This window comes from Podarcis raffonei, chromosome 3 (genome assembly GCF_027172205.1).
Source record: "Podarcis raffonei isolate rPodRaf1 chromosome 3, rPodRaf1.pri, whole genome shotgun sequence".
NCBI classification, from domain to species: Eukaryota; Metazoa; Chordata; class Lepidosauria; order Squamata; family Lacertidae; genus Podarcis; species Podarcis raffonei.
Window position 1 is genome coordinate 55,912,674 of NC_070604.1, and position 127,738 is coordinate 56,040,411.

Consider the following 127,738-nt stretch of genomic DNA (forward strand, 5'->3'; position numbering starts at 1 on the left):
GCAGAAGCCTCCACTGTGACCGCAGAAAGCATGGTGGAGTGAATGCTACCACCACTACCATTTCCACTGGTGGTAACCAGGGTGGATCCTGAAATGAGATGTTACAGGGAGAAGCAGAGCTGACCAAGGATCCTCTGGAAGGTGGTTATTGGGTTTTGTTTTGTTTTTCTTTTCATTGTGTATTTTGTGTTTTCATTTTGTATTTTAAATTTGTGAGCTGCTCTGCAATCTTCAGATGAAGAGCAGTATGCAAATTTAACAAAATAAATAAATGAATGAATTCTGTGCTGTTCCATTCCCCTGAGAGAAACCCAAAGCAACCAAATTATCAAGAATAGCCGTGTTTTCTTTCTATCTATCTATCTATCTATCATCTATCTATCTATCTAATTTATTTCCCACACTCCCAAAGTAGTCCAGGGCGGCAAAACATTTAAAACAATTCCAATACAAATGTGGAGATCAGCAATATTGTGTTACTGTACTGTGTGCGGTAAAGAGAAGACCATCTCCATCAGAAATAAGGTTGGTCCAAGACATTGCCTCTACCGCACTGTACAATGTAATTTCACTTCAGTGTTCATGATGGGACAGCATTCTCCGCAGTGCTTGGGGGCAGTAGGCTTGCTTTGGGAGTGCACAGCTCTGTCCTCCCAACACCTTGCTGGCCACCACTCCCTGCTCCATCTTACACCTGCTTGTTGTACACTCGGACAAATAATGTAAGGCAACAACAGCATCATGCATTGTGTGAGCAGAGCAATGCAGGCACTCATGCAATGGCTGCTGAAGTCCATGGCTTGGGCCGACTCTCTCTCTCTTCTTGCTTGGTTAGTCAGGGGCCTTTCCAAAAGGCAATGGGGAAAGGTAATTTTTCAAGAAAGCAAGACACCCAAGGCCAGTAACAAGAAGCACCACAGGAGGATATGATAGAAATGGCTGATGGGACTGCTCCATGCTCTCCACCTGAGGCAGCCACCTCACTCTCCCTAATAGCAGAACCAGTCTTGATAGGCTTCAAAGGCATGAATGATGGGCACATTTGCTTGCTACCATGAAGAGACCAAGGCAAATACCCGAGCATTGTTTTTCCTATGGTACAATCAACAAGGGAAAATGGGATCAGAAAGGCCCCCATCTTGGAAAAGTATCACATTTGGGGACATAACAGTGGTTGTAATGCTACCACCCTAAAACAGATGCACACAAAAACACCACAGAGGTTTCCCTTCAAAAATTATCTTGTTAAAAAGAAGCTCATTTGTGAGGGATTGTTATTACTGTTACACCAGGTCTCCAATATATCTTCACATAATAATCGCAAATCACCAAAGACTAATACTGCTTATTGTTTAGGCTGATATCACTTTAGCATCTTCTCTCTAACCTTACACGTAACTATTAGTGCTATAGCTACATGCTTCTGTTCTCTCCTGTCTGTGCATGTAACATTGTTGAAGTGCAATGTAACACTCTGGTAGACTTCCTTCTATGCAATGCAACAAGTAAAGGAACGATCGCAATGAAATCGATGGCAAAAACAGCTACTGAATACAGACTGCATCACAATTATATTATGGCATGTGTGTTTGTGCTGTTATTTTGCTTTTGTCTGACTATTAATAAGCCTAGTGAATTACCACAGTATATAGTATCTTAACAATCTTTCCATCCAGGCTTGCTGCATTCTACACTATCAATAGTGTTGCAAATGAAATAGATATAGTTCTTAAATTATTAAAATATCTTCAAAATGCCACCCTCACCAGATTATTTATTCATATTCCCATGTCTCTGGGAGGTGCTTATTATGTAAATCTTAAAAACTGAGGGCTACTTTGTGAAAATCCTCAAGATACAATATTTGCACAAGCAAAGCTAAGACCACTGTTTAGTAAGGAACACATCATTTGCAAGGCTTAGCAATGCAGAAGGAGAAGAGAGGGGATGTTTTCCCAAATCACTGTAAATTATAATGCAAGGGTCTTATTTTATATATAATAAGAGTCTTATTTTCTAAATATTGATGGTGGTGTGAGGAACGTTTCATTGCCCATGGGGTGAGGCTGAGCATTCTTGCCACTAACACCTTTTGCAAAAGAGGTAGAGTGGCATTTTATGGCATTTTGAGAAATCTGTAAGTGAACACAAAATAATCTGTGCAATGATGCATTTACTATACCACTTTTGACTCTTAACAAAAAATAATAATCTGTTTCCAACCTAGATTTTACATGCAACTGCATCTTGTGCAAACGACATCTTGTGCAAACGTCCGTAGTCTTGCCGAATGACCTAGTGCTTTATTTTTAAAGTCCGCTTATGTCAATGCTTTCTGTCCTGTGACCATGTTAGCCGCCATTATTCCAGGGTGAGGTCAGTCTTTTTCTTTGCTCAGGCTGCCTGCCAGTTTCTTAACACCTGCCTTGAAAGTGACAGCTCTATGGGTGTCCTCATAAATTACAAATCATGTGCCCCTGTCCTGATGCCTTGGGACAAGCACAAAGTTAGAAACTGTCCTGTAACTTTAGAACTGTGGCTTCTGGATGGGACAGCTGAGAAGAAAACAGAGAGACAAATCAGCAGGGGGCCAGCTAAGTATCCCCCACAGGCTGCCAGCTTGGGATGAGCGGACAGTTGGTAACACAAGTTGGGAACTCAGTGTGTTATGTATGTATATATAGACCGTTATGATGTTGTAAAACATTATGGAAATATGGTCTCCTTCTCCATAATTCACTTTGGAGCTACAGGAAGGCAGCCTCAGAATTCCGAGATAGGAAGAACAGAAGAATTTGAGCTTGGAGACCAGACTGCCCTAATTTTGGTATTGGACGCACTGCTGCTTCTAATCCCTGGAGTCTAGGCATGCAGGGTAGTTTGCCCCATGCTGCTTTGCATACTTGATACAAACCAGTGCAAGGACTGTACTTTCTGCACTGAACACAGAGTCTGGGAGGTGAGAACAAGAGTTCAATGAAAGTAGGCTCCAGCCGTTTCCCAGCCACAACCTGACTTTAGCCTGCAACATGGGATCCCATTCTTATTCTTTTTCTTTTTTTAAGGACCAAAAGGTCCTCACAGCACCAAGTCACATGTACATCTAGCCATGATCATCTGCCCATGCATCTGATATGGGTGGATGTATCCCCCCCCCCCTGCTTTGGGCATAGCACAATGTGTGGACATGGGCACTCCATGTGGAGGTCTATAAAGATAAAGGTACGCCTGACCATGAGGTCCAGTCGCGGACGACTCTGGGGTTGTGCGCTCATCTCTATAGACCGAGGGAGCCAGCATTTGTCCACAGACAGCTTCCGGGTCATGTGATCACATGACTAAGCCACTTCTGGCAAACCAGAGCAGTGCACGGAAACACCATTTACCTTCCTGCCAGAGCAGTACGTATTTATCTACTTGCACTTTGACGTGCTTTCGAACTGCTAGGTGGGCAGGAGCAGGGACCGAACAACGGGAGCTCACCCCATCATGGGGATTCAAACCGTCAACCTTCTGATCAGCAAGCCCGAGGCTCTGTGGTTTAGACCACAGTGCCACCCGCATCCTGTGGCCGAGTTCAGGGTGATCTTGCCAATTGTTGGGTTTCTTTTTAGAGAAAAGAAGCATGCAAATTGGACCTCAGCACTGTTGTCTGCAGATGGGGCACTCCTGGCCATACCACAATCTGCAGAGTGCCATCTGGTACAGCCACAGAAAATGGCCTACTCAGTTGTGGCACTAACCATGTGGAATGCTCTCCCCATTGAGATCAGGCGAGTGCCAACAATGGGACTTTTCTGCTACCTAGTGGAGACATATACTTTCAACCCGGCTTTCCTAAATATTATTAATATTGGTCATTGTGATGATGTTATTGATTTGTATTTATAATTCTTTTTATTGGATTAGTTATGTTTTGCTGCTGTGTGAACCATTTTGGTATTTCCATCAGTAAACAAAAAGTAGTATAGAAATATTTTAATACGTAAGTAAATGAAAATATCTCTGCATGGGGTGCCAATAGTCACATGTTGCCTTATGTGTGTTGTAAGGGCACCTGGTCGTCCATGTGCAAAAAGAATAGTCTGAGCTGGTAAGCATGTGGACCTAACCCATATCTACTGGTTGTGGTCATTGGTTTGGCTCTGCTTCATTTTTCTCCTTTCTTCTATTGACATCTCCCCATCCTCCATCTTTCCCTCTTTCTTAAAAACTCTTTGTCACCATGTCATCAGGAAGGGGTGCTCTGTCATAGTATGCTGTTTAAGGTAAATATTTATTTGTTTTTCCAGTTACTTCACTTGATTACTGAGGTAGATCAGTCCTGGTTCCTTGTTCTTTTAAGAAAGGGATGCTGTCTGCTGCAGTTCTGGGACGGGAAGGGCTTTAACAGTCTTCCTGTTGGGGTTGGGACCTTGTCTGAGCTACAATGTCTTCCTCACCCTGGTGTGTTCCTGGCTTGGTTTTTCAGTTCTGAGTAACAGCTTACCTAGATTATGATAACTATCTCTAGATTACCTAGATTATGATAAACCACCTCATTTTTCCAACCCTGTCCAGAGACTGCAGAAGTGAGGTTGCATGCTTCATTAACATTCAAGAGGGGGGATACTGGTTTCTGGTCGCAGAGGTTTACCAGTAAAGGTGTGGGCACCAGCATACATTCATACTGCTTTATACTACTACTACTACAACAACAAACAACACAGAAATCTTCCCAGTCACTTCTTAGTTAACAATGTTCTTATAATGGTCAGTGGAAACTGAAATTGTTCAAGCAGAGGAAGAACCAAATATCTCTGGTCTCTCAGCAGGGCTGGTGGATGTGAATTACATCATAGTTGCTACTAGAGTAGCCATTCCCTCACCTTTTTCTCTGTCTTCCTTCAAGTTTAACACAAGTTATTTTGTTTTCTATTTGTACATGCAGTCCCTCCCCCTTGCAGAAGTTCATTCTGTAAAAAGTATATAGTTCATGCAACTACACCCATAGCTCTTCCCCTCCCTCCTAGTTGGGGCTTGTCTTGCTTCAGTGTCTCTAAATCCTCCATCTGTCAAAGTTCATGAAAACATCAGATACCGTTACAGCATAAATTTGATGGTAGCTAGTTCTTAGAGGAAAATCTTGCCTTTCCTGTAGCCATTACATTAGACATGAGAAGAATGACAAGACAAGAACAAGCAGGACAGCTGTGAGCAATTTGCAGCATTTCATGCCCAGAGTAATACTGTCCTTGTAAATGATGAGCCAATTAAGGCTGGGGGGAAATCCCCAAGCAAACTTGTTTCTGTAAGTACAGATATCCTATTAAAGTGGTCATTCACCCAATTAACTGCAATAGACTTCAGTATCTCTCCTCTTTCACACAAACTAGTAATTTGTCCTAATGTATGACTTGTGTCGCCAGATGATCACACATTTGTCCTTGCAAAAGTTATGTGGACACATTGAGTCAAAGTTTTTGGAGCAGTGCAGAAGAATTCAGTAAGAAGAAATCCTTACTTCAGGACCTTTTCTGGCCAGTAGGCCAGATCGTTATCTCCCTTACCACCTGTCGGCCCCCTCACACCATTATAACATCAAGTGACACTATGCTTTGAAGCCCTGATTGTTGAGACTTCAAAGCACAGCACAGGGCTCCTTGAAACCCCTTTTACAAACACCCACACAAGGCTCCATTTTTAGCCAATCAGAAGTCAATAATCTCCATCTGAGAGCTGACCACACCTTTTAGAAGTTGGGCTATCATAGTGGGCAGATTTCTCCCTGCCAGATGGGATCCATTCCCCACTTTGTGACTTTTTTGCTAAAACAGAATGGAGAAGGAGAGCTACCGGGCAATCTTAAAGTGGCAGGTGATCACAGGGCAAAGTTGAGTAGTTATTACTTGGGAACAACTACTGATAATGAGTCCCTAGTGATGATGCAACTTTCTCCAACCCAATGTTTTGGATTACAGCTATCACCATCTCTGGCCATTGACCATTCTGGCTGGGGCTCAAGGGTGTTGGGGTCCAAAATATCTGGAGGACATCAGGTTGGGGAAGGTGATGAGGGATAAAAAGTAAGCACAAACATGCATTTACAATTTTGCATTTCAATCTTGAATTATGCCAAAATTGGCTTTTGAACCTTGATGTTGATTTGGTCCCATCCATCAACTCGCCCACTGAAACTTGAAATTGCACTGTTGCCCTGGTGTGTTATTGATAAGATTTAAGGTGCCCTGGCAACATATGGAAATGAATAGGATGGGGAATGCAGGAATATGTTGCAATCCCAAATGCTGAAAGCAACTACAGTATTATTTCCAGTTGGAAAAAATAATCATGCTTTTAAATTTTTAAAAAAAATTGTCATCTCTTTTTAGGTAACCTTGCCATCCTATTCTAAAATACCGTATTTTTTGCTGTATAAGACTCACTTTTTCCCTCCTAAAAAGTAAGGGGAAATGTGTGTGCATCTTATGGAGCAAATGCAGGCTGCACAGCTATCACAGAAGCCAGAACAGCAAGAGGGATTGCTGCTTTCACTGCACAGTGATCCCTCTTGCTGTTGTGGCTTCTGAGATTCAGAATATTTTTTTTCTTGTTTTCCTCCTCCAAAAACTAGGTGCGTCTTGTGGTCTGGTGCATCTTATAGAGCAAAAAATACGGTAGTTGATATGTGAGGGCAAAAAGTAAAGAATATAAAGATTTCTAATGAATGAGACAAAATACCAATGTGGCATTGCTAGTGTGCCCTTTTTATTTTTCTCCGTTCCTGGAAAGATTTTGGGCAGTAGTCTTTGCACAATATTCAGAATGTATTGCCCAATAAGTAGGAGGAGGCTTGGCAGGGTGATGTTACAGAGGCTGCCAACTAATATGATAGAAGGGTTGCAAACAAAGCCCTGTGAGGAACAGTTGAGGGAATGGGGGATGTTTAGCCTGGTAAAGAGGAGACTGGTAACCCTCTTTAAATATCTAAAGAGCTGTCACATGGATGATGGAGCAAGCTTGTTTTCTCCTGCTCTGGAGACTACAACTCAAACCAATGGATTCAAGAAAGGAGATTCCAGTTAAATATCAGGAAGAACACTCTGACAGTAAGAGCTGCTCAGCAGTGGAAGAGAGTCCCACAAGAGGTGGATTTTCCTTCCTTGCAGGTTTTTAAGCAGAGGTTGGATGGCCACCTGCCATGTATGATCTGGTTGAGATTTCTGTGTTGCAAGGGCTTGGACTAGATGACTGTCAGGGTCCCTTCCAGCTTTACAACTTTATTTCTCTAGGCATACATTTGTGGTCCAGTAAAGTGAAGCGCTTTAAATGGAAATAGCAAAGCAGACGTATTTATCCTTACTGAACAGGAGATATTGTTATGTCCATTTAAAGCCACAGCCCTTTGCATGCCCACCTGGGACTGTGAGTACTTCCATTGAACTCAGTGGAGCTGACACATGAGTAAACAAGTTTAGAATCCTGCAAGTCCAAAATGCTGCAGAAATGTATCTGTTTTACACATTTTTCTTTGAGAAACTATTTCCAACGACTGGACCAGCTCCTTTTCACCCATCTGGGTGGCCAAGAAAACAATAAATTTGATCCTTGCAGAGTGGCGGCTTTGGAATCTCATTACTGGGAGTAAAACACAGAATCAAATTGACTAAATCCTTTAGGAATTCCACAAGGCAGCAATTTTCCTTAATCGCTGCTCCATAACATTTTCAGTCCTTTGTTGTTACATTAATGTATAATACTCACCCCACCTCCAAATCTTTTCATATTGCTTCACATGGACAAGGAATATATTTTCCACTCATCACTGAATTAAATTTCTTCTAGGGGAAATAAGATATGAAGAACATGTATTTTAGCTATGTTACAACATAATTCAGTAGTGATTCTAATCTGCCTCCCCACATGCTTACACATCAGGAAGCTTGAGTGAGAGAAAGAAATTAACATCAGTCTTGATCAAATTCTGCTTAGGTTTAATCATTCTGAAATATAAATACTACAAAATAATATAGTTGATGGAAAGTCACACAGAAACAAAATCATTGATGATTACAAGTCAAGAAGTCCTGCACTCAGTATTAAGAGTCTTCAATAAGGATATAATGGGGCTTGGGTTCCTATTAAAATTGTGAGTCAGTGCTGGATTTTGGGCATAAAACTCAATATTCTTCACTGTAAAACTTGATTGTACCTTGAAACCCATAAGGAGGGTACAAAGTTCAAGCTAGATATCATATTTTATGGAAATTTTTGAATTTCAACATGCATAGCCTACGATTTGCTTTTATGTTGGGTGTTGTTGTTTTTTGCATATTTGTAGATTGTGAAAGATTCTTGTTATTACATTAACACCCATTTAATTGACAAGTAACCCATAACTGGTGCCTTCTATAGGTCAGCCTGGCGTGGATTCAGTTCCTGGAATAGCCAGGCTAGCTTCCTGGTGAGGTAATGGCCCTCTAAGTATGAGCCATTGAGACAACAAAGCAAGGGGCCCTGTGCCAGATGGCAAATGGGTGGGTCCCCCCCCTCAACTCTCTGGTAGTTAGAGAGAATCATAGAATCATAGAATCATAGAGTTGGAAGAGACCACAAGGGCCATCGAGTCCAACCCCCTGCCAAGCAGGAAACACCATCAGAGCACTCCTGACATATGGTTGTCAAGCCTCTGCTTAAAGACCTCCAAAGAAGGAGACTCCACCACACTCCTTGGCAGCAAATTCCACTGTCGAACAGCTCTTACTGTCAGGAAGTTCTTCCTGATGTTTAGGTGGAATCTTCTTTCTTGTAGTTTGGAACCATTGCTCCGTGTCCGCTTCTCTGGAGCAGCAGAAAACAACCTTTCTCCCTCCTCTATGTGACATCCTTTTATATATTTGAACATGGCTATCATATCACCCCTTAACCTCCTCTTCTCCAGGCTAAACATGCCCAGCTCCCTTAGTCGTTCCTCATAAGGCATCGTTTCCAGGCCTTTGACCATTTTGGTTGCCCTCCTCTGGACACGTTCCAGTTTGTCAGTGTCCTTCTTGAACTGTGGTGCCCAGAACTGGACACAGTACTTCAGGTGAGCTCTGACCAGAGCAGAATACAGTGGCACTATTACTTCCCTTGATCTAGATGCTATACTCCTATTGATGCAGCCCAGAATTGCATTGGCTTTTTTAGCTGCCGCGTCACACTGTTGGCTCATGTCAAGTTTGTGGTCAACCAAGACTCCTAGATCCTTTTCACATGTACTGCTCTCAAGCCAGGTGTCACCCATCTTGTATTTGTGCCTCTCATTTTTTTTGCCCAAGTGCAATACTTTACATTTCTCCCTGTTAAAATTCATCTTGTTTGTTTTGGCCCAGTTCTCTAATCTGTCAAGGTCGTTTTGAAGTGTGATCCTGTCCTCTGGGGTGTTAGCCACCCCTCCCAGTTTGGTGTCATCTGCAAATTTGATCAGGATGCCCTTGAGTCCATCATCCAAGTCATTGATAAAGATGTTGAATAAGAAATGCCAGAGCTGAAAGTTGAGTGACGTGAGCTAGAAGCTAGAAGCAGGCTGGGAAACCATTGAGTCAGAGCCATGCTTGATTTCTGCTTAAATCCAAATCTGTAGCTATGGGAGAAGCAAGAGGAAACAAATCCCTGGGTAAATGCCTGGAGTCAGGGGCGAACGAAGGAGTCATGACACCCGGGGTAGGGCATTGCTACATAGGACGCATGTGTGGCATTGCTACGTACGATGCATGCGCTGTACGTAGCGGCGCCGCACATGCTCTGTACATAGCAGTTTGCTGCCGGCACCAGGATCCTCTGCTCGTGGCTGCAGCTGTGAATGAAGGTTCCTCCACATGCAGCTGCAGTGGCACGATGGCTGCTCACGCCACTCTGAGCCCCCGCGAGCTGCCTTCTTGTCACCCCCACCCTTACTTATCTTTTTTGTGAACTAAAATTCCCCAAAAGTTGTAAATACTCCTCACATAGGTAATTGTTCCAGCTCCTTGGCCATTTTGGTTGCCTATTTCTTCACCTTTTCCAGTTCTGCAATATTGTTTTTGTCCAGAATTGTGCACAGTATTCTAAGTGTGTCACAGTGTAGACTTGTACAATGTCATTATTGATCAATCAATATCAATCAATGACCTTCTTCACACTAGGTTTTGATTTTTATCTACCTATCTACCACAACCTTGAGAACTCTCTCCTGATCAGTCAGCTTCAGTGCAGTCCCCATGATCATATTTGTGAAATTAGGATCTTTTGCCCTAGTGCATCACTTCACACTCGATTACCTTGAGTCACATTTGCCATTTTACTGCTACAAACAATAAGGCACAAACCTCTATTTATTTGCATTTAGATCAACTTATTTGCATTTATTTGCATTTAGATCAACTTAAAGTCAGAATGATATGAAGTCCTGTGGATCAAACTTGACTTTCAACTGAGATGCTTGGAAAGTAAAGCGTGAGAGGACTGAGTGGAACTGATACCTCTCTGTGGAGACCTTTGTAAGGGTCGTATTTCAGATCCCTGTCTGCCCCCATTAGATCCAGTTGCTAGAATTACACTGCACTGTCTCTCCACCTTCCAGATGCACAACAAACACCTGTATGCATCCATGCTCCCATTTGAACAAGGTGGGAGTCAGTGATCTACATGCATCCAAGGAAAATCCTATACTGTATATTACAGCACATTTATTGGTTGGATCATTAGGTAGCCAAAACAGCACTATCTGTGCACATGAAGAAAGTAACTGCATGTCTGGGGGATGATCAAAGTCTGCAGAAGCTTGAAAAATCTGTAGAGGGAGCTTAAGGGAGAGGGAAACTCCAGAACAGCCCAGTAAGGAGTGAGTATGCTCAGTGGACATGGAATGCTGACTCACAGTTGGAGGCGGGGTTGGGAATGCAAAACCAACATGAGATAAAAGGCAATGAAAAGGGAATGGCTGGCTGGAACTCTGAGCAGCAGCATTCCATTCTGCAATATTTTGTTGCAAATCCCACTTTTATTTATTAATTCTAACGGCTCTAATTATGGTTTCAGCTGGCTGGACAAAATTTGTGACTCATAAAAACAAAACGCACACACAAAAATCATAATGTTTCCCAAAATTCCCCCATCAATTCCTAAGACAAATGTGATTTAACATATTGGTTAGATGATGGTGGGGTTTTTTTAAGAATTAATGTTATTTTCCAATGAACATAGCATGCAGTTAATAAAAATGATCTAGTTCTCAATTGCTTTTGAAATACAGAGTAGAATTTAATGGCCCTCCATTCTCCCTCTGGTCTTTGACATCTAATGATCACTGAAAGGGGATTGTGAGAATTTAAGCACCTCATCGATTCACATAGCTGTGAGTCCTTTTTCCATACTTGAGGACAAGGAGTCCTGATTAGTAGCAGCTAGCATTTAATTCAGCTAATAAAAAAGTTATGTGAAGCTATGAGTGAAATTTATAATGTTTGGCAGGGAACAAGCAGTTCATGAGACTGGTAATTGAATACAAAACCTTTAGCCTATAAGTCACTGGCTGGAATGAGCCCCAGGTCAGTAGTTGCCAAAAGTCACTGCCCTTGAAGGCTGTTCCCTAGCTGAGATTAAATAGCTTGGTGGTCTCGTTTTAGGCATAGGAATAAAGAGAAGTTTCCATAATTCAATGGCAGTCATAGCAGTGATTCCGATATTTAAGTAGGCACAAAGGATCCAAGCCCTGGTCATGCAATTACTCACATGTAGGCATAGAGAAGAAAATCAGTTCAATAAGTGCACCTACTGTACCTAATTCACACTTTCTGAAACAATACAACAACCAAAACAAAGGCATAATAGAATCACAAAATTGCAGAATTGGAAGGGACCACACTGGACATCTAGTCCAACCCCCTGCAATGCCAGGTTCTTTTGCCTAAGTTGGCACTCGAAACCACAACCCTGAGATTAAGAGTCTCATGCTATACTCACTAAGCTATCCCAGGTCCAAAATTCATACATCCCTGAATTTTGCAATGCTGTATTCTAGTCAAGAAATGTGTACAAAAATATGTATACTTGGGAGACATGAGTCCATGTGGCTAAGAGACTGTTCTGCAATTCAGAAAGCCCCTGGTTTGAATCTCACCTCTGCCATGATCTTGCTAGGCCTTAAGCAAGCCTCTCTATCTTAGTACCTTCCCATAATAATATTCACTTCTTCCACTCCGAAGTAACATATAGTTGTACTTCCAAAACAAACAGTATTTTTCCTCCTTTCAGATTGCAGCGCTTTTCCATTTTATTATTCTTCTAAAAGGCAACTGACTAGTTTCATTCCAAATCCACACTGAACAGGTTGCTGCCCTTTGCACACTTACTTGAGAGTAAGCCTCTCTTTCACAAACAGGCAGAGAACACACATCACTCCCCTCAGATACACATGCGCACGTGCATGCGCACACACACACAGAGGCAGAGAACTCACATCCCTTCTCTCCACCTTTCTTTTACAAGCAGGCACAAAACGCACATCTTTCCCCCTCTTTCTCACAAACACACACAAAACAAACATCCCTCATCACAGACACACATACATACATATATCCACTTTCTCTCCCACACATGCGTGTGCCCACACAGACAGCTTAAGGCTTCTCTCCACCTCTCTCTCTTGTGCACACACATTTTTTGCTTCTTTTCTGCGACCCTCTCTGCACACACTCCAGTTTGTCAAAATCCTTCTTAAACTGTGGTGCCCCAAACTGGACATGGAGTCTAACCAAGACAGGATAGAATGGGACTGTTATTAGAGCCTTCATAGGAGCATAGGAAGCTGCCTAATACTGAGTCAAATCGTTGATCCATCCAGCTCAGTAGTGTCTACACTAACTGAGAGTGGCTCCCCAGAATTTCAGAGGGAAGTAGGTATTTCCTAGCCCTATTTAAAGATGTCAGGGAAAGAGCTTGAGACCTGCATGCAAAGCAGATGTTCTGTCACTGAGCTACCTTACCTCCTTCTCCTCCCTCCCTCCCTTCTTCTTCTTCTCTTAGTTTTTTCTCAATTGTGCCACATTTCACTCATTCACCATGGATCTCTTGCTAGTTTCTGCTGCTGCTTTTTTTAAATATCAAAGCTAAACCCAGCTATGTGTTTTCCCAGAACAGACAGCTTCACGGTTCTGTCTACACAGAGATCTATTTTCCCTCCATTCCCATATTTCTTGTGCAGCGTGCCATATTTATTGCATTACGTATGGGATACATGCCTCTAAAATGGTTCACATCTAGTGTTGTTTTGCAAGGGAGGAGGGACTGAGTCCACAATTCCCAGAAAGAGGAAGTGTGCATATGCATTTACCATATGTGAAGAGATTCACATCAGGACAACAAGGAACAAAAGTGCCATAAAATGAAACTCTGGACAGCATGTTGCTGGATCCACTAAAGAGAATCTAATGGATCTGAAGGTTTGTTAAAGAAGGAGAATAGTACAATGCACTTTCCTCCCAAAAGATGTGGGGAGGGGAGTCTGGATGGGACAGGGGGTTGGAGTTTGAGACTGATTCTCTGGTGTCAAGATCCATATCCATCAAGGAATGGCTGCCTGCCTATTTTGAATGCCAAGATTCATGTTGCCAAATCATCTCGTACACATTTGCAGCCCCCAGTAACTGGGTACATGCAAACGTTCTGCTTCTCCCTTAAAATGGCAGGTGTTAATATTGGAAGAAATAATTAATCCTCCCCTCCTCACTCCACCCCCGCCCCCCACAGCCTCCAACTGGCCCGTTTTCCTGGCTCAAAGGCATGGTGAGCTAAATTCCCAAGATTCCCCACAACATAACAGCAATGCTTTAGAGAGTTTCTGCAGCTTGTTATGAGGGATGCCGTGCGTGGTTAGCGGGGGGTATATTTTCATTTAGTCTGGTGGCTTGGCACACTTGTTTGATAAACGGAAGCCTAAATACAAAAGAGTGGTGGTTTGTTGTTGTTGTTTTTCATCATGCTCAGAATGGTGAAAACCACCAATCAATTAATATCACTGATGCCCACCCTCTTGTTAAAAGGGAGGATCCCAAGAAGCAATGCCAAACTCTGGCCCATCCCACGCTAACCGCTTGGAATTGTTTGCTGGTGAAACATGACAAGTATGCAAATCATGAGGTTTCGCCTTTTATGTTTACATTTGTGCATTTTTTCCCTCCCCCTCTGGCTATTTCTGATGAGAGTCAGATTAGTGGAGCTGTCTATAATTTGATCTCATTGACAGAAGCGCTTTTCGGCCCTAGTCCCAAGATCCAATCGACACAGCAGGCCCTGTAGTATATACCTATATGGTATTTTAAGTGCTGGTAAATATTTTCAAGAGGAAAATTGCTGCTAAAAATAAGCATGAGGGCATTACAGTGATCATAGTAATAATGCCCGAATGAAAGGGTTAGCTTATGACATGTGACATGTTCAATTACTTATTTGGATCCCATAAGCAGTTCAGTTAGGCTATTCTAAACAGCTACAGATTCCATTACATAATTTTAAAACAATGTCCCTCCATTTGTGTATGACTTGTGTTGAGCTCAAGTTTTCTGACTCTCTTTTCTGACTACTTGTTTAGCTCTCTCCCATTCTTTTCTTTAAAACAAAAACAAACAAACAAAACTCATTTTCTCATGTTTCCTTTACAGTGGTTTCCAGTCTGAATTTTGATCCATGCAAGCAAATTCTTCCACCTGTGCGGAGCTGATCTTTCCAGACAGTGGATCAAAAGTTAAAATGGTCTCACTGAGTTGCTAAAGGGCTGGTGCTTAAGAATACAGGGGTCTGTGACCTATAGCATGCAAGGCGAAAGGGGAGGGGGCTTAGAATGACATGATTCTAAGAATGCAAGGCGAAACTCTTATAAAGAAAGCTTAGTAGAATGAATCCTTCTCTTGAAAACTGCTTGAAGTTCTGAACCTGCATTGATCGACTATTAGACAGAAGCAGGCTTTCACATGAAATACTTAAATGCCATTTCCCACACCTTGGTCTGCATGATGGCGACACACAGATGTGCACTATATGTTCATAAGCTAATGTTTACATGCTCTTGGTAATGCCACATTAACTCTTTGGGGAAAGGGCTGTAGGCTGTAGGAGACCCTGTAGGTAAAATCTCTAGTGAGAAAGCCTAGCTGTCTTCCTCTCTATAGCTAAAAGGGAAATGTGGTTGACAATGCTATCTCCAGTACCATGTGCATGCTCTAAAACAGTGGACTATGTGGCCTTCAGATCATTGCAATTGAATAAATAAAGGTAAAGGGGCCCCTGACCATTAGGTCCAGTCGTGACCGACTCTGGGGCTGCGGCGCTCATCTCACTTTATTGGCCAAGGGAGCTGGTGTACAGCTTCCGGGTCATGTGGCCAGCATGACTAAGCCGCTTCTGGCGAACCAGAGCAGCGCACAGAAATGCCATTTATCTTCCCGCCAGAGCTGTACCTATTTATCTACTTGCACTTTGACGTGCTTTCAAACTCCTAGGTTAGCAGGAGCAGGGACCGAGCAACGGGAGCTCACCCTGTCGGGGGATTCGAACCACCGACCTTCTGATTAGCAAGTCCTAGGCTCTGTGGTTTAACCCACAGCGCCACCCGCTTCCCTCATTGAATAAATAGATGCCTATAAAAAGCACACCCTTATTTTTAAGTCCATGTAGTAGAACTTCATAGATGATAATTGCAGATTCTCCCTTTCTTAAAAATATAAGAAGAGTCCAATCTGTTCTCACAACTCCTAAACCAGGCGATTGGTGCTGTCAGAACTGACATCACTAATCATCTATTATTTGGTATTATAAATGTGGTCCTAATCCAGTAAAAGGAGCCACTGGCACTGCCCCAGGTGCTAAATTCAGAAGCACAGCAAGGAAAACCTTGTAAAATCCCAGTGCAGAAATGACTTTCCATACTAGTTGGGTGTATACTAGATTGGGAAACTGTGGCCATCAGCATAATTTCATATGAGTGGGGAGGAGGGGAAAGATTGTGGAAATGGGATTGGAGAGAGAGAGAGAGAGAGAGAGATGGGTTTGCCAGTCTTGGTTCTGGCTGAAGGTCACCACTAGCTTCAGCCTAGCCCATGGCCAGCATTTGGTCCTCAGCACATTCCCTGGGGTAATGTTGCTCCCCATCTCTGTCCTGGAATCTGGTGGAACTTTTTCCAGGCTTCCTTTGGTACTGCTGCCTATGAACTTCATCCCTGGAGCATTAGAAGAGAAATCAAACCATCTCTCCTGAACTTGATCCTACTAAAATTCAATCCCAGTTGACCCTCCTCCAGTTTAGAGATTAATGGAGAAATTTGGTTAGGGTATTATCACTTCCAAAAATAATGCATGTGAATTGAAGCACAGCCACCCTTCAAAATTCACACTTCTTTGTGATGCAGTTCTTCAGCCAAGTGAAGTGTGCAAAAATGCATATACTGGGGTAATGTGTGCATAGAAATGCATATATTGATGAAAATAACACACAAAAATCGATTATATTAGGGGAAACTGCTTTGCAAAAATGAGTATATTAGGGGAAATGTACACTGAAATGCTGGTGAATTTTCATGAGGGCTTCTTAAAAATGTACACAAGCTAATGTGGAAATGTGGTGAACAGAACCAAAGATTGGAAAAATGAGAAACAAAAATGTACAATTCATCCCCAGCTCCTGGCAAGATTACCTACACCCCAGCCATTTCAGAATTGTCATCTAATCTATAGCACCTGCTACACTATTGCTGCAAAACTAATGAATAATAGCCCTAGTTATGTGCCAGTAAACATTGCATACTTTAGGTTTGAGGTTTTTGGGTTTTTTAATGTTCTAACAATTGTAAGATCTTAAGATTTTAGCCTTCTATAAAGGTATTTAAAATTCAGCTATATAGCTCTGCAATTTGCTTGCACTTTAACTCATTGATCAGCAAATTGGATACACAATGAAAAGCCTTCCATAGCACTCAAGAACGGAAAATGTAAAGAGCGGGAGATGAAAGCAGCACAAGGTTTTATTCTTTACATAACACAACAATGTACTTATACCCCACCTTTCCTCCAAGGAGCTCCAGGTGGAGTGCATGGTTCTCTCCTTTCTCATTTTAGCCTTACAACAACCCTGTAAGGTAGGTTAGGCTGCCAGACAGTGGCTGGCCCAAGGACACCCAGTGAGCTTCTTGGATGAGCAGAGTTTTGAACCCTGGTCTCCCAAGTGTCCTAGTCTGACAGTCTAATCACTGTACCCACTTTTTTCAAAAAGACAACTCACAGGCCAATGCCGAGCCAATTTAAATGCTTAATCCCATCAACACCTATGAGACCACAATGGCAGATATCCAAATTTTGCAGTCTAACTGACTGGGTGAATGTAAGAAATTGCATCCATGCTAGTTCAGTGACTCCTATGCACTGAGTCATAGGAAAGGCACACACATGTTTAGAAGTCCCTAGATTTTTGCAAAACCTTTGGCACTTCTCTAGCATTGGTGTCCTGTCCTGGAAAGCTCTGCTTTGGCTCTACGATAATCATTTTGCTATGGAGAGGAACTGGTCATGGGAGAAGCAAGAATGGGGCAAAATATAACAGTACTACATAAACGTAGCAGGAGAAAGTGGAGAGCAGATGAACTAGAGCAGATGAACTATGCTAGAGTACGGAGAGCCTTTGGCAAGCTAGCGCCCTTCAGATGAGTTCACACTTGGGGGAGTCATCACTTGAGACTGCAATGGCACCACAGATTAAATTGCATGAAAGAGATTTTTAATATCACTTGATACACAATGAGGGACTTCGCACAATCAAGCAATTGTCAGTCACTGAATGTTGAGGAATTATGTCCATGAGGAATAAAATTTGTCCCTCAAAACTGACCCACCTGTTGCAGTCGCTGCATGGAAACCACGGGGCAGCTGTTATGATGGGGCAACCCCTTTGTGTAAAGGCAACTCACCAAATAGATTGGACGTTTTTCTCCATCATTGTTTTTTGAATGCTTATAAGAGCAGGGTAAAATACACTGCTGTAATACCAATGGTTTGCTCCATAATAACTACTAACAGAACAATCCAGCCTTTGCCAACCTGGTGCCCTTCTGGCATTCTGGACGACATGTGCTGACAGGGACTGATGCACGTTGCAATTCCCCACATCTAGAGGGCAGCAGGTTGGCAAATCCTGGATCAATGGATCAAATTTGTATTCCCACCTTTCCTCCACTGAGCACCTGGAAGTCGATATGGGTTGTACAGTAGTCCTCATAAGAAGCATGCTCACCAAGCCTGTAATGTGTGTGTCCCACACCCAAAGTCCTAACTGAATGATATGATAAATCTACCCAGGGAAGTGTCCAAGAAAGCCAGATGAAGATCTGTTTTCAATTACATCAGGTGGCTTGCAAGGATAATTCCTGATTTGAGCAAGGATGGCCAGGCAGAAGAGTGACCATTTGGAAGACATTGTTTCATGGACTGATCTTCAGTGCACAGTTTGTTAATAAAACCCAACAAAATATCCCATCAGAACCAATTTAAGAAATAATTTTATTTATACTAGTCATGCTTCATTGACCTAAGGTAATAGCTTGTATATTGAAGTGTGATTATGATCCCCTAGTCTGAATTTAAAGTTACTAAGATGTCATATGCCCATAAGGCATCTGTGGAATGTCTACAAGCTACTGCCAACCACCATGCCTTTTCCGAGAGCACTAGCATGTGATCAAATTGTCATAAATTGTCCAATACCTGTTTCTCCCAGTGGTTTTTTTTTTTTTTTTTGCCATGAAAATGAAGTCTATCATGTTGGTGTGTTTGTCTGCCTGCCAGCCTGCCTGATATTGCAGAGGGTGGGAGAGAAATCATAGTCCATATATCAATTCAGCATAAAGTTATCATCCCTATGTAGATTACCAATGTGACCATGTGGAGGGAATGCCAGGATCGTGTCAACTGTCCCTACCACAGGCATCCATCACCAGATAGTTTGCGCAGTCATCTGATCTTCTGAACAGAGGCTGCACAAGCACATACACAGAGAGACTCTACCCATGTGATCTGTACCTTGTACCTCAGCCTACTCCAATGAAATGGCCCGCCTACTCGAATTTCACTGTAAATTTTTAGGGCATTGCCAAGCTTAAATTAAGCATTCTTAGGTTCTGTTGATTTCAAAAGGAGCACATGCTCAGATCCTCCTGCTGAAATGAATTGGATTTCCAAGTGCTTAACATTGAGTGGATCTTGCTTATTGTTGTATTTTATATATATTTTTACATAAACTGCATAAAAATAGCTTTAAATGTGGTTATTTGTTTGTTTGTTTTAAGCAGAGTGGCTGCTAAGCAACAGATCAAGAGAATACCTTTTATGAAGTGGATGTAAGAAAACAAGAGAAGTCCTGCTGAAACAGACCAAAGCTTCATCTGCCACAACACTGGAAGCCTATAAATGGGACTGAGTGTTGCCAGCATCTGGCACTCAGTTTTTAAAGAAAACATGGTCCTCTGGATGTTGCTGGTTCTATGGCTCCCATAATCTCTCGCCATTCCCTGTTCTGGCTGAGACTGATGGGAGCTGAAGTCCAACACACCTGGGAGACCACATGTTTCTTGCCCCTCATTTAATAGGCATCACCTAGTGACCATTTCCACACACTGTGGTAGCAAGATACCTAAGGAAGGGATTCCCTAAGGAAGCATGTTTCCTATAGACATCTTGGACAGGGATACAGAAGCATAGAATTGTAGAATTGGATGGGACCCTGAGAATCATCTAGTCCAACCCCCTGCAATGCAGGCCTATGCAGCTGTCCCATACAGGGATCGAACCTGCAACCTTGGGGTTATCAGCACCACACTCTAACCAGCTGAGATATCCAAGCACTTCATGCATTTATTTGTGTGTTCGTGGGTGCATGTGTTTAATGTGTAGTTCCTAGTATGCTTTGGGGGACTTTGGGTGCATGCAGAATGGATGTGTCCCAAGCTCACTTTTGTCAAATTGCAAACTTCCTTGTGAACAGCAGCCCACTCACCTCTCCTCCTTTTCCACCAGCTGCTGCTGCAGATGCATAGGCTTGTTTGTGGCTCATGGCACACACACAAAAAGTATTCCTCAATACCAAAATACCAAAAGGAATACTTAATGCTGGAATCAGCACTTTGGGAGGGTCCCGCTGCCACCTCCTCCTTGCCCTAATGGTTCCCCCAGTGCCAGTTTCACTATCTTTCTTCCTTTCTGCAAAAGACTTCAAGGTCCATTGATTAATCTTGTTTGCCTCCCTGTCATACACCTTGTTTCCAAGTATGGTCACTATGAGCGAGCTGTCACTTGGAGACTTTGTAGGAAATTGATGGCAGACAGGGAAGGGCAAAAAGACGGGACAGATGGCTCTGTCACCACCACCGGCTCGACGCTATGAAAGAAGTCCTGTGTCTCCGCAAATGCCACTCTGTTCCATATACTCACTCTCTCCTCAGTCCGATTGCCTCACCAACAGCTGCCTATTTTTAAAGAAGGCTCCTTTTATTGTGTTCTTTTTTTAAAGGCAAAGTTAAGAGATCAATTTTTAAGCTGGCAATTAATCCCTTCTCTAGACTCAGCCCATACAAGTAGGGCGTTAACACGACCAGGCTAAAGAAAGCAATTCCCAGTAGACTCCAAAGGCTCTCTACCCTTGACCTCCCCAAACACCCGCCTCAGATCTTTGAAACATGTTTCTCCCAGCTGAACTGTGGTGCAATATCCCTCCTCTGCAAGCTGATCTACGAGCTGCTTCGTAAACATCTGAAGGTGCCTCCTTTTTGCCAGTCAGGCCAGGGAGGCAGGCCCAGAAGGAAGTTGTGTTCTCATCAGCTCCAAAATCCAGTGTTTTGACATTCCATTTAATTGGTGGAGTTATGCCAGGGGAGGATTGACAAAAGGCTACAAGCTTTGGTCAATCAATTGTTTAGATCCATCAGTTAAGGATGACTAAAAATGGGTCACCAATTGACTGAGTAATCATTATAGTCTGAACATTGATTGATTGATTGATTGATTGATTGATTGATTGATTGTCTGATTGTCCTGCATTTATATTCTGCCTTTCTTCCATCATGAAACCCAAGGAGGCCTACATATGGTTCCCAGGTAGGGTCTCCCCTCCAAGTGCTGACCAGAGACTGATCTACTTAAAACCTACCAGGTAGCAATGTACCATATGGTAGGACTCTAGAACAGGATTTGCCAACCTTTTTGGACCAGTGAGCACATTTTGAATTTTGATAGAGTGTGGACACAAAATGACTGCCATGGCAGTATGACATAACATAATGGGATGCTGTGGAGGGCATGGAATAACATAAAAATAGAGTCCCGTCATTCCTGCTTTTCCCCCACCCATCCTTGGACAACTTCATGTTTGCCATCAGTTTCCTACAAAGTCTCCAAGTGACAGTTCCTTCATAGTGACCATACAAGGTGTATGACAGGGAGGCAAACAAAATTAATCGGTGGGCCTTGAAGACTTTTATATGAAGGAAAATAAGCTGGTGCTTCTGGGAGCTGCAGTCTCCAAACATCTGGAGGACCCCGAACTGGCAATACTGCTCTATGTCAATTTTAAACGTAGGTTGTGTTCTTTTTCCCATACATTTTCAGTGATGAATCATGTGGAGAGGGATTAAACATCAGCATCTGAGAATTAGCATATTCCCCAGAAGTGGATTTCACTATGATTCTTACCCATGCTACTCTAATGGGAACCAAAAGAGAAATACAGATATTGAAAACTGTTTTCTGTGCTTAACAGTGCTATGGATCTACTCAGAAGTAAACCTCACTGAGTTTGATGGGCATTACTGCTTGGTAAGCATGCATAGAACTGCAGCCTGGATTTTGATTCCACCCGCACTTAATTATCAATAGCATTATAATTCTGCCAGAGAAAAGCCATGCTGAATTAAGATCCTGTGCTCCTTGATTATTTTCTGGTCTTCATCCAGATCAAAACAGCTGAAGTCTAAAGAGGCACCAGTAGCAGCACTTCAGTGAGACAAATGGCGCACACTGACAGCATCTCACTTTATTCTTTTAGTAGCATCACATCTGCTTTCGCTTTCCCAGTGAAAAGCCGAGCGCTAAGTACTGGTTGTAAGCAGAGGCGATTTAGCTTATCGCTCGAATTAAGCTGTGTGAAATTACATGTGTTCCGTTTATGCTCAAAAAGCAGGTGGAAAGAGGTCGTTAAAGAACCACCCTTTAACTTTACGACAAGATGAAACCTAAAGTAGTGAGCAAAACATGTTGAGGTGATATACAATGGGGACAGTTAACAGGGAGCTCACATGGCTACTGTGCGCAAGGCCCTGCCTAATTTTGTTTGTTTGTGTGGCCTGGTCTGAACAATACCAATTGCTTACCTGTCACTTGAAGCATTCCTCGTCAGAATATCTGGCAGTCCAGCAGGCCATGGCAGACATTTTCTTACCATGAGCACTGCACTGAAATGTATGTCTCAGATGACCAGAGGGTGTAACCAGGTACGTTTGTGTCAGCAAAAACAATGGCAAGAGTCATGGACTAGAATGGACCCCAGTCTGTGAACGATCATGCCGTAAAAAATGTTATAAGCAGGGCTTCTTTTCAGCCAGAACTCACCGGAAATCAGTCCCAGCACCTCTCAGATGGGCACCATTGCCATTATAAGAGAATCAGATTCATGGTGAGTTCTGGCGCCTCTTTTTCTATAAAAAGATTCTTGTTTCAGACAATGAATTATCCATGAGCACCGGTGGTAGCTGGTCCTTTAAGATGGATGGGCCCACAAAGCCCATCTAGCCCACAGCCAGCTCTCATCTGGCTGCCTCCTTCCTTACTGCAGCCAAGGGATGGCTTGGACTGTCAGCCTCTGCCTCCTTAGTCTAAGGGTTGCCTTTGTAGGACTCATCAGCAGGGAGGAGGATGGGGACAAGACCACATGCATTCTGGGAAAATAAAATGGCAGCTATTACAAGAGGCTGAAGCATTATCGTTCCTACCACTGTTGAGGTGGTACAATCAGATAGAAACATAGGAAGCTGCCTTATACCGAGTCAGACCATTGGCCCATCTAGTCAGCACTGACAGGCAGAAGCTCTTCAACATTTCAGGAGGGAATATTTCCAAGCAGTAACTGGAGATACTAGGGACTGAACCTGGGACATTCTGCATAGAAAGCAAATACTCTGTCACAGTGCTATAGTCCCCACCTTATATCCAGTAGGTTTGACTGGATTTCTACTCATTCGATCTTCTCAAAATCACTGCATTCCCAGACTTTCCCCTCCCTCAGTCTGGATTTTTTCATTCCCTCTCCTTTTCAGAGCACCCTGGTATGAGACAATCTGAATTGAAGGAAGGGAAAGTGTTGGGAGGCAGCAATTTGGAAGAGAACCTCAAATGGACAGAGAGGAGAATTGATGGAGACGCTGGAAGCTTATTATCCATGTTATATGACAGTATGGCTGAACCCCAGGTCTCTTGTTACATGCAATAGGGTTAGTGCAGCTACATTTTGGGGGCAGCCATTTGGTTTTTTTTATAGGTAGCACATCTTTTAGACATTGATGTTTACAAGAGGCAGACAGAAAAAATAAGGCAAATTTATTTATGGCAACAAGAGGAAAAACTGAAACATACTTTCCTAGAAATCCTTTAAACGGCTGGTGAAAGTGAGACACGTTTGGTTGGCAGGAGAAAATGTGGACCGAATCCAAAGTCATTTTAGAATGCTTTCTCTCTTCTTAGCTTCTACAGTTCTTATTATGAAGTCGCTGGAAGATGATAGCTATGACCATTAATTCTTTGTCTTGCATTTTTGAACATTGCTGTGAAATGTATATGAAGAGAAGGATGGATGGATAGATGGTCCTATATAATGGACTCCAGACACAGCTCTAACTCCCCAAAACAAGCTCCCACATTCTTCTTCCCTATTCTGATTCTATCCCCATCCTAAGTGCACTTTCCCCCTGATTCTCTACAATGGCAGCTTCCACAAAGGTATAAAAATCCCTGCACATGTCAGAAAGAAAGATTGCCCTCAGCATGCAAGTTCAAGGCCAAATTCAATATTCCCAAGAGACCTGTTTGACTCTCCCAACTAATAGAAAGTAAATGCATGAGACTACAAACAAGAGCAAAGGAATGACAGGTGAGGGAGAGATGTTAACCAATCCACCATAGGCTATGATTCCTCTCAAAATCACCTTCCTGATTTTTAAAGGACAAAGGAGTGTTTCTAAAGGACAAACATTCATCAGGGAAAGTATGGTGCTGTTGTGTATGCCAGGGGGTGCTGTTGTTCAATCTCAGCTGCTGGAAGGGGATTGTCTTTTGAGCTCCTGCTGCAGTGAGTCATAGGTGGAGTTTGGTGTGCTTTGAGAGGTATGACCGAGGTGTATAGAATTATTCAAGGTGCCAAACATACTGCTTTGCTTTCCCTTGGAACACATTAGTGAGGCCAAGTGGTGGGTCTTATTGTCTGGGCAGCCCAGCACCTCCATGCACACTGCCCAGGCTTGTGCCCCAGGGAAGTCACTTCGGTGCTGCTAATGCAGCAAAAACAACACAGGAGGAAGCAGTGTGAAACCTCAGTAGGACCATCAACCAAAACAAACACTTGCTAGATCTGGGGTGCCTTCTTAGGTTTTCTGCTCTGGCAACCATCCGTCCAACTACAGCAGACATCAAGTTCCAAAGCAAAGAATAATTAGCTCTGCTCTATGCCCCCAATTGCAGAGTGACCAGGCTCAGTCCCAGCATAGTCTTGAGCTAGGGAGACAAAAAAGACTCTCTTTTTTCTTCTGATAATATAACATGGTCAGAGTTAAAATACATTGACTACAAAGGGAGACACTATGCTCTTTTCTTGCCAGTCCTGCAGGGCTTTCGCACCACTGCAGATTTCTTCTATAAACGCAGCCATAGTTTTTCCTTCTTTCTATGTCTGACTTATTTGGATGCTAAATGGTATGTGGAACTGACTCTGATCCTCTTTTACATAATTTAAATTTATCTTGTGACTTGTGCACCTTTTGAATAGAATAATGAAATTTGCTAGGATGTATGGGCAGAAAGGGGGAATCAAGCGTCATTTTGTAGTACCTGATGTGCTCCATTGCACTTGAGTAGCATGTGTTAAATAATTCTCATGAGGTAAGGGGAAATGATGTCACACACAGCCTTTCCGGATCACTGGGTGCCATGCCTGCTCTCTGTTACTGCCACTGTGGTTTTGTTTAGTATACTCTAGAGGTACTCATATGCCTGTAAATTTCATCTGCATAGGTCAAAGCTGCAGAATTATAGCCATTTTTAGATTCTCCATTAGAGTGAACAGGAAACATTCATTTTACACAGAGTGAATTGGGATCCAGAGCACACATCCAATCAGAGACAGATCAGATTTTGGAGGAGGAGGAGGAGGAGATACAGATAAATGCTCATCCCAAGATTGATTTGCCAGTTTCACTGCTCCTTCGCATCAACAGAGCTTCACTTTTATCTTCACCTGCTGTTCCAGAGCAAGAGAAATACATCGGAAAGGAAAATTGTCTCTTGCTGCAGCAAAGGTTCTGTACTCTACAAAGCCTGCAACTGCCTAGTGGTAAAGCCAGCTCTGGCTGCAATCCTCTGTGATTTGTTTTCAGAGCCATAGCAGCAGCTATTAGCCAACACTCAGGACCAGTTATAAGAAACATCAATAATGTCAGCCAAAAGAGATACGTGAGTAGCTGCTGTATATAGATGACATTTGTGTCTCTAACATACAGTCAAAGATGCATGGTCATGTCAAACTGAATGAGCTCATTTGGTTTTGACAAGGATTCCACGCAGGGAAGATGGATGTGATAATGGGCAAATCACCACTAAAATGTAGATTTTTATTAACTGCTGCACAGATATCCACAATGGCTTAATAATAAGGATTTCACATGGAAAATAATCAAACTGTAAACACCAACATGCATATAAAGTGCGATTGTGCATAGATCTTTGCTAGTTGAAATAGATGGCTCAAGTGTTGCCTAATGGATTTGAATGATTGGAGTCACTGTTAGTATTTTCTGAAATTTATGTTAGCCAATGCATACTGGCTCTTTCCCAACTTGAATTCTCCAAGGGTTTTGGACTCCAACTCCCATCAGTCGCAGCCATCATGACCAATGGTCTGGGCTGATGGTGCAGACAACACTACGCTAAGCCAGACTGGCTAAATGACTTTGGGTAAGGCAGCTTCTGCTGGTCCTGTCATCGCCCCTGAAAGTTAGTCACCCTTGTCACAGTCTTCATTGCCTTGGGCTCCTTTGGGAAGCACGGCAGGATATAAATTGAATAGCGAGTTTTTAAAAACTAGACATCAAAACAAAAGGGAGCCCAGGTAGTTTTTCTTACGCTTCTGAGCAAATAGAGAAACTGCACACAGGGCTGACATTCAATCTGAAAGCCCCTTGTCCTTTTTCTGGGTTTTCCAAATGGGCCTTCCCTTTGTTGGAGAGAAGTGTGTGGTGTTGCAGTTTGGGCTGCCTAATTTTAACCTCTAACGTGGCTCGCTCAGCCACCAAGATCTAAATCCAGGCCAGAAATAGGAGGCAAAGCGATGGTCATGTGCTTTACAAGGAGCTGGGCTGCATGCCAAAACACATTTGAGATGGATGGAATTTCTTGCCCCTGTGAAAATGCAGTGCTAAATCTTCCTCCGTCTCTCCTCCTCTTTATACACAAGTGGATCTCTCTAGTGCACTGAACTGTCATCCGAAACTAACAAGGAGGATGTGTCTCCCAGCAATCTGAGCTTCGGTCGAAAGTTCATGACTTATCCAGCCCTATGACAACTTGGACCAAGATTGCTGGAATGGTTAGAAAAATATCTCAGTGTAATTCACCTTGCTGTGTTATTTCACTAATAACGTCTGAAAATTCAAGGAATGCATCCTTAACATTCCCTTACATCCTCAGTGTATGATGATGATACTTTTTCACAATATGGTTAGTCTGTTAAGCCTAATGGTTCATGGATTTTCCTTTTTTTAATGTATGTTTGTGCCTCCAGATTTATCAATTACCAACTCTTATTTGGCTACTCCTTTGTGAAACTAGAACATTCCTCTTTCTCCTAAAGATTTCCTTTTAGATTTTTGCATCAGAAAGCTATTTCTGGACCTCAACCAGAAGTCAAATGCTTCACATTTTGACTCTCCACTTTATGCTGTCATTAGTCTATCAATATTTTATTTGCCGCAGTGTGTGTGTTATTTTCAGGCTTGCACCAAATCCAGAGCCCTGAAGCACACATGAAGCAACAGAGTAAATGGACTTCCACACTTTCTTCCATGAAGAAAACTAGTGACCATCATGTGTACACTGGAGCCTCTCATACATACAGCAAACCACTGTATCAGGGCACTGCTATTGCTGCTATTGCTGCTGTTACACTTCATTATTGCTGAAGCACTTCTGCCATGATAGGCAACACTGTCTTTTCAGCAAACTTTGAAAGATTCTGTAGCATCTCTGACCCACCAGACTCCTCAATATATTGTGCCCTGGAATATTATTGAGGTGTGTCTATTTTCCAGTCTGCAAGACTGTCACCCATCTGAACACTGATGCCCACCTGTCGTTATTGCTCCATCTGCATCCCTAACTGCTGTGGGGGCTGTGGGAATGTCATGCTAAGCCTGCTTGTATGGGGGCCGTTTTCACTGCAGTCCATTCCAGCCCAAGTGAAGCACCCGTTAAGTTATGTGCTGATGTTTTGGGTGGGTGGGAGCAGGGGAGTAGCCGGGGGGGGAGAGATCAAGTAAAACAATAGAAATACTTAACTAATTTAACAATCACTTCGGTTCTGCCACCCTAACGAAAGGCCTGCACCCCCCCCCAAACAAAAATCCTGGCTACGCCCATGGGTGGGAGTGCTCAGCTGGTGCTTGACTGCATCCCACCCACCCTGACTGCTGCACAGAGTGAACACAAAAGACAGCACCCAGCTGTAAGCAGAGCACAGAACTTTCTGAATTTGCTTATTTTTAAGACTGTCGTAGGACAGAAACAAAAGTAGCACCGAATGTTGGAGATGTGGGTGGGGGAGAAGAATCCTTTTAATGTGGGGGACTTCCGGGTTGGCGCCTCTGGACAATGGCGGAATTCCTCTGATCGGGAGGAATTCACTGTGTGGAAATTAGGGTCTGGCCGCCACGGCGAAGGCGGGGACCCATAAAAATCACAGGCGGGAGAAGCCTGTGAACGTGGGATTCGGCTGGCACCTTTTGCGCCTCCCCTACTCGCGGGGAAACCCGGTTTCGGGGATCCGGAGCAACGTGGGGTGAGTGGCGCGGTGCTTTGAATCGACTGCTTTTTTCACGGAGTGAAGCTGTTGCCGGAGAGCGCTGACTTTTTCCTGTGGACAATTTGATCTTGAAACAACTACCCGTGAGTAGAACGGAAAATTGGATTTTTAAACGTCTTAATTTGGCACCGAAACGGGGAGGTTTTAAACAGGAAGTCCGCCTCCCCCTTTTGTAAATAGACTGAAGCAAAGAGGCTGCAAGCTAAAGTCTTGGAAAGTATTCTGAAAAGAATTAAACCTCCATCAGCTAAAATCGTTAAACCCCCCTTGGAAGCAGGAGAAGAGGGGGGAAATTTTAGCTCGCCTAAGCCTGCAGGAGAGAGAGTGAAGAAAGATAAATTACCACCGTTTTGAACCTGGAAACGGGCTGCCAGTAAGATTGACGTTTTGGGAAAGTTCATTGACTGTGAATAAAACGTACGTTGACAGATAGTTAAACAAGAGAAATATATTGTTTCCATTGTTTCCTTCTGCGCTTAAAAAGGAGCAAAAGTAACTGAAAATTGAAACTAATTTTGTTGCTGGATCTGCGTTTAAAAGGACTGATACAAATAGAAATTGTTTCCTCTAGAGGGAGCCTTTGAAACTGTTACAAGAGTGGAGCTGGGGAATTTTCCAGCTGCAGAGATAAAAGACCGTGAGAATCAGGGATTGACCTTGGACTGGTAAGAATGTCGACAGAAGAAGCCTTAGTGATTGCATTTTGCAAGATAAGTGCTTCATTGGAACAGCTTCATAAGAAGACGGATGTGATGACTATTAAAATTGGTAATCTGGGACAAAAAGTGACTGATTTGGGACAAAAAGTGAACATCTATACAGAAACTACTCAGGAATCGATTCAGGAATCTACTTTGACATGGCAAGTTGTGGAGAAGGCGAGGGAGAAAGTTGTTGTTGAACCTCAAGTAATATAAGTGGAGAGAGCCCCAGCCTTACAGAGGCAATTTGATGAATATAAGTTGTTGCCTTCTATGACTGAATTCAGAGAAAGTCAGATTTTGAGGATTGGAGCCCCGCTTGGATTGGAGAAGGAAAGTTGGACAGATCCCCTTATGCAGGGATGTTCTGGCTTTTGGGACCTGGATTTGGGTCAGGAGGAGATTGGAGTTGTGGGGGCCTTCAGCTTTGGAGGGATTTTGAAACACGTCCTGAAATATCTTTTGGACTTTAGTTTTGACTACGGAGAATGGGCTGACCTGTCGAGAAGGAATAAAGACATTGTTAGGTTGGAGCTTCCCCGAGATCTACTCCTCAGCGTCAAAGGAAGGAAATTAAGAACAAGATCAGCAGAAGATAAAGTAAAGTGTATGTATAAATATGAAGAAGATCTGCAGAAGGGACATGGAAAAGAGTTAAGAGCCTCGGACAGAAGATCACCAGATTGATGTATCATATGGAATTGATAGAAAGGACTGGCAGAATCCGAGACCAGGGAGAAGAGACGGTGGAAGAAGATTGGAAAAAAATTTAAAATTTATTTATAGAAATATTGTAAAATTAATGAGTGTTAGAAAAATGTTGGAATGAAATTACATGGCTTTAGTAGAAATGTTATAAGGAGTTAAGTACAAATAAGTTTTATGGTATTAATGGTAAGATAAGGTTAAAATAAATTAAGATAATTATATGACAGAAAACAGAGAAAGATGGAAAGGATTTGCTGAAATAATTAATAACTAGAATACAAAAAAGGGAGGTGTGAGGAGATCGATGAAACAAGTAAATGAAAGACAAAGATATGGAAATATTGGATGTGTTTTTAATTGTTTTTGCTTTTCTTTTTGTTTTGATGTTTTTTTATGTATTGTAATGTATTGATTTGTTTTGTTTAATCTTTCTCTTTTTTCTTCTTTCTGTAATCTTTAAACTTTTAATAAATATTATTTTTTTAAAAAAAAGAATCCTTTTAATGTGGAATCTACTGTATGCTGTTGGACATCGTTCCCAGTGATGTTGGAGCACCATTATAATGTATTTACGGGACATGTTTTTCTCTCCCCTATACAAAGAGGGAAATCGGAGTTTCAGCTGTGACATCAGACTTGCTTCCTGCGACAGTAATCTATGCTTCTTGTTGAAAGAAACGCGAAAGCTTGCTACTGGCCCGCAGGAATGTGTGGACCGTGTGGTGTTTGCAAGGAGCGGGAAGGCGAGAGGCTGAAGTATGGCTTGGCAAGAACATCCTGGAAACAGGCTGGGGAAATACTGAAAGACATGCATGTGTCTCTGTGTAAGCGGGAGCCAGAGATTCACAAAGAGCAGTGGGAAGAGGAAGGAACAGGAAAATGCTTCCACAGCTAGCAACCTTCTCTAGAACAGACAGCACAACCTGAAACCAACACCTGTTGTGCTGTTCCACCACCACCACCATGCCTCTCCTTGAGAAGGCTCCCTATGAAAGAACCTGCCCTTTGGGCTTAAAAGACTTCCCCCATCCCTGACTTAATGGTATGCTCATCAAGGTTAGGGAATCCTTATAATTCAGGTGTCTCTGTCTGCTTATGAAGCACCCAACAAATTAAAAAGATCCTTTTCTCACTAATAAACTTAGAGAGGGAGCACAAAGGCTTTGTCATTAAAGACACAAGTTTGACTTCAACTATATGTGAGTGTGGCACAGGATGGGGGCGGGGAGAGAACCCCGCTGTAAACTGGCTGCGGAACAGTTTATCATACTTTTAAAATATATTTCCTCACTTTCTCCTCCAAGACCACCTCATTTACGGCAATCAACAAAAATGGAACTGGTGATGCTTACATCTCACTTATAGGGAGAACTCATCTTGGGACTGGATGAGAAAAGTGACTGACGTGGAGCAGATGCCATATTTCAGTCTCTCAGCCAACACACACACCCCATAAATAAGAACCACAGCAGACTTTCAAGCAGTTTTATATTGAAGTACAGAACAGATGTATTGTAGCATATGTGCTTGTAATAAATATTATCTGTGTGCATTAATATGAACCGGTTAACTATTCAATGCATAGTTCCTATTAAAAGCACATAATCACTTGGTGCAAAGAGCAGATTTAATTTCACACCTTTTTTCTCCCATTGAGAAACTGAATAAATTAATTATCTAGAATACTGCAGGGATATTAAAGCCCTCAACATTCTTCTCCATGGCACCTTAAATGTGTATTCAATTTCAAGCCATGTAGTGGTCTCAGTTAATAATAGGGAATAGCCATAAGCCCTGTTCATTCAACCACCCAGCTGCCAGTTCCCTTCCTTTGTAATGGAGGATTGAGATTCACCTCTCTTTCTTCTCCCTAGCAACTCAAGGAACAAGGAATGCAAGGGCTTCACTCTTACACCCCTGGTCTGCATATTCTCTTTCTCTTTTCAAAGAAGCAACCTGAATCGGGATGTCTGCACGTAGTTCTCATGTCATACATGGTACTACATGCTGGAAGGGAGACCATGTGACTGTGTCTCCACCACTGGAAGTGAGTCAGTAGCCAAGCGATTGGTATTATTGGCTGGTTGGTTGGTTGTTAGGTGGTATGGCCCACTTCTCTCTCAAGGAGCTCCAGGTTCTCTTCCACCCTTTGTTTTATTCTTATAACCCTGTGAGATTGGTAAGGTGAAGGGATAGTGACTGGTCTAAGGTCACCCAGTGAGTGTTGCTCGCACATTGGGGATTTGAACCTGGATCTCAGTGCTGACTCCAGGTTTTGGGAGGGAGACTTTGGAAAGATGCTCCCAGTGACTCTCCTCCTTGCATGCATTTACTTCCTCTTCCTTTATTTCCTTCCTTCCTTCCCATTCATTGGACCTGTGGGTCCAACCTGTGCAACCACAAGAAAGTGAGAGGCAAACAAAGAAAGCTACTTCACTTCCTCACTCTTGCCATTGCTTGCATGCCCAGGTGACATGAAATCTCCATCTGTGGTATTAGGTATGTCTATGGTGGCTCAGTTACACAGTCACGGCTTGGAGTTGCACTCAGTTCTAGGGATCTTAGGAATCAAAGCCTTCAACAGCTTTTGTTTTGCTTTGATTGAAGGTGGGAGCATTCAAACATTCAACCTAGGAAAGCTTTCCTACTTGATGCTGCTGATAACATAGGCCTGGTCTTCCTTATTCTCATCTTAATGGGACTTACTTCTGCGTAGACATGTAAAGCATTGTGCTTTACAAGTGTGCAGTATCTATCTTGCATTTTTTCAACTAATTCCATTGGTTACTTACCTTTCCCATTGTATTCTCCATGCAAAATGTTATTTTATTTCCCTTGTGTGCATCCATTCTCTGGTTAAGATTGTATTTCTTTCTGCTTCACATGTTCATGCTCTTTATCTGATTTCTCCTTAGTTATGGAATTTGTTGCCAGCTGATTCTGTTAATTGATTCTCTTTCCTTGGTTAAAAATGTTTCAAATGATTACCCAGCAGTGGGTCAGGATGTTTTGCCACTTTATCTCAATGACTAGTTTGCTTCAAAATCTTACCCATTAAGCTGCAGTCCTTTGCACATTTACTTGGGAGTAAACCCTCCTGCCAACCTAGCAGTTCGAAAGCACATCAAACTGCAAGTAGATAAATAGGTACCGCTCCGGCGGGAAGGTAAATGGCGTTTCCGTGTGCTGCTCTGGTTTGCCAGAAGCGGCTTAGTCATGCTGGCCACATGACCCGGAAGTTGTCTGCGGACAAACGCCGGCTCCCTCGGCCTATAAAGCGGGATGAGCATGCAACCCCAGAGTCGGTCACGACTCGACCTAATGGTCAGGGGTCCCTTTACCTTTACCTAAACCCACTGAACTCAGTAGGAATTCCATTATTGTAAATAAAAATGTGTTGGGCTGAGCTGTGACGACACTGATGCACACATTCTGTTGCTTATGGCTACTGGCAAGTGCATTTCAATTACTCAAAATTTATGTGAGCAAATGTGTTTCTCTTACAGATGCTTGAGGGTATTTTAATGCTTCTGCAGTCTAAGCCCAAGAAAGTCACAAGCAGAAGTTAAATAGCTGCCCCTTCTGAGGCTGCTTTGTCTTTGCCTCATTTGTCAGCTAACCGAGGAGGATTCCCCTAGCATGGAGGAAATCCTGGGTGTTTTAGAAATGGCATACTCAGTTTACATTGCATTCTGTCAACATAGCTGATGTGGCTGCAGGACAGAGGAACATGGCTGGGGTAATATTGCATTCTGGCAATCTGTGTCTGTGAGAAATGCAATCTCTGTGTCACCCAGTAAGCCTTCTCTGTTTTGTGCAAAGATCCAAATGTCTCCTATTTATTTATTTAAAGACTTCGTTTGTCAAAACTGACACCTTTAATTGTGCCGAAGAAAGCAAAAGGAAGCCAGTGCAGTATTGGTGCAATGTGCTCTTGAAAAGCCCATCCATTAGGAGTAAGATCAACACGTTGTGCAGCTTCAGGCAGGCCGGGCCGTCCTCTTACATACCTGCTGGGATTGACAAGGCATCTGACCCTCACCTGAATCTCATAGCTCTCCTGTAGCTGCCTCTGATGAGTTATCATTTGACTGGGGGGGGGTAGCATCACACGTCATGTGCATGGAAGTTGCCGAACCAATTAACCAACTTACAAGGATTACTGTTAATAGCACCAGTTTTCCTATAACTTGATTTTTAGTTTGCTTTCTGTTGCCACCCTGGAACTTTTCTTTATTAGTGCCACTTTGTTTTGTACAATTCTTTGCAAATGAAGGAAAACAACTTTTCTGCTTGTATATCTTGATAATACAATTTTGGTTACTGAGGACAAACAAGATTGTACAAAAACAAGATTGGGTGCAGGCCTGGCCAGGACATACAGTAGGCATCCTGACTGTGACAAAGGTGACCTGTGTGCTTGCTTGCTTGCTTGCTTGCTTGCTTGCTTGCTTAACAGCTGTTGGGAACTTAAAGGTTTCTGCTCCCCCTTCTTATGGTCTTTGTACTGGACCTGGAGACTCCAACAGAGAGCATTCCATGTCAAGAAGGAGGGCAAGTGGGCACTCTATCAAATGACAAGCAGGAGTTACACAGAGCAGGGACTTTTCACTGGTGGTGCCCACTGTATGCCTCGCTCTTCCCAGACCTGCTCTCTTTTTTGGCCTGTATTTTGGAGCTTTATAATTTAGGAAGACTGTGGAAGAACTGGTTGACAAGTCTTATCAGTTGCTGATGTATGAGCGGATTTTATTTGCTACTATTCTGGGCTTCTGGTGCACCAGGGTTTACACCAGCGTAATAGAGTTGGCCAGGATGCCAGAAGGGATACACTTTACGAGCTTTCTCCATTGTCTGCACAGCAGGGGGTGTTCAGTCAACAGTGCAAAGGCTGAGCTGAGGCATTCCCTGCTGGTTACCTGCTTTCAGAAATAGGGGTCACTTTTGGTAGTACCCAATTGGTTAGCTGTCAGATTCTAGAGCTCCCTCTTGGTGGCTCTTAGGTAATTCACAAAATACAGAGACCATTCATAAAACAGTAACATACCATATTTTTCCATCTATAAGACGCCCCCTATTTTTGTGGCAACAACCAATCGCCAGTCCACCCTTGGCACTATCGGTGTAAAAGACACCCCATAATTTTTTACATTATTTTTTAGGGAAAAAACCTAGTCTTATACTCGGAAAAAGACGATAAATCTCCATTGCTTCATATTGGGTGTATATTTCAGCGGTTGAACGTACAAGTTTATGGCCATGCTGTAGTGTAGTGTAGTGCTTATGTGACTGTGAATAAAAGGTGGCAGGGCTCATTGTCTCGGAGTTTGGGGGGGAGGAAGAGGTGACAAAACTGATTTCCAATAAGTGCCCCCCCCTTTATTTCCATAACAAGTCCTTGAGTCTGTACTCTGAATGGTGACACCAGGGACCTAGAAGGTGCAGGGCTTGTCAGTCCAACCCCTGTACAGTCTCATCAGGGCTGACCTTAAGGCAATTGGAGCAACTGGGCCAAATTGGGCCCTGCGGGCCGCTCCTAAGGGGGCCCCCTCACCAGGGCAATCTAGATAGACTTTATTTATATCTATAAGATTTTGCAGACTTTGGCTGTGAACTGGGACCCTACCCCCCCAAAAAATATTCACGTTGTGCCCCACTGCTTCAAATTGGGCCCCACTGGCCAGCCAAGTCTAATAGTTGCTGGGCCTGAGTTGCCCTGCCCTTGCATGAAATCTTGGGTTTACAATTTTGGGAGAGGGGAGACAGCGGCACTGGGGAGCGGGCAGGCTGGCGAGGCCCCTTAGATTGAGAGGCCTGAGTTGCCCTGCCCTCACATAAAGTCTTGGGTTTGCAATTTTGGGAGAGGGGAGAATGCCCACTGGGAAGCAGGAGGGCTGGCAAGGCCCCCTAGATTTAGAGGCCCTAGGCTTCAGCCTACTTAGCCTATACATAAATCTGGCACTGGCTGCAGTGTCAGGGGTATCCTTGGCAAAATGCAGTCCAGTGGGTTCGTAGGTGAATAGCTGTTCCTTTTCCTCCCCCTCCTCCTAGTTAGATGGCAGGTGGTGGCAGCTGCTGCCATCACCAGTCATGGCCATGCAAGTGAGTGGCAATGCCTGTTAAGAGTACCAGCTGCTGCTGCCAGCACAGCTGCCTACAGAGACAGGGCAATCAGTGGTCATGGCTGCTATTCTTTGCCAGCCACTACAAGGGTCACTAATTGCAAGGAGCAGGGATGGAAGAATTTTGTCAATTTTGGTTCTTTCCATTTCTCATTTTTCCAGTTCCGTTCTCCACATTTTGCAGAAATCTGTGAGTTTGTTTCCTTTAATCCTCATGAAAATTCATCACATCAGCATTTTTGTGTGAACTTCTCTTATTGAACACATGGTCATATGCAGTTTTGACCCATGTACACATTTTAGCAAGCAATTTTCACTGATCCAATGCAATTTTGTACGTTATTCTCCCTAATATATTCATTTTAAGCACACTTACAACATTTAAATATTTGTAAACATATAAATTTTTGACTGGAGAACTGCATTGCAAAATTTGGATAAGTGCAAATTGTGCAGGATAGCTGTGCTTTGCTGGGGGGGGGGGTTAGATTGTAGGTCTGTGGGTAGGGACTGTCTTGTTTCCATAGCATGTAAGCCACTTTGGGAGCCTTTTTGGCTGAACAGTACGGTGCAAATGCTCTAAATAAAGAAATACTGTTTCAGAAAGTGTGAATCTGATAGATTTGGCTTTAAATGCATACCGTACTGAATTTCTCCTCCATCCCTAACAAGGAGCATCCATCCCCGATGCTACCTGTACACCTCTCTCTCACACACACACAGTGTCTGCTGCTACTCCTAGCAGCAAGTTGCTGCTCGCTCACCCACCTGGGGCAGATGGCAAGCAGAAGTAGCAGCTATTCACTGCCCTGGGCACAAGGAGAAGGGGACGACAGAGGACGAGATGGTTGGACAGTGTTCTCGAAGCTACCAGCATGAGTTTGACCAAACTGCAGGAGGCAGTGGAAGACAGGAGTGCCTGGCGTGCTCTGGGGTCGCGAAAAGTCGGACACGACTAAACGACTAAATATAATGAATGAGTCTCTGCCACAGCAGATATGTGGTGTGGAAGGAAGCAATATCCCCCCCAGGAGGCAAATCTTGCCGCTGAACGGAATCCTCCAGATATTCAGCTCGTGTTCGTTGCTTTCTCTCAAATACTCTGCTCTAGTACATGCAGCTTAAAGAATCAGAATTGCAGAGTTCTATTAATCGATTCCTGCGTCCTGGCCGCATTCCCTCCTCATAGTCTGCTTTTATATATGCGTTTATTATTTTTATTACTTTTTTAGACTGCAAGTTAGGGACTGCCTGCTTTGACTGCACGTGATGCGCTCTGTGGACCTTTCGGTCTGAAGAAACAAACAACATTTGGACCAGTTTTTCCTGCGCGGCATCAATCGCCCTTCTTCCCGCCTATATTACCTGCTTGCCTGCAGCCTCCCCTGGGTTCCCCCCACCGCACACACAATGCAAAGCACGTGCACGGAGGGGCGGGATCTACCGTCGCTCTGGCGATGGGCTCCGAACGCACCAGGTGCCCCCCACCCCCGGCACAGGAAAAGGCTGTCTGTCCCGGCAGCGGCGGCGGCTCGAGGGAGGCCTGTCACACAGCAACCCGGCAGAGGGGCGCGCGTGCGCGCTGGGCGCTTTCCCATTGGCCCGCGGCCGCCCCGCCCCCGCCTGACGCCGAGCGTGCGGTTTAAATGCTTCCCGGCTGGCGCCCGCCGTGCCTGTTCCTCGTGGGCGCGTGGACTGGCGCTGCGCTGGCTGACAGCGGCGGGGCAGGGCCAGGCTCCCTTCCTCCCGCGAGCTTCCTTCCCCGCCCCTTCCTTGCTCGAGGGGCGGGCGGCCCGATCGGAAAACCCCCTATGCAGCCGCCGGGCCAGAATTGACGCTCCGCTGCCGGAGTCGCGGCTGCCTTTCGCCATGAGCTGCCTGGATGTGATGTACCAAGTCTATGGTCCTCCCCAGCCGTACTTCGCAGCCGCCTATAGCCCTTACCACCAGGTAAGTCGCCGGGGCGGAGGGGGGGGGAGTTGGGGAAGCCCCGGGCACCGTCGAGGAGGTGGCACTGGCCTGGCATATACTCTGGCATGGTTCAGTTGGTAGAGCATGAGACTCTTAATCTCAGGCTCGTGAGTTCGAGCCCCACATTGGCCGAAAGATTTCTGCATTGCAGGGGCTGGACTAGATGATCCTCGGGGTCCCCTCCAGTTCTATAATTCTAGCTCGAGCTTGGCACAATAATGCGTCGCGGGTGACTTATGAGCGCAGCCGGAGGAATGGGGGGGGGGAGGTGAATGGAATCCTGGGGCTCAACTTCTTGTATCGCTCCATTTCCCGCCCCACTCGTATTCCCTGGATGAATAATAGAATTGTAGAGTTGAGAGTCTCAATGGAGCGCCAGGGTCATCTAGTCCAACCCCTTGCAGTGCAGGAATCTCAGTTTAGGTCATACATGACAGGTGGCCATCCAACCTCTGCTTAAAGCATTTCCAATGAAGGAGAATCCACCACCTCTGGTGGCAGCCCGTTCCACTGTCGAACAGCTCTTACCGTCAGAAAATTCTTGGGCTGAAACGCAAATGGACCACGGTCCCCTCGACTTCTGGGGGAATTGAATTAGCAAATGGTTCCGTTTTAGTCAGGCTTGTGGTGATTTTATTTTGGTTTTCTTTGCAAACGTGTTCACGTTCGGAATAGGAAGTGCTCTCGGGATGGCGGGTGGGGATGTTTCGCAGCTAACTCAGCCTGCGCGCCAGTTGGACTTAAAAATATATTACCCATGGACACCAAAGGTATTTAAACTTGTTTTCAGGAATGGGAGAACGACTGTAATGGTTAGAAGTGTTAATGAGATTGTAACAGGAGTTGGAACAATAGTTCAGCCACTAATTCCAGGGGTGGCTTTCGGAATGCCATTTTTACCTCGTTCTTCGCAGCCGTGTGTGCAGTAACGCTGGCCTTCCTTGCGAGGATGTCGTAAGCTAACAGCGTGGATTGCTTTGGACTCTGAATACGTTGTATAAATGCAAACTATCCCAAATGATTATTTTATTTTTAGAAACCTGTGAGAATCGCTTCCTGCAATTTCGTTCTCTCTGGCCATTGCAATTTTCAGTGAGCTTTTATCTTTTTTTCGGTTAATTTCCTAAGCTAAGCAGGCGGGACGCGTTCCGCAGCTTTTTGTAAGAAAGCTCAGAACTCTGGACTCGGAAGTAGCAAAATGCTTCAGCCCTGTTCGTTTGCATGCAAAAGGCGCGGCGATAAATCCGAGACCGGCGCCTTCACTTGCCTCTCGGTTCGTTGTTCCAAATAAGAGAAGCAATTCGTTTTCATTTCCGTCGCTAGAGCAACCTTCTTTGAATCAAGGCGATCTGAATTGTATTGTGTCGGTAGCTAACGTCCTTCTTTAACGAATGTGAGTGGATTGTTGTTGTTTTGGGGTTTTTTTGTTTTGCTACAAATAAATTCTGGTTCTTGAAGAGTTCAGATAAAAATAATAATATATCATTAAGTGCGGAAAAACTGACAAAATATGGAAATATTGCCTTCCATATAAAGCCCGTCTTGCACAGCAAAAGAAATTCAAAATTGTTTCGTTGTGTCGGGCGGAATAGAAATTCGGTTTGCAAGGAAAACTGAAGCGCAGCATTAAAGGAAGAGATAGCAGGCGACATTGAGTCCGACACTCTTTCTGTATTTCATGACCGTCTTAAACGGAACAGGCCCACAATCCTAGGCGTTTGCTTCCAAATATATGTGGTTGATAACGCGAAGTTATGCTCTGCAGGACGCAGTCGGCGGCTAAGTCAATTTAGTTCACTTTGAAATCCTTAGGAACGTCTGCCCCGTCGATTCAGGTTCCGCCATAAAACGAATGAATGTCAGGTAATACTTCCACGAGTTGCTTCCTTCCTTCCGAGATAACGTCCCAAGCGTAGCCCTCGCTATTTTTTCCTCTTCCCACCGATGTATGGAGAATAATGCTTCTAATTCGTAATTTGTCAGGCTCCTTCTCAGATAGTTCTGCAAGGCCGGTCAGAATAGGGTCCCTTGAGAAAGGACCCAGTTCCCTATGCCGACTCCGTGCTGTGGCGGCACCTGGCTTCTGAAGCACCTTGATGATTATCAGTAGGATTTGGAGATCGCGGTACTAATTTTCTTTCCCCGAGACTGTATTAAACATGGGACATTTCTGATGACCCGTCTGGGGACACGGACCGGAGTGGCTTGTCCAAGCCGATGCGCCTGATGCTTTGCCACAGTAACGAAGCAAAGAGAAGGAAAGCTTCCTGCCCCGAGGACCTTACAATTGTGCATTCCAGGCGAGGAGGTGCAGCTCGAGGAAATGGGAAGGTCACTCAGCAGGGGAAGAGTCCCGTTTGGTTTGTCAGTCTTTCGGCAGAGTGAGGAGCGGGAGATGCCGCTCTCAGGGCCCTCCGTGGTGGTGAAAATGGAGCGAATGAAAAATAATTTGCTGGGCTTTCTGGGTGCCGGTGCCTCCCTCCAATATCTGCTGCTTGGAGTGGGAGGCCGGTTAGCGCAGGGACTGAGGCAGGCGTGGGTCAGAATACGCTCCCAAATCGCTCCAGCATAAGGAGAGTCCTGCTGAATCCGGCCCACCGCCCTATGTCGCACCGTGCCCAACCAGATTCTCTGCGAAGGCCCCAAGCAGGCCAGGAGGGCAGGAGTCCTTCCCTCCTCCTGCTGTCCCGTCCCCCCCAAGACTCGTATTATTCGCAGGCAGAACAGACCTCTGGCCGTGCAAGTAGCCCTTGTGGCCAGTAGCCACTGACTGACTGCTCCGCGAATGCGTCTATCCCCCTTTTAAAGCCTCTTTGCTCCTGAGATGGCAAGGCGTAGCATACATAATTAAATCGCAGAAATCCAGAGAGCGGCGAACCTGACTGCTTCGCCTCCCGCCCCCTCCAACGTCTTCTTACTCTCCCTCCAGGACTTTTGCGCTGTGTCCGAATCCAATTATTCATTTTGCATTTTGATGGCCCTTGACGGAGGCGGCGGCAACAGCAGCAGCAGCTGCAGACACGCTAACCGCGGCAAAGCAAACGTGGAGAACATTTAGCAGGCCTTCGAGATATCTCTCTCTCTCTCTCAAAGAACCCAGTGAAAAATAATCTGGTCCCGTCGGAAATGCCTCTCTCTCTCTCCCCGTGCCAAGCGGGCGCTGTTCTTCCCAAACCGAGTTCGAGTCCTGCCAGTTGCGTGGCTTTCCCGCCGCCTCTTGCTCCTACCAGCACTAAGCTCAGAAAATAGTCTTCCCAGTGTAGACCACATGTTTAAAACAACATCTTCCTCGCTTCCACTTCGTGGGACTCGCCGTTTCTCATTTTTTTAGTTTTCCTTCTTTTGGTTTTGATAGTGTTGGCGCTCCGGGGACCCTTCACCGAGAGTAATTTCACGCGAATAACCAGGTTCAGGGCGATCTCTGGCCTGCCATTCCGGTCTCTTAGAATCAACAGGGCTTTTTGCTGTTGGCATAGTTTTATTTTGTTTAAGAAACCAAAGTACACGAACATCTTCTGGATTTCGATTCGCACTGTGTCCCATTCGGACATTGTTAAAGCTCAGCGCTTTCATGCGCGAGGTAGTTTGTGGTTGTTGTTTTTTTATTTTACGATTCCTCCTGGTGTTTTCCCTTGAATTTGGACACTTGGTGTCACCTCTTATCTTTAAGAAGGAATGGGATCATCCGCCTGCTCCAGCTGTCTCGGGCTAGTTTGGATGCCGCGGACGTCTTCTCTCCTGCCTGCGGACGTCGGCCGTTGCCTGGTCCATTTCCACCCTGGTCTTGCTTTTGTTTCCCCGCTTCTCTTGCAAAATACGGATCGGAGCTAGCAGGAGCGGCGCCTTCGCTTCCGTCTGGCCTGCGCGGCTGCTTTTCGAGGGTCCTCCTCAGCGGCGCGTCGGCCTCCACTAGCCAGGCTCGTCGCCAAATTTTCCGCCGGCGCTGCGTGCTGCGAGCGAAGCGCGCTAGCCAAACAGAGAAACCCGGAGCGCGTTGCTTCTTGCTGCTCTCCGCTGGCCGCAGCCCTCCAAGCCCAGGGAACTGGGTCAGTTTGCTTCGATTCAAAGTGTGCGCTTTGAGTAGGAAGAGAGAGCTTTTTCCCTCCAGAGAAAGGGACGGGGCAGCTTGCTGTGATCCAGCAGCTCCTTCAGCCAGAACCGTTGGAGCAAAACCCTTCCAAATTCTCTTGCCTGAAAGGTTTGTGGATCGGGAGATTGTAAAACCTGACTGAGGCGCAAACCACAGTGTCCCAAATCTGCCTACTGATGAAAGGCAAAGCTTGTCTTCGCAGGAATCCGTGCATTTTGAGTGTTGTGTTCACATGTCCCTTCTACCCACCCCTTCTTCACCAGGCCTCCACCTGAGCGTATAAAAGAGCCAGAGTAGGTCAGACGCCTGCAGACAGTTTAGACGTGTAGCGTGTTGGTCTCCCGTCCCATCCCCAGCTTTTTTATTTTCTTAAATAGCCCAGCAGCCCTTTGGCAAAGCAATAGCAATGAGAGTTTTTGTAGCCAAAGAAACTTTCAGTCTGGAATAACAATAAATCATACCACCAGTCATTGATCAGAGTGCTTAATTGTATTTGTTTGTTTGTTATGGCATGCATGGTTTCTCTCTTTCTCAATACAGTGGTACCACAGGTTACATACGCTTCAGGTTACATACGCTTCAGGTTACAGACTCCGCTAACCCAGAAATAGTACGTTGGGTTAAGAACTTTGCTTCAGGATGAGAAGCAGCAGGAGGCCCCATTAGCTAAAGTGGTGCTTCAGGTTAAGAACAGTTTCAGGTTAAGAACGGACCTCCGGAACAAATTAAGTACTTAACCCGAGGTACCACTGTATTCTTCTCCCAACAACCCTGTGAGGTAGCTTAGCAGCTAAGAGACTGTGACTGGCTCAGGGAGCTTCCTGGCTGAGTGGAGATTTGAGTCCTGGTTTCTCAAGTCCTAGTCCAACCCTCTAAGCACTACACCACACTGGCGCTGAATTTCATTACACACATTTTTTAAAGTTATGTATGTCTATCAGTCCACCAGTCCAATGTATGCATGCTTTCCTCTTCCAGACCTCATTCCCTTCTGATGCACAGAGAGGGGCTCCTACATGGGTGGGTTTGTAGAAAAGACTGGGGATTGTTGCATTTCATTTATTTATACACAAAAACTGGGGTTGAAAAGCAGAACTTTCCTGCTGCCTCATTGCCCTCGAAATGCAACTGTTTGGCAGGGGAGCCATTGGCACATATCGGATGGGCAGGCATGTGTGCACAGACCTTGATTGCATTTTGCTCTCTTCCACAGAAACTAGCCTTTTACTCGAAGATGCAGGAAGCCGCGGAGAGTGCCAGCACAAGCGGCAGCAGTGCCAGCAGCTCCTTCTCCAGCCACACTGCCCCTGCCAGCATCAAAGAGGAAGAGTGCAGCCCGGAGAAAGAGCGCCCCCCGGAGGCCGAAGTCATCAATTCCAGATGCGTCTTGTTCACCTATTTCCAAGGGGACATCAGTGCTGTGGTGGACGAGCACTTCAGCCGAGCCCTCAGCCAGCCCAGCAGCTACTCGCCCAGCAGCTCCAGCACAAAGGCTGCCATGAGGAGCTCCAGCTCTTGGAGGGGTGAGCTGATAAGCCTCTTGGCCCTGCAGGACCCTCGCTGCCTGGTCTGTCTGCACTCACACTAGGAAACTCCTTGAATCTGGCTTAACTACTGGTGCCTTCCCAGCAGGGAACTGTAGTTCCGCACAAGGGGCTAGGGAGAATTAGCACACAATGTTGTGCCACTATAGCCGTAAGGTGTGGTAGCTGTTGTTGAAAGCCAGGCAGCTCAGGGAGCAGCAGTGACCTGGATACAGACTTTGAATGGGATCTAATGCTTTGAAACAAGGGGCATTTGGTACAACCTAGGTGTGCTGCTCATCTGTGAATGGATGTGTTCAGCATAACCCACAGAGTTCTATGTCTACAGTGGGGAAAGTGTGTAGTGGCTGGGGCAGAATTATATTGCATGTGTGCAAACATAATGGCTGACACATTTTCTTCAGGGATATCTGTTTATAAGGTAAAGGTACCCCTGCCTGTACGGGCCAGTCGTGACCGACTCTGGGGTTGCCCGCCCATCTTGCTTAAGAGGCCGGGGGCCAGCGCTGTCCGAAGACACTTCCGGGTCACGTGGCCAGCGTGACGAAGCTGCTCTGGCGAGCCAGCACCAGCGCAGCACACGGAATCGCCGTTTACCTTCCCGCTACAAAGCGGTACCTAATTATCTACTTGCACTTAAGGGTGCTTTTGAACTGCTAGGTGGGCAGGAGCTGGGACCGAACGACGGGAGCTCACTCCGCCGCGGGGATTCGAACCGCCGACCATGCGATCGGCAAGTCCTAGGCGCTGAGGTTTTACCCACAGCGCCACCCGCGTCCCACTGTTTATAATCACCTATAAAAGATCTTATCCTCTTTGAAATTAGGAAGGGAGCCAAGACAATAAAGATTGCGTACACAGTACCAGCTTAAAACATAGCTAGGTCCTTCTTTTTCCCAATCTGGATCAAAGCTGGGGCTTTTTGAGGGGGAAGAGATGCATCAAAACAATGTACTTCATAAGCAATGGCAGGATATATATGGCTAACATCGTGGGTATACCACTTTCCAAACTAGAAGCGGGAACGCACTGGATTCATAGTAAACAGAATTGTGTACATAGCCTAAGACTATATTATTGATTTGGCCTTATGTGACTTAGTCCCAGGATAAGGGTACGTAGGATCACAGCTTTAATGGTCTGTAGTAGCTACTCCAATAAATGAATCCAGGAATAATCACATTCACCAAGGCTGTAATCCTGTAGGCTCACTTGGGAGTTAGTGACGCATAAGTCGCATTCAACTCAATGGGCCTTACTTATGAATAAATGGCAGCCTGCAAGAATCCACAAACAAACTTTAATTGGAAGCAATGAGGGGCATATATTTCATCTTTTGTGCCTTGCTTCCAAAACAGTGGGGGAAGGAAGCAATGAGCCACAAAAAAGTATTATTATCAGATTCCCAACACTAGATGCATTGAATGCTCTGAGTAAAGGACGTGGGCCAGGTCAGATAAGGGTCTTCTAACCCCTATTGATCTTAATAGAACAGTTAAGTATGTGAAACCTATATGAAGCCTCCATATTCAGACACAGTATATCACTGCAACTATTTGCGGGGGGGACGGGACTCCTTGCCTTCGTGCTCTGCATGTGGCCTTCTGATAGCAAGCATCTGGTCAGCCACTGTGTGAAGAGAGATGCTGAACAAGAAGGCTGTGTTTGATCCTGCAGCGCACTTCTGTATTTGGTAAAAATACAAAGTGGCAAAACCAGCTGCTTCCCTTGCCATGGGGGTCAATGGGAGTTGGAGGACCAGGTACCTATAGCTACATCTGCTGGAGTACCCTCATCTATACATCTCTTAAAGGCACAGGAGCCCCATGTTCTGTGCTGTTTGGCAGTGCAACCCTACTCAGAAGGAAGCCCCACTGAGTTCAGTGAGGTTTACTTCCTGGATTACAGCCTAAATCTTTTCCACTGCAAAAGGTGGGTTGTGTATAATGTGTCTTTTGAATAGTTCTGTAGGTCCATGAACTTCTATGCATATGAATAGAAGGGAATTCTATTACAGAATTCTATATAGGAGAGGTAGATTTTTTAAAAAAAACAGGCTAGGGGTGCATCCACACTGGAATTTGTTTTGGGGTGGGTTCTCTCCCTGCATGCAATTTTTTCTGAAGTTGCCATGTCACCTTTGACATGCCAGTCCATGCTTTATTCAATTTAATCTTGATCTAACCTTTCCATTTGTCTTTATGTATTTTTTTCCTTTTTTCTTTTAAAAAAGCGCCAGCATCCCATTTATTTCAATAAGCTGCTTGCAACTAAACCTTCTCTGGCAGTGCAATGGTAGCTAGTAGAGCACCTGTTTTGCCTGCAGAATGTCAAATCCCCAGGTAGGGCTGTGAATGTCCCTCGTCTGAATTGAGAGTCTCTGCCAATCATTGTGGACGATTCTGATCTAGCTGGACCAAAAGTTTGGCTCAATCCAAGGCAGCTGCTCACACATATGGGATCAAAAAGTGTGTAGTTTTGAAAACACAAGTTTAATCCAGTTTAAAATTTTAACATTACCTCTTTGTACATTTCCAAAGTTTGCATTATTATTATTATTATTATTATTCCACTTTCCGGAATTTACAGGGCTAAACTTTTCACAGGGAGGGGAGAAATGAATTTACCCCCTTTCCTGCCAAACTCCAAAAATCCCTGACGAGGGGAACTCAGCTGCCGGAATTTCAGAAAGACAAAACAAATGGCCCAGCAAGGTCTCCCTGGAGCAGCTGCCGGGCCGAGAAGGCCCTCTGCCCTGCCCTTTGTGGCCCCCGAGAGGCCGTTGTCAAGAAAATCTCGGCAGCCCCTCGGGGAGCGCAACTGGGGGAAGGGAGAAACAAGCTGGGGCGTCTGCGCCCGGGCGAGCGAGACCAGCATGCCGGAGGCTTGGGCCGCGCCAGCGCCGTGAGCCGCCGCTTGAGCTGCAGCAATTAGCAGCGGATTCCATTTCTCTTTCGGCGGCGAAAAGCGGCGCTTGTTAATTCCTGCACATCAAGCAGCTGTTAAAGAAACAGGGGCGGGAGGAGGATGGTGATTTTGGGGTTATTGGGTTTTTTTAAAAACAACCTGAACACAAGAAAACAAGACTTATTGCAGGAGGACACGTGGCTGGGTTGCTCTCTAACAATTTACATGCAGATTAGTAACATTATTATAACACTAGTTACAGGTAGGTAGCCGTGTTGGTCTGCCGTAGTCGAAACAAAATAAAAAAAATCCTTCCAGTAGCGCCTTAGAGACCAACTAGGTTATTGGTATGAGCTTTCCTGAAGAAGTGTGCATGCACACGAAAGCTCATACCAATAACAAACTTAGTTGGTCTCTAAGGTGCTACTGGAAGGAATTTTATTATTATAACAATACAGTATATTTATTTATACCCCGTATTTTCCCCTGACCAGGGACTCAAGACGGTTTACAGATAAAAATAAGAACAGTTCAAAACATGGGAAGCATTTAAAAAAAAAACCCAATTAAACATTGATATAATTAAGAGAGAGAGAGAGATTGCAAAACTATCCGTTTTCACCCTGGAAGCAGGGTGTTCACTTCTGAACTCTATGGGGGTTTACTTCTAGGCAGAGAGATCACAGGATCGTAGTATCAACTTCCTTTTTAAAAGGGGATCTTGCATGGGACTGTTAATTTCGGGATTAATATTCTTCACTCTAAAGAGCGATCGGGAGGCGACAGGTCGCAGCAAGAGACCGTCCCCTTTGACGAACAGACACTCCGCCCCGTAATGGCCGCGGACATGGGACAGGGGACATAAGGGAAACGCATGGAGGTAGATAGGGGGGGAGCGTCTTAATTCAATGGGGAAAGGAAACGAATCCGGCAACGCAGAAGGCGAGGGAGAGGCCGGATGGGGAGAGAGGCTGGGGTTTTCCAGGTGCGCAAATCGCACATTTAAGAACGGGGTTTTCTTTCCAAGGCTCTAAGAAACGAAAAATCCAAGCTGCCCGATAAAGGAAAAGCCCCCAAACAACACTTTTGAGATGAAACTCAATGGGATGCAATACCATTTACTTCTGAATAAAAAGACGTGGGATGCAAAACGTAGCCGCCTCATCTCCAAACCTGTTAGGCTACTTGGAGAGAGCAAATAATTTTTTTGTCCCCCAAATATTACTTAATGCTTTTTAAGTCCTGGTTCCTGGCGTTGTAGAAATAAGGCGACCCTGAAGCAAAAATATAGAAAGTAAGTGATTTTAAATAGTTGTAGGAATGCTTTTGCAGCAGCGGGTGTTCCTGTCTGGAATCCTCTCGAATTGTGGCACATAGCTTACCGGAGGAGAAATCCCATCGAATTTGCCGACTCTGGAGTAAATACAAGTGTAGAATTGCACGGGTTAACGGCACAATTATGTGTACATTCAGTCTGAAGGACTTGTTCAGCAATGAAAGGTACCCCCATAATATGTGCGCTTAGGACAGCCCCCTTAAATTCAAGTACTTAACAAGCCGGAGTCACAGACTGGGGGTCTCATTCGCTCTCCATTCGATTCCAAGGTGTTTTGTTTAATATGGATAATGGGGCCTCCCCTCGCCTTTTCCCACCTTTTTGGCTTTTTTGGCTAGGCCGGATGATGCCAAGCAACGACTTCTGGGAGAGAGAAAAAGTTGGGTTTTAGAACATGCATTCACTCTCGATTCATGGATCTTGCTGGGTTTTCAATCATTTTTATAAGCGGACAGGGTAATGAACAGCAATACCGGTAACTAATTGCTATCTTAGTTATTACTAATTAGTGTGATAACTAATTGGGTTTTTTTAGAAAGAGGCAAATCTTTAAAATTGGCAATTAATTCTCAACTACCATAACCTTTTTTCTTTTTCTTTTCTTTTTTTAAAAATGCTGCCTGTATTCTGAAATACTGCACCGCAGTACTGTATATGGCATTTTATGGGGAAGAAAGAGATGGCTGGGCCATTTCTGGATACGCTGGGTGATGCTCTCCAAAAATCAATACGGAGTATGACACCATGGGCGTAGCCTGGGGGGGCAGCTACCCCCCAATCAATATAAACCTGAAGTTCTGCCCCCCCCGTAATAAAAGCCTGCCCCCCTGATAAAAATCCTGGCTACGTCCATGTATGACACACTTGGATATCAAAGCACAGTCACAGCAGCCAGGAAACAAGCTACTGAAAAGGAGGAATCTAATATCGAAATTCAGCAATATTTGTCTAAACGCGGACATCACCATTCTAGAGAAGTCCCAAAGTCAGGCCGCAGCCCTATACCTGAGAGCAACCCTCATTGAATTACTTCCGAGTAGCCATTCTTTGCAGGCATCACTCTCTCGAAGTAAACATGCTTCCACTGGGGTCCAACTTCTGTTTTCCCGGCTACTTAGAATCATAAAGGAGCTGTAGAGTTGGAAGAGACCACAAGGGTCATCTAGCCCACCCCCTGCAATGTATGAATCTTTTGCCCAACGTGGGGCTCGAACCCACGATCCCGAGAGTCTCATGCTCCCACCCCACTTTGTTCGAGGTAGCCCCGGGGTTTTCCAGATCGGAAGTGCAAATTCGCTTCTTTAGTGCGCTTCTGCATCGCCCTTCAGCAATGGGCAAAAAGTGGGGCAGAAATCACCCTTGGAAAACTTGCAAAATCTCGAACCTTTGCCTTATGGGGAGCAGCGGTGCGGTCAAGGGCAAGACTTCGGGGCAGAGATCCAGCAAGGGGTCCCGGTCAGCGGAATGAGCAGGCGGGTCCGCGGACGCAGCAGGTCTGCTTTCCCCACTTGGGGAAGTAAGCAGAGCGAAGTGATAGACAGGTTACCCTCTGGAAGAGCTCCACCACCATTAAGTCCAGCTTGGGTCCCATGCTGTTGCTGGACTACAACTCCCATCACCCCTAGTTAGAAGGACCGGTGGCCAAGGGATGATGGGAGTTATAGTCCAAAACCACCTGGGATCCCAATCCTAGGGGCCCCGATCCCCACTCAAATGCCTCCTGGCGACTTGAAGGGCTGACAGAGAGAAAGGAGTCCATGGCAGACTCTGTGACTCTAAAGGGCGCTTCCGTGGGACCGCAGCAGCCCTCCAAAAATAGGGGCTTACAGGACGCAGCGTGTCACCTCGGCCCGAGACACTCATAATTCTGCTTGAAGCTAAGGGACACGATCCGATGTACGTTTGTTCTTAAAGAAATTACGCGACTTTCCCGCGTACTGGAATATTTTGCAGGATAGCCCTGGTAGGAAAGCACTTGCTCTGATCAGCGATTGCTTTGGTCGTGATATGAACGCCCGAGGAGCCACTAAGGGTTGTTTTGGGGACACACAGGATGCCGTTGTCTCGAGCTGCAGCCTGATCTTAGCCATGCTTCTTCAGAAACATTTCCACGGGGCTTGCTTCCGAGGAAGCGCGCGCAGGATCGCAGGCGCAAAGCGTCTTCCCGCCCTGTTTAAAAATAAAAACAGGTGAGAACCATGCCTATAATGAAGCATAGTTAAGTTGCAAGGGTGTTATTTGAGAGAGATCTGCAAGCTCCATCATGACCTTACTGTGAATGCAGATCTTCCATGTTGACACTTGGTCATGAGAAATCTAAACCTCCGCTTACTCATGAAGCTCTCAAGGTGTCCTTGGTTAAAGCCAGTGATTATCCTGCAACCCGATGGGATCCTTGTGGTGGCTGCATGAGATGCGCCCCCCCCCATGGTATACTTAACGCATATAAAAAAAAAGTGTGTGTAGAGTGTAATTTAGATTTTATCACTATGGGATTCTGTGAGAATAATCCCAAGGATAATCTCTTGAGATCAGATGTTGTTAGGGTTTAGGGTTCTGTTATCTGCCTCAAGGTTCACTGACAGATGAGATTGTCTTTTTGTTCCGTGGGAATCAAATTGCTTAGGAGCTCTTGAGAATCATGGTTTGCTCACCGTGTGGATCTCTTCTGGAATCAAGGGATCAGTGCACTCTCTCTTTAAAAAGATTCACCAGGGTGGAGTTAAGTTTCTGGAGGACTAGAGACATTTTTATTTTATGTTTTGAAAGATGCCAATAATACTTTTTAGTTAGGAAAGTGCAGAATATATTTCCTTTTGACACAAGACACCAAACAACTCATCTGTGCTCATGTCATTTTATTCAACCAATCTTCTTAATGCCGGACAGAATACAAAAGTAAACTCATGTTACAATTCAGCCGATTTGAATAAAGATATATAAATGGATATAAGGGATGGAGTTAAGTGACAATGGAACATAAAAAGCAAGCTATGATCATTCCATTTCAGTTCTGAATGAATTGCCACAGAAAATGAGATGTATCCATCCTCAGTCCTCATCGCTGTAGACCCATTGAGATCAATAGACATGATGACTAACTTAAATCAGTAGATTGTCAGCTTGCGCCTTGCATTTCACTGCAATTTAACACCAAACTTACTCTCCCCTTCCCTTTACTCCTATGTGTATCTGCCAAATAGAACTGCACTTCATGTACCTGATGACATGGACTATGATCCACACAAACTTTTGCCATAATAAATTGGTTAGTTTTTATCGTGCTTCTAGGGTCTTCGTTGGACATTCTAGGCAATGTGGATTTTAATGCTTATTTTGTATTTTGACAGAGGCTTTACATGATGCAAGGGTAAAAATCAACATTAGGGTTCCATCTAAACTTAAGACTTTCAATCGCATACCAGCAAATTCAGGTTGTGCAGTTAAAGCTGATTCTGAGCTTTTGTGAAACAAACCCACTTCCCCACAATATCCAACTTTTTACAATAAGGAAATGGGCAGGGGAATGAACTCTGTGGGATAACAGTGGTTTGACGCAACATCATCCAATCTCACCATAGAAAAGTCAAGGCGAATGCTCATCAAGCAACTGATGTGGCCTAATCTCTCCACAAACAAATCAGGTCATCTGGAAGCTCATCCAGACTTCCTTTTGTACCACGTTTCTAGACACAGGTCCATGCTTTAAAGCTTCTTGTCCTAGTCTTGTCCCCTCCCCAGCGCTTTCCCCACAAAAACATGTTCTTTACTGCTGAATTGGACCAAACAGCAATCCACAGAAAACCTGAATTGCTGTTTGTCCCAATTCAGCATTAAAGAGCAGATTTCCCCGAGGTAAGTAGTGGGAGGAGGGAGCACTTGAACACAGAGCTTTAAAATGAGGATCTGTTCCTAGAAAGTGTGGAGCAAAAGGATGAATGTGGATGAGCCCTTAGTCATGGTTACAGCTGACCAATTGAAATTGCCTATTAAAAGCATCACTGGTAAAAATGGCATTGGCCTTTATAATTCAAGGGACTCTTTTTTTGGAGAGCACCCTTCTATTCTTGATGTGAATCAGAAAAAGAGGTTGATGGCCAGGGTGAAGACCCTTTGGTGAAGACCCTTTTGGTGAAACAATTTGCCTTGGAAACAGGTTACAGGAAGGATGCTTATCTAGAAAGCACATGCATTATCAGTAGGAGCCCTTGTGGTTAACAGAATGGATGGACACCACACCTTTCTGATGCGGCTCTGATGCCCTTCTCCACCTTCCTTTGTTCAGATGGATCATTCCCCATGAGCCAACGCAGCTTCCCGCCTTCCTTCTGGAACAGCACGTACCAGTCCTCTTCAGTGCCTGCGTCTCTGGGCAGCCCACTGTCAGCTACTGCCCACAGCGAACTGCCCTTTGCCACAGCGGACCCTTACTCTCCAGGCTCGCTGCACAGTCACCTCCACCAGGGGCCCCCGGAGCCCTGGCACCCTGCCCATCACCACCATCACCACCACCACCACCCTTACATTGGAACACAGAGCTCAGCCTACCCTCGACCCACCGCTGTGCACGAGGTCTACGGCCCTCACTTTGACCCTCGCTACGGCTCCCTGCTGGTGCCCGCCGCTTCTGTGCGCCCCCACCGCCTCACGCCCGCCTCAGTGCCCACGCCCGTCAGCCCTCCGTGCGAGCTGGGCAAGAGTGAGCCTGCCACTTCAGCGTGGACAACGCCAGCACCTTTTGCCAGTCCTGCAGGGGAAATGGCACAGAGTTTAGGCCTCAATGTGGATACAGGTAAGGCCTGGCAGGTGTAGCTTTGTGTTTCTGTCCATCCACCCTTTTCTCACATCCTGAATAATGTGTGTGTGTGTGTGTGTGTGTGCGTGTGTGTGTGCGCTCGTCATCAGTAAGGTCCCCTTGCTCTACCCCAAATAAATGCAAATAGCAGAATAAACAGTAATAGAATACAATTCCTGCCCTCAGCCCTTCTCAGAGGTTCAGAGAGGCAGGGGCCACTTCCAGCTTTTGAGATCCTTAGCCATAATAAAAAAAATTAAATGATGACACATGAAAGCAAAGTAAGGCACCAAACAGAAACAGAGTGAGACATAAAACTGACTTATTTATTTCTAAACTTAACAGGTGCTTTTCTTGCCTCTTTCTGCAAAAAAATAATAATGCTGTAATTATCAAGAAGAAAAATCAAGCTTCATGCAATGATATTAAGTGTAGCATATCCATGCAAACACTCTTGCCCCGTAGCTGAATGGTGATAGTTCTGTAGCTGCTTCAACACATCATAGTTGGGCTCACTTGAAGCCACTGATATAGGCAAACTGAGAAAAATAGGTAATATGATTGTGATATTAGGAAACACACCAGAGAGCCCAAGTTCGAGTATTCCTTGATGCAACTTATTATTCAGCCCTCGGTGTCCAAAAGTTATCCACGACTATCTTAGGGAGTATGTTCACAAAATGAACATAACCTTTCCTCAAGAAACTTTCAGTTTTTATCAAATTCTTAATAGAGAATATGTTTTCTTGTTAGAGGAGATGTCTACTATGTATTTTCCATGAAATACAGATATTACTATTTTTATTTTTTAGTGGGTGTGCAAACATAGGTAACATCTCTCTCTCTCTTTCTCTGTGTTTGTCTCTCTCTTTCTTTCCCTCTCTAAGGAAAGAATTCTGGATTCTACAATTCAAAAGACTAAGGGTGAAACCAATTATCCCTGTAGGGGCCTAGTTGTAAATAAAAATGGTCACATCTCTTGTGAGTCTCTGTTGCATTTATTCCCCAAGCAGGGATGACTCCAAGGGGTAGCCACAATGGGTCCAGGTGCTCCCCCTCCAAATGTTTCCCACTTCCCCCTGCTCCCCTAATGTGTATTTTTATGGAGTTGCTCCTGTCCTTGAGCTCTATAGTATATTTTTTCTAAATTGTCACCATACTCTTAATAAGCCTGTAGGGTGAGCTCTTTGTGTTTGTGAGGGCTCATCATGGCAACCCATTGTTAATGCCTAGTTTATAGTCAAGTCACCTCTCTGTTTAGAAAATGTTTGATTCAATTCCAAGTGCCCATTTTTACAGATGTGGAACTAAAGGTGAGGGACAGTGCCAAAAGCGGATTTCCACCAGGATTCCCTAAATTCTCTTGTGAAGCTATCCATTTCAACTTGGGTTTTCCTTTTATTTCGAGAGTGCATTACTATGCTTTTAGATAGGTTACCTACCCTTTCAAGAAAATGGTGGTGGTTGTCTTTTCCCACCCCTGCCCCATCCTTATATATTTATACCCCTCCCCCTTTTCTGTTTTATTTTATTTCCATTTTCTCTTTCTCTTTCTCTCTCTCTTTTCTCTGTTCTCAGGTTTACAGCCTCAGGATAAAAGCAAGGACCTCTATTGGTTTTAGACCTGCCCTTCCACCTTTTCTTCTTCCCCTCTAGTCAGATCTCTGCCTAAGTAGGACTGGTGATGACAGAGCTGAATCGAGTCGATTTGTAACAGCTTCTGATCTTGGTTTACAGCTCGCCGTTATTCCTTCTGTGGTGGATCCCTCCTGAGCTGAACTGCTGATTCTAAAGTGTTCCCAACCACCCCACAACTCCATCTTCTTTGTCCCCCTCCATCTTTCAGTATCTCGTTTCACATTTCAAGGACAAGAACACGGGCAATTCAGTGGGAGTTAAAAGCTGCTTAGACTTCAACTTTCAACCAGCAGGACCTAAGATGATGATGGGGTGATGATGTTGGGCACCCTCATCCATGAACAGTGGCCAGGCCATTCTAAAGAATCAAGATGAACAAAGAAGGACTTTGAAATTGCTGACTTTAGGAAGCAAAAAGTGTTTGCTCCCGGCACGATGGCATGGACTTTTCTTTTTGACTGACATTTTTTAAAAAACAAAAACACCTCCACAGTCCTTTTTCAAAGCAGCATGAGAAGATATTCAGACGTTGTAAATGGGATTGTTGTCCTTTCCACTGTAGAAACAAAGAAAGGAATTCTAAACTCCTAGGCACGTTTGGGATTTTTTTTAAATGGAGAGACCTTTCAGTCCTCAGCATGGTGATGAGTGGCAAGTGACTAGCACAGGCCACCTGCCCTCCCGGCTTACACAAAGGCAGCTGTTCAAGAGACAACTGTTCGAATTCTAGAGACTTGACAACTAAGGTGGCACAACAATTGCATTGGATAATGCGTCCATCCATATGTGTATATATACAGTTTTTATACAAGGAACGTTTTATGATGAAAGAAGAGACCCTTCAAAAAAGAAAAGGCTCCACAAGTAACAACTGGAGAAAATTGGGGTGGGGGAGTAATTGGATAGACAAAGGGCCCCATTTAATATGAATGCTCACTGTATGTATCTTTCTAGTGGTCAGTGACTGGGTCTCTCTTCTCTTCTTTTTTGAAGGGACATATATGAGATGTTTATTTGTAGGAAAGTTGAATTAAAGATGTCTCCTTTCACCATCTGATTGTATGAGTTTTGCAAGCAAAACAGACTGGAGATTTGGTGTGCCCAGAACCTGAATGTGTTCAACAGTCAACATTCTCCATGTTCAACTGAGAAGAAACATCCCCGAGGTTAATGTTTTACAAGGGTTTTGTTGGTGTGGGTAATGTTAATACAAGAGCCCTCCTGGAACAGATCAAAGGCTTATCTAGTCCAGCATCCTGTTTTTGCATAGTGGGCAGGCATAGAAAATCCAAGAGCAGGGCATGAGGGCAGAAGTGTTCTCCAGCTGTGGTCCAGAAACATTATTCTGCTGTCATGCAGGTATGCTGTCTCCAATCCTAGATGTTGCCTATAGCTACTATAGTCAGTAGCCAGTGATATCCTTAACCTCCATGTTTTATCTGAAGCCGTCTAAAGTGGCGGTGCTTGACACACCCTGTGGCAGCAAATTCCACAACTTAACTATACAGTGTGTAAAAGAAGTATTTAAAGTGTCTGCTCTGAATTTTCAACTGATCAGTTCTGCTGGAGAGGAGAAAAGCATCACTCTCTCCACATCATGTGTAGTTTTGCAAACCTCTATCATGTCCTCTCTCCCTCATCTTCCCCCCTCTAAGTTCAAATGCCCCAAAGATGGGAAACTGCCTTATACCACTTCAGGCCACTGGTCCATCTCAATCAATATTGTCTGCACACTGACTAGCAGCAGCTCTCCAGGGTTTCAGGCAGAAATCTTTCCCAACCTTACTTGGAAAAGGAGTTACAATATTGGCAGTTTTGATTCTTTTTCCAATGATCCTTAGCATGGAATTCAACCTTTTCACAGCTGTCACACACAGGGTCAGCATTTCATTCGGCTGTCTCCCACAACGCCAAGATCTCTTTCCTGGTCGGTCATCACCAGCTGAGCCCCCAGCAGTGTGTATGTGAAATTAGGATTTGTCCCCCCCCCTAATATCCATCACTTAAGCTGGAATCCTATACACACTTACCTGCGACTAGGTCTCACTGTACACAGTGGGACTTAACTTCAAGTAAATATGCATAGAATTGCACAGCCAATATATTTTGCTGGAGTGGGTCAAAATATTCACCCCAGGCAAGTGGTTAAACAAATTCTGGGGCAGCTCGCTATGGTAGATGACAATGAAAAATTTCCAGCTGTTGTCTGTGCTTCCAAGCCCTAACCATATTTAGAAAGAAATGAGATTGGGCTACAAACTAAACAAATTTACTAAAGAGTAAAAGGTAAAGGACCCCTGGACAGTTAAATCCAGTCAAAGGCGACTACGGGGTTGTGGTGCTCATCTCACTTTCAGGCTGAGGGAGCCAGTGTTTGTCCACAAACAGCTTTCTGGGTCATGTGGCCAGCATGACTAAACCACTTCTGGTGCAATGGAACACTGTGACAGAAACAGGAGTGCACGGAAACACCGTTTACCTTCCTGCCACAGCAGTACCTATTTATCTACTTGCACTGGTGTGCTTTCAAACTGCTAGGTTGGCAGGAGCAGGGACAGAGGAACGGGAGCTCACTCCGTTACCGGGATTCAAACCGCCAACCTTCCAATCAGCAAGCCCAAGAGGCTCAGTGGTTTAGACCCAGCGCCACCCGCGTCCCCACTGAAAACATGTGTTGGACTGCACTGTCAGTGGGCAAGATTCTGCCAAACCTATTCCACCAGCCTGCTTTCCGTCTGCATCATGCGTGGCTATCCCAGAGAGGCAGGGGTGCTGAGCTGTATTCTGGCTGGCTAGTTACTTTTGCATATTGTGTGTTACTCTTAGGATCAAAGGGGGTAGTGAACTTGGCAGGATGAGGCTTCCTTTTCTCCCCACGTTTGCATTGTCTTGTGAGGATGGAGGATGGCTTGGCCTCTTAGCCTGCCAGTCACCCCCAGAGAATGGCCTTCCCACTCTGCTCTCCCCTCGCCTGTCTTCTCTCGCAATGAGCAACAGCTGAGGGGAAGGTTGTGCTCCAGCTTGCTTCAGATCTTTCTACATCTAATTGTAAATGCTGCAGCTGTTCCAAGGTCAGTGTTTATAGCAGCACGTCTATATGGTGGCTTCTCATTAGAACAGAGGGCACTGCCAGCAATACAGAAAGGTCAGGAAAAGTTTTCCCCCCAGGCCACTAAAGTTTGGATCTTATCTTTAGCTTTCCCTTAGGGCTATAATTCAGCCAGATTTATGGACATGGAACAAGTCCTATCAAAATTGGGGGCAGCCCTGGTTGCTAATGTTTCAGGCAGACTTGGCAGGGGATTCTGCTTATCTAGAGAGGACAACCATTTAGAGCTTTGCAAGTGTAGGAAATGATATATGGCCTAATCATTTTATCTAGATAAGTGTGCGATGCTCCTTCTTAGCTAACGTCAGTTAAGTGTCACTTTAAATGTCACAAATATTCCTCTAGGTCACACTTCAGTGTAGCGGGAAAGTGTGCCAGCTTGAGTGTAGAGCATGACATCTCAACTGTGCATGAAGATTGTGCTACGTGCTCATGCAGCATATGCACAATGAGAGGTACACCACAAAATATTCTGAATCTGTTGTTAAAATGCCTCAGGTTCAGGTTTCCTTGACAAAATTTCTCCATCCAACTGTTTTATTGAAAATAATGAATGAATGAATGAATAATATTTATATAGTGCATTTCAAGTGCTCAAAACAAGTCAGTAATGGTTACAGTAGTCCGGGGGGGGGGAGGAAAGCTGCTTCAAGCCACTTAGTTGAGCTGCGGTTTGAATCAGGGGCTCCTTAGTTCCCAGCCACTGTGCGATACATCACTGTATTCACATAAATATGTGTCATTGAAACAAAACAAAATAACCAACCACCTTTGAGTTTAAGTGCATTGCACTGGAAGATCCAGTGTTCTCTCTCGGGAAAATATGGTGGGACAGACAGAAGGAAATCTCCATTTGAGGCAGGGAAGCAGCTCCCAGTCCCTGTTTTATTTTTGGAGGCGGAATTTTAACAAGAGTTTGCTTCCCAAGAATCTTTCTTAGCACTGATGCGGCTGAAAGAATATAACAGATGACAACTTCAGTTTGCATTTGGGTCCCCCTGCTGCTAGAACTGTTTAAACTACCTCTTTTAGCACTGGATTCTCATTTCTTTTTGCCACAGGGTTGTTCAGATGAGCTTTTGCTGCAGGGTGAAGCTGTTTCCTAGCAATCCTTGTGCGCACAAACATCATCTCCTGGGAGTGAGAGTTGCCTGTCCCTTGGGAACCTTGTCTGCACTGCCATCATCTTACATGGCAGAGGAGTTGCCTTGCCATGGACGTAGCCAGGAGGGGAAGAAAGGGGCAGCTGCCCCCCCAATAAATAAAACTCAATAAAATCACATAGCAAACTGAGTTTCTGTCCCAACAAAAATCCTGGCTATGCCCATGTGCCTTGCCCTCTTGCTTTCCCCTTGCAATTCTGTTTGGATCTGTGCTAATATCTGGTAAGAGTTTAGAGCAGGCGTGTGGCCTGTTACACTGAATGCAGCTCACCAGAAAGTGGCCTGCTAGGCTCCTTGGCCAGCACCTCTTGCTTTTGAAGACCCAAGCAAGCACCAAACCTGGGAGCTTTCTAACGGCAATGATGATGAACACTTCCAAATGTTCACAGTCTTTTACATGGATTAACCTGAATAGCACATCACAGAGAGCCTCGTGTGAATGTCTGTCCCCTCCTCCCACGTGCCATGCTGAGAGACTGTGAGCAGACACTTCGACTCCTTGGCTTCACCATCAGCTAACCTTTCTTCCTTTCCCACCCCTTGTTATTTGGACCATTTAACCTGATGAAAAGTTATAGCTCCATATGTGACCTTTTGGTTGGCCTAATAAAGTTATTGTCCTACTATGGATTTCAGAATGCATACACTTGCAATTGTTACCAGTCCCAACCCCTGCAAGGTAAGCCATTGCTCTTATTCCTATTTTGATGACGGAGGATGGTATGAAACAGAGTGACAGGGACATGACTGAGATATTCTAGGGTGTTTGGGGTTGATATGAGATTCAAAGCTTTCTGATTTGGAGTTGAGTTGGTTGGCCACTATACTATTGGTGAGGGACCATAGAGCACATGCTTTCCATGCAAACAGTCCCAAGTTCAATCCTGACAATCTCTATTTTAAAAGGATGCAGGTGACGTAAAAGATCCCTGCCCGACTACAGACTATCAAAGGTTATGCCAGAATGAATTTGTTAGTCCTTAAGATGAACAAGGTTGTTTGTTGAGACTAACATGCCTAGCCCTCTGCAGAGCTGCTCCTAGTTGGAAGAGAAATAAAGATTAGCAAATATTATAACCAGGTTTCTATGTCCTACATTAGCTCTTATGTTGCTGCTTTAGCTTTATCATAAATCTGGTGGGCTGTGTTCACCTAGGTAATCTAATTTGAAGACATCTTTAAGCATATTTGGAAAGGAAATATAGTCAGAATGCAATAGGTCTTTATGGATGCATTAGGTGGTGTGGAGAAACTTTGGCCCCCTGGATGTTGCTGAACTACAACTCCCATCTTCCCTGGCTATTGGCCATGTTTGCTAGGGATGGTGGGAGTTGTAATTCAGCGATAGCTGGAGGGTCAAAGGTTCCCAGCTCCTTATATGGATTCTACATCTGAGATGGGGAACCTGTGACCCTCTAGACTTTGTTTGGCTCCAAATCCCATTAGCCCAAGCCAGCAAAGCTAGTGTTCAGAGACAAATGGGGGTTGTAGTCAAGCAACATCTAATGGGCCAGTTTCCCTACTCTGGTGCTACGTGGCTTGCAATTGCAGAGCTCAGCACAGCAGGGCATCTAGCCAGAATGGCCTTAAGTGCAAATTCCTCCTGATTGGATGTGTTCACACCTCACCAGTACAAACTGCTTAGGGTGAATCCTTATATGCCTGCTCATCTTCTAATGATCTGCATAGGTGTGGCAATCATCACTGGGGAACCACCTTGCATTACATCAAAAACACTATTTTGACGGAGGCCAATCACACATTAAGCTGCAATCCATTGAGTGGTGAAACATATCCACTGATGTGCATGCACACATGAGCCAGCCCTTCATCATCATTTATCTGGATCCCATTTAATAAGGACAACACAAGCAATCAGAGGCTACGTATATCTTTTACACAGTTTTTATTATCCCCTTCAGAGTCTGGACTCCATGTTCTTCTGCACATGCTACCCTCAGCTTTTTCACATGCAGTTTATTTTTATGTTTGCTTTCCTTTTCAGCAGTCAGGGGCAATGGAATGGCACTAGTGGTGACTCCTGTCATTCTCACAGTTGCTGTTTGCGTGCAACTGAAGCGGCGATATTTATGCAAGCGGCAGCCGTTAGACAAACAAAAGCCTCCCTTAGCCGAGTCAACAGGTTCAACCTCTCCCCTGCAAACGGAGACCCCAAAATATGATCCGAACCTTAATTTGATCTCTGCCTCCCCTCCCTTTTTCCCTGTTGCTGCGATGCTGCTAGTCGGACAGCAAAGATGCAAATGATTATTCTCTCCTGACAGAGCCGCAGAGCGCTCTCTGTATTTAACTGCAGCCCCCACAAGTTGGATCAAGCAGGAGACACTTGATAGCTGCTGTTTCCGTGGTTGAAATATTTGTGAAGTTAACGCATAATCTGAAAGCAGAAGCTAATAAATTATAGGGTGCTAATTGGGGCCGGAGTGGAGCCGTCAATCACATTATCCTAAACACACGGAGACCCTCATAGCCTAAAAAGGCAAGAGAGCCTCCAAGAACAGCTCCCAGTTGTCACCAGCCATGACATCCATCTCAACAAGAGCATCGGCTGTCAAGGCAGACAGTGCTTAAAGATTTTAAGCTGCAATCCTATACATACTTTCTTGGGGCTAAGTCCCATTGAACTCAGCGGTGCTTCTTTCAGAATACCATAGGCGTAAGAAGGCATAATTAAGATCAGGCTTGCTTTAAAGCTGAAAAGATATTGCAGGTATTTCTGTATTAGCCAGTAGGGACAACTTTCTTTATTGAAACATCTTATATATGTAGCAGCAGCAACAACAACAACAAATTGCTTTGAAACTCCTGTATCTCCCAAGTTCCCACAGTTCTGTAGAAAATGGAAGGTCGGTTTTGTAGAAATGCATTTTGATTACTGTTATTCCTTTTCTGGGATTTTTGAAACAATTACATATAGGAGCCCTGGACAGTTAAGTCCAGTCAAAGGCAATTATGGGGTTGCAGCGCTCATTTCGCTTTTCAGGCCAAGGGAGCTGGCTTTGTCCACAGACAGCTTTCTGGGTCATGTGGCCAGCATGACTAAATCACTTCTGGTGCAATGGAACACTGTAACGGAAGCCAGGGTGCACGGAAACACCATTTAGCTTCCCGCAGCAGCAGTACCTATTTATCTACTTGCACTGGTGTGCTTTCAAACTGGGACAGAGCAATGGGAGCTCACCCCGTCGCGCAGATTCAAACCACTGACCTTCTGATCAGAAATCCCAAGAGGCTCAGTGGTTTAGACCACAGTGCCACCCGCACAAGACTCTCCATTTATGCACATATGTCTATTACAGACAGCTGCTTACAGCAAAAGCCAAATGGTGTTCATTTGCCATACAGGACAATTAATAAAGATGCCCCTTGTTATCATCCAGATATACTAGGCAACATGGCACCACTGCTTAAATCTGCATTAGCAACTATGGCCTGCTTATTTTCCCACCACCAATGTATTTCACAGGCAAAACATTTAAACGGCAGTAGCACAATGGAAAGAGTATGTGCTAGCTTGATGTCCCCAGTTCAAATATCAGCTTGCCCATGAAATCACTAGATGGTCTACATAATATGGAGTAAGCAATACCTGCCTGCTTTACAGGGTTCTAAGGATCACTGAGATAATATATGCAAATACTCTGACCACTGTGAAAAATACTATATAAATATGAAGGCTGACATCTTCTGCACATTTATTAAAAAGTAAGCTTAAACTAACATAGTGAGACTTGCTCTGGTATAAAAAGGGTATGATCAGGCTACACTTATTGTTTTAATGTGGAAATGACTCCAAGTTTGTGGAATGGTCTTTACTGCCCACTAATGATGGCTCTAGACTGAGTCAAGCAAGAAAAGAGCAGGTGAAACCCTAAGTTACAGGGGGACGGAGAGGATTTGGTCTCTTACCTTTTGTCTTCCTTAGCTGTTGTTAGAAGGCTATGGGGCAAGAAGTGGGGCTTGCAGGTTTCTTTAAGAATCTGAGCAGAGGGAGACCCTGGAGAAATCTTCATGCAACACATCAAAGTGTTTTAGTGGAGTGGCAAATCATTTCTTTGTTGAGAAGAATGCAGCTTTGCGTAACTGGGAATCACTGAATTCAAACCTGTTGCAGGAAATAGAAAGTGACTGGCACCCTAAAACATTGTTTGATAAAAATGAGCAAGAGTTCACCAATGCACTTGCCCAAATGAGAAGGGGTGGTGCCACAGAGAATGGCAAATACAGTATCAACCCCTGACCTTCGTGTTCAACTGCAAAAGATGCATGTGATTTTAGACCAGCTACCATTTTTAGCCCCACTCGCTAACGCACAAGGTGAAACCTGTGGGTTGCACAAGAGAGACAAGTTCTCCATTTACATCACATGAAAGTCTGCAGATTTTGTGTGAAGAATTTGTCAGAAACAATGGAGATGGCACTGATACATACTGAGACGCATATGAGTTACATCCTATGAGGTAGTCTCTGACTTGGTTAAAAAACAAACTGTGGTTTTACACAAATGAGCAATGTTCTGACGCACACACCTGCATCATGCTTGCTTCTCTCCACCCCATGTCTGGTGGCCATCAATTTAAATCTGAACCCATGGCTCTGACTGACACACTGATTGGGACAATGCAGCAGTGGGCAGCCTGTGGCCCTCAGCCCAATTTTATGCGGGTGACAAGGAAATGGGGGAGGTTATTGAAAGAGAAAAAGAAAGAACACTTTGGGGTCTGGCCCCACCTACCAGCAGCAAGCAGTCCCTGATAGATTAACTCTGAGGAAAGGTTCACAGCCCTGATATGATAGCTGTCAATGTCACAAAGATACTACATTCCCACTCTGCAACTCAGGCTGCATATGCAACATACATTTCATGCACATGACTTCCCCCAAAGTATCCTGGGAACTGGAGCTTGTTAAGGGTGCTGGGAATTATAGCTCTGTGAGGGGTAAACCACAGTTCCCAGAATTCTTTGCAGGAGGCCATATGCTTTTATTGTATGGTGTAATCCCCCTAGGCATCTTTAGGGGTGATGGATGGCTCCCAAGCCCTGCACCTTTAAGTTTTACAACCTGGATGCAGAATAAGGGCCACATTTGAGCAGAACCCGCCTCATCCACTCAGAGTTTTAGGCATCGGAGGAAGTGATGCAGAAAGGCCACTCTGTTCACCTTTGGTGAGGCTGGAGGTGTGGGGAGGTGGAATTGCCTTCCTGTACCCAGGCAAGCTTTTGCTTAAAATGTTATTTAGCTCCCACACCGATAACTTCCCATTGCAGGTTCTGCTTGTGTTCACTTTTAATAAAGTGGCCTATCGTTCAACCCACACGTTGGTGTCAGGTTTTATTTCAATGGCCACAAAACCAGAGCTTGGAAAGTAAAAAGTAACTTGTTCTAGTCTCAGGTCCGAAAAGGAACTGATTCCAATTCACTCTCATCTCTTTACAAACTGAACTGGTTTGGTTTACAATTCAATGCAAGTTCATCCAAATGATTGTTGGTACTTTTTTCAGCTTTGAGAATGTTACAAGCTACTGTGCTGAAGTATAAATCATACGTAAGGAGACATCAAAATACACACACAGTAGAATGTATATTATTTGGTTTATTTCCCCCCAACAATTATAATCTTTAAGCAGGCCAAAGTGCTGAAAGAATAATAATTTTTTTAAAAAGAGAGAATGAAGCTGAAGATTAACTACAGTAGGAATCGTTCGAAGTGCTGGGGAATAGCATATCTGGGCTGCTGCTATTTTCAAGTGCATTTCAGACACATATCAGCAAATTCAGGTTGTGCAACCTCCCCACATGCAAATAAGAATGAATGCTTAAAAAAAATAAAATAGCCAAGAGAGTCACACATCCCTGCAAACTTAGTGCAAATGTATCAGGATGAATGTTCATTACGCAGATCATCAGAAAGTGAACAAAAGGTGCAGAGGGAAGAGGGATTCACTGAGTCCTGTAATCATGACCTCCCCCACAAATACACAGCAGATCTGCATATATGGGCACCTTCTTGAAAAGAGCCCTTGCGTGACATTTGACATTTTCCCAGATTTGAAAAGGCCACCAGGTGATTGGATTTTTAATTTGATTCAAAATGGATAAAGAGCATCTACTGGTAAAGTGATTTTATTTGTTTGCATGGAGCTCAGCATAAATACATACAAACACAAATGTGTTAATTATTAATGCTCAGTATTAAAATTTGTTCTTTAAATTTGATTTTAGAAGAAAATATGTGAGATTCAACATCCAACAGGAACAGGCTCTAGATCTGCAAATATTAGTAGCATGGCATTGGCAGAAATGTTCCTTCCTTGTCTATAAATTCTAGCTGAAAGGGGACCAGCTTCAACGTGCCATATTAAATTGGCATTTAGCACAGTGAAACTGCAGTTGATCTTCCCTGATCATAGAAACAAAATGCTAGCAGGTTCATATTTATAATGCAGATGTATTGCATTATAATACATCACTACACATGGCAAAATTTCTCCTTAAACATTGGCTGTTAGAAAACTGCTTTTTGGATTATGCAGGAACAGCTGCAGACATTTGTGTCTTCAAAATATATAGTATTGATGAAAGGTAGTTCCTTTACACCTCCATAAGTCCCTCCATAAAAATAGCCTTTTCAGTTCTCATGAAGACACACTAAAGGATTATCAAGGAAAAAGACAGAAAAATAGGGGAGGTGGGAGAGAGAGAGAGAGAGAGAGAGAGAGAGAGAGAGAGAGAGAGAGAGAGATATGACAGTGCAATGATGCACAGAAATAAAATTTTATTGGCCCAATGTATTTTGAAATACACTTATTTTGGGGACACTACAGATAACAGCAATGAATGTTTCATATAATATAGCACTAACAATTATACAATATTACACAGGGTGTAATACAGGATGTTTTTGTAAGAAAGAAGCCCACCAAATGGTGGAGATCTACAGAGACAGGGACTATAAAGGTGGTTTTGCCTTGGCTTTTAATTCTTCCCTCTCTGTGTCTTTTTGGGGTCCTTGGTCCTTATTGCAGGCTTCTGCAACCCCCTCTTGCACTTTAGAGGACGGGTCTTGCCCCATTTTCATTTTCTGTTCTTTTTCGATTCTCCCAAAATTACGATTGCCAACCAAACATTGCGTTCCTTAGTCCTGACTTGTGTCAACATATAGAGCCTTATTTGTGCATCTGAACACAGACACAAAAATAAACAGCTAAATGGGTTTGAGTTACTATTGTTGCTATTCTCTGTACATATTCTTAGTAACCCATTCCTTTTTTATTACAGCCTCTTCTTAGTTTTCTTTGCTACTAGGAAAGGAAGCACGTGACTGACATCCACGCTCGCCGTCACTTAGGAGGCATAAGCAATGCCTGCATTATTTTCACATGACCAGATAATCTTGAAAAGATCTCTAGTTAAAAGTAAAAGTTGGAAAGATAAATTTAGGCACCAAGCTTAGCGTGGGGTGGGGGTGGAAGCAGGTTTGGAGACAAAAACACATTCCCCAGCCATGATGACAAACAGCTTAGAAAAATCACTTGATACTCACTGTCAGTTCAGGAGTATTAAAGCAATATTTAGCCTTTCAATCCTCACTTACTTTTCATGAAACACGTTGCGCCGTCTTGGTATTCAGATTCCTTGATTAACAAAGCATTTCATGGAGACTTAAAGGGCAAACTATCTTAGATCCACTGTGCTGGCAAAACACTCTGGGTATTTTTGCAGTACAGAAGGAAAAGTTAAAATAATGACTTCTAAGTCAAACTGAGTATTTACAGAGCAGACACATGATGGTTGACCTGGCTAAGTATAGACCACTGGAGAAGCATTCACATTACTTTTCTTTATAATTATCTAGAGCCGATGAGGTGATCTCCATACAAATGGAAATATGATGTCATTGCAACATTTTTTAAGCCAGATATATAGATAGCTTGCTGATTGTTTCCTTGAATGAACAAAATGATCCCACAATTAATAAAAAAATATTGTTATTCCCTTTAAACCAATGTGTCACTATCAGAGAGGAGGGGCCATATATATTGCAAGTGACTTATTTTATTTTATTAAACTCTACACTTCAGATATAAACTTCAAAGAAGAATGGTGTCGCATGTGTTTACTAAAGCAGAAAAGAATTGTTTTTTAAAAAATAATTATGCCTGTTGCTATTGGATGATCTTAGACATTTAAAGGTTTGCACTGTTTAAAATGAATTCCCATGTTCTCCTGACCAGGATGCACATTAACAGAAGAATCCTATGTATGTATACTCAGAAGTATTCTCCCCATCAAGGATAATAAGTCTTACTGCCAGATAAGTGTATACAGTAATCTGTGGCATTCCAGTAGCGATGGGAAAATTTATCCATTTTAATTTTTCTCTGTTTTTCAATTATCAAAGCTCTTTTTAAAAAATACCCTACATTGTTTAGCATCGCAATATGGCATTCATCAGGATCCAGGCCTAGAATGTTATGTCAGTAGCAGACTAAAGGTCAGTTCACACAATCAGATTGACATGATGGGAATGTGGATCAGCAGGGAAAGTCCAAGACATTTTTCTGCCCAATGTTGATCACCAAATGATCCCACCTCCCAGTCAAGGTGTTTAAGTACCCAAGGTTGGCCACGTTATTTTGTCAGTTGAGGCAGAGCATCCTGCAAGCATCTCTCACTGGCAAGAAAAATACAACAATACACTAAATAGGAATTTGTTGCCTTTTCATTATGCCCAAAACCAGCTGTCTGAGGCAGCTGCCTCACTTCGTCTAGTGATAGGGCAGGCCCTTTCAGACTGTGCAGATGGATGGAATCAGAACCTGGCAAGCAGCAGGCTGTTCCCCAAGCAAAAAGACACTGCTATTATTTCTACCTGATATGACCAATCAGAAGGCACCTTACTGTCTATCATAGAAAATCAGCACATCAGGGACAGGCAGCTTCATGCTGAAATGGTATAGTCCTAGGAGTGGGATACAATGTGATTCTTAATGTGGAGAGTGGACCTTTTTAAAGAAAAGAAGTACGGATGTAGGTGGCAGGGGCAACCCTGCCCTTAGGCAGCTGCCTCAGGTGGCAGATGCTGGGAAGCAGGCAGTGTTCAAAAACAGAGCTGTGTGTACCACACAACCTGCCCTGGACCTCTAACCTAGCCTGCTGCACTCAAGTGCCCTGGAGGGAACTGTCCATTCACCTCGGTTGAGGGCTGGGGGAGAAATGCAATTCAGTTTGCATTTAAGGAAGAACCGACCTTATTCACACTTTCTGAAACAATACGAGAACCCAAATGCAGCCATCCTTTGAAATCCACACTTTTCTGAATTTTGCATTTCAGTTCTCCATCCAAGTTATGTGTGTGAAAAATGCATGGAGTAATGGAAAATCACAACAACAAAATGCCTCCTGTGAGGGATGAAATGCTTTCCAAAAATGTGCTCAATGGGCAAAGTTCAGTTGGTAGAGCATGAAACTCCTAATCTCAGGGTTGTGGGTTCAAGCCCACTTTTGGGGGGAAGATTCCTGCATTGCAGGGGTTGGGCTAGATGACCCTCATAATCTCTTCCGATTCTACAATTCTACAAGCGTGGTTAGGAGAAATCTGTACTAAAATATTGGAGAATTTTCATGAAACCTTTTTTTCAAATTGCAAACTGATGTGGAGAACTAATCTTAAGAGTGGGGAACTGAGAAACAGAGAGAAACTGAAATGGGTATGTTTTCCAATCCCCACCAGTGTTGGAGCAAGATTCAACTGCTGGTTCAACTGGCTTTTTTGTGAGGCATAGGCTGGGGCATCTTGTCCTTCACCTCCGACATTAAAATATCTTATGCTAGCCCTGCTAGCACCATTCTTAAGGATGCTGTGCATGGGCTTCAGGGAAAACTTTTGTTCCTTTCAGCTGACAACAACTTCTGACATCCCCAACATGCCAAGTTTTTTTAGCCCCACAACTTCACAACATTAAAGAGCAACCTAAATAGGTATTGTGTGAAGCAGAGAAGTTGCCAGTTGACCTGATCTCATAGTGACCATTTGGAGGCCAAAGAAAGAACGAGAGCTCAAGGCAGCATCACCACTACTCTGGTGTAGAAGGGCCATGGGCTTGGTTTTTTACTCAGTTCCAGCTTTGCTAAAATTAGGCAACTGATTTATGCCTATCCAGGCCTGAGGTCTTCATGTGTTGATGCATCTCTAAACACAGTGTTCTCATCCCCTCAGGTTTCACAAGCAAAGCAGGATTCAGCTAATAAAATGGTCCCGTGGAGAGCTTCCAAGTGGCCGCTTCTTAGTGCTGTGCTCACGGATGGCTGGTCACCATGGAGCACACATGGAAGCAGAGTGCTGAAAGGTCCTAAAGGAGCATTTGGCGCAGACCATCACCACCCCCTGCCGTAGCCATGAGAAAATACTACAAATCGGTTCTCGCTACCCTTGCAAGATAGTCACAACATGCAGCCCATATCCCAAGTTGCCACAAAGTACGAGTTTCCTTGCCTACTATGCAAATAATAAAACCAACCTTGTATTTATATGGCAAAGGCCTCATGCAAAGATTCCAGCTGGGCATCCACAGGTCTGAAAAGCATTCAGCATAAATGGGAGAATCTGGCTCACTTATCTGTTGTTTCCTACTGCCCCTCCAAACAGCTTTGTGCAAGCGCTTCACGGACAGAACTGGAAACCATCACCTGCGCATCTGAACTGACAGTACCAATGGTTCTAACTCATCCTAAAGACAGATAAATTCAATTTCTTTGCGCTTCCTGTGGTGGCATCAAGCAGAACTGACTCACACTATGCTTTGTCAGTGGTGATGGTCTGACGGATTGCTCCTCAAATATTTGCAATATGGACTGCGAGAACTTCACTACCAGCCAGGATGTTAGGATCATTTCTAGAACTAAAATAATGTCAGGTATCAAAAGACTCTTGTGAAATTTGAATATTGTTATCATTAATCAAATCATAATACTACAGGACCTATTCAGAAGTGGCCAAACACTTTCTACCCTGAGAAATATGAATGACCCCTTCTACACACACACACACACACACACACACACACACACACACACACCATTTGGGGAATAAACAGCTGGTTTTATTAATTACTGTTGCTATTAATAACTATTGTTGATGTTTTAACTCTTGTTGTTCAATGTTAAAGGGAGTGCAATGAGTTTTTAATTGGATGATTAATACTTAATGTATTATCTTTGTTTATTTAATGAAATTTTGCACATGACCTTGAAGGAGCAAGTCTGTCATAAAAGGAAGTCTATAGCTCAGATAATGAATACAAATACTGCTGCTTTTTGGACTCACTTTTTGCAGTACCTGTAGGCTGTGGTTTTTTTTATTGTTACTGGGTGACAATCATTGGTGTCCATCCACTTTTGCAATGGAAATGCTATTGCTGCCCCGGTGCTCTCCATTACAGAGGGCAGTATTCTGTTTGAAGGGCTGTCTAGCCCAAGTACAGTTCAAAACATGAAGAACCCTGAGTAAGGAGACCACAGCTGCCCATCACCTTGGCAGCAGACTGAGCAGGCACATAGGTCACCTAGCCACAGTCTGCTGAGATGTATTTTATCCCCTATTTAAGTTGCAGTAATTACTTCTAAAATTTGCATCTATTATAAAAATTAGCATGTGCAAATTGTATGCAAATCCATCCTCCCTTTTGTCGTCTTCTTCTTCTTCTTCTTCTTCTTCTTCTTCTCCTCCTCCTCCTCCTCCTCCTCCTCCTCCTTTGATGATGCATTTCCTCCTCCTTTCCTTCTAGGAAATCCACTAGACTCTAGAGAAACTGGCTTTTCCAGTCTCTTCTTTGTCCTCCAATCTCCCACATCCCCCAAAATCTGTTCTGTCCCCTCAACTGGGCCACCAGAATCAATGATCAGATTTAGCTCCCCCTCCAGTCTGCCCTTGAGTGTTTTCTCCCATATAATTCTTGTTTAAAATTGTTTTTACTGATAATTCCTTCGTCTGTTCTTCTGTAAACTGCTTTGTGGCTTTTTCTTTTTACAATCAAGCAGCTCATACATTTCATGGACTAAATAAATTGTAATATTATTTGTTACTCTTGCCATTACTATGCTATGCCCCCAAAGTGCTCTAATGTGCAATTAAAATCTAAACACCACAGATGTAAGTTAATAACACCTGCTCACCTCTCTGAGCATCATTTTGGTGGTAGCTAGAGCTGGCACTGGATGGACATGGGGGGGGGCTGGCCCTGAAGAGGACCCCAGCCCAGGGTGTGTGCTCCCTCAAGGGAGCCTTTAATATATAGGCCCCTTTGCACCATACCTGATATAAAGATGGGCACTTTGCTGGTGTAAAACAAATGTATAAATAATGTGCCATCTCTTCTTTGGGGATCAGTAATGAACTTCCATAAGCATTCCCCTTCCACACAAAAATCAAAATGCAATCGGCCTATTTTCCTTTGCTCATGGGCACCCACCCTCACGAATTCCCACCGACTTAAGGTATTTTATGTCTGACAGCTTCATGTCAGTTCTTTCCTCCCCTTATGCTATAAGCCTACCGCAAACTCCAAAACACTTCTTAGTGGAAGGAGTTTGGCCTTTGAACTCCTTTCCTCTTCTTGATTGCTTGTTTTGTAAAATGACTACGAGAAAGCTCAAATGCAGCGGAGGTGTGATTAATTACTGCCACTGTCCAGTGCAGGTTCAAGATAATATAGGAGGAGAGAAGAATCTCAAGAATCCAAGTATTCCATTAATGACAGAGAAAAGTAGCAATAAGCTGTTTACTTTGCTGACGGAATCCTGCGCACAGGTGCTGAGTGTTCCATGGCTGAGATAAAAGATGGTTCAAGAGTCAAAAGAGCTCATTCAGACCTTTGAATCTTAATCCGGTGTTATCGATATCACATCCTGACCCCACAGGTTACAATGGCTTGGATCCTCAGAGAAGCTAACTTAAGGAAGTTCATCAAAGGAAAGGTTCTGAGCCCCGTGAACCCCTGAAAAGGCTTCGAACAATGTGGGTGGGGTGGTGAGGGCTGCTGGGGTGTGGCAGAGACTTTCCTTAGGAAGGTCTCCCCTCAGTAAGTTAATCTTAGGATCCAATCCAGTAGATGTATAGGAATTCTTCTGCTCCTGTGAGGACAAGGTACAGAAGTTCCCCTCTGGGAGTGAAATTTGTAAGACACAGGGCATGGTTAAACCGTCATTATTTAGGATATGGAGTCAGCAATGACAATAGCTGGTTTGGTAGAATAAAACATTTCAAACTGCTTTGTATCTCTTAATGATTTATCTTTCTTTGCCAGTTCTCACACATATACACCCCAACACTTTAAAGTCCCTTATGGTTTAAATGAAAAATGTTGCTTGTGGCATATACAAGCCTAACACATCAACTAGAGCAGTGTTTCCCAAACTTGGGTCTCCAGCTGTTTTTGGACTACAACTCCCATTACCCTAGCTAGCAAGACCAGTGGTCAGGGATGATGGGAACTGTAGCCCAAAAACAGCTGGAGACCGAAGTTTGGAAACACTGAATTAGAGAGTAAGTTCTGCTGAATTCAGGAGGACTGACTTTTAAACATACTTTGGATCACACTGCACAGTCTGCATTGAAATCAATGGCACATAGGCCCAGTTGTGCCTGCAGTTTTCTAATCATCTTAATCCCATGCAAATTTAGCAACAACCGTGCTGTTATAACTATACTAGCTGAACTGTTGCCATGTTTTCAATGGATTGCAGCAGTATCTATGAAAGTTGTAAGGGTGCAAATTTCTAGACAGCTGACTTCAAGGTGTGAATTATTGAGGAGGGGGATATTTTGGATTCGATATAATAAAATTTCTCGTTTTTTCCAGTCCCATGATTCTTGGCAGAACTGTTGTAACTCATGTGGTCCTGAACCTAAAGAGGTTTTGCCCTTGCATTTTAAAGTCAAAGCTCCTGGTTTCTCAGCACACATAAAAAAAATCTGTCCTTTATTGAAGTGCCAGACTGAAAGCTGAACTCCTGAAAACCTAACCCTCTGTGTCTGTGAAAGATGACTCATCTTTTCCAGGCATCAGGCCCAATCCTAGGAGATGGGGGACACTCACACCTTTTTGTTAATTTCAAAGGGTACTATACATTCAAGTTGTCCTCAGAGAGGATCGTATATCTTACTTACATGCTTCACAGAGTAAGAGGTTTCAGCTAATCCAATGCACAAGGAACTGGCAGTCCAAAACAGAGCTAGCTGCTTGCCTTCATTCAGAGATACAGTCCACCCATCACATGTTTACTCTTGCCCGTGGAAATAATGGACCTGAAAAGCGCTTACTTCTGGCTGGATCCTGCCTTCAATAAAATAGCAAAACAACAATAAAGCATTAAAGCGTCATCCACAATGGCCTTTAATTGGTTTGAGTTATGGGACTCATTCCTGAAGAGGACACACGAAATGGAGACACATTGCCTAGTGAAGTGTGTGTTATTTACAGCTTCTCCCATACATCATCTCAGTTCCATGGTCTACCCTTTAAGTCTCCAGTTGCATACACAACCTCCGCTCAGTGCCATTCCACATCTGTGAAACTGACTGGCTACAGAACATGGTGATCATAGTATTATGGCAGAGTAGGAGATCACACATCTTTAGTATGGCGTATGAAAAAAGAGGCCAGCACATTCTAAATGCATAGAACCAGGGCTCCTTTTAATTTACCCCCCTGCAGCCTAGATTTCAAAGCTTGTTGTTTTTGCAAAAGCCATGCACTTTTGTTGTTTGCTCCACTGGGGGCAGGTTAGATTTCCAAAGCTGAAGAGCACTTGAGTGCACCTCACTTAACTGGCTGTGAGAAGAGGCATGGCATGACCTTGGCAAGATAAGCCATGCCAATTCAGCTTGCAAGCTTCTCATAGTTTTTAGCTGGCTGACAAGTATATTGCTGTTCCTTTTCTGCATTGGTTTCATTTTGAAGTCCCACAATAAATTATGAGCAACTTACACAGTCCCCAAGGAAACAGACTGAAGTGGACAAGAGGAGAAAAGTTGTTCAGTGCTGGCCCAGCCATGAGGCAAGATGAGGCAACCGCCTACACAGGGACAGCAAATCCCAATGTAGATTATTCCACTCCCCCTTTCCCTCCCTGATGTAGATCTTCAGTCACCCCTTCTTCCCTGACAGGAGGGCAATGCCATTTTGTGGTTCGCCTTGGGATCAAAATGTATTGGGCCGGCGCTGACATTGGTAGCAGACTTGCCTCTCAAGAATAGAAGTGCACATGGGTGACTTCCTTAGAAGGGACATCAGGATTGTGCACCTTTAATTATGATCCCTCCCAGTCTCTCCGACTGCCATTGCTCAATGTTGGAGCAACTGTTTTGCATGCATAAGGTTCCAGGTTCATTCTCCTCCATCTCCAGGTAAGGCTGGGATGAAGACAACCTGGCCTGAAACCTTGGAGAGCCATTGCCAGTGAATGTAAAGCAATACTGAACTAGATTGACCAAGGGTATGACTCAGTGTGAAGCTGCTTCCTGTGTTCCCATAATTTTACAACCAGTACTTTCAGGAGCAGTAACACTGGTTTGTCTATTTTTATGAGGATGAACCAAACGTCTGGAATATTCCAGTGTTAAGCTACAGTAGCTGTTGACACAGGATAACTGCTGCCGCCTGTGTTGTTTTTGCTGCCTTGGCAGCACCAAAGTGACCATCAGGTTGTGTATCCATAGCAGCGACCGGAGGAGGAATGACCGTTGGGGGAGAAGAAACGCCATGGTGCATCTGGACTTCTGCACGAGCCTCAGCTGCAATAAAACATGTCTCTTCCATATCGGTCTCCACAGCCACAGCAGGCGCTGTAACTCTCCAAAAGCAATCGCTTGACTTCACCCCCCCAAAGGCGCACTCCTCCATTGTCTCCTGAGACAGACAGATGCGAACAAATTAGAATAAAGTGTGATTGCACTTTTAAATGCAAGTTTGCACACACAATAATGGACTCATTTATGGCACTTCAATTAATCCAGAATCACTATTGTAGGCCAATTTGTTGTCAATACACTCCATAAGAACGTCCCAAGAAAAATGCTATTCTGGAACACAGGGCACTGCCTTATACCAAGTCATGCCATTGGTCCATCTAGCTCAACACTGACTGGCCACTCAGTGATACTAAGTAAACCCACTGTAAAGGGGAGTAACCAGAGCGCACTTAGCCCTGGACCCTCTCTAACTAAAAGTTAACCTCTCTAACTAAAAGTTAACCGAGTCCGTTGGCTGTCAGGTATGGAAGCTCGAGACAGAATTTGGGTACAAAGAAGCAACAACAATAATAATCTGCCAGGCCTCCCCAAGAGAAAATGTCTTGAGCATTCTAGTCTATGCCCACATTACCCACCTGCCTACCATGGCAGTTTCTGATGCATCAGATAAAAAGAGAGGAGGTGAAATCTCTTACAAAAGGAGGCATGTTTGCTTAAGGCATACAGACTTTGAGAAAAGAGAGGCTTTGCATAATCTCACATTAACAACAGCAGCAGCAAAGTATTCAGCTTCTCAGCTTTATCATAGACAGGTCAATACTTTCATATATTCACAGGACTCGTGCTGGTAGCTTACAGCACCAGGAAAGTATGCCTGGATGAAAGCTTATACAGCATCAAGTATGCTTAACCATGCCACTGCTGTCAGTCCTTCACATTTCACGAGCGTATTGCTTCGGTAGCAGAGCTGGTGTTTCATTGCCCTTCCAATCCAAATACTAATATAACAGAAATGCTTTAACACTGCCTCGCCTCCCTGAATATTGAAAGCATTGGAATACATGAGCAGGCTTTTCCTTTCCTTTTCTTAAAGTGCACTGGCCTCATTCATTCCCATCCTAAACGCTGAGCTGTAATCAAAGTTTCAGAAAAATACAGGGTCCACTGCAAGGAGTTTGTCTTTCATGATGTTCTTCTGTAGAAACATTCCCACACTGTAAATATATGAGGCAACTTAAAGCAAGTACCATAATACATTGTGTTAAGGGCAGCGTAGGTTGGGTGAGTGGAATATACAAGCTATGAAATTTCACAGAACTTCATTAGTTAATCTGAAGATGGTAAAAATTTAGGACAACCGGGATGGTAAATGGTCTGAAAATGACAACTGCAAGCATACCATATATTTAAAGTACATAACTTCCCCCCAATAATCCTGGGAACTGTAGTTTGTTAAGGGTGCTGGGAATTGTAGCTCTGTTCCCAGGATTCTTTGAGGGAAGCCATGAACTTCAAATATACGCAGCCACAGTGTTGTAGATGCTGAACTGAGCACAGGATGGCCTAGATCTGAGATGGGGGACCTGTGACCCTCCAGATGTCTTAGACTTCGACTCCCATCAGCCCCAGCCAGCATGGCCAAAGGCCAGAGATGATGGGTGTTGTAGTCCAACAACTTCTGGATGACCACAGGTTCCGCATCTCAGGACTAGATGACTTCCAACGTTCCTTGGTTCAAGGTTCTATAACTCTATTGTTTCACCTATTTTTGATATTTGTAGCCTGATAATCTACCTACTAGATAGCAACATTTTTTCGAGCTGCTATTTCCCTAAAATTTTACCACATTGGAGCAGGGAGCAGGTAAGAACGCTTGCTGATAGTTCTTGGGTCTAAGAAATGGGAGCAATGCAGTGTGACTTTATTCAAGCTATATGCCCTTGATCAATATTATTGTGGTCATACTTTTCTCTAAGGCAACCTTCTCTGGTGCTCCACATATTTTTGAACTGCAACTCCTATCATGCCTGACTATTGACTCTGCTGTTTGGGGCTGATGGAAGACGAAATCTGAAGGTCATCAGGCTGGGGAAGGTAGGTGTAAACAGTAGGAATTTAAACAAATTTTCCTATTCTGGGGCAATAAGGCTTTCAGAATCTGTTGTAACAAGAGTTGGTTAGGCATTTTGGGGTGTTGACTGATGGCTATGGAACTGCACTGACCATGTGTTTGCTTATATACCTCCAAAAACACTTCCTCAATCTGTACATATGGAAATTAATAGTTCACTACAAAGCCTTGCTTATATTTTCAGTAATGAGCTCCAGCTACTGAGGGAAATGGGAGCTCTGGCAAAATACTCTGTGTTGCCCAGAAACTTGCACAATCTAACAACCACCTAATGTGTGCCAATAGATGATATTGTTGTACCTAGTCTGGTACATACAGTAGCCAACATTTAGTCAACATTCTTAAATGTGTCGTTTTCTTCTGCTAACACAGTATGCTATCCACAGTTAATTTAACAAATCATTAGCATCATTTATTTGAATTCTCTTATTCTAGAATAATTCACCGCTATGTAGGACACACCAAGCAATCATAATTAAGGTTTAAAGCACTCTGGAATTAATGCTTTTGAATGTTCTGGTGAAATTATGATTCTATTGGATGTTGAAGACTCCATTTGCCAAATACAAGTATATATTTCCTTCTGCGCCATGCCATCTTCTTCACCATACAAACAGGCAACAGCAGTATCAGTTCCCAACCAGATCCCAAAACCCTACTGCAATAGTATAGATTTCTTTTTTCCAAAAATAAGGGTGCTCAAATGTGTTGACCAATGGTACAAAATGGTAAAGGTAAAAGGACCCCTGACAGTTAGGTCCAGTTGCGGACAAACAATAAAATACTGATTTCTCTTGGAAAGCTAGTGACATTTTAAAAAATGAATGTTTTCATTACTATTACAGCTAGGATTTATATACATTCTCTTTATTATGCAAGAAGGTCCCGTCTCTATCGTTTTTAGCATTAAATTTTAAGCAGAATTTCTCATCGTCTCACAATGACTAGCTTTCCTAGGAAAATATTTTTTAGTCTTCTGTGGGTGAGCTGGTGTCAGCAACCTACTTAAGCTATCTATGGAACGAGAGTGACACACTGTGGTCAGAAGAAAGCATGGCTTCGCTTTAGTTCTGAACGTAGTATAAACACTGAAAACTGGGAAGCACTGGCCTGTGAGCGCTCGAATTGGAGAACAGCCTTTACCAAAGGTGTCACAGATGCTCAAACTGAGGACAAAAGGGAGAAACATGCTAAGAGGAAGGCACGCTTAGCAAACCCTCACCATGATCAACTCCAGCCTGGAAACCTATGTCTCCACTGTGGAAGGACGTGTGGATCCAGAATTGGCCTCCACAGTCACTCACGGACTCACTGTTAAGACAGTGTTCATGGAAGACAATCTGACTTGGCTACGAGTGATTGCCAAAGAAGATGGTTCTGTTCATATTCCATCCCTAGGAATGGCTAACATAAGTCAATGTGAGTTTTTGAACTGAATACAGTGGCCTCAAATAGGTTGCCCTAAATTGATACAAATGGAAAGAATCCACCAGGAAACTCTCCCACAAATGCACCACAAAACGGATGGGAGGAATGAGCACAAATAGGCATGAGATATGGGTGGTGAATGATGTAGTTAGTGACTAATTTCTAAAATGCACTGACAATTGCCTAAACCAGAATTTTCCTCTATGGAGTGCCCAGCTGAATGAGGGATTTGTTGAGGAGAAAGTTTGGTTTTTGCAGCTTAAAGGCTGTGAGCTCCCTTTCCCCAATGCAACCTGCTACACAGGGATGAGAAAATCTGTGGCCCTCCAGATGTGGTTGGACTATAGCTTTAATCACCCCCAACTATTGTCCATACTGACTGGGGCTGATGGGAGTTGTCCAACAACATTTGGAGGGCCATAGACTCCCCACCCACAGCCTATTACTTTCCACCTTTCACCCAAATCTCTTGCTTTTTAAGGATATCTCTCCTGCCCATGTGAGCAAAGTGAGGCAAAGGTGAACAGACAGACATACAGACTTGCAGTGGTGTGGGACAGTATTATAGAAAATGTTGTCTGCAGTGCCATCTCATTGCCACGTTCTTGGTTTTATCGCCTTGAGTCTCGTCAGGGAAAAAGGCAATGAATGAATGAATAAAACAACCAGACCCATCAGAGACTTTCAGTTTATGAGAATTTTTTTCCTTACCAAGATATCAGCCAGACCCTTAAGTAACAATACAGTACAGTGGTACCTCGGGTTACATACGCTTCAGGTTGCCAACTCCGCTAACCCAGAAATAGTGCTTCAGGATAAGAACTTTGCTTCAGGATGAGAACAGAAATCGTGCTCCGGCAGCACGGCAGCAGCAGGAGGCCCCATTAGCTAAAGTGGTGCTTCAGGTTAAGAACAGTTTCAAGTTAGGGGGCCACTAGGGGGCGCATCAGAAGATGGCTGACAATAACATCTCTCCGACCCACACGAGGTAATTTGGAGGCTATGATGGGAGTAATTAGCCTCCCTAACCCCCCCAGGATGGTGGGGGGGACTGCCCTTGCCTGCTGTGCCCTATACCACCCCCGAATTTGTGGGGATGGGGGCACTAGGCACAAAGCCCTCCTGTGGGATTTCGGCACTCCTGGACGCCGTCCCTGATTCGCGCCACTAGCTGCAAGAACTTCAAAAGAAACAATTTGGATGAAGGAATGCACATATTTCAAGGAAGGAGGGGGTGTAAAGACTGCTAACAGAAGAGATCTCTGATAAAACAAGACAAGAATAAAACATGAGAAGATACGCCAAGACACGGTATGGCAAATGACTGAGGGGGGAGGACTTTCCTTTCTTTCCTTATGTGATTAAACAAGAATCCCCTCCCCTCACGAGTCAGAAATGTCGTTTTAAGGACTTAAGCTGTGGATTTAAGGCTGTGTGGAGATAAACTTTCGAACCAAAGCATGTTTTAAGAAGAGCGTGGAATGTATAAGAGCTTTGGAATGACGCAGTTAAAAATGCCGTCGCCATATTGGGAAGTTCTGTCGGAGGTCTTGAGTCTGGGAGGAGAAAGAGAGAAATAGAGCTGTTTATATATTGTGGGTTAAACTCCTCAGAGGGACTTAAGAGCGACAGTTTTGCGAGATTATGATGGAAAGAGCGATGTTATCTATGAAGGAGATGATATATGGAAACCATCTCGATTTGAGGATTGGAAGAACGGAAAATTCACACAGGATTATTATTATTATTGGTGTTTATCGGCTTAAGGAGACTATCAGAAGAGATCATAAAGAAAAAAGAGAAAATATATGAACAAGATGTGATGTGGAAACAGCAAGATAAGATTGGATAGAATTATGAACTCTGTTTGGACTGATTTGGACATTAACGCAGCAGCAAGAAGATGATCAGAATCCCCCTTCGGATCTTGAAATATGGGTCCCCCCAACAAAATTTAAAATTCGGCTTTGTAATTCGGAATTTATGTGATGTGATTTAATTTGATGTGATTGGCCGGTTAATTTTTTTTTTTTTAAAGAACAGTTTCAGGTTAAGAACGGACCTCCGGAATAAATTAAGTACTTAACCCGAGGTTCCACTGTAGTACAAATTAACTAGTTCAAAGGTTTCCCAAAACTTTGCTACAGACACTCTTGCTGCTGTCACAAGGTGAGAAAGGAGTTCCTTACTTTTAAGGTCTTTATTGGCTTCAGAGGAAAAAGTTGCTCCCCTTGTCCTCTGCTCAACTAATGTTCCTCAACCCTCTCTGGGGCCACTTCCCCCCACCCCCCTTGCAACATGCTCCTGCACCTGCAGGCTGTCAACCTCCTCTTCTGAGCAATCCCTTGGTGGCACATTAAGGCAGAGAGGAAAAATGTGTAGTATTCATACTCAGGGGTCACCGAGTAATTTAACACCCTTCCTTCCACAGGTCACAAAAATAGACAGACAGATTTTTTCCATAATATGACACATATTAATCTCTCTGAGGATGATGTACAGCCGGTAATCTGCAATGCAACCCTGCATCATAAGATGCGACATAAATTTAGCTTCTTGAAAGGCTCTTGGACTTATTATGGCATCTCCCTGGGCAGTGCTCCTCAGCAGGGACCTTAACCACATTGCATGCTCTGCTGCTCTGCAATAAACCACACATCTCACACGGTGCTTCCAGACATGGGTGATTTAGCAGCACCCATGGTTCAGACTTTGCATTGCAAGAAATGGCTGACAAGGGATCAGCTGTGTTGTCTGCACAGCTGGTGGGAATGGTTGAGATAGGTTTGTATGAGGCAGATTGCTAAAGATATACTTGGGAGAGATTACCATACAGGAACCGCTTCTATCTTGATTATTTTGTTTAGTTGCTAATGATGCTGTTTTGTATTTGGTTTTATGTTTAACAGAATATTTTTTCATGTTGCATTAAATATCTATTTTGTATTTGACCCCTCAGCTGTCATGTTTTATTTCATGTTGTTCTGGTAGGTTGTGATCCACTTTGAGATTTTAAGATTTTTGGAGTCTTACCTATTTCCACCTGGACATTCCAAGAACTGAAAATGGGTCCTGTGTTGTACTACTGACCTGTCTTCCTGACTTAATAAAAGTGAACCCTCACACTTCTATCCGCTGCAACCCACCTGGCCTTGGTTTCATAGCATCATACTATTGTTGTAAACAATAGAAATCTGCCCTTTTTCCCTTATGCGGTATCCAAGAGCCCGTATAGAGTGCTTACATGGATTCCCTATTGGTAGGAGAAAATAACAGAGGCCAACCAGAGAATATGGAGAAGCAAAGCAGCTAGTAAGCCTGATCCTTATTGATCTGTTGCAACAGGGTGCTCCCCTCACCCGCAGGAAAGGAAGACCTCGAACAATGGTGTGCAAGGCCTTATATAGACATTTTAAATTCCCTGCCCTGGAGCTTAAGACCACCCACTCCTCCATACATCATACATGCATCACAGAAGGGGTGTAACCCAAGACCACGCCCCACAGACATACCTACATCACAGAAAAGGTGTTCTACAACAGAAATTTGAATGTTGTTTTTCCTGTCTGCCAGGTTATCTGATAATGCCTTATCTGATGGCCTTTCCTGGTAGTCCTTTTCTGGTAGTCTGTTACCCTTTGAAATGGTGATTACTAAATTCCTGTAACAAGGAAGGTTTTTTCCACCTCCTCCCTCCTTGCAGAGAAACATCTGGTCAGCTTGGGAGTCAAAATGGTTTCAGGACTGTCTTCCTGCGCTGCTTCAGACATGTGGTTTATATATTTATGTACGTGTTTGCTTGGTACATTTATGAACATTTTATATATATCTAAGACCTTAAAATTCTTATTACACTATGACCTGCTGAGTTAGCCGGCTCCACTAGCACCATCCTCCATCAATATCTGTGAGATTCAAAACCATACCTCTGTAATCATGAAACTAGCTGTGGCTGACATCCTGAGGCTACAATCTCATGTCATGCTGCTCTCAAGAATTTGTCCTACATACTTAACTTATACCAGGCAACTCAAAAACCTGCAGTCAGAAACATCTGAAATTGGATAAGACATAGATGATGAAGCATTTTTCTTTTTTGAAAAAATGTGCTATGCAAACATAATCAATAATTCTAACAGCAGCCTCAGTGGGCTGTATGGATCCATCTTTTTCTTATAGGTCCTGCAGTTTTATTGATTTATTTTAGGGTCCTTGTACGAGACCACCCAGCTCGCAGAGGGTCAAGATAAAAGTTCTAGCTGTCCATTGTAACAAGGAGCTGTTAGATAATTATTAACCTTTGAGTGACTATCAGCCCAAATGTTATCTTGGGGGTGATTAGTTTTCTTGGTTATTTCATATGAGACTCCCTGGCTTCATTGCTACACACACCTCTTGGTACCGGATGGATCCCTTTCAAGCTGTCACGTGCAGTCTTAGCTAAAGAGGCAGCACTAACCCCATTTACCTGGGAGTAAGCCCCACTGAATTCAGGAGGACTTATTTCTGAGCAGACATGGTTTGGACTTCAACCATAATCATGGGGAGTCAACCATCTCTACCCTGGGAGCATAATATATTTCTTTATACATATGAGCCCCTTTTTTTTTCAGTGGACAGACTGAATTGCGGCATGCCCTTTCTTACCTACTTGTCTTATTCCCATCTTCTTCAAATCAGCAAACTCTCTGGGTGTGAGCATGGGAGAAACACACACAGTCACTCAGCAGTCTCTCATACACCATATGTGAGGGCTAAACTCAGCAAGCTTCATGCTCATGTTTGAGATACACAGTTCAGCCATACACACTAAATGAAAATGATGGTGCTGACTTTTACACAAAACATTCTGATAGCCAGTCCAAGATTCTGTCTTTTGCACAATACATGAAATCTGGGAACGGGGCCCAAAGGTTGTTTGTTTGTTTGTTGAAAAAACTTGTTCTGATAGGCTAGCAACCAACTTTCCACTTTTCATCATGCTTTCCACTAGGTGGCGCTGTGATATGCTGCATGTTAAATTTTGGAATTGTAAACACCTTACAAATGCTGGATACCGTTTGGTCCTTTCTTTTATTGAATGCAAGGCATGCATAAAGAAAACATTCCCTGGACTCAGTGAAGTAGAAAGGGTAGTCATAAATCAACTTTGTGCCAGGTACTAGTGGGAGTGTGCAGCCACTTATTGCTTAGTCTAGGTCTGCATTCATGAATTTCTGAACTCCTCACCTGGGCTGACACACACTGGAATGTTTCTATTTAAATACAAATTATATGATGTAGCAGAACCCTGCACCATTTTTCCTGCAAGAGTGTAAATATAACGAACTGTGTCATTGCTTGAACTCCCTCTCAGACAGGTGAAGATCATTAAAATAATAGAAGGTACCCTGAGGGTCATCTTAGTGCAATGCAGGAGTCTCACCTGCTACCTGGCTGCTTTGTCCTATGCTGCTCAAAAGACAGTGAGTGGACTGTCTGGCTCTTGTCTTTGTGAAACCCAAAGATGTCCAGAGAACAACATGGATTTCCTCTGGGCTCAGGATTGGGGAGACTACATGGATGGCAGCAGTAGAGCACATATTACACAGAAGGTCATGGTGTGTATGTGCTGAGTCAGCATGGTTTGTCTGAATACAGGTGCAGTGCCAGCTATAAGAGCTTGCTGAGCCACCTTTCAACTAGCATGCCATTACAAACCATTGCTATGGACAAATGAAATGGAACACCTACAGAAAGAACACATTTCTAAATTGATAAGTGCCAAGTCAGCATGCCTCTGGATAGCAGGTGCTAGGAAACAGCCCACGTATCGTGTCCTTACTGTAGGTGTTTCATTTCACTGCACTCAGGTCCTGCTTGTGGGCGTCCCATAGGCATTGCTCTGAGAAGAGGATACTGTACTGGACTAAGCGGACCCCTGGTCTGAACCAGCAGAGCTCTCCTTATGTTATTATGTGTGCTTGTTTTCAGTGGGTTGCAAATGCTCAGTGGTATATTGTTATATTACGCATCCCAGGGTTGAGATCCTGTTGTAAAGGAACAACAAAATCATTTCCTTGCAACCTTCCCTGTGAAATGTGAGGCAAGATATTAAAAGAAGAAGCACCTCTTAAAAGCACTAAAGCGGGTGTACTTATGTTTTAAATAAGCAGTCAATATTGTCTCATTGCCTTTTCAAAAAAAGATTTCGCTGAAATGAATTGAGAAAAAACCAAACCACAGGACCTTTAACCACATTTTATATATCCATGTAAACTGGATTTGTTTTTTTTAAATCACTCTTCACAATTCACTTCTAAAGCTGGAGAATTGTTTTTAACACACCACCTGAATATGTGAGTAGCATTTTTGTTTACAAAAAAATTCACTGAAACTTGCATTTATACCTGAGCTGCTATGAAGCCGTTAAATGTTTACATCAGTCCAAGAAAGAATACCTAGAAAACGTAGTCTGGCATTTGGTGATGGCAGACTTTGCTCTCTATACAACTGTCTAGAAAGGCTCAGCAGGCCAACTCACTCTTAGAATTCGTGGGCAGAGTGGTTTGTTTTGCTTTCCCAGGCATTTTAAAATTTAAGCTGATGCTGATGCCTCCTGCAGTTTAGGAGTGATTGGATGTTGTTGTTTTAGTGTTTAGGGGTTTTGTTTGTTTGCTTAGCTCTGATGAATTGGATGTCACCTTGGGAGCTTTTAAAGGTAGAATGGATGATTCATAAATTTTATAAACAAATATTTGCTGTCCAAGTCATTGTGGGATGCCTTCTGCTGGCTAGGCTGAGAAAACCTTTAGGCTTGCTGACACAGCTACTTTGACCCAGCTGGACTTGGCAGTGGACAGACGTAAGGCTGTGGGAACCTGTCAGGATTTGCACGCCCCTTGTTCTCTATTAAGAAACTTTGGAGAATGATAGCCTCCATTCATGAGGGTGCCTGTTACTGAATGTTGAACATGCCCCTAGCAAACTGCTTGCAGTTTGAGCCAGTGGAGGTTCCCTGTCCCAGGCTTGATGTCCTTTACTCACTTAGCCTGCCTGGTTAAGGTCATTTTAGGACTGGATCTCTTCACGGCAACCCATTTCAGAGCAAAGTTGACAGACAGCAGCCCAGCCAGCCCACTTTGCATATTCTTGATAACATTCTAGCTCCTTTGTCACATGGGATTGCTTTGGAAATGAACAGTAAAAAACAACAGCACAAAACCACAATCTGGGGCGTTGAAAGCTTTGCCAGTGTTTCCTAAGGATCATGTAACTCCCTGCAGCAATGCTTCAGTTCCAAAAGTTCACACTGCAATAAATCACATCCTACAGTGCCACAGACATATTTTTGTTGTTGTCTTTGCTTAAAAAGATTAAGGAGGCTGCTCCTTTGGAATCATTAACGTAGGCTGATTTAATGGCCCGGTTTACCTGTAACATTAAATCAAAACATGACTTACTTAGCATGAAGAAGCAAACATATAAGCTCCAGGAGAGATCATGGCTGCTTTGCTCATTTTGCTGCTGTGCTGCACTGAGCTAAACCATGGTTTGGTTTAGAATGTTGTTCAAACCTGGGCTTGTGATTTAGGTCTCTCCAGACAGACGATGAACAGAAACCATAGGTTTTGGCAATGGTTCACAGCTAATGGTTATCTGAAAGGGCTAAACCAAGCAAAGTCAAATCATGGCTTAGCTCAGCACAGCACAATGGGAACATGGCTGTGGAGGAGCAAAGTGGCCATTGACCACAACCTCCTTCCCATGTTTGCTCAATCACATGAAGCCATGGTTTGGGTTAGTGTTACATGGCAATGAGGGCACTGATATACATGCAGACCAACTGTATTTTTCCTGTCATGCATAGTGGCTGGATTGGAATGAGAGAGAGAGAGAATCCACAGAATCCACAGTCATTTTTGTGACTGCTAGAGAAAGCACTACTATGAACACAGGGATAGCTGCAGGCTTTCTTCTTGTTCACACTGAGATTTCACTATGTGATCTTGTATGGCAGAAAATGAGTTGGCTTGGCGAACTGACCCTTAAATACTTAGAGAATTTATGTGAAGAAAGTAAACAAAATCCCTTGTGACTGCAGACCTCAAACTTAGTCTCTCTCACTCTCACACCCCCCCACACCCCTCTGTCTTGCCTTGGTATTGATAGACTCTGCCTGTTTGCAGGAACCATTCATTTAACATTGTTTTGTACATACAGGGAGAAAAATGAACACGAAAAGCCCCAACAAGTTTGGCTCAAGACTGATATGTACCTCTGCAGATTACAGAGGAGCTTGTGAAAACAAGGCTGTTAAAGCTGGAACAGACTGGAAAGACAGTCACGCATGAGATACTAAACTGGTCATGAGACAGGGATTTGTTCTCACTGATGTAGAATAATAACCAAATAAAATGGTGTGTTAAGTGATGGTCAGCCATTTATTTCAGCACAGGGAAGTTCACACTGGAAACAATTGACAATGGTATGAACACTTTATACTACCAAGGGAATAATGAACATTTTGTTTATTTATTTACAACTAGTAGACTCAAAGCTGTCATTGCTCGGGAATTCTAAAAAACAACAAAAACAACCAGTGCACATTTGGAAATCAGTGGTTAAAATCAGTGCAGTTATGAAAATTTCAGTCCATCATCTTGACTCAAAATGGCTTCCAACTGTATTCAAACATCAGTGAAAATCCACTCCTTGATTTCAGGAAACATCATGCATTATTTGGTTACAAAATCTTAAGAGGCGTCCAAACACATAGTGAACAAACAACTTTGCAAAATATAAAGCAAATACTTAACATCCTGCTTTATAGTCCTGAGATGCTCTCAAAGAAGCTTCCAAAAGATTCTCAAAATAAGATCACATTCAAACCTGGTACAGGAACCAAAATCACTCAGTGTACATTAGGGACTAGGATTATTCAGGCAGCATTTCCCGCCCTCTTCCTTGTCCTTCCCTGATGTCAGACCAGGCAGCAGTTCCCACCAAAATCTTGAGTCAAGGGAGTATTCTTGAGCAGCTGCATCTTGCTCTGCTCATGATGGAATGGAAACAGACTTCCCCACTAGCAGTTGGCAAGCAGCAGATCCTCTGAGGCGCAGGGGTGGGGAACCTGTGGCCCTCTAGATGTTGTTGGACTCCATCTTTCATCAGCCTCAACTATCATGGCTGATGGTCAGGGATAACAGGGGCTGTAGTCCAGAAACATCTGGAAGGCCACAGGTTCCCCACTTGCTCCTGCTCTGAGGCAAGGAAGGGGGGCTGAGCAGCTGGATCTCATTCAGCACATGATGGAACAATATGGCTCCTGAAACAAACTGATGTGCTGTTGCCCTATATTACAACAGCAAGCAACCAAAAAATTAAACCCTGCATCCAAATCAAATATGGATAAATCTTTTCAACTTGTATATATGGCTTCTAAAACTCCTCAGTTCAAGCAGTTGGAGCTTTGAAGGACAGCTGCTACAGGTTTGGTCCAGAGTATTGATTATTTACAGATGAATCCTAAATGTGTATGTGTGTGAGATCTCTAACACAGCCACTGCTAAACCATGGTAACGCGTCAGTGGAAACATGGGAGGCAGAATGAATTGGTTCCCAACAGAACTTTAGAATTTTTGATCCTGCTCTCCCCCAAAAAACACACACATTGGGCCTTAGATACAAGGCTGCTTCTTACCTGCTGCTGAATGCTCTGGTTTGGGTCTGCCACCAGCTCAAACATTGCAGGTGGTAGATCTAAGCCCAGCTCTGTGCACATCCCACAGCACATCCACATCACAGTGGATGCATGCCACTTTCCACAGGTGGAGCACCTTTTTGCAAGCAGAGGGGCACTTCTACCTCCTCCAGCCAGGTCAGGACTGCACTCTTATGGCATTTTAGTACGTAATCCATTTCTTTACAAATATACTAAATAAGCAAGAAAGAACCTGGACATGGAACTGCTAGTTTGCAAAGCAAATAAATTCCTCCAAAAGCAAATCTGCACTCACACTTGGAAACTCCCAACACTGTTTCTTGTTAGCCAGCTGCACAAACTCTGGCCTGATGTGCAGAAACAGCAGGGGAGGTGGCAAATTAATTATCATGGCATTTGGATGCTGCCCTGTAGCATAGAAGTTTTCTGGACAGTTTGTCTTAAATAAGAAAGCAACAGGAACACAAAGAAGACACAAAACCCAAAGCAACATAAATACAACCAAACAAAACCTCACCAGATGCACAGATTTAAAAACTGAGCAGTCCACACTACTTCCAGTTGTTTAAAAGGCCTGGATGAAGAGAAAGTATCACAAAGACAGTGCCAGGTGAACCTTCCTGGGAAGGAAGGCTCCTCTATAACTGGGTGGCCACTGCTGAAAAGGCCTTATCCCTGGTGTTTACCCACCTCACTTCATTCCTTAAGGGTCTCCAAAGAGCACCTTAAGGTTGGACTAGGTACATAGGATAGAAGGCAGTATTTCAGATGACCTGGTCACAAGCTACTCAGGGCATTAAGAACATAAGAAGAGCCCTGCTGGATCAGGTCAGTGACCCATCTAGTTCCACATCCTATTTTCAGTGGCCTACCAGATACCTGTGGGATGCCCAGCAGCACTTTCTTCAGCTTTAAGGCACTTTAAGTTGGGCCCAGAAAAGCACTGGGTGCCACTGCAGTTGCCAAAGCACAGGGATAATATGGTCAAACCACCTTGTTCTCAATTGACAGCAGTTTCCATGCCATTTTAAAAAATATGTAGCACATTGCAGTAATCGAAACAAGCGCATGGGTAATGAAGATTGACTGCAAGTTGCCTAGAGGCTGCCCCAGTTTAAGCGACTTACCAATTATAAATTACTGTTAATAACAACAACGCGATATTCCTACAAGTTAATGTATGCACAATATTTGACTTCAAGGTCATATGACTAACCCACATGAACCCTGCATTTAGAAAAGAAGATTGGATATCACTAGCAGGCTCCGGTGCTAGTTTTCTGGGTTCTGTGGTTTATTTTTCGAGGGCGAAGGTGTGTTCAGTGATGCCATCAGGGCAAGGCATTAGGACAGATATCTAGGGCGCCATTAGGCAAAAGGAGGAGTGTCCCTAAACCAAGGAGCCCTGGCATAGTGCAATAAAGTGAAGAAACACACTTTATACACACTAGAGAAGACAGGAGTTGCACCTGGGTACAGGCAGGGTGCCATTCCCTCACGTCCAGATGAGGGAAGAGGAGGGCTTCGGGGTAAATCCCCGCTGGCTTCCAGGCAGGCTCGAACCGAACACCTCCAGGCGAGCCATCGCTGGGAAAGGAGCCTCCTGGGCTGGCGGACGCGCCTCCTTCGGCGCACGAGGGGAGGCCCGGGCCCGTTGGGGCCCGCCCCTCCGCCGCGCCGTCCAATGGGAAGAGCCGCGCTCGCCTTCCTCGCTTCCTTTCTCCCGCGGGAGGTGGCCGGGCGCTGGGCAGACGGGGAGCCGCTTCTCCGGCGCCGCCGCCGCAGTCGTCGAGGGGGCGTCCCGAGGAGGAGGCAGGCAGGCAGGCAGGCGAGCGGAAGAGGGCCGCCGCGGGCGTTTCAAAGCGGCGGGAAAAGGGCGAGCAGCGGCGTCTGGGCAGGCAGCCGCGAGTCCCGCGGGGCCATGGGTCGCTGCAGGCGGCGGCTGCTGCTGCCGGGGGCTCCGGCGCTCGCCCTCTTCCTGCTGCTGTTGCCCGCTTGGCTGCTCGGGAGCTGCGCGGAGAAGCTCGGTGAGTCGTGGCCGCCGGGGCCTTCTTTGAACGTTTCCTTTGAACTGGGAAAGTTTAGTGCCGAGCGCGGAAGGATTGTGTGAGAGAGTGACTGTGTGTGTGTGTGTGTGTGTGTGTGTGTGTGTGAGAGAGAGAGAGAGAGAGAGAGAGAGAGAGAGAGAGAGAGAGAGAGAGAGAGAGATTCTCTGTATGTGTAGAGAATGACTGGATGCGACAGCGGGGAAAAGCTCGTGGTTTAACTCTCTGAAAAAGATACCAGATGTTCTTTGCCTTCGAGGGATCAGATTCCTGGAGATTTAAAACAGCATTTGAGATTTCTTCCTTCATCGTCTTTTAATAATAATAATCATATATAATATAATTGTGCATATTGTGGCAGAGCGGATGTTTTTCTCACCTTTCCAATAAGTAGTTTGTGGCTGGTCAGCTTGTGTTTATTAAATGGTTGAAAATGCAGGACTTAAGGCTAGAAGGTATTTGGGATGAACTGGCACATAACAGGACCAAGGTATGATTTGCGGTGCTACTCTTGTCAGCAGATGTTGTTGAAGTCCAGACTCCATCACCTGCAACCATTGGCCAAACTGGCTGGGGGCTCATGGAGTTGCAGTCCCAAGAACATCTGGCACACCAGCTAACCTTGTGCTAGATATATATTCTACTTTACCCCAATTTCCACATGGAAGAGCCCTAGCTCAGCAGCAGAGCACATTCCTTGCATGCAAAAGGTCCCATTTTCGGTCCTAGAAATCTCTAGGTAGAGCTGGGGGGGGGGGCGACTGCCTTGAAACCTAGGAGAGCTGCTGCCAGTCAGTGTTGACATTACTGATCTGGATGGATCAATGGTCTGACTTGGTATAAGGTATTTGGCTTCCCAGTGTTGTTCGTCACAACAAAGCTTTGAAGGAGATGGAGTTTATTTGCAGATGGAGTACTGGAGTTGATGGACAGCAACTTGTCCTGCAGTGCTCAAATCAAATGTCAAATGCAATTTGCTTCCATGAAGAGATTCCTCCTTTGTACACATACGGCTGCCTTCTTTTTTGAAGGGAATGAAGAAGCATGATGCATGGTGTGTGTGCAGAGATGTAGATTGTGGGAGGCAGTAAAAGGCTGACTTGGGAAATTAATAAGGCCAGAGAATGCACACTTAATAGGACTGAAATGCAACGTTACTCACATTTAATATAAGATAATTTTCCACATTTTGACAGTTGGTTAATTCACTTGCTGCTAAATAGCTTGGCATCTTGCTGGGAAGCTGAGCATCAAAAGCTTTCTGAAAATCCTATCTTGACCATTAAATAGTGTGATGAGAAGTGTGAAATTGAATGTTTGCTTTTTAAATATAAGATGGTCCTTTGATTTTTGTGCTTTCCATTTCATCGCTGCATTTCTGCCTGTAAAACTTGTTTAGTTTGGCAATGCATTCCACAGGGACGAAACTATGCTTTATTTCACCCCGGTTGAAGACTTAGTTTGGCACCCCCACACATATATTTGTGTACACACACACACACACACTCAATGGCACCCCTCTGGAGGCTTCATCCAGGGCAAAAAGCCTGGATAGCCCTGCCCCTCCATAGCGAAAGCTCTGCATTCCCTAAGGAATCTGAAGTAGACAACCTGTAAATCATGCAATGGAAGATCACATATACTTTGTTCTCTGTTCTTAGATGCTTTGTTTGTGGTTTCAAAATTAACGGTAGTTTTCCTTCGCTAGAATCCTGTGCACGTTTACTTGGAATTAAGTCTTGCGGTGTGCTCATAGAGGTTCACTTCCGGGGTTCACCCCTGGTTTGTTATCCTTTTATGTTTGGTATTCCATGCAATTTTATTTCATTAGCTATGTGTGCACATCTTAGGTGAACTTTGCTTTCTGTAACTCTTTGTTCATGTAGGAATTTCCACTGCCGAAACCTAGGGCTGTCAATAATAACTTGAGAAAAGACGATGGATGAATGTAGGCTGCCAGGCACAAGAGTCTTATCTAAAAGACGCTGTGGAGGTACATTGATTTTGCTGGCTGAAACAGCTGAGGTAGAAAGGAATCTCCATTATGTGCTGTGGAACTGTGACATCTGGCAGTTCTAGAGGGAGGACGGTCTAAATATTCTAATTAAAAAGAGATGTTTTAACTGCACACAAGAGCTTTCCTTAAGGGTATAGAATTGCCAAATAATTTTTGCTATGCCAGTTAAAAATAGTGGTTTTTTTCCTCTCCTTTTAGTCTTTGCCCTCTTCCCCTACCCCCCCCCCACCTTTGCTTTGTCTGTGCCAGTAGAACAATGAATTATGCTGTCTTAGCTGATTTTAGTGCTTTATATAGTTTGACCCGGTTAATCCATGCCTAGTTTAGCCATGTGTCTAAGTAGCAGCAAGATTATAACAGTAACCCATATTTTAAAGTCGTTGCATGTGGACTGTTTTTTTTAAAAAAAAAATCTTTTGATTTTTAATTTAGAATAGAAACACAAATTATGAAGTGCAGTTTTACTACAAAGCATAGTTGATGCTATGTAGTGCAATGGCTAAGAACCAGTGCCGGGAAGTCCCCCGTTTAAACCTCAGTTCTGCCATGAACATACTAGTTGGTCTTAGGCCAGCCATCACCCCTTTCTGTGTCAGCCCCGACAGCAGCAGCAACATGCAAGTAGGAGAGGACTCAGCTGGTAGAGCATGAGACCCTTGATCTCAGGGTCATGGGTTCCCCCACGTTGGGTAAAAGATTCCTGCATTGCAGGGGGTTGACTCTCAGGGCTCCCTCCAAATTTACAGTCCTAAGCCTAAGCAAAGAAACTGATGGTGGTAGATAATAATAATAATAATAATAATAATAATAATAATAATAATGGCCTGCCTTGAAAGATTGTAAAATGAGAGGATGTGAAATCCTTCAAACATTCAAAATACTGTATAAATATTAAGACATTAATCTTCTGCAAAAGTTTTTCTAATGCCTGACTTGGTCTTGGGTATGTCAGAGGATAGGCATGGCCAGCAAAAGATTTAGTGTTAACCTTTGTATGTATTGATATTATCTGCTGTGATGTCGCTTGAATGACAGTGAATAATGAGAGTTGCGGTTATTCATTAGCTTGTTAAACAGGCCATAGCTGAATGAAATCGATACCCAGGGGTCTCCATAAGATTTTAACAATTGGAATGGCTATCAGTTTAACTCATTGCTAACATAAACTCTTACTGTAAAATCTCGTTTATGTACCTAACGCATTTGCTTCCAAGACAATTGGAACATAGGAAGCTACCTTATGGGACCATTGCTCCACCTCTGCTGACAGACAGCGACTCTCCAGGGTTTCAGATAAGGTTTTCTCTCAGCCCTGCCTGGAGATGCTGGGTGTTGAAGATGGTTGTGGGCTTACTGTACAAGCTTAAACTGTGTGGTAATTATTTCTAGTGCGAGGAAAAATTACATTCCCGGCAACCTCTGTGCTGCTCCTGTGAGAGACTTCTGGGCAGAGGTGTCACCCACAATTTCCTCCCAACAGCATGCTAGACCTGTCTCCAACCTGTTCAGTGGAAAGCTTTTTGCTTTCTCTTTGCCCTCTCTTTCTCTCTTCATAGAGAGACAAGGAGTAGGGTTGATGCTCTTCTGTGTTCCACTAGCTGAGAGATAAAACGGGGAGGGAGGCACCAACCAAAGGAACAAAAGAAATGAGACACATCCAAGTTGCACAGGAAACAATGCAGTTTATTGAGGTCCCATACATTTTTTTATGCCACTGGGCAGGGGTGGGGGTGCAATTACACACACGCATGCACACACACACAACAACAACAACAACCTGGAGCTGCTTCCTTAAAATAACTGCTTGGAAACCATTGCACACTTCTCTGAAATAACTTGTAAGGCATCCTAGAGGGAGTTTTTATGCCTCTGGGCTTAAAAGCTGAAGTGCATTCCAACCATGGCAAACTGCTCCATTGGGCTGAGGGAAACAAAAGCAATAGGGAGTTGCTCTTGCATGAGTGCACACTTGTCTCCTGGCAGAGACATACTTTTTGTCACTATGTGGGAGTGCTGCTGCTAGTATCCCAGTGGCGTTGGTGTCTCCCATTTGAAACAACTTCACAGGATCAAGCTCCATGCCTGCAGAAGTAACAAGCTTTAGCATCAAACCTTATTGCTAAACGAAGTTGACCTGCACAAAACTCTTTCCCTGAAAGAGTAATGCATTTCCAACGACATAGTGTTGACTGTATTATCTCAGCCCATTGCAATCTGTGAGACATGTTTTGGGGGAGTTGTGTGAACAGATACTTCCATATACAGAAAATATAGTGTAAGCAAGGAAAGATCCTGTCGTAGGTTAGGCAGTATGTCTGTGCTTGCATGTTGTATTTCCCAAATTCATCCTTGTGATCCAAAGTCCCGTCAGCAGCATAAAAATGTCTATGGAGTTGTAGAGTCTTAAAGAGAAAGGGCAATGGAGCAAAGGGTGAGAAGGTGCTGTTTTAATGATGTTTGCTTGTTTTCTTATTAAAAGAGCAGTGCAGGTGCTTAGTACCTCAGTAGGTAAAGGTAAAGGGAACCCTGACCGTTAGGTCCAGTCGCAGACAACTCTGGGGTTGTGGCGCTCATCTCGCTTTATTGGCCAAGGGAGCTGGTGTACAGCTTCCGGGTCATGTGGCCAGCATGACTAAGCCGCTTCTGGAGAACCAGAGCAGCGCACGGAAACGCTGTTTACCTTCCTGCCGGAGCGGTACCTATTTATCTACTTGCACTTGACATGCTTTTGAACTGCTAGGTTGGCAGGAGCAGGGAGCAGAGGTTTTGACAAGTTCTTCTGCCCCATCCTCAATCCTAGGTAGAGCTGCTCTAGTTAGTTTGGTGTATCAGACTGGCTAGAAATGATCAAAAATGCGTTGGATCCTGGAGCGTTGTAGCAACATTTTAATGCCATATATGGATGGTTCACATGCACCCCAAATTTTAGCAAAGAACATGTAACTCCCACGACTGATTGACATCAGTCAATAAGTAATCCTGCTGAGTAAGTGTGCTTTCAGGATTCACATGCAAAAGCCTGTTTTACAGCCCTGACCACATTTGCATGTGAACTTTGACTTACACATCGGAGCCGGTTTCTTGCTTGCCGGGGCAGTCCTGGTTTTGTCTGGGTGTGGACAAATACAGTCTGCAGTGTAGTCAACCACGTATGCAGCTGATGCTGGCAACTGCCCACTCCCTTCTGTTGCTGGATAAGGAAGTTCTAGCCATTCAGCTCTGCAGCTGATAGGTTTTCACATTAAGCTTGGCTGTGCTAGTGTGCACCTGGCTGGGACAGGACTTCTCACATGTGAAATGGACTAAGGACTTGCAGAGCAGCATTTGTGGCTGTTACTGTCAGGGAGGAAGCCAGCTCCCAACCCAGCTGTTCTGGCTTTGTGAAGTATATGTTTCACAGCCCAGTCCTATGTGTGTCTACTCAGAAATAAGTCCCACTGAGTTCAGGTTATTGTACGTAGGATTGCAGCCTTTGATGTTTAATCACTGCACTTGTGACTTCTCCCCGCCCCACGAGCCCCTTGAGCCAGATAACAAAGCTTGTGAAATTTATTTCAAAAAAGGGAAGTTATCCAATGCTTCCATTTATTTACGAATGACTAGATTGTGAAATGTGAGTTTTTAAGCAGGGGCTTGTATACATCAGTTGTGAAACTTGTTAAGTTATTATGGAGACCTTTCAGTAGACTTTGTTGTTCAATGAATTCTGTGGAATTCAATCCCCCCTGCCCAACTCATTTCCCGTACATGCAGTATACAACTTTTTCAGTTTCTCGGGCTTCATGCTTTCGGGGAGCAGCTTCCTCACTGAGTTGCCTCCTGAGAACTTGGGCAAATTGTAAATTTTGAGGATGTTTGATTGCTGTTTTTGTCTTGTTATTCACTATTATAATTTGTGCTGCTTTGTTCACCACTTCATGCGGATTTCTTCATCTCCCCCCCCCCAGCAGGATATAAATCTGTTTTTTTTTTTTTTTAATGCATCAAAGTTCACAGTCTATTCATGCAGAATACTGGCCAGGCCTTTTGCCTTCCTGAGTGAACAGAGAATGCAGCCAATGCTCTCCTCTACAATTTGTAGCAAAAACCAGTGGCCATACTGTCTTTCAGAAAAGTTTATCTTCTGAAGGGAGATCCCTGTTCTGGACCCAGATCCCTGATCTGGACCCTCTGAGTTCCTGGAACGCAGTTTGAAAACCATTTGCAACTGTATGTGAATTGGGTTATAAACATTGATGTTGGGTGAGCAGGAAATCACTAGTTCTGTTGAATTGGAATATAATTGTTGAGTAACAAATGTAACTTTCTGTATGGGAAAAAAGAATAAAATATTATAAAAAAGAAAAGCACTAAAGTAGTATTTTGTTTTTAGAGTATCTTCTTGAAATATAAACACTTGAGAGAGACAGATTCATTGTAGCTAAGGTTCTTCTTTAAAATAAAAATCGAACATCCTGGTATTTGTGTGTTTATCAATATGTTCCAAGTTCTGTGCCTAGTGTACCAAGTTAAGTGGGATGAGGCCAGTAGCAGTATATATACAATGGGGCAGTTCAAGAAAACTGTGATGGTGGAGAAATGCTCCACTTTTTAATGTTTTCTCCTGATAATCTGCTAAGGCCACTGCTGGAATTGTGCACAGCCAATGCTGTCAATCAGATCAGTGTCTCCCACCAGAAGAGAGCAAAAGAAAGAAAGAAAGAAAGAAAGAAAGAAAGAAAGAAAGACAAACGTGTCATTTTCATTCCCTTTGAGTTTGTTTGTGAAGGTCCCAAGCGCAGTGCAACGCTGGAAGAATCAATTAAATGAAGAAAGGGAGGACATAGGTCTCCTTGATACACAGGTCTTTCTAAAACTAAGACCTACCCTGCCTTAAAGGATTTTAAAGGGTAGTCAATAAGTAGAGCTGAGAATTAAGTATCAGGTTTCTTTGTTTAATTCATGATGCATTTTAATAGTTCACTTCTTTTTGTCTTGCAATGGCACCTGGTTTCCTCCCTGAAAATTCTTGAGTACTGACACATCCTTGGCTTGGAGCGAGCCAAACATTTTGGCTCCCTCTTCCCCCAACCCCAAAGCATCTTGTTTCTCCAACAAATCTTAGTAAATATTTAGCCACCCAGGATTGTCAAACCAGAAAAACTTGTGTGAGCTGTCCCAGACAAAGCCCTTCATAACCTTAAAAGTCCATATTGGGCAATGTAAACAGACACCTATGGGGAGGAGGGATTCCCGAAATGCATTCCCTTTGCATCCACCCTCGGATATCCCTGAAGGCTCCTCTGTTTGGAGCAAGAGGCTTCGGGACGGATTGAGCTGCATGGTGTTCCCCAACTAAATAATCACTGATGTATTTTGAATAGGAATCACAACCCCAGTTATATTATCCTGGTTTTATATGTTCAAGTATGTGTGTCTAGAACAGCCTTCTCTAAACTGGTGTCTGCTAGCCATTTTAGAGTAGACTACAGTTTGCACTTTTACAAATGCCGCTCATTTTTCCATTCTGCTTTTGTGATAAATTGTGCCTCTATCCAGTGTGGCAATGCCTATGCTATGGAACTCCTTGCCTGTTGACAGGACCCTTTGCTATGCTGTGTTAGATGCCTGCTGAAAATTTTCCTGTTTCTGCAAGCCTGTCCAGTCACGTTATTTAAAATTATAGAACTGTAGAGTTAGAAGAGACCACGAAGGTCGTCTAGTCCAACCTCCTGCAATGCAGGAATCTTTTGCCCAATGTGGGGCTTGAATCCATGACCCTGAAATTAAGAGTCTACCGACTGTTCTATCTCAGCTTAGTTACATTTGTTTTAAATGTTTCTTATTTTATCATCTTACGTTTTTTGAAATTGGATTTGTGTGGTTTTAACCATGCTTTATATATAGTTGTGCACCACTTGAATGTATATATTTTTAGCAAGTGGTCTACAACAGGGTGGATAAAAATCAATGATTTTTTAAAAAAATAAAATCTTTTGTTACTTAAATCCGATTTTTTTGATTTAAATTGGATTTTTAAAATAAAATGCTTTTGGAGGAAAAATCTTTCTAAAGATAGTTTTCTGTTTAAGTTACATTATAGTCCAAAGGCTATTCATCAGGAAATAAGGATTTGTTTTTCATGTGTGCTAAAACTCAGTCTAAGTTTATAGATAGATAGATGTTAGTTAGTTAGTTAGTTAGTTAGATATAGATATAGATAGATATAGATAGATATAGATGATAGATAGATAGATGATAGATATAGATAGAAAGATAGATACACACACACACCGTTTAACCACATCAGTTAACAAACATGGATACATATGCTATAATATTATTGTTTTAGTTAAATAAATGGTTTAAATTGTTATTAAGGAAATGATTATTTTTCTCCTTCCAATAAAGTACAGCAGAAAAGTTGTCCAAATATAAACAGTTAACTTATTAAATCTCACAATAATTTCATAATTATCTGTCTATGTATTTCTAATAGTATAACCAAATCAGTAATTTTTTATATAACTGTAAAAACTACTCTGAAAATTTATTATTCCAAAAATGAAACCTTCATCTGGTTGTAAATATTAAGATTATACCAGCAAGAATGAGTCTTTCTGTAAAAAAAAATGATTTAAATCAGTCTTACTGACTAGTGATTTAAATTGTGATTTAAATCGTGATTCAAATCGATTCGATTTAAATCAAATCCACCCTGGTCTACATGTTAATAAATAAATACAGCTCATACTACCCATCAGCCTCAGCCAGCATGACCAATGGGCACTAGGTTTGGGAAGGCTGTTGAAGAATACTATATACTCTTCACACAGATACCGTTCTATAGAACTGCGAAAGGTGTTTCACTCTGGAACCAAGGAGGCAATTTTCAGAAAGTCTTGCACCTATTTACTCAGAATATTTTTACTTTGAAGTACGCCGAAGGCTGCAGTTCTGTACACTTAGCCACATTGAACTCGTTCGAACTTACTTTGGATTAGATGTGTATAGGATTGTGCTTTTATGTTGGCTCCTAAGGAAACTCTTCCCAGATCTATGAGACTGGTGGACTTTTAACTTAGTTGCTGTATTTGTAAAGGAATGAGTGAAGAGGGGGAGGAGAAGCTTGATAAATAAAGCTACCCTCCCCCAGAAATCATTCTGTTACTTCTGAATGCAATTGCTTTTTCGGATGTGCTGTGCAGAAATATCAGGGGACTGTGCAGGCAGTATGACAATTCACCGTCATCCTGTTTCAGTATACAAAAGGGAACATCTGCCAGTAATGAAGCCCAAGGCTACATGTAGGTGGAGGAAAGAGGCTCCCAGCTTAGGTCATTCACTGTTAATGTCAGGATCATTTCCTCCTAAACCATTTTCTTCTAGGCAAAAAAAAAATCCCATGGGTCAGAATGTAAGCACTGTATAGTACTCGTGCAAAATCATGCCTTTGTGTAAACCAGACAGAGGTAATCCCACATTCTTGTGTTTTCTGATTTCTGTTGCGCTAGTACGGAGGCCCAAGAATGTAATTCCTTCATGAGCAACCTCATAGGGTCACATGCTGGTGGTAGGTGGTTCCACATGAAATAAGCAGGTGGAGCAACAGAAGTGGTCGTGAGGAAAGGGGTGTGACCTGCACAGAGTCTCAAAGGCTGGATAGAGCAGACTGGGGGGTTGCATTTGGCCGCTGGTTCTTAGGTTCCTTACCCCTGTTCTAATGGAATGGAATGTCTGTGTGGGGAAGAAGAAGGCAAGATCCCCTACTTTTCTTTACAAGGAGCACAGTGTTTTGTAGAGTCTGTGTGAAGACATCCCGTCTACCAGGGTGAGAGCAGTCACTTGGTGCAGATGAACATTTTACCACACCTTCTGCTGCTCACCTGCATTTGACCCTTCAACAAGATGAGGTGAACCTTCCTTTCCCTTTATCCTGATGATACAGAAGATCATGTTATCCTGCGGTGAGAGAGCTCACCCAAAAGATAGTTGAGTGACCTGGTTGAGCAAGAAGGTCTATACTCCTGATTCTGCTCCACTATAAGGCAGAACAGGAGCATTTAAATAAGTTTGGTACATGATGGGTTTCCATGGTAAACAGGAAGTGTGAGTCACACAGAAATTTGGTAATTTCTGAATTGAGGGCCCATGTACCGCCCCCCGTTCCGTCTGACCTGTTTCCGAGAGTTTATTGAGAACCTGCTTTAAATTTTAAAATGAAAAAAATAAAATAAGGAGGACTTACATTTTGAAACACAGTGGTACCTGTGTTACATAGGCTTCAGGTTACATACGCTTCAGGTTACACACTCCACTAACCCAGAAATAGTGCTTCAGGTTAAGAACTTTGCTTCAGGTTGAGAACAGAAATCGTGCTCCGGCAACACGGCAGCAGCAGGAGGCCCCATTAGCTAAGGTGGTGCTTCAGGTTAAGAACAGTTTCAGGTTAAGAACGGACCTCCGGAACAAATTAAGTACTTAATCCGAGGTACCACTGTAGTGTAGTGATTTGAAGTATGTATGTGCCTATTGATGACAGCTTTGATGGTTTCGTAATTGCCCCCTTTCTGTCTCCTCCCCAGGAGATGGATGTGGGCCTATGATAATCTATCAAGACAGTGGAACACTGGCGTCTAAGAACTATCCGGGAACCTACCCCAACTACACTACCTGTGAGAGGAGAATTCAGGTGCCTCAGGGGAAACGTCTGATCTTGAAAATTGGAGACTTGGATATTGAATCCCAACAATGTGAATCTAACTATCTTAGCATCCACAGTTCTACAACAGTGCATGGTATGTAACGATGTACCAGTAAGACTGGATTCATTGAAATACTTAGAGCTCTGAAACCAGTCTTATTTAAGATTTGTTCTTGAGCATTGGGTGCTCAAGACTGGGATGGAACTTTCCCCACTCACCTAATGTAATTTGGTATGGTCATGCACAGGTGTTTAACCTGTAGACATCCAGATGATGTGGGATTCCCACATCATTCCATATTGGAATGGGCTGTTGGAATTTGGAAGGCTAAAGGTTAACTAGTCCTGTTTTAAGGTAATGTTGTTCAAGGTAATGTTTACGGTACAGTTGTTGTTATATTGTTAGAAACTAATTTACGGATTGCCTTTCACTTAAGTTGCAATGTGTTTTATAGTACTATAATAAAAACAACCAAAAATATATTTAATAAGATTTATTCTTTATGGCATTACTTTGCCATATTCCTGTGTTTTGTACTTAATTATTTAGAAGCTGGTTACTTTTTCCATTATGTCTGTATTCTGTAGAGCAGGAGTGGGTGGAAAGGTAGATGAAGATCTACTGTTTGATCTCTGAGTGATTCATAGTAGATCAACATGTGTCTCTGACTCCAAATTGTTTAACAATAACAACGACAAAATGACTCTTCCCTCCAACCTAAGTTATACGGGTGAAACAAAGAAGGCCAGGGGAGGGGAACATATTTTTGTGTAGAACAACTGAGTTCAACCGTAGTACTCATAGTTCTCTAGTTCTTTGACTGGTGGATCTTGGAATTCTTTTAAAATGCAAGAGTAGATCCTGCAGGCATGATGTCTGCCCTCCCCTGCTGTAAAGCACCAAACAACATTTCCTCTTCCATCCCACTTGTTGTTTTCTCTCAAGAGTCTACACACCCCCACAAACTTTTTTTAAGGCCTTGAGACTTTCTGCTGACCTGTCTCTCTCTCATGCATGCATCTAGACTTTTAGCATAGATTCTCATCGTCATTTGGACAGGTATGCTGCTTTGAAAGCCCCAGACCAGTCAGCCATAGATTGAGTCAGCAGTCTTAATTACATCTGAGCAATAGACAGGTCATTGAGAAACGTAAGCAAGAGACAGCAGAAATATATCTCTGGGAAAATATGTGGAGGCAAATCTTGTGGGAAAATGTGGGAGTGGGTGGGAAGGTTAGGTGCAATGATCTCCAAATTATAAAACAGTATTCCCTCCCCCCGCCAGTTCGTGTGGCACATGGCATGACATATTTAAGTATTAACAGAAGTGATCTATCCTTGCTTGACTAACAAATAATTTTCCTCCCTGTAGTTAAATTTGAAATCATTTGGTTAAGAAGCCCTATGTGGGGAGATGGATCTGATGGTTGAGGGTCAGTAAGGGGTTTCTGCACACTCTCACTCATACCTCTCTATCTCCATCCAAGCAAGAAAAAGAAATTACCTGAGTTCAGTGTGGTGCTCACATATTTAAATGATAGCAAGAGTCCATCTGTGTTGGCTTTGTCTGTTTGTCGGGGCCTCCATTGCCAAACTACTCAGCTGGTGGCAAGGATGGTCTGGCTGTCATGCATCAGAGCTGGACTCAGCTGGACTTGTGCCATTTTATTTTCCCTGTGATGTATGACAAATGGTAACTGATGGAATGTATATAACATAGTGCGGTCAAGAGCGAAGCAGCATTCTTCATGTAATGTTTCCTCTCTTTTGTAAAATTGTAATATAGCTTAAATTAAAAAATCAATTAATATCAGCTTAAATTTAAATTAAATTAAAATAAAATTAAATTAAAAATATCAGCTTAAATTAAAAAATCAATTAATGAAATAATTTCAAATGTAATGCCTTTTTTGGCTGATTGGTTCTAGAAGTTAATTGTAAAGTTGCTTTATAGCTAATAATTCATGTGAAAAGTAAGACTGGTTCCAGGTTGACTTCCAATAGATTGTTTCCCTAAATTTTGATGGGTAGATGGGAATCTTAAGAAAACAATATGATTTCTCTTTTAAAAATTGAGAATAAACAGTTAAGTATTCAAATATAGAATTATTTTTATATGCCTTTATTACAATGTGCCATCTCAAGAAAAATGTGTTTCTTTTTTCCCTGTGTTGTGATTGCATTTAAAACTTGTACCTGGTGATGCTATCTTTCAGAGTATATGCAATATTCAGTTGCCTTTGATTGTTGTACGCTTTCTGTAATGGATTGCTGCACTTTAAGAATGCTGTGCTTCAAAGGCTAGGGAGCCCCAGCCGTCTACGAAGCTAAAACAATTTGAAATGTTAATGCCAGCTTTTATCTCCTACTGAACACAGAATTGCAAGAATTTGGTGGTCTGAGTAACTTCAAAGATTACAAACAAAAGTCAATTAATTATGCACATGGATAGATGAATGCACCGTAGACGCTTTATTGTTTCTAGGCCACAAACATGATTTCAAATACTATTTGTTCTGCATTTAGGACCCTACTGTGGGAATGTGCCTGTCCCAGAAGAAATCATCTTAGATTCTAATGAAGCAACCATTCACTTTGAGAGCAGGTCCCATGTGTCTGGAAGAGGCTTCCTGTTGTCCTTTGCTAGTAGTGATCATCCAGGTAAAGTACAATTCTGCACATCAGCATGGACTAATGATTTTGGGTTGGTGCTACGCTCCATCCAGCCTCCGTCCCTCTCTCCCTGCCCCACTCTTCTGCCCTTTTCGGAGCAGATTTGTCAGGGATGAGTGCAATGATTCTCTCGCCCCATCATCTTACCTGGTTGCCTCTTTGCCTTGTCTGCTGTGGAAGTGGAAGGTAATACCCTGCCTGGTATTACCAGCAGATGTTTTAGAAAAGCACCTGGCCTAGATGAATGTGCTTAAGTTTTCTAAGTAGTTCAAACTGGTTTTATGGGTTTGGCCCCTTAGCCAACTGCTTGACCCGCTTGTTTTCCCTCTAGAAATCAAGGTCTGGATGCTATTTCAATAATGTGCTAATTCATCTAATAGATGGCACTGATGAAATTTGGCTCTTTCATGCACCTGAACATCTAAGTGCATTGGCCGCCATATAGAACTGGGAATCCTAATTTTGATCCCATTGGCTCATTTCTCATTGGTTAGGCCTTATTATCCTTGGGCTTCTTCATCTTCTACAGGTATTTGAGCACTAGCTGATATAAACCAAGACTTTTCTTCAGACAAAGTTTTGATTCAGTTCCTTAAAGAGAACTCTTTTTTTCATGGTAGTTGAGACGCATCGCTCAGGCTGAAATCTTTTTGCTTCAGGCCTTTTGCCTTGGAACAAAATCCTCACTGTACAAAAATATTCCAAAAATGTCTGTTGGAATTCTTTCTACCACCCTCACTTGGCCATTGCTTCAGGATGTAGTAGGATGTGACTGATCTCTCAATGAAGTTGTTGCTCTGAGGGTAGAGTCTAGAACAATTGCTTCTGTGCAGAAGAAAATGTGTATCCAGATGAACAAATTGGGCAGGTGGGGGGGGGGACCAGGAGCAGAAGCTTGCTGGCAGAAGGAAACACTGAATAGGTGCTGTGGCTGCTGAGGAAGGTTTGAGAAAACAGTTCAGCTGGAATTGACTATCCACATCCAGTTCAGCTGGAATTGACTATCCACATCTTCTCTACCTATCTGTAACCAACACGGCTACCTATCTGTAACCACATCTTCTCTGTGTGATTCCCAAATAGCTTTTTTTTAACCTTTTGCAGATCTAATCACATGTCTGGAGAGAGCAAACCACCACGTGGAGAATGAATTCAGGTAAATATAGGTTTTGGTGGCAATACACTCTGGTTGTCATGTTGCATCTTGCAATTAACATACTTACAGCTGTAGCCGGATACAGTCCATGACCATTTGTGCTGCGTTTGGAACCCTGTTGCCAACCACAGGAATGTGTTTTTCTGAAGATACTCGGAGGTATCTAAATCTGTGATTATCTTCTTACATGGGAGAGGCAGTGAAGTCTTCCTTGGGAGAGAGACTTTGCATTCCAGAGTAATTAAGGAATGCAGCTTCAGACCACTGAACAGCCGTTATCTGTAGCATAACCAGTAATGCCAAGGGAAATTAGGGCAGTGCTTTGGGTACTGAATACTCCTGTCTCGGGGGTGGTTGAGTTTTAAAGCTCTAAGCATCTTGCAGGATCAGGCTGGAGGATTGAAAGCTGATCCATGTCAGTTTAAATTGTTTCTCAGTTCTCCTGAATAAATATCCTTTGCAGTAAGTTTAAAGAGTAATGGCATGTAAGCCAGTTGCTCAAGGTGTGAACAGCTTTGTGCAAAATGTAGTTGTGCTGTGTTATCTTTCCTTCAATCACTATTGTTCCCTGAGCGTGTAAAATGGTAGAAGGAACTAAGCAGAACAAAATTCATTTCCATTGCTGTTTATGTGGCTACCTGTGCCATTTGGAGCACATTAATATGCTAGAATTTAGAAGAAGAAAAACCTTTATCGTTACACTGTTTGCTTTACAAAGTGCATGTGTGCGAGCATTGTACGTTACACCAGTCACAACAAGATCCTGTCTTTTCTCCATGGCAGCAGGTACTGTCCAGCTGGTTGCAGAGACATAGCAGGTGATATTTCTGGGAATATAGTGGAAGGCTACAGAGATGTAAGTACATTGGATAAAGGAAAGCTCTAGCGCAGCCTTCCCAAACCTCCTGCCCTCCAGATGTTTTGAACTGCAACTCCCATCAACCCTGACTACGGGCCAGTCTAGCTGGGGCCGATGAGAGTTCTTGTCCAAAACATTTGGTCGGCACCAGGCTAGCAAACGCTGGTCTACAGAAAGGTAGAGATATGACAGCATTGCTTTCTGAAGAATTTTTTATTGCAGATAAGCACAACCTAAAAGTTTAATGCTGGGCTCAAAGACTAGTAGAACAACCAGTTGTGCACAGTGAAGGTTAGTGCATTTTGCTTGAGACTTGAGAAATGGAAGAACTGGTAAATTATTCTTAGGTTACCTCAGTTAGTTGTAGATGTTGGCTAGAAAATCATTTATTCTACCACTGTGCAATCATAATTACAAAGTATGGAATCGGAAAAGAATTGTGCATAATTGATCTGTCCAACAAGTATTATGGTGGTCAGCTGTTCTGTTAGTGCTAACTGTGTTACAGATTACATGTTCATATGCATTTCATACGTGCACATTTCATGTGGGCTTGTAAACTCAGCCATTTATTTTTGTTCAGGTCACAGTATAATAGATATAGTTCTTCAGGTACAACTTCTCATTGTTGTTCAGTTTGCAAAATGGGCATAGCTGATCTGCTTTTAATAGCAATAACCAAATTTAGGAACATTTTCCTCAGCCTTGCCCTGCATATAGTATAATATCTTCAGCATGTTGTTTTATTCTTCTGCACATATGATGTGGAAATGACACTCAGTTAATTATTTTGTGAGGAAGCATGTGTGGGAGGATTACTACACTGTAAAATATTAACCTTAGAATATATTTGTCCAACAAGTAGATTGGTCTTAAGTCTCTTCAGCATGTTTTCACATTTAACTTAGGTAATTTAGCATACAGAAAATTGCTACTTCCTTTTGCATTTTTGACTTGAATTTTTTTAGGGCACCGCATTTATTCATTTTGTTTTATTGTGTTGACTGTGAGTTTGTTTGAATACTAAAATCTTCCCTTACTTTTCACTTGATTTCTGCACCTAAGACTTCCTTATTGTGCAAATCTGCCATACACGCTGGAGTAATTGCAGACGAACTGGGTGGTCAGATTAGTGTGATTAAACTGAAAGGAACAAGCCGGTATCAAGGAATCCTAGCCAATGGCATCCTTTCTCAGGAGTAAGTATTGGTTGTGTTCATGCATAATGTGTGTACTAGTCAGCCATGATACACACAAGCCATTTTCCTGCACACAGAGCCCCTTCAGTCCTTCTTTTGTGTGAGTCGGAAACTCTTGTTAACCATTGTTTTGTCTGAACTATGTACTGAAATGGCCATGTTTGGAGCATCATGTTTTCACTTAATCAGCCAAGATGTTAACAGGCATTGTGCATGCAGCTGCTTTCATCCTCCCTTCACATGAGTAGGCAAACAGACCAGGAAATCTTCCATTACCCATAATTTGCCTTTGGATTGAATTAGAAAAACAATGGGTGGTATCCAGTTTAAGTGATCCATCAGCACAATGATACTTGCACGATCCATCCACTTGCACAATGATACTTCATTCCGCCTTCTCCCTTTGTGTACCCCATCAATCTGCTCTAGGGGCTACCCCAACCCTCCAGACCAGATTCGGGGAAGATGTGGGCGAGGGGAGGGAAGAGAGGTGGGGGAGCTCAATTGCACAATTGATTTCATTTAAGGTACTGTTAATAGTGACAGGCACTATCCTCCGGGTGTTTTGAGTTAATAAACTGAGAGCTGTTTAGATTTAAAGTGCACTGAGTTATGCAGGCTTATGATAAAATTGCAACTATATCCTTGGTTCCCCCCCCCTTGATATTTATATGGTTCCCAACGTTCAGATATTGTACTAAAAAGCTCCAAAAACATGTAAGTTGCATGTCCCCTTCCCACAGAAAATTATGGGACGCATTCAAGCCAGAGTTCAATGTATTGAAGCCTTGTTGCTTTCAAGTGGGGAGTTAAGCACAAGTCAACTGCTTCTTGTTGTACTGTACTTACATCCTGCTCTGTTTTGAGAAACCCCAGAGCAACTTAGATGAGGCTCCCTAATGGTCTGGTCATTGTTCGCCAGAGTTAGATGATCCATGACCAATCCCTGTACTGTATAGTACTTTAAAGTATTTATTTTGGTGCATCAAGTTGTAGGATCAAAAGGCAGGGTAAGAATAAAGCAGAACTATTTCAGCTTAAAATTTCTTGTACATGAGTAGCTAATCAAAATGATAATGTCATCTCTTTTTCTTACAGTGGCTCTCTGTCAGATAAGCGGATTATTTTTAACTCAAATGGTAAGGCTATTTTTTTTTTCATTTTAGACATTATTAATGCATAATCCAGGAAAAGCCAAAGCACTCTCCAATTAAAATAAATACAATTTGGGGCCGAATACAAATAACTACTTTATTTTGTTTGCTTGTTAATGAAGAATATATATACCACTTACTTTACAGGAGATCTCCAAGTAGTTTACAAAGAACCTTTCTAAAATATTCATTTAAAAATAATAATGATAAAAGCAAATGTTAAAAACAAGTTATTATAACATAGATCAAATTCTTTTGTTTACTGGAGTTAGGCTAGGGCTCATGGGTGGGTAGAGAAAGAAAGCATTTTCAGAAACTCTTAATGATATTTGGGGGGAAATTAATCAAGTCTTCTAGGTTGATGATTATAGTCATAGTTAATACCATTATCTGAAAATACACTTTCCTCCCTTTTTTTCACTTTGGAAGGTTGCAATCAATCACTGAACCTAGAAGGACGAAATGCATCCGATGGTCAGATCACGGCGTCATCATTCTGGGATGAAACCAATGACATTGGGGAGGTGGTTCCATGGTCTCCTGTTAGGGCGTGGCTCAAAGTCCAAGGGCCTTCCTGGGCAGCAAACCAGAGCAACTCTCGGCAGTGGCTAGAAATTGACCTGGGAGAAAGGAGAAGAATAACAGGTCAGTTGTCTGTCATAGTAAGAGTATGTCTCTTAAGTTAGATTTAAGTTTAGTGTCATTCAGTTATTGGTTGTGACCCTATGCAGCTTGCTTACTGTTCTTGTAAGCTAGATTTCCTCAGGTTTTAAGTGAGGTTTCAAATGGTACTCCGAGCAAGGGCTATTTACAAATGTAATGTATATATGTCTCGTAACACTGCAGCAATTACTTTCTGCCAAAAAGCAACAACAACTAAGGGTTGTATCCAATGTTAATCCTACTTGGAGTAGACCTGTTGAAATTAATGGACATTGCTTACTTAGGACCATGAATTGCAATGAGTCTACTCTGAGTAAAATGTAGGTACTTACAACATTGAGTTGTTAAAACTAGCAAAGACCAATTGAAATACACCCCACCCCCCGAAAGGCCTTTAGGCCAAATTTTACTGCCCACACAGCTGCAGTTCAGCAGCAATATGCCTTTCCAGTAACCAAATGGGAAGTATTTTATGGTTCGATAAATTGCAGAAGGCCCAATGGGGCTGAGGTCCTCTTCTTATCAACAGCTAATAAGCCTTTATCATTGAAATGCAGAAAGGAATTCCTCATACTTGCATCTTCTATCGTCTTTTTGGAATCTTGTCAGTGGTTATAATTGTGTTCTTCTAAAGCTTTTAGACAAACAAAACTAAATATATATGAATTCTTCTGGGTTGTTAATGAGGCTCCATTCTTTTCATATATCCCTCAATTTGATCTTATCAGGAGCACCTTAGATGTTTTCCCTTACGCCTGCCATACTATTCTGGAAGTCTAGGACTTGCTGTTCTTGTAAATAATAGCTTAAGGCTGGGGGCAGGGGAGTAGGGCACCAATTGCTGCACCCAGATAACAGGTTGCACAACACTGGGTGAGAATTTATTTGCAGGGCCCTGATAAAGGACACTTAGTCCCAACCTGAAAATGGTTCTTTTGCCACTATTCACACAAAGAGCCATGCTTACACAAATGCAACCACATCTGCCCATGCCCTGCCTTACACACTCTCACATGTGCCCCACCACCTCCCATTGTTCCACATCTCACATCTTCTGCCGATACCCAACAACTAGGGACAACATTCACTGTTAGCATGATTGGTGATGAGAGTGTAGTTCTATTCTGGATTTGATCAAACTATGCATTGTGTTTTTAATACATAAGCTTCAGGCTGCAGCTGTGCATGTGCTCTTTTCTTTTGTGCATAGGGGGTGACGTGGATTAGGATTAGGTTTAATCCTTTCCTCCCCAACTGTGATGCTCCCCAAGACTCCCTCCTCCTTTCTCAAACACACCTCCTAATAACACCAAAAGGGATTTTAAAGTTTCTTTTTTATTATCAGTAGCTGCTGAAAGAGGTATGAACCTTTTGGGGAGAGGGTGGCATGACTCTTTGTGCACTGCAGTCCAGTTTTGGATTGGGTTCCCTTTGCTTGCTTTTGAGTAAGAAAAACCACACACACAATTGCAGGATAAATGTTAAATGTAATTATAATTGGTACCCCAATTTCAGATGAGCCACTGCACACTTGGATATGGGGACCCTTTCCACATTACAGAAACACCTGTGTAATTAGCTGGAGGCCTGGTTTTTTTAATTATTATTATTACTATTATTATTATTATTATTATTTGCTGAGATCCCACTCAGCAGCTTACCTGAATCTGATTCACCCGTCACATGGTAGCTATTCAGTGGTCAAAGAGGGGTGGGATGTGGCCTCACTTCTACTCCAGCAGACCTATAACCATCCCACTTCTTCTATGGACATAACTGAGGCTGACCTAACCACCCCGTTTCCGTTTTGTCCCATTTTTGCAACTGTTTCTTGAGTCCATGTTGCTGGCATGCTTTTGCAGTTTTGCTGGACAAATTGCCAATGCCAAAGGAGGGGAGAGCATGTCTGTTCAAATATTAATTAGCTTTCATTATCGGTTTTGTAGATTGTGGTGTGCTCACTAGAGACACTTGCCTGTAAAAATGATTCTTGCGATCCAGAGCCTGTGCAAGTGTGATGTTCCAGATGAGCTTCACAAGTGCAGGAGAGCCTTTCCCCTATCACTATTGACAGTGGGAGAGCCCTAGCATGTACATCTGAGGATGCCTTTACAAATAATATAGTAGAAAGCGAAAGGTTTTCAGGTGGCGACATTTCTTAATTTTGCTGCAAATATAAATGAGTGATTGTTGTTTGAAGGAAATGTATGCTTATTTTACTATTATTAACCAACAGACCAAAACAGATCCCTTTTGTTTACTTTTTCTTTCATTACAAGGAATTAGAACCACAGGGTCCACAATGCTCAATTTTAACTATTACGTTAAGACGTTTATTGTCAACTATAAAAATAACAACTCAAAATGGAGGACTTACAAAGGAATCCTAAGCAATCAAGAAAAGGTAACTAGGGAAGTGGGGAGATAAAGGGCAAGGGGGAAATGGTGGTTGCCTGGGGTGGGGTGTTCTCCTGCAGCCCAACTTCCATCTTCCATCCTTTTCAGACAGCTGGAGCTATTGGATTGTTATACTCAAATCTTGTTTACTCCAGTGGGTTTTCAGCACCCTCATTACACACGGGGCGCTGTCTAGGATTAGTTGCGGCTTGGGTAATTTGCCCTGTCCCTTACATTAGGAAGACTCCAGTCTAGTTTCGCCATGGAGAAATGATTTCATTTGAAAACATTTGTAAGGAAGCTAGAGATTCCTCTTCACTAGAGGAAGCTGGATGAGCAGTTTGGCAGGAAAAAATATTATTTGGGCTATGAGAAGAAGCAGGACAGTGTACTAAAGTGCCCTCTTTGCCATTTTCTTTCTTTATAGGTACAGTAAAATATGCTTTTGCATATACATACATCCACCCACCCCACGGACAGAGCCTTCTTCCTCCTTCAAATTTCACTGTGGGGGAAGCAGATCGGATTGTTTTCAGGGAGACCTATATGTGATGCAGCAGCTACTTGCCCCTCAAATCTTAGACTGTTATTTGCCCTCCTGTAGATAACAATCTGTATTTTTAAAATCTTCACTCACAACCTACGGTATGGGGGTGGGGAAGAGCTGCTTGTATTGTGAGCTGATTTTGCATATACTTTAACATTATTTGAGAAGTATTTTCTGTGAAACTACTGCTTGTGGTGGAGCAGCTTTTTTCAATCTATGTTTATAACTTTTAAGTGTTAGAAATCTTCCATTTTATTTCCCCTTCTCCCCTTGTCTTGAAAGCAGGACTTTTCTGGTTTCTAGCACAAGGTTGTAATTGCACAAGGATCTGATAAGGTGTGGCAGGGATATATGCAGAATATTAAGGCTGCAATCCTGAGCACACCTTACAATAAACTAAGGGCCATTGAAAGCAGTGGGAATTACTTCCAAGGTTTGCTCTGTGATGGTGCACGACAAACATTTAAAGCACATCTGCCCCCACAAAGAATTCCAGGAACTGTAGTTTAAGGGTGCTGGGAATTGTAGCTCTGTCAAGGTTAAACTACAGTTCCCATGATTCTTTACAGGGGAGATGCACTTTAAATGTGGGATGTGTTTTCAAGTGCACATCTACATTCTTATGCCCTTTTTCAGCTCCATGAATCAGTCTAGAAGAGGCATGGACTCCTGCTCATTTGACCTACAATAGGAATTGGAGAAGCTCAGCCTTTATCAGTAGGAGATAAAGCAAACACTCTGCAAGCAAACTCTCTGATTAAGTCTCAGTTTGCTTGCAGCTTAGTGAGAGAAACTTACTTTTTTGCCCCTAAATACAAAGGGCAAGTTAGAGATCAAATCTGGAGAAGTTATTATCTCCCAGCATCATATACTTGTTTTGGATTTTTTTTTATTACTGAGTTAGCAGCATTGCATGGGAATCTGCAGCAAAGATACTTCAAAAGTGCTGTATTCCACATAGTTGAAAAAAAGTATGGGCTATCAACATATGATTGTAATTAATATTAGGCCTTCTGTGAAACTTTATACAAAGAATTATACAAAGACAGGGTTTTTTAATGGTATTAATTTAAAAGAAGTAGTATGTTTATCTTGCTTTCCACTGGCAGTGCTGATAAGTACTGTCCTGTCGGAAGAATATCTCAAGAACACGTTGAGCAAAATAAAACAGCCATCTCCCCATCACTCCGGCTTCTTTGGCAATTTCTCCTTCCCTTGCAGATCCCCGTGTGTCTCCACCCCCACACAGTTCCAAAACTTCCTCCAACTCCCAGAAGTTGATCTTAGGGGAATGGAGAGACTGCAGGGGTGAGGAGGCAGTTGCCAAAGATCATCTTGATCCCTGTTCTGCCGACAGAAGGCTCTGCTGGATCAAAGTTTCTGTCCATGGGGGATTACCAGCTGGATACCATTCTTTGGTGGTGGTTACTTTTTAAATCTAAAATGAGAAATGTGCTGCTCTTCCAATCCTAGAACGCTGAAGTTTCCAATACTTAATTCCCTTTACTAGCAAAGTAGATGGGCCCATGCCAACCAGCAGGGCTGTGAAGCAGGATCACCCACAGCAGACAGGGCATGGAGTACCTGCACACATGGAGGGGCAGTGTGCAGGAGAGAAGGGTATTATTTTGCACACGCCCATTCCACTGTTTGTGAAGTGGGAGGAGGACTTGTTGCAGGAAAACAGTTTTAGAAACAGTAAAAGAGTGGCATTGATTAATGCTGTGTTGAGGAGAGGAAACAGGCACCAGTAATGGGGGGGGGGGGAGAGAATTGTGCTAGAATTGTACAGGGCTAAAGCCTTCCCTTCAGTTGTTAGGCTGAGACTGGCTCTACCGGTTGAATTAAAGTGGTATAGTGCTGACTCTACAGCTTGCTGTGCATCCAGCCTCAAACTCTGCCACAATCTGAAGGAGGAGGAAGAGTTAACTACTCCTTGCTGGCCTTGGACTGTTTGGAGTTGAGCCTGGCTGCGCAACTAGCTGCTCAGCTGGTCACAAACCCTCTTTTTACTGCTGTACTGCTCCAGTTTAGGACTGCCTACATATTGGAGGAAGAGCTTTAAACTCTGGAGGGTTGAGGTCTTTCCTCGCCATCCCCCAGTGAATCAACACAGGCTGCTGTTGATTTTTATCCTCTGTGATTTCAAGAGGAGAAGTTGTTATTCATTGGCTTTAAACCAAATAATGTGGTTCATTTTCCTTTCAAACGGCAGGTATTCAAAGCCAACTCTAATCATGGAGATATAGTCCGGAATAATTTCATTCCCCCCATAGTAGCCCGCTACGTGAGAATTATTCCACAGAGCTGGAACAAAAGAATAGCCCTGAAGGTGGAACTTATTGGTTGTCGCATAAACCAAGGTAAGCCCTTTTACCATTCGGGGGGCGGGGAGAGGTTTGATTGGCAGCAGGATCTGAATGCCCTTCAAATGTTTTGAGGTTCACTTAGTTCCACCTTCTGCCTTGCAGTTAACAGCTCCCTTACGCATCCGCTCTGGCAGAGACCAAGTCAAAGCACAGGTGTCTCGGTTAGAAAAGAAGACAGAACCATCACAGAGCCCATACCCTCAGAAGAAGGCAGCTTAGGTAAGAAACACCTTTCCTAACCTTAATGGAGGGCGAAAGTCTTAGCACAACTCCTACCACAGACTGTGACAACTTTTCAGAAGTGATAATGTAAACCTATTTCTAAACCACCTTTTTGAACCCCAATTTTCAAATGCCTGGGAACAAAATGTGATTCATTGGGGCTGAGGTTGGCAGGGCACATTCCTGTCTTTGCTACATGGTTTTTACTTTATGAGGGCCAAATGACCAGAAACAGTGACTTGTGTTCTGAATATATACAAGGCTTGATTGTATAACTTGAGAGGTATCCAATGCTTAATACCGATCTAAAGTGGGTGCAGGTCTGAACACACGGAGTGGTATTCAACACAGAAGAACACATAATCAAATCATAAGTTAAGCCTGGATATGGGCAAGCCTGCTGCACCCAGATGCAACCACATTCCTCTTGCTGCACTCTTTCCCTTGTGCAAATGGGGAAAGAAACCAAGAAGAAGGCCTCAGTTAACCATGGCTTCCTACTACATGCAAGCTAGAAACTGTGGTTAACGACTTTCAAAACTTGGCTTGTTTGGAATCCATTGTGCATAATTCCTGGCTTGTACGTAACAAGATGCCATGGTTAACAGCAGCTACCTCCCCCCCGCCCAATCATGTGAAGGGAGGAGTGAAATGGGAGCAAAGGGTGCAAGGAGGTCATGCATATCCTTGCTTGTTAGGCCAGGATTCAATAATGTGAACTAAGTCCCACTGTTTCCTGGGTTCTACATACTCCCCTCTATATACCAGTACTATGTGATATGTAGTCCAGCCCTCAAGCTAGTTTTTCAGCTGGGTTTTCAGTATATTGTAACTTTTTATCTTCATTTCTTTTTAAGGACTGAATCTTACTACCATAATCGTTCCAGTAGTAGTGGTGCTTTTGCTGTTCCTGATATCTGGAATTGGTATCTATGCTGTTGTACGAAAGTATGTAACTCTCACTTTTCCCTCTTCAGAATTGAAAAGCATAAAAATTCCTGTGGTGGTTTTTGGACACATAACAGCCTTCTCCTTAGCTGTTTAGTAGGTTAAAGAGTAACTGGCAGATTTACCTGCTAACAGGACTACACCTGATGATTCCCTTCAGTGGTTTTACAGCAGAAGAGGAAAAATGCTATGACCAAAACCTATAACTGCATTTGCATTATTAATACGAAGTCCCAAGCTTAATCACCAGCATTTCAAATTCTGTCGCCTGGGCTTCCTCAAGTCCCCTCGCCAGCTCCTCATTGTGCTCCTGCTCATCCAATGAGCTCCTTCTCCCAGCTGATGTCCCCATGAATTGCAGGGAATGGGAAAGGGTGGCTCTCTTCACAGAAGGAGTCTTCTAGCCTTTTATAGACAAGCGAGCTAATATAGGAAGTTCCATGAAAAACAGCAGAAAGATTTCCACAATGATTCATTCCTCACCTGAGGGCTTTTCTGATTGGGAAAGAGATGACCTATGCAAAAGGCTCATGGGCAGTATACTTTCTTTCTCTCTCTTTTTCTCTGTCACTCTTTCGAGTAACCAGTTGCAAAGTCCATTCCCACCATTTTATAAATATAAAACAAGGAAGAACTACAAGACTGTCTTGTAGTCGCACCCCAAAGAAAAGCAGTCCACTATTAGGGTGTTTTTGGATCAGTAGTTCATTGCTTTAAGTGCTTAAATACAATCTGCAATCCATTTAAGCCTGCATTTCTAAACATCCTTACTTAAGGATGAAATTGTAGTATGTTTGGTCTTTGTAGTTGGCCACCAGAAAAAAATGATTCGCTAGTTATTTTAGGCACAGTCTGTAGATTCCGATGGCATCTGTCAGGGGCATTACTGAGTAATTAGAAAGATTTGGAAAACAAGTTCATGAAATAAATATGCCTATGTTAATGCATATTTACATTATACAAATTTAGCCTGATTTTCAAAGGGAAATGAATTTACTCTGGCTCTTGCCATCATTCTGTTTTATGTGGGTTGGTCTCTCTGCCCTATCTGGCAGGAATTTCTACTTAAGTATATATGGAAACTGAAAGAAGCCTTATCCAGTATAATATCTGTCTGTTTACCTGTCTGCCTCTCCCCCCCCCCCACCTCCTTGCCCAACTCATTCAGCAAATCAGGATGGTGAGTGGATGGGTCTCACCAGTATTCTGCTTTGCATTGTGCCTAGCTACCTGTAAGCATTTTCTTAAGTTTTCAAAAGAGGCGGTAGATCCAGGGTTCAGCATAAAGACCCAGGTCTCCGTCTCCAAGGGACACCCGGTGCCTCTAGTAGCAAAGTTGGGGAAGATCAGTGCCTGAAAATCTAGCCTAGACAGTCAATAGGAGTTGATAGTCACTGGCTCAATGGAACTGACTGAAGCCAAGTGCTATTGTTGCTGTTCTTCATTATAGGAGAGGAAAGAAAGGAGGTGCTTATGGCTCATACGACACCGGGAAACCAGGTGGGTGGTAAAAATCGTGGTTTTGTTCATCGTCTGACAATAATGAGAAAGGGAAATGTTTATGTAGTTGTAACAATATCTTTGTGTGTAGTGAGACTAATTCCCCTTAAAGATCTTATATACAAATAGCACAAGAACTTTTAATATATGTAATGGATGGGTGGAACTGGAGCAGTCATTGACAGCAGCCAGCGACAGTTCCCTGTGCTTAGTATTTCCTGATCCTTGGAATCGCTGTGGCTTAATCTGGATGGCTTGGATCACGCATCCATTATCCATGTCAATCTCTACCAGGGGATAACTTAATAGAAAAGGGGTTTTGTGGAACCATTTTCATTAAAAGATTTAGATCAGTTTTTTTTTTAATATCACACTCTTGTTCTCTTCTCCCTTGCGGGCCTGCTTCCATGAGATGCTCAGCAAGTCCAAATTTAGCTTTGCTTTGAAATTCAACAGTGCACTGCTATTGAGATGGGTTGTTGGGGAGGGAGATCCAAAAATGATCAGCAAAGCAGCTGATTTAAAATTAAGTGTGTTCATGACTCCAAGAGAACGTCCAGATGATAAATTGCTGGGATCCGAGAGTCCCTTGTGTGACCATACTAGATGAGCTTCTGCTGATTTTTTCACGCACGGACACACACACACACACTGCAGCTCTCACCCCCAATATCTCCCTTCATTCCAACTCTCAAGGGTGACTTGTGAAGAACACAAGCAACTGCAGGATGGAAGGGAAGCTAGTTGTCAGGATTTAGCCCTATGTGGTCTGTATAGATAGACTGATCTCTGCTAATGCAAGCTTCTTTTAACATGTCACCCTTTGCAACACACACTCTGAATCAAACTGACAGTTTTAATTTTTTTGTGCATGCAATGTTTTATATTGGATCACATTTGAGATTTTTAACATTATTAGGACTTGAACTTCTAGGTTTCTGGAAACAAATCAAGCAACCCTTTGTCAGACATCAGTCTACTGAATTCACCATCAGTTATAATAATGAAAAGGATACGCCACAAAAGCTAGATCTCGTCACAAGAGAGATGGCAGGTAACTTCACTGTCTTCTGAAAACAATCCCTATGTAGCACGTAAGAAACGTAAAGAACAGGCTTAGTTTGCCCATCCATAAGGAGAACTTGGCTGTTCTTTGATTGGCAGAATAGAACTTGTACCATTTTTTAATTTATTTATCAAATTTCTATTATTCCCCTGCCAGTGTGTTCACATAAAACTGTTGGCATTCTTCTTCCAGATACCTGTAGAGTAATGGCTTTGGCATTCCAACATTCTTCCTCGTCAGGTTACCCATGTGCAATATCAAAGATGTTAAGAAGAGATTTCTCAGTCAGGCCCCTCTAGCCCAGCATCCCATTCTCACAGTGGCGAATCAGATGCCTTTGCAAAGCCTGCAAGCTGGACATGAGGATTTTGCCTGACTATCTATTATTCCTAGCAATGGTTATTCAGAGGCATACTGCCTCTAACAGTGGGGGCAGAACATAGCTATCATGACTAGTAGCTTTTCGGAGTTTAGCTGTAACTTGTGGTACCATTCTTTTAGATAGGATAGTGAATAAATTTGACAATTGTGTTCATGTTTTCTTGCTTAGTAACTCTAACATTATAGTGCACATTTTTTTCTTTCTTTTGCACATGGCTCATGCAGCTTGTATAATCAATAGCTATTCCTCTACTAAGGATCTAATGTAGGAATCTGTTTTTGACCTTTGATAGACTGAAGGCTGGGTTTGTCAGTAGAGCGAGAAGGATGGTTTGATCTTGTGGCGAGAAGGCAGGGGGAAAACAAATGGTCTCTAATAAAATTTGTGCATGGAGGCAGGAGTACTCCAAGGAAAATCTTAACGATCCTTATAAATATTTATTGCTCGTTGCCATAGGCCATTGCAAATAAGGAATTAAAAATGCCCATTGACACAAACATAAAACATGAGCCGGTATGCTTCCTATTTGTTCTTGTCTTGAACTTAAAATACATATTTGAAGCATCCTGGAAATGTGCTTAATTTTAGCTTATTCAAGTTAATTAATTGCCTTGACAGTCCACCGACATTCGATTCAAAGTACTTGCTTGAATTTTCTTTGCTGCAGTTGGGAAATAATGTGACTTGGTCAGATGACTCAGGGATAACAGAAAAAATAGCTGTCTCCTGTAGGCACAATAACAATTTCTTTCTGGGAGAAGGCAAATAATATAGCAGATTGCTCAGCGCAAATGAAGGTGGCATCCAGTATTTGGTGTGATCTGAGATTCTGATGTGATTCTTTCTGTTTCCCATCTAGATTATCAACAGCCTCTCATGATAGGAACTGGGACAGTAACCCGAAAGGGATCCACTTTCAGACCCATGGACACAGAGAATGAGAAAAAAGGTAGCGCCGAGACTGGGAACCATTACCACTGCCCACAGAGAGCAAATCGGCACGATTATGCACTGCCTTTGACCAACCACGAGCCTGAATACGCCACTCCTATTATAGAGCGACACGTAGGAAGAGAAAACACTTTTCCTTCAGAGAGCTGCTATAACATTCCTACTGCTTCTGCTGCGCATAAATGTTCCCTTTCCACAGGCACTTTTGCTGCCTTGTGCCAGACTGAAACGGGGAGTGAAGATTATCAAACACCGCAAAGTCAGAAGGATTATGACAAGCCAAAAATGAAAGCCTTGCCCACACTTGACTACAATACTGGCTATCAGAAGCCCCAAACCAGTTTATTGACAGATGAGGGCTATTCGACACCCAGATACTGCCTAAAACCGGTAAATCAGACTGCAATGACAGCTCTTCTGTAACCTTAAGGACCAGCGGAAACTCACTGCCATAATGTTTAAAGCACTGGATTAGATTTAGAGCAAAACAAAATTTGCTCTTGGCTGAGGAGTGAAAGCTGTTCGTTGCTGCCTTTGCGGTAGAGTCTTCAGGCAGTCGATTCTCTGCAGCTGCAATATTGGTGCTCCACTCTAACATTGTGCAATGTGTACATACATTTTTAATTTAATAAAAATAACTTAAACTTTAATCTGTTTTGTCCTGTGTGGGCTGGGGGCTGTCAGTGAGAAGAACTGGTCACTGCACTGATTTCTAGACAAGGTAGGACAGTGTCCTAACAAAACAGCACGGCGTCTGGGGTTGTTTTCCTGTTGGTAATGTGCTAACTAGTTCTGACATGTTACACAGAAGTGGGAGCTAATTAAATTTAAAAGCTAATTTCCTCGGGTCATATCCTATGCTGCAGAACCCCTTGCTTTGAACAGTTTTAACTGTGTTGATAAATCTGTACTTGTTCTGGGCAAAATAAGTTTTGAAAAAATGAGGGATGGTGCGTGGTATTGTGATGAGAAGTGATGCTAGTCAATTGCCACTGAGAAATAGCGGGCTCTTCTGTTTCATGGATTTAACTGTGCCTGTAAATGGTTCTTTAGCCCCAGATTAGGACAAGGGAAATTACCAGGACTAGAACACAGAGCTCAGTCTCTGCCACGGCCCTAAATATGCACCTCTTCTCCACCATAAATTGCTAATACAAAAATAGCATAGTTGAAATCAGGCAGCCAGTAGGTTTCTAGAAGTCATTATTCAAACTCACCTCTAGTTTCATAATAGCATCTTCTGAAGAATTTCTAGGCTATCAGTACATATACTGCCCACTCTGCAGTAAGCACCACTGAATAATGTGGATATTATAGTAGCACAACCTAAGCCTAGCAGTAGTAGTTTGCTTCGGGTCTGCCATCTCATTAAAAATGGACTCTGCAAGTTGCATTTGGAAATATTTTTTGCTAGTTTACTTGCAGATGCTTAGATATTTCAAATTCATTGTTCACAGGCTCCTTGTGGCAGCTTTGTGTTAAAAAATGTTTTTTGTGACTTTGTCTTAAGGGTTTCTTTAAAAGGGGGGGCAGGAAAGATGAACTGGATAGCTGTAAGGATCTCTGCTTGTTATACTGACTTCCCCATCTGGTTCTCACGATTTTCCCCAAGCCGCCTACCTTGCTCTGTGCCCTTTTCCCATGCTTTTGCCTGGCTGGAATGAGTCCTTCAGCTCTGATGATGTTTCATTCTTACTTAGATGGGGGATGGAGAGATGTGTGTAGCCAACTGGGCAAGATTAAGAGTTCCATTTGCTGCCTTTTTCCTCTGGCTCTGCCCACTACTGGTATGCGACCCATGGAAGGTTGCTTAGGACAACAGGTAGCACTCAGGTTCCCCCACCCCTGACCTGACCCCTTCCTGTCTTTCCTAGCTCTGTTGTCCAAGATTATCTAGGGACCAGTTCATGCGTATCTTTCCTACAAAGATGCACCCTGCCAAGTGTACAGCTGATTTGCATAATCTTCACACATTAGGGTATTCCTAACAAAATATTAAAAAATTCCTTCCAGTAGCACCTTAGAGACCAACTAAGTTTGTTATTGGTATGAGCTTTCATGTGCATGCACACACGAAAGCTCATACCAATAACAAACGTAGTTGGTCTCTAAGGTGCTACTGGAAGGATTTTTTTTCATTTTGTTTCCTCTACGGCAGACCAACACGGCTACCTACCTGGTATTCCTATCCCACTTGCATATTTTTCTTTCCCTACAGCAGTACACTTCTCAGCTAGAAGAAATACTCTGCAAGGGTGAAGCAGTCCCCTAACTGGATAGGTCAAGGATTGAATCTAGAACCTTGTACATGGAAAGCATTTGCTTTTTCATATACATTGCGGCCCCTGCCTTCCCTCCTGTGCAGTCTAGGAACTGTGTTTTCTGGGAGCCAGGCTTTCAAAAAAAATGTAATGCCAAAGCTTTCAGCTCTCTTGATAAGACGACTCCTTCTACTGAGTGCAAATCCTGGCATTGCAATAGCAGGGTGTCTGGTACAGCTGGCCTTGGCAGTGTCCTTGTCAAAGCAAAGCCAGGGAGGAAGATAAGAGAAGACTGCAGCCAAAATGCCTTGGCTGAGAGCAGGCATTAGAGGTTGTGGTGAGACTCCTAACCATGTGTGGAGTTATTCGTATTAGTATCCGTATATATTTATTTATCCATCCCCTGCGTTCTTCCCTGACAGAGACTCGGGAATGTTATCATTATCAAAACCCAGGAGTTTGTAAAAAGCTTCAATTTTAAACACCACCACCAAATGCTTCTAAATATTTCTAAATCTTCACTTCTTTAAAGCATTGCTCCATTGTTTTGCAAATAGGGAATGATAGCAGTTTGCTTTCCTCTTAAATGAATTATGTATGTCTCTGGTTTCCACCAGAGGGCTCAGGCCATACAAAAGTTATTTGAAGGACATCTAGAAGACTGGACTACACCTCACAAATACATAACAATTATTATTTAGATTCATCCAGATTTGCTCATCCTTGTTTTTGATTTTTACTTAATCTACCACTATGTCTGTAAAGTGTTTAAGAGGAGCTTACAATATTATCTGGTCTTAAAGTGTGTTGGTGTTTGACTCACACTTGAGAGTTCATGTAGCAATGAGGCATTTGTGAGTATAATAGCACACATAGCTTTCCCCTCAGTCTTGGGGTGGAATCCGATCCAGGGCAGTAATGACCAAACATAATTAGCTGCAGAGAGTTGTTTATTGATCTAAATGTAACGACCTAATGTTCACATTCCAGTTTTTATGGACCGGTCTTGGCGAAATGCAGCTATACGCTGAAAAGGAACCTATAAAGGGCAGTGCTACACTTTACCATAGCTTCCACCCTCCTCCCTGCTGAGAGCAACAAGGGTAACTGGTTGCAAGTATGAAGGCAGGCGAGGTTGGTGGCGCAGTGCCCATTCGCCCAAATGGACTTGCCGCCGCCACCAAACAGGCCTCTCAGTTGAAAACCAATGATAGCTAGCCACAGCTCCTGAAGGCTCTACAAGGCCAAGTCATGTGCATTTGCTTGCAAGCTCTACAAGGACAAGAAAATAAATCATAAGTTTATGAGTTGTGTTGGGGTGGGGTGGAAATGCCAAAGTTCTGGATGCAGCCATGTCATCTACTGTTTTATAGTTTAGAATAATTTAGATACCACTCATGTTCCTATCCTGCTAAAGTTTGTGTTTTCTAATTTGAAACAAGATCTGCAGGACACCATCACATACAGAAGCTGCAGTGTATCTCATGCCTGCTGGCTCTTTCACAGAGGAATTATATATTCATATCTCTCAGCTGCTCACTAACTGCAGAATGCACTGCATCTTTATAAAAGCATTTGCTCTCTAGCACCTTATCTGTGCTCACAAGCAACGTAGGAGGCAACAGGATCATATCAGGGGTCTGGTTGACTAGTGTGTGCTCTCTTTGCCAACAGTTTCCCAGATTGGTTTCCTCTGAGTTTGGGAACTGTCTTCCCAAGAGCCAAGATTCATAAGCCTGCAGCAGCTTTCAAAAGTGACAACCCTTTGTCTTCAGAGAAATGGTGTGTGCTTGAAAGACGTGCAATATTCAAGCTCCCTGTTATTTTTTTAAAAAAATGGGAAATAAGGTATTGTGTGGGTGGGCAGCAACATCACACCACATCAGGCAAACTTTCAGATGAACTGTCCTAGAACTGTAAAACACCATGCAAAACCTTACAGTGACAAAACTACCTACACCCTAAACCCTATCAACCCACAAACAGGATTGCATCAAAGACCAGCTAGTGGAGATACTAGTGCAGTCCAGGAACATTTCAAGAAACTCAGAAATGATTTCTGAATTATGATTCTGTAGACAGTGAGAGTCTCATTTTTCAGATGGTACAATAAGTGATAGCTGTGTAAAATCAGGCAACATATTAGAGAGACTGTATATATCTCCTTGTTTTAGAATGCTGTTGGTTTTATTGGTCTTTTTTGATAAATATTGTGCACCATTTTATGTAAACCAATTAGGGATTTGTCATTTTCCATTAAGTGGTCTATACATTTTGTTAGATGAAATCAATCGATATTTTGCCCACACAATTACTATGAGACGCGTAAAGGTTACGAACAAATGTTTGTGCTCTCCATTCCTGCTGATAGCAGAAATGTAAGAAAGAAGACACCAGCAAATATCATAAGCAGATCTTCTTTAAGACAGCTTTTCTCATTTATGGCTAAGCTGTTTATCCTTAAGTGACACCATCTGTTCTCATTGTCAGTTTTGTGAAGTGTGAATTGGCCAACAAGAAGAAATACTGTAAACTCAGTGTAGTGCACATGTAAACGCCATACTGAGCTGAGAAACATAGGAAGTACAGAAATGAAAACTTGATAATTTTCATTTTATTGTAGACAATTATTCTGCTTAATACTCAGGTCTCCTATCTAGCCATTCAGAAAGATACGGAGATTTATGCACAGTAGTGCTAAATCCATCACATATTGCAAAGAACATTGAAAATTTTATAAATCTGTCACTATTACAGTCATTGTAGTATGGCAAAGAATAGTAAATAACTATTTCAACCTAAAGTTACAACCTAGTTAGACTGAATAATTTTGATTTATGGCAGTGCAGCTCTTACTTCAGTGGGACAAACAGTCACGAAGCTGTGGTATTTATTGAATTCAAAACCCTTCCTCCACACCAAAGCCCAGCAAGCAACAACAAAAACTCTTTTCAATCAGCATTAAAGTGGTTATTGAACCACTTGCCTTCCATAGCTTATTTTGAAGCCCAAATGAGGTCACAGGAAAGCAGATAGGATTGTCTCACGCCTGTTTTGATATATCCCAGAACCAGACACAGCTACGTATGCTTCCAAAGCAATCTCTAGCCTCGGATAACAAAGGAAGTAGATGCAGCAGCCAATGTTTTTAATGTATACCCCACTTCCACAGACAATACAGCAGGATGCTACTATAATCACTTAAAGGTGTAAGAACATAACAAGAAAAACTTGTTGGCAACAAAATGCACCTTTCAATGACCTGTCTGACCGGTAAGGTTTTTAAAAGAGGTCTGAAAGAATTCTAGGAGCTGTGTTCCCCCCTCAAAGAACTACTGTTTCCAGCACCCGTAACAAACTACAGCTCCCAGGGATGTGTCTGTGGGGAGCCATATGCTTTAAATGTATGGTACATACGCAGCCAGAGTGTGTGCGTGCGTGCGCGCCTCAAGTACTTCCACCGGCAAATGGAGACTTCTCCTAATGCTCACTTCTGGTTTTTGGACCCTCATGTTGCATCAGTTATGAATGACATCATAACCGATTATATATTCACTAAGTTATTAGCCAGCGTGTTGCGTTTGCATTTTTGTAATTGTTACATTTTGCAACACAGGGGGTTGTGTTTGTTCATGTATTGAAATATGGCTGGGAGGCCCTGCTTAGCATCCTGCTGCCAAGTGATATCTATTCTGCGGTGACTTCAGAGACGGTCTTCTCTCGACTGGCCCACTCCTTATGGAATGCTCTCCCCTCTGAGCTCTGACTGGCACCTTCTCTTTTTGTCTTTCAGGACCAGCTGAAAACATGGTGCTTCCCCCCCACCCACTCAGGCTTTTGTAGGATGCTAGCTGTCCTTACCAGGTAATTTTAATGGGTTGCTGTAGTTATGTGCCTTATCTGTTCTTGTTTTATATTATGATGGATGTTCTATTCAAATTGCATTAGCATACCATGCTCTGGATCGCTTGTGATGAAAGGCAGGTTGAAAATATTTTACATAAGCACTGTGAGAAGCTAAGACTGAGAAGTACTTTGGATCCCAATCAAGGACTTAACACACTTTGTCACAGCGTTTTCCGAGAAGGAAATCAGAAGCATTTGCTGCCACCTTCTGACATTTTTTAAATATAGACACAGGCTTTGAATTTCCTGGAATTGAAAGCTACATGAGAAATGCGAAAAGGTTAAAAACCAAAACCAGCATGCTAGATATATTTTGCTCTTCCTTCAAACAAGTTTTGTTTGCTGCTTAATGTCTGTGGCTTAATTAGACCTGTTACTTTAAGGAGATTCAGGGCTTCATGAGGCTGAAGATCTGCTCTATTATATTAAATTCCCCCTCTCCATTTCCCTGGGTTATCCTCACAACCATGTTGTGAGGTAGGCAAATCTAAGCAACAATGTTTGGCCCCAGGTCTCACCATGAGTTTTATGGCGAATTTAATCCTGGGGCAGGAATCACCTCACCAGCCGTGTCAGCAAAGCCCAGCACAAGGATTTCCATTTGCATAAGGCTTCCCCACCCTCCCCCAAATTTGGCACTGGGGGTCTAACAAGCCCCCCCCCGAACAGTACATGGGGAATGTCTTTCCCTCTGGAAAACTGGAATGTTTGCACAGATGGACGAATGGAAGAGTGTTGTACTCAATCCCATCCTTGGTCTCCCAAGCCTTAGGGCACTTAATACCCCTCCACCTAATTCCACATTCTGGGGGGAGGGGGGAGATGTAGAAGTCGTGGAATGGAAATTATTATTTCCCATGGGGCTGCAAATGTATGGGGGTCCCTTGTTAGCACCTTTAAAACTAACCAATTTAGACTGCAGTCTACTTACCAGAGAGCAATTCCCACGAAAAAATCAGCGCAGCCTGTTGTAGTCCCCGGCTTGCCATTGTCCACTTCCTTTCAACTAGAGGCAGACAGCCTGTTCCATAGATTTGGTGCTGAACAGGATTTTGTAAAACAATTCTTTTGCAGCTCTGGACATTTGTAAAAATTTAAAAGCCAAGTTTCTTTAAATTGCAATAGTTTACTATTAAAACACATGTTTCACTGCATTTGTTTAAATAAATGTGTGTTTACTTGTTGAAAATGAAGATTAAAAATGCTCCTTCACAGGATTTTTAAAGTGCCTTTTGGAATTCATTTCCTCCAGTGAAAAAGAACTTCATCCTTTGGGGTGAATTCCTTTTTAAAATGAAGAGGAATTCACCCCAAAGGATGAAGTTCTTTTTCCTCAAGACTATATGGCCCAGAAAAATAAGCGGCCCAGTAGCTCAGACAATTATTAAGGGAAGGGGGGGAGGAATTCCAGAGTTGCCCAGCAGTCACACAATAACAATAATTCACAATAGCATCAGAGCAAAATTTCAGAGGTCTGGGCTTTCCCAAAGTGTGCCTAGACAAAACAGTGATGGGAAGTGTCTGAGGGAATTCCTGTGCAGTTATTTATCAGTGCCGTTTACAACCATTCACTGTCTTGTGTGCAGTGATACCATCACAAGGAGAACAAAGCAGTACCAGCAAACAGTGTTCAATAGCCTGATTTTAATAAATAGTGAAGTTGTGCAAATGCAACAGAGAAAGGTCGTCTGCATTTTTGTCACTTCAGACGGAACAAAAGTATATCAAGCGGAGAACATGCTTCTTCGCTTGAGAGCGGAAAGTAACATTCTCTCACAGATAATCCCTGGATTACTGTTAACAAGGGATATAGGAAAGATCTTTCGATAGACTAAGATTCAACATGCTCAGAAATAGTGCAAAATGGAGCAAACATTGAAGAGAGTTCATTCTAAAAAAGGGGGATACCAGGTAATTTCTTTCACACATGTCCTACTGACACAAACAGGCTTGTGTAGGAACACTGTGCTCCTATGTCAACTCTCCATTTTGCTCCCCTTTAGATTCCCTAATGAAAAGCAACACACAGGGAATGTTTTTGTAATATACACCAGAAAACATCATGTGCTGCTTAAGAGCCTCATATGGCAGGGCAAAGGCACATCCATGAACAGCAGAAAATGCAGCCTTTCCAATTTCATGGCTTGCTTAAAACACTAGGCTTGCAATGGAGGCAGTATCATGGTTAAGATTACTTTAATATACAGTATTAAAGGAGCAGCTATAAAATTTTACTGCAAATCAAATACAGTTCCATGAGCAAAATGACACACAAAAATTATTTTATGAGCAACAGTTAAAGAATTTATAAATAGCAAAATCTTTGCATAAAGTATTTACATTTTAAAGATTTCTCTATAAACATATGTATATATATAGTGCACCTAGGAGAGACAAGTTTAACTGTGCTCTACAGCACAATGGTTTTTTAACATTAAACATTAGGTTAACTGACATTACACTAAATGCCTTTCACTCGCTCTCAATTTATGTACATTCTATAAAAACACTTACAAAGCTGTCATTTTACATTATTTGCACTCTCAAAATACATCTTTACATGTTACATTTTAATGGCCCGCAAAACAATGAATGGAAAGCAGGCGTTTCATGCTTTATCCTATTACAATAAAAACTATTACATGGTTTTTAACTGTTTGCATATGGAGAGTGTGCGCTCTAATAAGATATAGATACATACATACATATATATATAAACATACACACATACACATAACTGAACAGCAACCTAGCCAAGACAACCCCCAATGGATTCTAAAAATGCCCTTGGCATTCAGGTGTAAAACTATTTTGCACGTTTGGGGTTTAAAAAAATATACCGTAGTTCTGTAAAATACTAGGACTATTATACTGTAACAAATTTGGTACGTGATCCTGCACAGTCTTAAGTATCACCTGGCAAGATACAGGATGCACTCAATTCCCACTTGCTAAGGGCCAGTTGATCCAAACCTCTCAATGTAGCACAGTGCGGGTAACCAATGACATGGCAAGCACTGCATTTATGGATGGAAACAACGATCGCTATGACACGATCATAACTGGAGAACACCTTCCACAAGGGATCTAATCACATGGAGTTCTGGTGGTCTACAGACTTTTAAACACACGACAGGCAACTGGGCAATCGCTTTCATGTTGACTTACAACACTGCAATACATCTTTAAAAAATGCTATGATGAAGCATTCTCTGGACACAGCCTGAAGAAATCTGCTGACTATTT

The 127,738-nt window shown here is 43.2% G+C and overlaps 1 protein-coding gene across 7 annotated transcripts; it reads left to right on the forward strand.

Moving 5' to 3' along the window:
* Positions 1-37,557: 37,557 nt before the first annotated feature.
* On the forward strand, positions 37,558-118,975 carry LOC128410477 (transcription cofactor vestigial-like protein 2). Of its 7 annotated transcripts, none has more exons than XM_053381757.1 (16): positions 37,562-37,853; positions 43,178-43,487; positions 100,120-100,332; positions 102,766-102,900; positions 104,017-104,068; positions 104,852-104,924; positions 105,993-106,126; positions 107,225-107,265; positions 107,710-107,925; positions 110,223-110,347; positions 113,103-113,250; positions 113,359-113,475; positions 114,336-114,426; positions 115,877-115,926; positions 116,861-116,980; positions 118,234-118,975. In XM_053381757.1, exons 1-16 carry the CDS (start codon positions 37,773-37,775, stop codon positions 118,746-118,748), a joined length of 2,421 nt encoding a protein of 806 aa, XP_053237732.1. In that variant the 5' UTR covers positions 37,562-37,772; the 3' UTR covers positions 118,749-118,975. The 7 variants fall into 7 exon arrangements, with proteins under 7 accessions (XP_053237738.1, XP_053237739.1, XP_053237736.1 ...); XM_053381758.1 differs by having other exon boundaries at positions 104,855-104,924; XM_053381761.1 differs by lacking the exon at positions 116,861-116,980 and having other exon boundaries at positions 37,561-37,853.
* The last annotated feature ends 8,763 nt before the right edge of the window (positions 118,976-127,738 follow it).

Coding starts and splice junctions, on each gene's coding strand:
- LOC128410477 (XM_053381757.1), top strand. CDS start 37,773: ATGAGCTGCCTGGATGTGATGTACCAAGTCTATGGTCCTCCCCAGCCG. Junction 104,069..104,851: donor CACGTGGAGAATGAATTCAG/GTAAATATAGGT, acceptor TCTCCATGGCAG/CAGGTACTGTCCAGCTGGTT. Junction 104,925..105,992: donor TAGTGGAAGGCTACAGAGAT/GTAAGTACATTG, acceptor TCTGCACCTAAG/ACTTCCTTATTGTGCAAATC.